The sequence below is a fragment of the Oreochromis aureus genome, linkage group 19 (genome assembly GCF_013358895.1).
Source record: "Oreochromis aureus strain Israel breed Guangdong linkage group 19, ZZ_aureus, whole genome shotgun sequence".
Taxonomy (NCBI): domain Eukaryota; kingdom Metazoa; phylum Chordata; class Actinopteri; order Cichliformes; family Cichlidae; genus Oreochromis; species Oreochromis aureus.
The window spans coordinates 22576227-22714237 of NC_052960.1; the positions used below are offsets into that span (position 1 = coordinate 22576227).

The window sequence follows — 138011 nt, forward strand, 5'->3', positions numbered from 1 at the left end:
CCAATCAGAATGTTGTGACGTCATACTTCTGCGACTTCGGGAAAAACCGCCGTAAAACAAAAAACTGTACTTAAGCTGCGAGAAACCGCCTCTGTCCGCCGATCAACGGACCCTGACCCTAATCCTAACCCTTTAATAAACGGTAAGCAGAATTGATATTGTCCTTGCAACACTGGAATTTCATAAATGCAAGAATGGCTTGGCACGCAAAAGAATAACGTCACAACATTCTGATTGGTCACTTGCAATGTTGATCCTGGAACAACATTTTCATGATGATCTGGGAACAACACCAACACGACGATATCAGATCATCCCTGTAACATAATGACATCAGGTCTTTCACATGCCCAACCTGCTCTCTTTGCACTTTGAAAGTAGCTCATTGTCGTTGCTTTGTTTTTTTTCCCCCCATAAACTCTACATGTACTGTAGACAAATCAGAGACACTATTGCAGAATGTAAAATTTAAATGCACAAAAAGAAGAGGAAGAACACAGGGACCTGAAAGTTGTATATTTTTGCTGTTTCATCAGATGTGATGTGATATTTTTAAAATATCTTTATGTAGTTGGAGATTTTTGAACTGAGATTAACAAGCATAGTACAAAAAATAATTTTGTACAGCTCAAATGTGTATTTGCACAGTATTAGCTTATTCTATATGTTTGCTGTATGATGGTACAGTTATAATTTATCTCTTGTGTAATGGTTTAAAAGTCATATATAATGTGCTGAGTTGGTACTATGTCTCTTTTTGCATGACCAAAATTTACTGGCAGATCAAAACTGTTGATTTATGTGTACGTGGACTCATAGAGGAAGGTTGGTCTCGAACTCTGAGAAGGGAAAAGTTTTACTTCTTCATTTGCCTGAGAAACAGTCACAGCCCAGGTCTGATATTGTCTCAGTATAGTGCCAGTCTTCAAGTAGCCTTTTAACTCATCTATTGTTAAATTATAACTGAACTGGTTTGTGAACAAGAGCAAGAAGATATATGAATAAACTGTTTTATTTCTGTAAAACCAACTTCGGAGTGCCTCATTCAAAGACTGGAAATGGGGCGGAGGGATTAACTTGCTAATCACAACAATACATCATTTTTAAAATTGAAACACATTTTTCAGCTTAGGTAATCTAATATAGCTTTATTAATAGGTGGAGTTACTGGAAACACAAGCTTCAGGTGTTCTTTTTTTAATTTCTTATGCTTCATTCATAACATGCTGAGTAAAAGCTAACCATAACTAGCCTTCTGATGAGGACTACGCTTCATATGTAAAAAAACAAAAATGTCTGACTGTGAAGAATCCTTGAAAGAGGACTGATCAAAGGCTTTGAAAAGAGGTAGGCTTAGCACACAATTTAAAAAAAAAAAAAAAAAAAAGGTGGGGGGTTGCTTCAAAACTGCTCTGATGTTTAACAGTGAACACTAATATCTCTGTAATTGTATGGTCATGATTAAACATGACATCCAAAGTACACTCTAGGGTTTGTAATTTAATAAAACACAAATCATAATCACCGAACCTTTATATCAAAGTAGCTGCCATTTTGAAATAGCACTGTTTAGAAGTTTATGCTAGCTGCAAAACACTACGCATGTGCGGTCCTTGTAAGACTGAACAAACTACTGTTTGACCTTCATGCAATGGTACGTGATTTTCTAGCATTTCAGCAGCAGGGTGAACTAGCTTGTGCTTGGAGGGATGCTGCTACTGCTATTTTTTTTATTTTTTTTTAAAGAAAATTAAAGCCTAAAGGCAATCCTGTCCAATACAGCAGCTAAACTGCACATAATTCAAAACTGATATATACACAGAAAATAAATATTTTGTTTTCCATGTCCAGTGTTTTCCAATAGCAAACCTTTAGCAAAGATATAAAAATGAGGGAGTGCTTTCAGAATAAGAGCAAAACTCCCTTTAAACTTCCGAGCTAGCCACAGTGGTGCTGTCAAAAGGGCCGAATGCGTTTGCTACTTGAATGTGCAAATTCCTTACCTTTGCTTACGGATGCATACAGTTAGATGGAATATATCACAGATTAGGCATACAGATACAACAAAAAGAAACAGTATAAATATTTCAAAGTCTCATTAAATGTGCTTTTTGGCATGAAAAAAAAAACCAACAGAGCCAATGAGTTCACTCACCTGGATTGACTTCTTTCTTAGAGTTATGTAACTAAAAACTAAAGCCAAGGGAAAGTTCACATACAGCATATTCTCACAGATTCCTGATCAGTTAACCATCCAGTTTCTTTTTTTGTGTTATGAATGAGAGGGGTTCATGATTTTGACCGAGTGTTCAGTTAATGCTCTGCTGCTCTCGAGTCCTTGCTTTGTTCCCTCAGCTTCACTGACCAAATGGAAAAAACGAGCCCCTCCCGTTGATCTTTCCATCCTGTTACTAAGGCAGCTGGATCGATTCCACGTTAGACGAGTGTGTGGTTGCCATCCCGTACACCTCACTCTGTCAGGGACCAGATGTCTTGGGCAGGTCCTGATTCTCAGCCAAGTGGAGCTTTTGTCTGAACGTGCACACATTAAGGATTCACCACAGAAGGACTTTGAACTGAAAACACATCATTCAAATCCAGCGTCCGCTCCTGGACTGCCGGGGCAATTCCCATAAACAAATAGGCATTTGAGCTAAGAAAAGGATACATTGAGGTGCTGAGCTCCTCCAGCTGCAGAAACAAAGGAGCAAACAGGAGAGAGGGGTATTGAAAACAAAGCCAAAAATAGAAAGTGAAGCACTAGTACCTGGCAGTAATCTCACTGTGGGATCATATTACATAACAGCCTGTGTATTTCAGATCAATATCTGAGTTACGCTCTCATCATTCGACTACAGTGTTTCCAGAAGCAAACGTTAAGCTTCCATACAAAGTAAAGTTGCTTCACAGCCCATCTGCTCTGAAGCCCAATTATCCACTCTGGGTTCAGCTAGAAGCCAGAGTATTCCTGGCAGCAGTGTCTGTAAATGAGTTGAAGGCTTTTTCTCACCTCAGTCACACAGAGCACTGCAGCTTCCCGCAGTGAGCATAGCAGCCCCGGGCGTGGGTAACTACAGTAGGAGCCACACAACAAACTAACAATAGAAACCGTCAAGGCATTCTTAGATGGCGCATCACTGTACCAGAGAGCTTTTTTTTTTTTTTTTTTTTTTTAAACGAGCCAATTTTCATGTGGAAAATTGGCAAAGATTATTACAGTAATAGGATTTAAATTTATTGGTTTGTCCAAATAAAAATAAAAAAAATCCTTCAGTCTATAGTACCATTTATCAAAAGGTTTTTGTTTGGTTGAGATGCCCAATTGTGGAGATATCAGCTCTACAAACTTTCCCTTTCCTCACAGCCTTCTCATGTGGGGGGAAAAACAAACAAAAAGCATCTGAATGTCTTCCTCCAGAAATCATATCACTCAAAAAAACAAAACAACAACCCCACACTATAAAATGTACAGCCACCTAACATTACAGCTCAGCTAAGGAGTACAAGCCTTGGCACTATTTTATGGAGCACTAAGGTGGGATTTGAAAACCAGTTATTATCACCAGGTTAAGTCTTTCTTTTCCCAAGCACAGCCAAACAGTTAACAACATACACATAACTAAGTTTTTACCAAAGCACAATTGGAAATCCTAACATCCATCAGCATGTCCATAGGAAAAATAGATACTAACCAATGAAAACAGGAGCCTCTGAGGAAATATGTAAATAAATGTAAATGAAGGAGAGTCGAAAGTCTAATGTGGGGATTTTTGTTCTTTTTTTTCTTCCCCCGCTACGGACATCCTGATGGATGTTAGGATTCCCAACTGTGCTTCGGTAAGAAAGTTAGTTTTGGTTGTGGTGTGATGTGCATGTAGTAACCTGTTATCTTGTATCTTCCCAGATGTGCCTGGGAAAAGACCAACTTAACTCTGTGAATACTGGGAGTTAAATCACACTTCAGGATTACATAAAATAGTGCTGTTCACATCCTGTGGGCATCGGCTCTGCCAGCCAATTTGTCTGTACACCTGACCCGATGAGGAAAAATCAAACGGGACAATGTTAGACTAGTTAGGTAACATAGACTAATGCAAGTCTATTAGCAGCAACCACAGCTGTTGCATGGAAGACTCGCGTCATCTCCATTCACTCCAGTGGACCTTGTTTTGGGTTTTTTTTTTTTTTAAAGGGTAAGAAGGTAAAAAAAAGAAGTCTGTATTTTATCAGCACACAATGAAACTGTTTGAAGGGTTCATGATCCAGCAAATTCTGAAACCTGGCATGACCCCAAATTAACGGCTCTGGCCAACTAGCCAACCCAGTGAGATCACATTCTGTACAGGCACAAGATGGTGCTACATGTGCTCTAAAACCTTTAAACACTTATTTCTTAAATCCAGCTCTACAGACGGTGTTAAATCTATAGAGGTTTTTTAGAGTAGAGCTCCGTGATGTAAACTAGCATTAATACATGTGGTGTTTCATGTCCACTTTAAAGTGCTGCTGCCACTGGGATTCCTGCTTACGTTGCAGAGCAGGTGTTCCAGGTTGTGGTCGGAAGCACATTTCCTCTGGTCCTCGGAAAGCTCCTCCACGTGGCTGTCAAGGCTGAAGTGCAGTCGTGCCAGCTTCTCCTGCATCTCCCGGACGTGTTCAAGCTGTTCAAAGGAGCATACTTTACCTGGAAACCAGACAGGTTAAACCAGACCTGAATCTGATGGCACATCTCTTGGGATTACATCAAAGTCAAAAGTATTTCCATGGCAGCAGAGGCGTAAAAAATAGCACAGCGTGTATTTGATTTCAGCCTGATTCATGTAACAAAGCCACTTTTCATCCCCCTTTATTTTCAGGCCAGTAACAGAATACTCTCTGGGGGGGGGGGCATCTTATCAAGGTTACCTTACCGAAAGCTTGCAGTTTGCCTGAGTGGAAGTCGTTGAGGAGGTTGAGGAGGCCTCCCTCCATCTCTCTCACATCTGAGACGTCTGTGAGGAAGGAGTGCTGCAGGGGGGACGACTGGACTACTTTACTGGGCCCTGCTGGCTGGGGGGCCCTGGGCTTCTCCCTGTGGGGTCTGACAGAAAAAAAAAAAAGATAACATTGCAACTATTTATTTTTTTTAACATATGACAACATTTAAAAAACAAGCAAAATAAAAACAACACCCGGTCGAACCAAATCTGTATCCTGCTGTATCATCAAATGCAGGTGAATCACAGCGTCGTCTTAGTGAGTTATTTTACTGCTGGTCTTGGAGGAAAACCTGATGCATTAAACCATTTCTTTCTTATTTTGAATGTGAAACACCATTATCCCTGAACATACACATGCTGTCTACCCACCCCCCACAAAGCAGTGCAGTCCTGGTAGGTCTTCCTGCTACTTTAAGACACAAACCTGGTGATCTTTGGTGGAGCAACGACCGCTGCGAACACCTCTTTGGGCTGTCCCGGCGCTCCTATGGACCTTTTATACTTGCCTCTGTTCTTGGGGGAGGGAGGCTGCGGCAGGCCGAGGGAGAAAGTGGCACTTTTGCTGGCAGGCAGGACGGAGAGCTTGCGGGGGTTGATGGGCGGTGGAGGCGGTTGGGGGAGGGACACTTTGGGGCTTCGCTTCTTGCGCTTGTCTTCCATTGTTATTTACTTAGTTCTATTAGGAGAAGCTCCCTGAGGTGCAGCCTGGCTGGTGTGCAGGAAGTCCTGAAACGACAAAGGTAGGAAGTTTGAAAAGCAGCAGCCTGTGGAGAATTGTCATTGTGCCAAAATTAGTGCTGCAGCCCAGAATGCTCCCCTCTGCATGTTTAGGGAAGCTTTAACTGGCTTAACAGCATCCCCAGGTGATTACAGAAAAATCCAAATCAAACATTCCCTCCACTATTTATAATTTGATAAGAAATATATAGGCACATATTTCCTGTATAGGATTTAATTCGGTAGATGTTTAATGGTTTTGCTTCCTTGGTGTTTACAAAAAGGTGAAACTGGAGACTTTAAAGATATTCAAAGTGGAATGAGGTTAGAAAATATGTGTGAACTAAACTGGATGGTGTACATTTTAACTAAACAAGCCTGCGTGAGTGATGAAGAAATCAAGGAACGCACTTTAACAAGAAAAAGGACCCTATTGCACCAAGAGCCTATAAAACAATACGCCATCATTCAAAATAAACATAACTTTTAGACAAAAGGCTCAATGAAAGTCTGTGTTTTCCATTCTTGCGGAGCGTTATGAACCAACACTGTACGATAAAGACATTAAAGGCCATTAGAATTTAATGCGTCAGTCAATAAATGCATTCAGTCTAAATCTTTTATGAATTATGATTTTCACAGAGGCGCATTAGCATTAAAAGACCCGAGCTCGTGTCGGTTTTTAGCGCCGTGAAACTATTACAGCAGAGTGTCTGCGTCTGTCGTTGCTTAGTTACATTTTATGGTGGTCTTGCCTTGGATTTATCGCGCTCTCTCATTACAATGAATGCAATCTCTGTTGTGACAGCAGTTATCTGGTGAACACTGCGCCAGCCTCTGTTCAAAGTAGAAGCCAAAGATGGCCACTACAGTAATACACAATGGCAACTTTCTGCGCTGAAATCCTGCTTTTAGCGTGAGAATTATTCTCCCAAATAAAGAACAATAAGCGGACTGCGGGTCGCTGCGCCACCGGGTTCAGTTCCGTGAAAGGAGACGCGTAAACGGAATGCATCGTCTGCTAATGACACAAATAAGACTTACCGAATCAATTACGCACCAGAGAGCAACGCCGGCAGGGCGCCGGCTCGCATTTCTCCTCCTAGGATTTAAAAGTCCACTTCATATGAATCCTGATGTTAAAAAGAAATTTAATACAGAGGTACAGAACGATCCGTGCAGCCCCGGTGTTTATTACCGATGAAATGTAAAGAGCCTCGATGCCGCGCTTGGCTCGTGCGGAGCTCAGCTGTCGTCTTTATTCCTCTTAAAGGGCCAGTCCACCCGGCCGTGCGCCACGGGGGGAGGAGCGACCGCTCCACGCAGGTTACTGACTGGCAGGATGCTGCTGTGCACCGCCTGAGGATGGCTCTTTGTAAACATCCTACTTACTGCTCCATCAAGGGTGCTACAGAACAAGGCCACACGGGGACGCCAGTGTTCATCTTTTGCTAACATCACTGACGTGTTGCACTGTCAGTATATGCAGGATGTAAACAAGGAATTTCCCCGCTTTTTTGACTTTCCCTGTGGCCATGGGCGTGGGATTTGTTTGATCCGTTGAGGCGTGTGTGTGTGTGTGTGTGTGTGTGTGTGTGTGTGTGTGGGTGGGTGCTTTTTTTCTCCTCAGCTGACAGATGAGGAGAATTTCTAGCCTTTGTATGAAAAGTATTATTTTTTTTCCAACGGATGTTAAACAGAACAAGAGATTTTGAACACAGCATGTCCAAACACCTGAGTTTCATTTTAGATGCAAACTAGCAACATGACTGAAAAAAAGGCTTATAAGTTGACCTGAATTTCAGGCAGAAGTAATGTCCTTATGCTGGGCCTTTTTGTTTCTTGTCACTCCTCCAAGCTGCCTGTGTGTGCAGAACCAGAGGAAAGGATGCAGGATGTGGTATGTGTCTGTTTGTGTCTGGTGCGGATAATTATGTTTAACAAAAAGATTCGGTGGTTGTTTGAATGCAATGCAATGTTTCTCTTACTGCTCAGTAAATTAAACTGACAATGCCACAGAATAGGGAAATGTGGGATCTTGCAACAGCCGAAGCACGATGGCATTGGGACATCTCAGCCTGAGCTCAACCAGCTGGAACATACAGGTCAAACAGTACTATGCAAAAAGCTCAAGCCACCCCTCATTTCTTTTTATTTTGCTCCCAAGGATTCACACTTTCTTAAAAAAATTTTAAAAGTGGTATTGAGCAATAGTTCTCCAGGTTTTTTGGAAGTCTTTAAAAGCTTTTCTTTGGACATTGGCTGCTTCTTCATTCATTTTCAATCCAGTTCTTGTCTTACTATTTTCAAAGGAATGGTGTTTTGTTTCCTAAGCTACATAACACTAACTGATTAAATAATTCAAACATAAAAAAGCACCTTGATGCATTCTCAATCATCCAGGAAAGTAAATCTCCAAAGTTGATTCTGTTCATCTGGACGTAGCGTTTTGTGGGAGAAACGTTTTGTCACTCATCCAAGTGACTTCTTCAGTCTCAGCTGACTGCAGGTTTCCCCAATCTTATAAACAGTACATTTGCATAATGACTGAAACCAGCCCACTGAGGAACAATGTTTATAAGATTGGGGAAACCTGCAGTCAGCTGAGACTGAAGAAGTCACTTGGATGAGTGACAAAACGTTTCTCCCACAAAACGCTACGTCCAGATGAACAGAATCAACTTTTGGAGATAAAAAAGCGCCTAATTCAAGGGATGTAACTAGTGTTGTGTCTGTAAACTTCAATGTCTCAATGAAAGAAGGTCAAGAAGCCATCGCTAAGGAAGGGAAACTGTGACAAAAGCCTGAGGTATGCAAAATTAAACAAGAACTGGACTGAAAATCAGTGGCAACAGGTCTTTTGGACCTGTGAATCAGTGTTTCTATTTTCTAAAAAGAGAAGAAACTGTAGTTTTTAAATTCTAAACTTAATGCTTGGAGTCTGGCGAACACCAAGGCATCAAACGGCAAAGGAATCCTTCATGTTTAAATCAATCCCAAAAGAAATAGCATGTAGGATGATTTCACTCCTGCATGGAGTTCCCATTATGAAGGAATCAACAGGGACGACTATTCATCATTATTATTTTTAAAGGAATTTTGTAATCAGCATGGACTGAGAATAAAACAAAATTCAACAAGGTTTAAAGTAATACAAAAATATTTCTTTTTATTATGGCAGGTCAGAACAAAAATGTGACACAAAAATGCCGTTTGTAGAAAAAATACAGAGATCTTAGGCATGTTTATCTTGTTCCAAACGTGAGTGAGACGAACAATAACTTAAGTCTAACTAACTTTGTGGTCTGATGAGTTGTTTGAGTATGAGTATGCCTTTCCAAGAACTATTCTGTCTCTGAGGAGCTTGAAGAAGGCGTAGTAGTTGCTGAAGAGAATCAGGGCCAGCGATATCGTCTGATGCCACTTTTCCGAGCATATCAACGAGTAGAGCTGGTAGAATATCATGGCACCTTCGAGGATGATGAGTATGTTCAATATTCGTAAAGGCTTGTTGAAGAAGAACTAGAGGAAGAAAGAGGATCAGTGTGAGCACAGCTCTGTAAATGCTCTGATACAAGTTCTGGTTCTACAAGACCTCTTCATTTAGGTCTACTCACATAGAAGCGATAATGGGAAACATCTGATGGGACTGCAACATTATAGTGGCCCATGGCCTTATATACATTCTTATTATGTTTTACCAGGACTCCCTGTGGCCACATGTACTCTTCAGTCCATCTGTGTACAAAAAACAGGTAACAGTTAGCTTTAAATCTGACTAAAATTAGTCTGACTGAACATAAAATGCAATAAACTAAAAGCAGTGCATACATATGCTGGAGGACGTTGGAGCAGAGTGAGGGATCTACTTTTTGCCAGCAGCCGAGGTGGGCTGCAGCTTTGTGAAGCAGGTCACAATATCGTGGGGGCAGCAAATGCCTCATGAGGATGACTGAGGTGCTGACTGACACCAAGATGAAGAGCTCACAAGACCATCGCTTATCCACATACTGGGTACTCTGAAGGCAAATATGCAGACACTTTGAGAAAAGCTCGTAAATCATACTGAATTAAAGTTGCAGTGAAGTCCAACAGTTTCCTACCTTGACAAACCACACGGGTACGAATGCCACATAGTAAGCACTGAGCATTGAGCTGACCAACACCTCCTTCATCCTCCAGTTAAAATCCATCTTCAGGTATTCCACCTCCTTGCGGATTAGGTCAGGGGATAGGCAGCAGGCGTGAGTGGGCATGGCCTGGACACCATACAGCTGGCTTGTGTGCTGTTTCCATGTCTCCTTGAGCACAGTCAGATAATCCCTGCCCCGGCCGACGCTGCCGACCTCTTTGGAGCCGATGCTGGTGATGGGTGAGAGCGGACCTGCTCGTCGGAAGTCACAGCTCAGTCGGAACAAGGGAATATACATCCCAAATCTGTGGGGGTGGGAGGGGCGACAGTTAATTTCTACAGACCATAGCAAGACTACAGCTGGGGTTGTAGTAGAAAAGTAAAGAGCATAAACAGAGTCACAGATCTTTGTCATATTAATTCAATACTCCAATAATACCACATATGGTTTAATATTGCACATGACACACCAACTGCACATATTCTTGCTAGCTCATTTTCCTAGAGCCACCAATGGAAAAATATTTCCACAGGATATGTCAACATATTTAAACACAGGACCTGCATGGTATGCTCATAATGATTCCTTAGATGATTCCTTTCAAAAAATAAATAAATAAAAATAAAAATCCACAGTCATGGATCAAGATTTGTCCATAGTAAACCAAAGGCTCTGTAATCAAGCACTCCGAGGTTCACCAAACAGAACTAGATCTGCCTCTTGAAATGACATACAAACAAGCCACGCTATCAAATATGACAGAGAATAGGAGCTGTAACTGGATTTCTTTATCTGAATATTAATGTGCAGCCAACCAAAGCTGTGTTTTAAGTAGGGCACCAAACAGAGCATGCAAACAAGATGTGCATGTTCACTGGCATAATGTGGTTCACACAACTTTTAAGAGAGGGCAAAAGCTGTGTATACTACAACAACTGGTTTCAGTCCAAATGTTTCATATCTATAAGTTAACGGCATGTGAAACATTAGAGGGAGCAAACATAGCTCAAAACAAAAGTTATTTGCACTTAAAATTCCTTATGGCGTTTGTGGCCTGTTAATCAGGGGTTAATGTGGGCGGGAACAGTGGTTAAAAAGCAGATGGCTGAATCTACTAAGAGCAGTAACCTTCAGAGCGAGCAGCCATGCAGGTCAGCTGATCACAGCACAAAGAAAACAAATGAAGCCATATTAAAACATAACAACTGTTCAATCAGTGTGAAAAAGACAACAAAGAATCAATAAAACAAGGAAGCCTTCATATACTATACTTACGGGTAGCAGAGGAAGAGCAGGCTGAGGACAGAATAGGTTCTGAAGAGGTAAATGAGAGAGCGGCACAGGCTCCAACCTGTCAGCGTTAGCACTGCAAACCGCGCCATCACTAAAAAGATCGAGTGAGGGAAAGAGAGTTTCCCACTCTGTGACGCCTGAGGCAGAGGAGAAGAGAAGAGAACAGTCAAATCTTTCACAGCAGGACATGATCAAAGATGTCTGAGAAATCAAGCACAGCAAAAAAAAGCACGTAAAGAAAAATCGGATCCATTGAAATTCTTAAATTCTTAAAAGTGTGCTTCAGGCATGTATCTGAAGATACTGTTTTACTAAAATGTTGCCTTTAGAAGAATCTTTTAAAAAGGAAACCATTAAACTGAAGCTGAGCTGTGTGCAGACTGATTTCTTTCTTACGTCTCTGTTTCATCTGGCCTTCTCGGCTGGAAATTTCCTTATAAGTATGAAAAAAAAAGAATGGGGTACAGTCTTTCTGCATGAGGTGTTTTTGAGAGTCTTGGATTAATAAAAAGTAAAGTGACACAAAAGCCAATAACTGAATTCTTACCTCTTTAACAATGGCTGCAATTAACCTCCTTGCTAGTATGATGATCGTGAACACCAGCATGTTATAATCAATAAGATGGAAGTTCTGTAAAAACATAGATTTTTGCTCCCATGAGATTTTCCACATCTTCTGTATAAACTGTGCCTACTGGCCTACATAGAAGTTGATCAACAAAGCAATTGCTGAAAGCATCTTTGTCAAAACACTGGACACCCAAGTACTCACCAGTGATGTGTGTGAGGGAGGGTGAGATGCGGGGTACCACCACACAGTCTTGTAGATGTTGACATAGTGCACAAAGAGTGCAATGAGGTGGCAGAAGAAAAGATGGAGCTCGAACAACACATTTCGATCCACGGACAACTCTGGGATCTTGCAGTGCTTCAGAGGAACCACGGTCTGGGCCGCGAGAGGAGGACTGGACATGCACGTCCCTGGGCTGTTCCTGCTGACAGATCAGATGGCACAGAAGTTCCTGAAGCGGCCACGGAGGCGGCGCACGCAGACAAATCGGGAGCAGTGTATCAGAGTTTGACCTACCTCGTGCGAGATCTCACCCCTGTGACCGGGGAGCTGGTTGTGTGGTTTCCATTGCCAACTGAGCCTGAATCACTGCTTAACGGAGGTCTGCAGTACGTGGTACGATTCGCTCCTCTCCTTCCACCAGCCATTGTGGACACACCCACGGCACACCTCTTTCAATTGTTTTGGTGATATGTCCTCTCCGTGTTTTTGTACCTGTTCGTACAAAGGCAGCAGGCGAGAGGATTCATATAGAATATCTGGCCAATACTAAATATTTATTGTGATTTAAACCAATCTGTAGTATCTATCTATCTATCAAGAAAGACACACGATACTGCCTTAAAACTAGTTGTTAAGTTGACATTGTGAATGGCTCAAATAATAAAACGAGGCGTGCACAGAGCCCAAACAAACAGCAAGGAGACCCCGCTGCAACATGAAGATCTGACATCAAGTGAATCATAAATATGCATGACAAAGAAGTTTTCACCAGCTGCAAAAGCATCCCTCGCTCTAAAGTGCAAGTTTTTGCGGAAGCTGATATTAAAAGCTAAGCTAAATAGCTACACCATTTGCTTCACTCGCGGGTGAAATTTTTTTAGAAAACCGTGTGTGTTAGAGATACAGGGCTGCAAGGCGAACACAACGTGGAGCTACACAATGAGGCACAGACCCCAGTCTGTCCGCCAAGAGCATGCTTGACTAAATATCAAGACTGAGGCCTAGGCTAGCAGTAGCTCTGACTAGCTAGGTAGCTTCTAACCCACCAAACAGGCTAGACAAGGAAATGTACGCTTACCAGTGTCTGATGTCTGAGTCAGATGCTGCTCTGTAGCAGAGATAATAAACTAAACACAATAAATTTTTAGAATATTTATTGAAATAATGGCGTGTATGTCACTGACAGCAGCAGAAACACTCATTGTTGATGTGAAACTAGCCGTAGACAGACGGCGGAGCGGATATGTTAGCGAGCTGTGGGAGGAGAGTCATTTAAAGGGATATTCCACTCATATTTAACCAAGAAAGGAAAGAAAGGTGTTTTTATCGATTAAAATGACGATTTAACATAGAGGTATAAGACTAATTTCAGTTCATGTGTCAGATACACGGAGTCTACTCTACTTTGAAAAACATCCTCCATATATAATTGTTGCTCCTTTACTGTAAAGACATTTTCTTTTAATGTACAATAAATCTTTGTTTTTTGGGTTTTTTTTTTTTTTTACATATTTCGGTAATTCTATCTTGATTTTTCCACTGAAAATTTTCTGAGCTGTTTTGCACCTTTTGAAAAGCCTCTCTGTTTCCTTATACTTGGTAGTATACGATCACAGTTTTCTCTATATAATTTTTACGTATTAAGTATGTAAACATTATCTAACATTTCCCTACGTATTATTATATATAAATAAATTATAAAATGAATTAATAAATGATACAATTCTTATACAATATATATAGTACGCACAAACTATAATATAGATATGTATATAGAGTATAATAACTGTAGATACATTGTATAAAAATATGCAATTATTACTGTAATTAATACTCTAACTTTTAATCATAAAAAATGTTAAGGCACGGAAAATGTCCTATTTTTCTACTCTCACTTACCTTAAAAACATTTTTTATTTATTTTAAAAGTGAATTTGTATATTACACAATTAAAAAATGGCAAGTTTTTCGTGTTTTGATGTAGTACAAAACTACTTATTTACTTTGGTGTAGGATGCCATGCTGTAGACAATGACTCTGTCAGTAAGAAGGCTGTAAAACCAATGAAAATACATCAGATTTTATGCCTTGATGTTACAGTTTTCACATTTCTCAATGTCATTCAGTTGGCCGGATTGGAGTCTTTGGTGCGCTGGTTCTGACCCGTAATCAAGGAGGTGTTGAATGAGATACAGTGTGGTTTATCACTGTGTATTTGCGCAATTTGCTGTATGGTTTTTGTTTATTCAATTATTTATTAACATTTTACAGTTTTGAAATTTCTTTGTAGTTGGCCACGCGATGAATACTCTCCAGTGAACAGTTTTCTCTTCTTTGTATGTTTTTCTTGACTGATAATTTAAATCACAGTCCACTGCGGGAAAAAAAATAAAATGTTAATTTTACCTTTGCTGATGACTTTTTGGCTCAGTACCTGCTCCATTTATGGTGTAGTGTCTATTTTTCTTACTTTTATTAATTTTAAAGAGCCCTCTATTTATATTAATAACCTTTCTATAAAATAAAATAAATCCAGGGTTGCTCAGCGGTTTCTTAGCCAGGATGCTGTAAAACTCACACTCACTGTGTGCGGTTCCTTCTTCAGTACTTGTAGGTAGGTTACAAAGGTTGTTGATGCAAAGTACGGGAAAACACCTGAAATGTACTCCCTTCCTTCTGTGCAGTATTTTGCAGAGCAATGCTAAGCCATCCAGCGGGCCAGACTGGACCACTTAGTTGGCCACATCTAGCCTGTGAGCCATATCTTTAATTTCCCTGTTTCTGCACAGGATAATAAAAGTGACCTTTGTACAGATCAGTCTGCAATAACTGTAATGCATCTCTGTATAATTTTATAGCTTGGCTTGACTGTTTTAAATTCATGAAATACTGCCAGTTACCAACAGTGGTTTACGTGGTACAAAAAATGATCAAGGTAAGTGGTGACAATAAAATATCTAACCTATCCAATCCTTTTTATATTTTGCAGTAATTCAGTTATTCTACAGAGCAGATGCCGCAATATAATACTTAGTTATAGCTATAAAACCCTAATAAAACATTTGAATATTGCCTCATTGGTAAATAAAACTGAATACATATTTTAAGTTTAGGGTTAAAAACTTGACACATTCTGTTCCTGTAGCTTAGATCAGGTAAAAGCAGCATAACAATGTTTTTTTTCCACGTAGAAAAGCTAAGGGAAAAAAAACAATGGAGCCTGACTGATGTTAAAATTAGTGAGTGGGGGGAATTCGTGTTAAATGGACTGTAAAAGCAGCCTTTGGTCTTATAGAGGACATTTAAAGGGATCATTAGTCTAAAAGCCAAAAATCTAAATTAACAGACTACTTTTCCCATTTACTGGTGCCCTGCTGAACAAAAATCTCATTATAGCTCATGTGTAGATGGACGTTAGATTAGATCTTGCAAGAAAAATCTGTCTTGCACTTACATGTTTAGAAAAGTGTGTCCAATATCCAAAGATTAAATTCTCATATAATTAAAAAGGGACAAAAATGAATGGCTTTCATTTTAAAAATATAGTTTTATTGATTTACTTCATGAGATAATGACAAACATCCTGTCAGCTCATTATCATAAAGAATAATAAGGCACCATTAATAGAAATCTGTCATTTTTTATTCTTTTATTGTTAAATAAAAATGCAGTTAAAAAGAGTAAAATCTGTACAGATTCAAGAACGAACATTCACTTAATGCCCGTACACCCATCAATGCTAAAGCAATCTTACACAAAATTCAAGCTCTCTCTCACTCCCTGAGGGGAAAAAAGAGAAAAGACGACTCCGTCTCAGAGACACTGCAAGGCCTCTGCTCTTTCCAGGAACGTCAATGGACCTGCTAACGACAGAAAGGAGAACTTAATCAGACGTAACACAACAAAGCCAACACCTATGTGGCAATTTCCATTTAACTGACCTTAAAAGGTCTGCCAACGCCAGAGTTCAAAATATCAACTGCACCTACGCAGTTCTCAGGCAACCTAAGAGGAGAAAACCAAATGAGATCTGGAAAGTACAAGTGCCAACATTCAAACACAGCAGGTAAAAACATGCAAACAGAAACTAATTTTATATTAAAAGTATCATGCAACTCAAGCGGGTTTTTTTTCTTTCGTCTCCACCAATGAGTTTTAAGGCTTTGAGAGTGCTACTAGTAATTTTCATTTAATCTACAATCTATAAAATTATCAAGATGTAATAAGTATTAGGTGAAATGAATGGGCAATTCTCGTTTTGTTTCTTTTTAACTTTGAGCAAGAGTTGCATCAACACCATATCTGTTTTGTGCGGCTTGTTTGGCCTGGAATAAACTACTAATAGCATAATTTTGTAATTAAAAATATGTTTTTGATGTTTTGGATGACTTGCATTACTTGGATGTTTTGCACAGAAAAAAAAAAAAAAAAAAATCTAAAATGAGTGTTGGGGTTAGTTTTACCTTCTTGTGGCGATCTTTAGGCTTTTAGAATCCTCTCCCTCTGCGATTTTTTTCTTTTATAAAAACCAGCCAGCATGACTTTGCATCAAAGTCAAGTAAGATCCCTGCAAGCTTGATTTGAAATACTGTTGAAATTCGGTTATTTCAAGCGGCTGAAGATGCACGGCTCTCTTGAGAGCTTGAAGAGATGCACTAACTAAAGGTTAAATGACAATACATGTTCAAGCACTAATATCACTTTCAAGTCAAACATGTATTTGGCAGCACATTACTTCAAGGAACGATGAGCTTTATTTAATTTCAGTTTTCTTCCCTCCCCCCTTTTTCTTTTTTTTTTTAAGGTGGTATTACAAGTGGCATTTAGATAAAGTTTTGAAGACAGGCGAAGAGGATGGACGTCTTGTGGAAAAAACAAAACCCAAAAACAAAAAACCAAACACTGCTTTTGAATTTTAAAAATCAAAGTTGACGTGTATACATACAGCTTATTCAGCATTGTTGAAACCCACTGAGGACCATTTTCACAAACTGGAGATAATCCTTTGGTACAACAAAGGCAAAAAATACCATGTTTAGGTTGATTAAAAAGAAACTAGAAACTTTATTGAAACACGCACTGCAGAAAGACATTGATTTTTTTTGGGATGTGTTTAGTTACCTATTTAGTCAAAAGGTACACAAGCATTAAGCATTTTGGAGACGGCACGACTTAAGCATACACAGTTTTCCTAAGGTTATATACAAAAAGACTGAGTTGGCTGCAGTCTTACGTACACAGCAAGTTATTAATCCTTCAAGCTTTACAAGAATTAGTCGATCAGCGATGATTTTGCAAGTAATAGAGCGACTTTTCATAAAATACCAATTGTAAAAGGGTGGCAGAAAATAGAGGCCTTTATTCTTCATCAAATGGATTTCTACAGTTATTTTTTGTTTGTTTGCTTTTTGGGGAGTAAAGTCACACGACTAGATTTGTAATGCAATATAAACAAATAAGACCGTTTTAATCAAAATGGTTGTATTTGAGTTTGCAACTAAATCTGTTTAAGTTATTGTAATTTTACAAATAGAGTCATTATGAATAATTTTTGTCCAGTCATGAAGGACTTTTTTTCGTTTTACAAAAAAAAAAAAAAAAAAAAAATGCAGCCTATGTGAGAAAATTTTAATCGCCACAATCACAGTTTGTGCAGGAACCATTAACAAAAATATTAACCATCAAATATCTAACAAAAACAAAAAACAAAACTAAGTCATTTTGTTAGTTATGTTTATGTCACTAAGACCTCAACTATGCAACTGAAACAGATAAACAATGGGGAGAAAAAAAAAATCTTTCATGTTGCTCCTCTGGCACTAGGATACATCCAACAAAATGTCCTAAGTTAAAAAAAAAAAAAAAAAAAGAAGAAAAATGTTTTAAATAAAACCATAAAAAAAGGAAACGAGAGGGAAATTACTTTTGTAAAGTTAAGCGTGAGTTACAATCACAGACAGTTGCCACTGCAACTCTCTACCAGTAGTTGTTCAGTATCTTGGGTAAGGATGCTCTCTGTACGATCCCTTTGTCTGCCTAGGTGGAGGGGCTTTGCCTCCAGCCCCGGCACTGGACCAGGAGTTGTCCCAATCATCTTGAGCTACAAGAAGTCACAGAAACAACAAAAAAAGAAAAAAAAAGGTGCAAACACATAAGCTAAAAGTCTGAAAGCAATAAAGCAAAAATAACAAGACATCAGATTTAAAGACTTACCATAACCAGACTCATATGATGGATCCTGAGCTTCACCGTGTCCATAATCATAATACTCTGTATCCCTGAGGGGACATCATCAACAAGGGTTAAGACAGTATACTCCCAATTAAAAACAAAACAAAAAACATTAAAAGAGACATGTTACATAAATTAAACTTGACTTACGCAGGTGCAGAAGGCTGGCTATAATAACTATCATATCCCTCATATGCCGGCTCTGCATAAGAGTCATCATATGCAGGCTAGATAGAAAGAAAGAAAAGAGGCAACATCATGAATCTGTGCCATTCCCATTCATGCCAAAAATGCTGTCAAATAGGATTCAGGACTTACATAATCATCATAAGCATCAGGCTTTGACCCTGTTGCTGAAGGTGGAACCTGGTGTTGCTGGTGAGACAAGGCTGCCGAGGGGAGCATCCTGGGAGCTCCTGCTGCAGGCGGTCTGGAGCGAGGAGCAGAGCCTCCTCTAGTAGGAGCAGAAGGAGGTCCACCCCGACCAGACGGAGCGCCTCTTGGTGCGCCACCTCGCCCCGGTGCTCCGCGTGGAGCCCCACCGCGCATCGCTCCTCGAGGAGCCCCACGTGGCATTCCTCGGCCCCTGTGGAGGGTTAAATCAATACCATTAACCTACTTTGCCAAACCAGATGCAAAAAACAGACTCCATGTTAGTGTTCCTGCAGCTCTCAACTGAAAACTAACATACATTTTAGTTTGCTGACAAACATTTGTAATTTTAAGTTTGTGTGAATCTGTCAAGACTCTAGTTGCACATCTGCAGCAAGCACATACACTCAACCCGTTAAGGCATTCTTTTCAGGCAAATGTGTTACCAGACACAACATGTATTGTAGTACACTATGTCGCAGATTCCATCGCATACCTTGGTCCTCCAGCACCAGGTGGTCCACCTCTGCCCCTTCCTAGAGGACCACCTCGCCCCCTCGAACCATCCTGGGATCCATTCAGGAACAGAGGATCCATGTATGGATCGTGCTCACCAGGTTCCTGTTCATGTGGCAACAGTCAAACATGCATACCATTATTGCAGAGCATTGAGGAATCAGTGGATCTCTGTTAGAAAGTTTGATTCTTGTATCAAGAGGTGTCTCCGCACACATACCGGGATAAGGAACTTCTTCACCTCCTCCATGGCGTGAGCCATGCGGAGGTACGCTTCTGGTATGGGTGCCGTCACCTCGATGAACACATGCAGCTCCATGGCGAGGTGAGCATATTTAGCTTCACCCCCCTTTCTAAATTCTTCCTCCTAAAAACAATGAACGCACAAAACTCTATAGCCAGAGTAGTGATGCAGGGCAATGAGACAGAAGCAAAGGAAACAGCTACACAAACCTTGTTCTTGTCCCTCATGGAACCTTTACCCAGAACTGAAATCTTTGCTCCGGTGTCCTCTTGTAGCCTCTTGATCGTGCTACCCTGAGGTCCCAAAAGCTTTCCCACAAAGTTGACCTGCAACAAATTCATAATTCACGTGAGCACCTCAGAGAAAGCTCTCTTAGGTGAAAAAACCCTAATTAAGTAGAGTGTGAGAAATCAGTACAATTGCTAATCTGTTAGATCAGCTGATTGAATCACCTAGGTGGTTAAGGCTCTATGTAAATGGAAAAGACATACCCTAGGGTACTGCTTGGTGGGAATGAGGACACGCTCCTTGAGCTTCAGATTCTTGGTTGCAAACAGGTCCAGGTAGGTTTCCTTCTCAGGCTCTTTCTTAGTTTCACCTTTCTGGATCCTCTCAATCTCTGCGGGAATTAAACACGATTAAAAAGCTGGTATTCATGAACAAATGCATTTCAAATAATAGACGAAAGCTTTCGGTTTGTTTGTTTTTTTTTCGGGGGGGGTTTGTTAGATGATATGGGATATGATCCCCTGCATCATCCGAAGAATAAACGGCAGGTTAAGCTTTGGTTGTAGTTAGCAAAGCGCCGCCTCGAAATCGCAGCAGTTCGTCGTTAAATATCGGTGTTAGCTGATGACTAAAATCGCATGAGATCCAGTGATTCAATTGCACAGCTTCAAATACACACTGGACAACGACCCGACCCACATCGCTATCAACCACGTGCTTAATGCGCCATTGTTCAGGCCTCTCGACTCGGCTAAGGGGCCAGAAACAAAAAACAGGCCCCGACTCGAGCTAACTAGCCCGTGTTAGCCTTTACGTTAAAGCAAATAGCGAGATTACCTGCAGATATGAGTTTCATTGCATGCGTGAACGATGAATCCAGGCTGTCCTTTTCAGCCAGGAGCTCCGGGAGGTACTTAGTGTCTTCCATTTTGATCTTATTCTCTGCTGGGCTTGACTCTACGGCAGGCTCTGTGTTGCTCTTATTAGCACTCGCTTGGCTCATAACGCGCGAACGAAGCCCCGCTCAGTTCGTTAAGCTTCTCCCCCTTAAAACGAAAATGCAACAACAAGGAAGACGGTGTAGTTAGCAAAGGGCCCACCGGCGTCTTCTCCACTGCAAGTCGTTGCACTCTTCCTCAGCAGACAAAGGAGGGATGGCGCAGCTGCATTTCAGTGAGGGGGAGGAGGGAACCCGGAAGAAGACAGTGACGTCACTGTCATACGCTCCAGAGCCCTGAATACCTGCTGTTACAGCGCTGTGCCAAAGTCAGAGCAAACCTTGTTTTAAGTCTGCTTTTTCATCCATTTCAGGGGATTTCTTTTAAGGTACTTTACCCAAACTTATGATCCATTCATTGTAATTTTATCTTTAGGCTCTTTCTTAATAGCAGCCTGTTGCAAAAACACATAATTTGTCGCCATTTCTTTAATTGATTGTATGGAAAATTCCAAAGAAACCAGGGTTGACAGGGATAAAACAAGGAGCTATTACCGCAAAATCATCTCAGCACGGTGTGGAGCGTGCTCCACTTTCCTCAAAAACCTTGAGGAAAATAGAGGACAAAAAAAAAGGTAGTAGGCCTAAACAGCCATCTACAGCAGATGAATGTTATATGAAAGCAATGTCCTTAAGAAACAGCGGGAGGAATATAGCATAGACCTGACACAGGACCTGAGAGATGCATTTATCCCTTCAGGTGATCCATCTATAGTTCAGAGAAGCCTCAAAGCCTGGTCTCAGTGGAAGAGTGGCCATAAGAAGCCATTTCCAAGGAAGGGAAACATGGAGAAAAGGGCTGAGGTATGCCAAATTACATGAGAACTGCACAGTGGTAGAATGTTTTACTGAGTGACCATCATCAATATTTGCAGAGGAGGTCAGAAAGCATAACTACAGTGAGTGTCTATAGTCATCTGAATGCCTACAGTCATCTCTTTGTGGCTACATTGTAGCCAGTGGTTTTGCTGATGTTGGCAAAATAGTTGGAACTATGAACACAGAAAAGTATAGTCAAAATTTGATCCACCATGCAGTAATATCTGAAAAACTGACTGTGAACGGTTTCATTTTTCAGCGTGAAAATGATCGCAAACACACTGGCAATGCAGTAAAAGCATAGAAAAAAAAAAACATTACCAGTCATGGACTGGCCTCCCCAGAGCCCAGACCTCAACATTAATGAAACAGCATCGGATGATCTTATCAGAGAACAGAACAAAAAAAAGGCACCCAACAACCAAAGAAGAGCTTTGAATGTCCTTCAAGAAGCAGGAAATTGTAGCCTGATGAAATCAACCAGCACATGACACAAATGATCTTTGGGTTCTTTAATCTGAGTTTTAAAATTAGTATTCAGATAAAAATAAAGAAACTTGAATAATAAATTAGTTCAGACAGTTCTCACAAGCAGACAGCAAACAGCACTACACACCATTTACCCACATCTACAATAGTCTGGATTATGATATAATTTATTGTAAAATGTCACAACAAAGTTTTGAAATTCAATACATACAAACTGTGTAGTGCATCGCTCCGGAACATGATCAAAACAGACCACACAGTTTTTCAAAGGCCAGCTCCATTTACAAACAATGCTCAAACAATATCCCACAATTCTGAAATGAATGAGCTTGTACTTCCTGAAAACATCTCTGCATATAAACCTCAAACCATATATCTGAAACTATTTCATGATATTTCCAAGAACAAGTCTTTAATGCAAGTTAAATTAATTGTAGTATGACACTAAACTGTAAACCCAAAAGTCAAAGCTGCTCAAAAATAAAACGAAATAAATAAAAATATCTGTTTATTTACTCATTCACTTACTTGAGTTGATGAACTTGAATATTTGTAAATTTATCTGTCATAGGAATGATTTTACACAATTTACTTTTTTAATGTCCCTTTCACTCTGTTGTTTTTCTTTTTCTCTTTTTAAAAAAAAAATTATTCTCATTTATTCTTCCACATAATACATAACCAAATTTAATGTTCTTTCTCAGTTATCTGAAGCACTACAGTATACAACATCCCGTTTTAACACTATATTCTGTTTTACCTGGTATGTGTATTTAGTCAATGACCAAAACATTTCTCTTATACATAGAATACTGCTGCCTGTACTTTCAGTTATTCATACAGGCAGCTTCCTGGTGTTATACCGCTTTGTCTGAGATATCTATTGAAAACAAGCTTTGGATGTTTCTTAGAAAAGCTTTGTTCAGTTACTCTCTGGAAATAAGACACAAGCCCAGACATGAATATCCTGCTGTCTAATGCAGGGAAGTGTTTTGTAGAATACACTCATCTTACATTTGATGTTTCACTGCGCAGCCTTTGCTTTGATCATTCTGGTCAGGTCCTATTTCATTCTTCTGACAGCCTCTCAGCTAAAAAGTCCAGCCAGGATTAGTAGATGTGGCTTAATAGGAAGTTTAATGTGATAAGGCAAGCACTACAAATCTCCTAATGCATTTTCAAATACCAGTGATTTTAAAATAGATGTGTAAAAATGGAGTTGAGTTTGCATAATGAACAGCTTAAAATCAGTAATTGTGTTATGATGTACACTCATGTACATTTAATGCAGCTCATATTTGTATGAACAGGTTTAAACAGTTCAAAAGTGTACATTTCAAATCTCAAAATAAGTTGTGCATATTTTTTCCAATTCAGTATTCTTTGCTGAAATATGGTGATAAATGATGACCTTTTTGCACCTCTGTCCTATTGAATCACAACACCTCCATAAAATACTTAAACTGAGATTTTAAGTTGAAAAACAGGTGACTCAATTCTGTGTCAAAGGTAAACATTTGCTTATTTATTTACAATGACATATAATGCATCAACACACCTTCAAAATGATCACAAATTAGAGTAACAATCTCCTAAAATGAAAATTTTAGCTTAAATTTGGTAATTTTGACTTCAGGTACACAGTTCAAATTCAGTGTATTCCCTCCGAATAATTGATATCTCCACAAGTCTTATTTAAATGTAAGGCTAATTTTAAAATTCTTTTTTTTAATTTAAATAAAGAGTTTATCTTACATGCCCCAAAAAAGACTGTACTAGCCAAAAAATCAGTGCATTGAATTAAAAGGCCACTTAAACTTCCCACTTTTACTGAACCAGTGAGTGTGAGCTTCTTCTCAAAGTCATATCAAATATCAATGATGGCAAATATTTCTGGTTTTTCTTTATCATGGATTTGCATTGCTGAATATGTGATGGCTTTCACCTCAGTTCCCTAGAAGGACAACAAATGACATCTAAGTTACTGCAGTTGCGTTGTAGTTTTGTAGAGTTAATTATTCATTTTATGTATTTCTTCTAATGAGTGTCATTTTACTTCTTTCTCTGGCTTACCTGTGGGTGCTTTTCCAGAGAAAATTCTTCACCCCACCTTTCATAAACCAAAGAAAAATAGAGCAAAGAAAGTAGCAGTAAAGAGAAAAATACAGAGACAGTAAAACTGAATTTTCTATCTCTGATAAACTATTTTTTCCCCAAACCCAACCCGTTTAAACCCAGTGATCTTTTTGTATATTGGAAAAATATGGAACATTTTAAAATTACAAACAGACACCAAAGGACTTTGAACTTTTTTGCACGTCCTTTTCATGATAATCTGAGATAGTTCAACAAAATGAATGAGATAAAGTTTGACCTTTGCCTTAAAAACAAATTACAAAGTTGGTCCACATTAGCTCAGGTTTGAATTGTATGTAATAATTTTTTAAAATAATTATTAAGACACAACTTCAGTGTTATTGAGGAGGACCCCAAACTTACCCAATGGAGCGAATCTTGAAACGCATTCTGTCAATATGTAAAACTTTGATCTCCTGATGGAAAGATATGACACAATTGTTAGCACATCATAAATGTAGCAACCTCATAACTGGAACATAAATAAGGAACAGCAGGCAAAGTTACTTGCAGCCTATAATATTTAGAGACTGATTATATATATATATAAAAAAAAAAAAAGATAATATTACCAGTTGTTTTGGGTAAGTTCACCACCACACTGGATTTAAAACTAAATAATACAAGATCTGATTTAAGTGCAGACTTTCAGCTTTAATGTTAAGGAATTTTAAGTACAACATTAGGAATTACAGACATTTTTATACACAGTCTTCCATTGTCAGAGGCTCAAATGTAATTGGATAAACTAAAACAAAATTAAATTGCTGCTTGTTTGTAGCATGCTCAATCGGTTACTGATGTGGCCATTGAAGAATATCCCATTTCTTTTTCCTTAAAGACCTCTCCATTTGCACTGTGAAGCGCAGAATCTGACTGAGTCTGAGCAGAGTGTACGGCCCTGTACACTCAGAATTCATCCTGCTGCTTCTATCAGCAGCCACACCACCAGTACTAACAAGAGGCCCAGTTGAACTGGCAGTCCTACATGCTCATGCCATAACATTGCCTCAACTATGTTTGACAGATGATGTGGCATCTGTGTGATCATGAGCTGTTTCAGTCTGTCTCCTTACTTTTGTAGGCAGGCTCTTTGTTTGTTTTTTTTAATGTTCTAATCTGATGTCCTTGTTGCTGAGTGTAACCTGTGGTTTCCCCCTTGCTGTAAATCCTCTGTTTCCATTCATGAACTTGTCTTTTGATTGCAGACCTTGACAACGGCACGCTTACCTCCTCGACAGTGTTCCTGAATTGTCTGTGTGTTGTGAAGTGGTTTTTCTTAACAGTAAAGATTTCCTCAATCATCAACTTTAGTTGTCTTCTGTGGTCTTTCAAGGCTTTTGATGTTGCTGAGTTGGCCAGATGATTCATTCATTATTTTACAGAATGCACCACATGTTGATTTGACCACTTACTAAAGTTTTTTTCCATTTCCTTTTTAGGTTTTTTTTTATTTTATTTTTTTTCCAGACTACGATGGCTTCCTTCACATGCATCGACCACTCTTTGGACCTCACATTGAGAGCTCCGGTAAAAAGCTATAAAATGCAAAAATAAACTCATGGAATCAAATCCAGATCGTTGTAGTTATTTTGTCCTGAAGTAATCAGGAAGAAGGCATCAACAGGCCACGAAACAGCTTGCAAGTCAATTGTCCAATTACTTTGGAGAATCTGAAAATAAGCGACTGTGTATATAATTCTTGAATAGTGAATGCCGTATTTCTGTTAAAAACCTTGAATTAAAGCTAAAATTGCTTTGGGGAGTGTATAAAGGCAAAATGACAAAACAGGGTCAAAATACTTATGGATCTAACTGTTTCATTGGTCCCATAAAAATGTGGATTGACATAGAATTTGGAGGTGGTTAAGATAGCAATACATGTTGCTTTCTGTCCTGCTTTCATAGAAATCTATGAAGTCTATGTTATATTTCCGTGTCATAGAAAGATTTTATACTTACCCATTTAAGTAATACTGTATATCAAAACTGATCTATTTTATAAAGGCTCAGGCCTCAAATGCTATTGCAAACAAAAACAGGTATGCAATCAATCAATGTAAAGAAGTTTAAAGTACGTGTTAAGTAATACACAAGTGACCAAGACACTCACCCTAGGAATAAAGAAAAGATCTGCACTAAACTTGTATAACCAGTCATCTAGGAAGTGGAAGAGAAGCGACTCCATGTCTTCACCTTTTAGGAACAAAAAATAAACACAGATTTTAGCTGGTCTGCTCTGCAAACAGCCAGACTGACACAGGTAGAAAGTAGGTACAACTGAAGTCTGTTGAAATCTTGGTGAGAGACTCTCACCCTCCGATTCCACTTCAACTGTATCTGTCGGTTCCACCGTCTCTGTGTCCGTCATGTAGCCGAACATGCCCATGGCACACTGCTCAAAGGCTTCCTCCAAAGAGCCTCCCCAAGAGTGAATTCTTGGAAAAGAAAAAAAGAAGTTTTTTGGGGTTTTTTAAGTGTAAGAAAAAACAGAGGAACATGGTTTTACTATACCAAAAGGGTACTCACTGTACATCTGCTGTGTGATCCAGGTCTGAAAAAAAAAAAGAGGTAATATCATGAGTTGACTGAATTAAAGTCCTAACGCCTTGCCACTGGCAGCAATCCTGACATGTCTCCAGGTACTTATGTGAGCATTTATTTTGAAGAACTACTTAATTAACTTTTTTAAGGTAGCTCTTTAAAACTCAGGATTAGACCCATAATGGAGCCTTGAGGTACACCGCAGGTTTGTATTTGTATATACCTTTATTTTGAACATGTTAAAATAGTATAACAACAACAGGGGAAAAAGAGACAACAAAAGGAAAACAAAACAATAATAATTATAAATAACTTACATGTTCAAAAAGGAGTAGGAAGAAGCATAAGCTTATTTAATTCCACCCCCCTTTCCACTATTTGGTAACTAATAAATTCTTCCTTACAGTTTGGATTGTATCCAGCAAGCTTTAGATTCCCTCCAGAACAAAAATATTTGTGTGGTCTGCAAATAATACTAATTTTAATGTATCAGATACCTTACAAATATAATTTCTATAAATAAATGTAAACAAAGACTGAAGAAGCTGACCGATATTTTTGATATATAAAATGGACTGCATGTGGTGGAAAACCACTTTATGTGATACTTCAGGAATAAAGGGAAGAGACGGTAGAGATCGGTGTAAAACTTGATGGGTTTGTAGCCTCAAGATTAGTTTTCTTGACATGAAGGACGCATAATTACACATTTAAAGTAGACTGGCAACATCCATACAACACTGACAAAGAAGAACTGGATGGCTCACTATTGTGCACATTAGTTCTCAGATGTGAGACTTTAATAACAACAAAAAAATTAGAAACCTGTCACACAGTACAGGAGACATCAATAGGAAATTGGCAAATCTGCTGTTTTTGTTTATAGGTGGTCACACTTGTTGGTGATCAGTTAATCAGGTACATTTGATTAACAGCGCCTACCTCCTGCTTACCTGAAAGAGTAAGGTTGCACTAAATTTTTCACAGGACTATATAGTCTCGTGAAAAATAGAATCTCTTTCACACAAATGTAAAAAAAAAAAAACTGCACATATTAAAGATCTTTTTGGAATTTGAATTTTGAGAAAATTTAACACGAGCAATCCTTTTAGCTCACTGAAATCAAAATAAAACTAGACTTTAGGAAAAAAAAATAGCTTATCGTGGAATCAAAGGAACTATTAGCATTTGAAGTCAGAGTTTTCATTTCCCACGTGGAATTTTCAACTGCAACTCAAAGTAGGAACGGGAAGAAAAATCAGGATTTGTTTTTCGCCTTGTGAACAATACGTCACAGTTTGTTTGTTTGTTTGTTTGTTTGTTCGTTCGTTCGTTCGTTCAAAAGCACCGCTCCCACACGTTTAAAGACAGAGCCCAGTTATAGTCGGGGTGATTGTTGGTGGTGACATGAGGGGGCGGTCCAGCTTAAAATATTGACAACTCGGAAATTTCGACTTCCACTGAAACGCACCAGCATCGTGGTTGGTGCGGTTGCTCCGACTTTAAGTATCATAACGTCGCACTTACATTCATATTTCTTGTTGATCGGCGGGTATTTTGATTTGACAGTTTTCTGTGCCTCTGTCAAGTCTAACACACGATCGTCCATTGTAGACAGAAGCTCGTTGAAAAGGTTTATCTAGACGTTTATCTAGACCATGTCTGTGTGTTCTCCTTCTTGAATTTCCGGGCAGGCTTGACTCGCCGTACTGCTTCCGTGAAAGAAGAAGAACACTTATTTTTTTTCTTCGCTCTTTTTTCTCATTTCTTCTTGTCCGTCAGCTTTTACATTGTTACACAATGGATATATTAACAGAAATAATTAAACAAATGATAAATTGTAAAAATTACTAGCAATAGGAACCTCTAGAGAGTTTATAGAGCATAGACGCGTATGTATATGTTATAGAGCTCCTCCTTGCAAAACAGGGCTTTCAGCTGTCATTAAAAAATGGCCAACTTATTCACAACGGCTTAAATACTACCTATCATTGTTATTATCATTACAGTTTGCAAATACCGGAAGTTACTTTTTTTGGCACAGCACCGGATGTAGTAATGTGTCGCGTAATGACTTCCTGTCGGTTTTGTCGTCGACTCTGATTGGCTAGGCGCGTTCTATGGAGTTGGCGCCATTGCGAGCCGTCGTGCTGTCTTCTGAGCGCTCTCCCTAAAAAATACTTCTTTTTGTCATTAGTAGCGGTATTATAACCACACAATGGCTGATAAAGACGGTAAGGACGTCTACGTTTTTTAATAAGAACGTTATTTATGTGTGTGTGCTGTCAAGAGTGACAGAAAATGCGAATCAGGATGTAGCGGCGGTGGTTGGCGCGCCAGCCAGCATCACCTTTCATTGTTAGAAAGCACTCAGCTAGCTGTTAGCTGATGTTAGCGTTAGCTGCTAACGCGCCGGTGAAAAGGGTTTTTAATTCACCAGTGCAGTCTGATATACTGCACCAATATAATAATCTTCAGAAAGACTGTATTATTTATTTATAGGGCGACAGCTGCTCTAGCATTGTGTGCTACTGTTACTTTATTGATAAAATCAACTAAAATGCTAGTCCTGATATTAAAACAAGGAAAAGACTTCCTCAAGTAGCTGCTGCATATGTTTGTAAATTTGACTATAACGTAGCTTTGTGTTGAATGTTACTGTTGCAGCGGCTTTTGATGACGCTGTGGAGGAAAGGGTGATCAATGAGGAGTATAAGATTTGGAAGAAGAACACCCCTTTCCTCTATGATCTGGTCATGACCCATGCTCTGGAGTGGCCAAGCCTCACTGCTCAGTGGCTCCCAGATGTCACCAGGTAAATGGGAGATCTGCAACACCTTTTCAGGCTTCAAGTCACAACAAGAGATTGTAGCAGATACGTAAATGTCATGCCATATGTCTACAGACCAGAGGGAAAGGACTACAGTGTGCACAGGCTGGTTCTGGGGACCCATACTTCTGATGAGCAGAATCACCTCGTAATTGCCAGCGTTCAACTGCCGAATGATGATGCCCAGTTTGATGCTTCACACTATGACAGCGAGAAAGGAGGTGAGAGCATAAAAAGTCCATTGAGAACCTATGTTACAAGACTAGTTCACATGCCTAAGCTGGATCTGGATGATATTAATTTAATTGATCTAATCCAACTTTAGCACAGTAATACTAGTACACTTCCACCAGAAAAGTTGTTAGACCTGGTGAATGCAGAGAGTTTGGAGGACATTTCAGTAGTGTTTTAATTTTGCACATTGTTAATGTAGCGCTATCCAGCTCCTATATAGCTTATTGATAATTGTGTGATGGTGCAGAAAGAACACCATTGTTGGCTATGGGCAACTCTGCTCACAAGGGGAAGGAAAAGGAAGTAACGTATTTATAACAGCATGAATCAAATTTAACCTCATTCAGCGAAGTAAGGGCAATAGTGAATGTCAGCTGAACAAGTAGAATAGTAGCTTATGTACTTTTTTTAATTGCTTTTTTAAGTTCTGTAATATGTTTATCAAATATTTATTAAGAGCAAAACTGGTTAACAGGAACACTGGGCATATAAGACACTACGTAACTTAAGGGTTGCATTTTTTGTCTAAAAAATACATAAAAATCCCTGGTGCGTAGGTCACCCTAAAACCTGCTTCGTGGAATGGAAGAGCTTCATGTATCTGTTGTCTTTTTATTTCAGAGTTTGGAGGCTTTGGATCTGTTAGTGGGAAAATAGAGATTGAGATCAAGATCAACCATGAAGGAGAAGTGAACAGGGCCCGATACATGCCTCAGAATCCTTGCATCATTGCCACCAAGACCCCCACCAGTGATGTCCTAGTCTTTGATTACACAAAGCACCCCTCCAAGCCTGGTAGGTTTGCAGAAAGAACACTTTTTCTTGCATAACTGCATATCATGTGTTACTACATTTGAAGCTCTAGAGGCTTTTTAACAGTGACATTATTTCTGTTAAAGACCCTTCTGGAGAATGCACCCCAGATCTCCGTCTGAGGGGCCACCAGAAGGAGGGCTATGGCCTCTCATGGAACCCAAACCTTAGTGGCTGTCTCCTCAGTGCTTCTGATGACCATGTAAGAAACCTGTCTTGACATGCCTACCTTATTCTTGTAAAAATGCTTCTTTGTCTTCTATCACATTGATAGTCATTTGTTACTTCTTTTTTCTTTTCTTTTCTTTTTAACATTACTCTGTGCTCTTTGCAGACTATATGCCTGTGGGATATCAGCACAGTTCCCAAAGAGGGGAAGATTGTGGATGCCAAGACTATCTTCACAGGCCACACTGCTGTGGTGGAGGATGTCTCCTGGCACCTTCTCCACGAATCGCTCTTTGGATCTGTGGCAGATGACCAGAAACTGATGATGTAAGCAGCCTCAGCCAATGTCATTAAAACAAAGTTGTTGTTCAGTTTCACATTTCTTCCTGACACTGGTGCTTTTGTCTGTTTTTGGAACAGTTGGGACACGCGGTCCAACAACACCTCCAAGCCTAGCCATGCAGTGGATGCCCACACTGCTGAGGTCAACTGCCTGTCTTTCAATCCTTACAGCGAGTTCATTCTTGCCACTGGCTCTGCAGATAAGGTGAGGCATCTTTCTTTCAGACAGTTACAGTGAATAGCATGTTGATACTGTACTGAATCAGCCTCCTTTTACTTGCAGACTGTGGCTCTTTGGGACTTGAGAAACCTGAAGCTGAAGCTTCACTCGTTTGAATCCCACAAGGACGAGATCTTCCAGGTAAGAAGTGAACTTCCTCGCAATAAATCTGTAGTTGTTGTGTAAACTTCGGCTTGAATGTTTCAGCTCAGTAACTGCATTGTGTAGTGAGGCTATTTAGGCTGAGATATGTGTCTGGTGATTAACTAGCTTGTGGCTACAAAAGATGAAATGCAATTGTTATTTATGGTATAATTAAGTTAACAAAAAGACAAACTGTCAGGAAGCTGTTTGCTTTTACAGTTACAGTTGCATACAAAGTCAATACAATGAGGTAAACTGGTGGAAAACAGTGTGTGTGTGTGTGTGGGGGGGGGTGTTCAACTTTGGGAAGAACATTTTAGAGAAAAAGGATTGTAGGACTTTGTTGTAACTTGTGAAAATATGTGATGGAAAATTGTTTAACACTTTTGGTTGTCCACTTGCTTGTACCAAGTGTACAACCAAAAGTGTTAAACAATAGATATAATACTTACAATTATATTCACCTAATTTCACCAAAGTACTGCAAGGGGGGGACTTAATTAGAGAGGTTTCATGTCCACATCTTTCCCCAACAGGTTCAGTGGTCTCCTCATAACGAAACCATCCTGGCCTCCAGCGGCACCGACAGGCGGCTCAACGTCTGGGACCTTAGTAAGATTGGAGAGGAGCAGTCACCAGAGGATGCTGAGGATGGCCCTCCTGAGCTGCTGGTGAGTTGTGACAATGAGCGGTGGTGATGATGCAGTTTTTCTCAACAAAATTAGCATATTTGTGGTGATGTCAGAGGCTCTGTGCACCCACACTCTCCAGTAACAGTCTTGTCCAGCAGATGGACTACAGCTCCACCAATGCATGGACTGCAGCTGGTGATGATAGTCATTGTTCTGCTCAGCAGCCTGAGAAATGTCTTGTGGCACACTAACTTCTCCACCTGCTGCAGTTTGTAGTTAGTGACCCTGTAGCTTGCAGCGGCTCTGTAGAGCAGTACAAGGACTACTGTCACCATATGCAATCCATGACAATAGAGTTGGAGTCCAGCAAGCTACATGATTTTTCTGGAGAAGCAGTGGTCAATGCCTTAACAGTGGCTTGGTCGGTCTGTCAGTAAGATGCCGCCACACTGGAAGAGCATGCCAAAGTCTTTGTGTGGGAAATACTGTAATGTTGCTTTCAAATATTGGCTTTGTTTTATTTTTTAAGCTAAATCTTGATCATTGTGCTAAATCTTTCTGCTTCATTTCATTTCAGTTCATCCACGGAGGACACACAGCTAAGATCTCAGACTTCTCTTGGAACCCCAACGAGCCGTGGGTCATCTGTTCAGTATCAGAGGACAACATCATGCAAGTGTGGCAGATGGTAAAGGCTTTGTAAAGAAAACTCGATCAGTTACAACACAGCGAGGATTTGAATAGTAAAGTGCATTTATTATTATAACATAGAAGAGCAGTTACATTAAAAATCTTTTATTTTTTTGGCAATTGTCTGCAGGCTGAAAATATCTACAATGACGAGGACCCAGAAGGTGCTGCAGATTCAGAAGTCCAGGCATGAGTCCGGTCTCCACGTCTCTTCTTCTTTTGACCTGCTCATTAAAAATGGATCCGTTTACCAGCACTGGGTGAAAAAACAGTCTTTTTAAAATACATTTTGAGCAGCAGTGTTTTGTAGAAAATAAAAGAATAAAATGCTGCCATGTCATCACGTGACATATTTAAGACAAGGTCTCTAATGATCAGGTTTTTAGATCTTTTTAGTTTTTCGAACTGAAATCTGACTCGTGATGAAACCACAGACATGTTTATGATCACCTAAGTGTGCATTTTGTTTTATTTCTTTCATCTTGGTTAGTTGAGCAGAAACATTTCTGTGGAAGATCCATTTTTAAATGTTATTGTACATACTGTAGGTTGATCCTTTTAATTTGCCTGGTATTTGTAGTATGAAATTCCCCCAAATTGTGTTGTCACTTGTATGTGTTTTTTTTTTCTCTCTGCATTTTCTCTGCATCTGATCTTTTGTGTACTTAAGTATATTCATATAAAAAATATTTACAGTACAGCTGTTTGCTTTGTTTTCTTGGCACAACCTCTTAGATGTTAAGTCGGATGTGAGCGAATAACAAGACGTAGATTTTTGGCATTTTCAAACATGTAATGTGAGCGGTGTGATTTGGTCTCATCTCTGATGAGGAACCTCTGGAAATTGAAAATTATGACTCTTCCTCTGTAATGTCACTGAGTTCACAGCCCCTATAAGAAAATACGTTTGTTATTCATTTATTATCTAGACTTTTACTAAGTTAAAGCAGAAATGATTGGGATAAACCCACCTCAGAAATGTCAGCTCTGCTAAAAGGCCATCTTTAAGATCTTCCAAGCCTTTCTTCGATTTTCTCTGAACCTCAAACTCCACTTCTAGTTCTCTCAGAGTCTTTTTTAGTTTCTCCACAGTCTCCTGCATAAAATAAAAACATACAGTCATCTAGTTTTACTGAACATCTGTTCTAGCCAACCTCTCTTGTACCTCATGTTGTGCAGTGCTCTTGTGCCGCTCTGTCTCCAAAAGAGTGATCCTCTGTTCCAGACATGATCTCTGCACCTCCAGCCTGTGTATCTCCTCTCTCAGAGGCTTCAGCCCGGCTCTCAGGTCCACTGCCTGCTCCCTGGTTTTTCTCAAAGCTTCCTCCCCAACCTGCCTTCTCTTCAGCAGGGCCATGAGGCGAGGCTCGTACCAGCCTTCCAACATCTTCACACTACCGCTGAGCCTTCGCTGCAGTCTGATGGAGGCCTGGCGACACTGGCTGATGTCGCTCATGGCCCTGGGCCTGCAGGGCGTAGTGGCCTGATCACGGAGGGAATTGAGCTGGTTCCGGTGGGCGTCCTGCAGCTGCACCAACTCCTGGGTCAGACTTTGAATTTGAGCCTTGAGTTCTTCCTATGAAGAGGTGTAAAATACGAATGAAAAGTATTAAATTTGATAATGGAGGCTATTTTTACCTGTAGGTAAAAACATTAAGCAAATAAAAGGATCCCATATAGCAAGAGAGTGGAAATGGAAACTACCCAGTGGCTTAGTTGGGTACACGAGTTTATCTGAATGCTAATTTCTCTATTGGGTGCAAACAGTAGCTAGAACTAAAACTTAACAAGAACCAATACTCATGATACTCAAATAACTGAAAATCCAACCATAAACAATCTGCAGCCATGAAGACCCCAAGTTTTATATGGTGTTGATATACTAAGCAAACCTACACTACAGAAGTTAATCATCATTAAATGTAAAGCCTGTGCTTTCTACCTGAGTAACAGCAGACTGAGCCACCTCGTACTCCTGCTCGGCTAGCTTCACCTGGCTCTGGATGCAGTCTCTGGCTGTGGTGAACAGTTTCCTCTTTACCTGTTGCACATCCTCACAAACCGCAACATAATCCAGCTGAGCCAGAGCGAGAAGCCTGTGTGTTCCCTCCAGCTTCGCTCTCAGGTACCCCACAACTTGCAGCATAGGTTCCTGCAGAACCAGAAGCTCCTGTATCAGCACATCTCTTTGCCTTTCTAGATAGGATACTCGCTGTATGCAGTGCTCAAAGAGTTCACCCAAGCTCTCCATGTCCACCTGTTCCATATGTAGAATAGGATCTTGAGCAAATCTACCTAGTGCTTCAGAGTCTGTGTGGTTGCTCGCTGAGATATCTTCAGAAAATCTCACTTGCACATGTGAGTCATCAGTAGATAACATGGAGTTTCCATCCTGTACTGAGCTTTGATCATCCATGAGAGAATCTAAGAAAACAAGGGGAGAGCCCTTAAAAGCAGCACCTGGTAAGACTGTGGTTTTGAAAACACTTATTCCTTTACACATTGTTTTATATGACAGAGGAATGAACTGTAAAGGCAAACACATCAACCATTCTGTTAAAGTTGAGAGGCCCATCCTAAAGCGCCACACTACAGAACCTTTCAACCTGTCAAATAATTAAAGAAACAGCTTTTATTAACATAGATGTGTACTTACATTGACTGGCAGTCCGACTAAATGTTCAGTTGTTCAGTTACTGTAATAGCACGGTTTTCTGTTAGGGAGAGCTCTGCAGTGTCTGTGTCCAGGAAAACAGAGGCACATTTTGTGTTTATTAATAACACTGGAGGCCTGGGAGAAATTCTATCTAAGACTCCCTCATGGGCTCACAAACCGTGTCAGTGCTGGGAGCAGACTCTGCGTGCTCTGGATGTGTCAGTTAGCGCATGTCCGGACCAGCCTGGGTGCCACAGAGAGCTATATTTACCCTTCTTCACAACCTGTTTCAATGTGTGTTTAAGAAGGTAGTGACATCATGGTGGAAAGCTGAGCTGAGCAATAACTTTCCACAAGTGTACCCCAGACTACCTTACAGGCAAAGGTGTCAACATTAGCAGGACCATGCATGCTTTTCATTGAATATCTTCCTCCAGGACTCAGCTCAGCTGACCAAGTTTGCATGGTTCATGTAACAGTATTTGTTTGAGGTGTTTTTGCATACTGCCTATCACACTCCTCGCAGACAAGTGGAAACAAACACACACTCAGACATGTGAATATGGATTTAATGAAGGAGGTGATCTGAACGATGTGAACATCTTTAAGTAATAAGGCATATTTTTTATTATATAATACTATTAAAATACAAAATTTCATGCTAGTAATTCACTAAAATGCTTTTCAAGAATATCCAAAAGGTTAAAGAAGGACAAAGAACATTTTCTTCTTGTATTATTACAGTATTGTGCAAAAGTCTTGAGCCACCCGTCGTTTCTTTATGTTTTGCTGGAAACGTGCAAACATACATGCAAATACAGTATATAAACCAAAAATAGAGTTTGTACAGCTCTAACGAGCTTGAAAGTCAACATTTGGTGTGACCACCTCTATTCATCACGCAAGCTTTTATCTACAGTTTCTTTAAGTAGTCTTCAGTAATAGTTCTTCAGGCTTCTTGAAGGACATTCAAAGCTCCCCTTTGGATGTTGGCTGCCTTTTGTTCTGTTCTCTGTCAAGTTGATCCCACACTGCTTCTCTTAGCAATGAAACCGTGGTGTGTTTTCCTATATATGAGTTTATATAAAAAGTGATTGTCTTTGTGTGGGTATCTGGAGAAAATATAACAATGCATAAAAAAATGCTGACGTAAATACCTGAAACGCAAACTAACCGTGGGAAAATCAAGTTCCAGTTTCTCCCCAGTCTGCTCCATGCTTTTAGCGCGTTTTTCCTCGTTCCACCGCTAGATGTCGCCAAATCAACGGCCGCAGCCCCGCGCGCTCACCTGAGTGTGCCCAGCCTCCGTCAGGTGGGACCTCAGGTCGACAACGGCGCGACTTTTCTCGGTAGTCCCACTTTTTGCTTCAGTGAAGCGTCCGCAGACAAACGACGCTGACAGCAGAGGACACGCTCTCCTGGCACCGTAAACGCGAGGGCTGAAGCCGGGCGTGCAAACACATCCAGGCTGCAGTTGTTTCCTGAAGTTTAACTTTTCACGGAAATGCTTCACCTGGAGTTTTCCTTCGGGCGCTGAAAGTTTGGAGTTGGAGAGCGAGGGCGAAGCAGGGAGACGCTTCAAATGGAGAGCGGCTAAATCAGTCTTTAAAGTTTCGTTACGGTACGTCTGGCACTTCTTTTTTATCTGTCGAACTTAAGCGACAGATTAATGGCTACCTTATTGTGTTGGCATTATTTTTATTTATTTATTTTTTTGTTGGAATTCCTGCTGGGAAAGTCCCTCGAAACTGTGCTGTGGCGTGAATTTTAGGAGAAAGGGTTTAATATTCCTGCATAGGACAAAAAATAAAAAATAAAAAACAGATAAGGATCAATATGATCGACTGGCTTTTGAAGGCGTGAAGAAAGTAGGTTTAGAAGTGAAGCTGTTATATCAGCATGATTTTTTTTCTTCCTAATGCAGCTTTTTAATTATGGGCAACATAAGTACGGTAATTTTAGCCCAGAAGTAAAGAAAAAAAGTCCATGCATGTCAGAACCAGGGATCTGAAGTCTGTTCGAATAAAGTTTGGTTCAAATTGCAACTCCATGGCTGGAGGTTGAGTATAGGCATGTATGGAAAACAAGGTGTGGGAGAGTTGCTTCTCAGCGTTAAGGGATCCTATACAGAGGTAATCTAAGACCTGCAGTGCTTCTCTTAGCTATGGAGCTCGTGACAATGAAGGGTATTGTGTTGGGTCCAGTCACTGATCCAGTAGCACACTTTTTACGGCATGGTCCCCTGACACTTCTTTTAATAAATGCCAGTTAACACGCACTTGATAACCCAGTGCTTGCTGATTAACCCGAGGGAGATAACACGACCACCTTAGGACTCCCCCTCCCTTTCCCCCTTTTGGCTGTCTGCTGCAGCAGCATCTGCTGGACTTTGGTCTGGAATGAGCTTCCAATAATCAAAACTTCTCTGAAAAACCCCTCAGCACTTTCAGTTGTTTGGGTTGTTTTTTTTTTTTTAGCTGCAGGTTTAGCTGTTATACTTTTCTAATAGGTGAGGCTGAGACTGAGCCATTTGTTTAAAAAGGGTGTGTCACATACTGGTGCTCCTTCTTGGCCAGGCTGCCATGCTTGGGCTTGTACCCATGGAGATTACAGGTTCGTTGTGTAAGCACTTTTGGATGCATGGCAGAACCCGGTAGAAACCCGAGATTTGGGGAGGGGAGCAGACATTGAGGGAAGGATGAAGATTACACTGGGAGCTAAGGGGTGTAAGTGCACCCGGATCTTGGGTAAGCAGACAGGTAGGTGCAGCTGTTCAGCTGTGTGCTGTGGCTCACACGTGACTGAGATCAGTGGAGGAAAGGGGAAAGCTGACGGTCAAGAACGGGCAACAAGAGGAACAATCGAATGTTGCAAGAGACCAAATTCACACGAGTGTGTGTGATCACCGAGTGACTGTCTGTGTGTCATGGAGGCCTGCAGAGAACGGAAACGCCTGACTGATGAGTGGAAGAAAGCAGGGCATTAATCAGAGAGATTAACTGATAATTAATTTAATCAATGAGCCCTTATCAAGAGATGAAAAATCCAATCAGCAGCTGGTAGCCGGCCATACAAGTCATCATGATTTACTCAATTTGGGACTGAGGCTGTTTACTTTAGTGTCTTTCTGAGGCTTCACATAAGTTGTGCTCTAAGCTCTTTCAAGTGTTTTTATTCCCACACTTGCCAGTGCCAAGCAACTGTCAGACAGAGTGAGCTTCAGACTGAAAGGATATTGTTTTGACTTGGGCTGAGCGGAGACACAAAGATGCCAGGATGTATTTTTAAACCTTGCTGTCCAGCTGTGTTTGCCTTTTCTGTGAGCTGGTCACTGCTGCTGCACAGCAGCTTCTTTTTATCTGTGTCTGACCTGTCAGTCCAGAGGTCTTTAAACTCTGCAGAGACTGCAGTCCAGACTTAGACCCACAGCAACCCCCGGAGGCAAAGCAAACGAGACTTTGTCGCAACTCGCCGCCATCTCAGGGAAAATTAAACTTTCCAGACTTTTTTTTCCTCTTTAAATCCAGCTTTTGGATTGAAAAAGGTAAGCACTGGCATTCACACCTTACCTCTAGTTAAGATTATCATTTAATATATATCTTTTTGCTGTCGCTGAACTACAGTACCTCCATTTGCGATCTGCCCTGTTTCCATAGAAGATAAAATATTGCATAAACACAGGGAACAACAATCTGGGCCAGCGCACACAACCACACATTATAATGTTATCTCAAAATGACTTCCATGCGCCAGCCATTATCCATTTTTCTTTCATGGCGCTGTCTCCTCCAAGGCCACTGTATGAGTGATGGGTGGCAGGGAGAGACCCAAGGGTGAAAAAAGGGGGAATAGGTGGAGGGGGTGAGGAGGTGTGTGTATTTGAGGGGGGTGTGTGTGAAAGCAGGACTGGAAAGAAGAGTTCCTCAGTCGGTAATTATAAATCTCTCAGGAATGCAGCTGCTGTTCTTACCAGACAAGCTGCTGCATGGCTACAGCGGCCTCACAGCATGCCAAGTTGCGTTTCCTTCCACAGATCTGTCTCTCTTTCGCGCACACACATGCACGCACGCATGCACGGACCATCTGTAACCGCCTTTAACCTCGTAGCATTTTGGCTCATTCGTGTCATTATTGCCTTGTGGCGTTATTGTGTTTATTTGTATCACTGTCATCTGCATGACAGTTTCCTGAAACCGTACCCTTTCTGGAGCAAACAGAAGGACCACAAAGATGTCATCTTTCATCTCGAAAGATTGCATCTATGACATGTGTGTTCATGCTCCAAGTCCTGGATTGAAACTTCTGCTAGACATTTAGAGCCATTATGTATTCAAAAATGTTTCTATTGAGTCTAAACCGAAAGAGGAGATCGCTTCCTTTATGGTGGGTGTATGGTGAATGGTTTCCTCGAGATTCCCTCGGCCCATAAAACGTGTCTCATTTCACCGGCTGTCCCTGGTTTCAGTTGTGAAAACCGCCTTGAGTTGTAGGAATTAAGTATTTCCAGTTTGTCTCTTATAGTGGCCACATCATCCATCACAGCAGCAGCGTTTCTTGCACATCAAGTGTTTGCATGAATATGCAGAGTTCTAGTTCAGGCAAGGCAGCTTAAGTCTTAGCAGCGCTCTTCTTTGTTTGATAATGCCCAGAGAAGACAGCCAACGCCCTGACAGATGCCTGCAGGTGCTGAACAGTAACACCAGTTTTCTCACTGCTAAACACTTGCTATTTAGTTACAGAATGGCTGTAAGTGTGAAAACTGTTATTTTCCAAACTGGCTGTTACTGTAAACAACCTTCTGGTCTTTGAAAGAAGACTGGAACAGATCCAAAGCGCTCCTCCTCTCCCTAAAGGAGAATGAGCTTGTTGGTCTATTATGTTTCCTCTTCCTATGGTGACTAAACCATTTGCAGCCCGATCTTAACCTTGCTTGCTGCCAGCTGAGCAGTCGTGCCATGTGAAACCAACAGGTCAGGCTTTAGATGTGAATGGCCTTCTGGTTAAACCGAGCCAGTCCTAGTTCAAACAAAGGTGGCTGTCTGTATCATTGCCACACCCTCTTGGCTTTGCCTTATCCCCGTGAGGCAGCAGAGTCTGCTCCATCAGCTTCCCTGTATGACTCACTGCAGTCAAAAGTTACACTTCCCCAAGCCCCCTCCTCCCGCCATCCCCCATGCAACTACTTGTGAAATTCTTATTGCTCATACGTACGTGATAAGACTCCAGTTTAAAGGGAGTGTTGTGTGAAGTCACTGTAATGCACAGATGGCTATTGGAGTAAAAAAAAAAGACATCTTGAAAAACAAATAGTGGTAATAATTGTATTTGTGATACTCCACTTTGGCTCTGATCTGCTGAGGGTGTGTGCGCTTAACTTTAGTGTTTTGTTTTTTATTCCTGCCACAGCTAGCTTTCCGTCTTTTTTCTCTCCACGCTGGTTTGTCATGGGAAGATGTTTGTAAGCTCTGTGAGCTCTGTGGGGTATTATCCTTAATTTGTAACCACAGTAACCTTTTCTAAAGCGCTTTGCCTCAGGCTAGGCTGGTGTCATTGCTTTATGTTGCTGTAACTTAGCTGACCTGCCTGTTTAAATGTAGACACGAGACCTGGATTTGTTCTGGAATTCAATTTCCTGACCTGGCTTTGACTGTTTAACCACAACATTGAAACCCACCTTCCTGATATCATTTAGGTCTCCCTCATGCCCACACTACAGCTCTTTATTCTAGGGGACATGGACAGCTTTGGTCCTTGTGGGGTGGGGCCTCTGGATCAGGCTTGTTGCAGCATATCCCAAACAGGCACAGAGAAGGAAGAGCATGGAAGTCGGGGTCAATATCTTGGACTGTGTTGTTAGGCAGGTTTTTCTTTAGCTAGTGCAGTGAGGAGTACACATTTCGGAGGTGGCTGTCTATATCAATGATAGACCCTCTTGTCTTTTCCTTGTCCTCATGAGGCAGTAGACAGTAAGGAGACAGTGAGGAGGACTGGACAGGCTGCAGCAAGATTTTCTTTTCAAATCAACCAGATGAGCTATTGTGGTGGGAAACATTGTCCTGCTGGGGGACTCTGGTGACACTGGGGAGTGCCATTGCCATGGAGTTGTGTACTCGATGTGCAGTAATGTTTGGATGGGTGGTACTGTGTAGCACCAAAGTGGTCAAAAACTACAAAATAAATAAATAAATGCCAGAAAAATGCAGTAAAAAATATATTTTTAGGAATAAAAGCAGTCTTTCATTTGCTTGATCTGTAAAATGACTGCATATTTATTTACCTTTGAACATATATAAGCTACTGTGTATCTACTTTTTCTATTTAATTCTCTGTTTATAAATGTAACTTTGTATGTACTTGGACATAAATAATATTTTTTTCTTTTGCATTTTTGCTTCATTATGCAAATGAAGAATGATATTCAAAGTTTGTCATGAGGTCAGCTTTAACAACAACAACATTACAAAATAGTTTTAAAAAAAAAATCAACAAATTACATGGGAAAGTAAATTTTAACCCAAGGTAAACAAAAGCTAATTCAAACGTCCATTTGATTAATTTCTTCATATACTATTTGGTGCATTTGGCGCATATTAGTTATGTCTGTACTTCAGCTGCTGGTTTTAACATTGCGTCCAAATGGCGTATACTGTAGCGGTCGGTAGTGCATAATCAATAAATCGTCTTTTCAGATATGCTCAGTCTCTCAGTCTATTTGTCAAGAGTGTGTAAACTATTATCAGCTCCTGTTTACTTCATGCTGGTGTGTACACACTGCTGTCAATGTCAGTCGCTCTGCAGGTATTGACACACCACGTTGAGGTTTGCTGCGTTAGAGAGGTATCTTCTGTCCAACGCAAAGCCTGACGTCTTTTGTAAAGGATAAGTAAACAGCGTGTTGGAACACATGCCTGCTCTGGCAGGCTGGGGCTGGGTTTAAAAGCCACAGCAGGTTTCGCGTGTGCGCACGCGCTCGTTTGTGTGTGTGTGTGTCAGAAAGAGAGAGGGAGACACGTAGAAAGGGCACACAGCTGTTTTTGTTTGTAAATCAGCTTATGTCTTGATCGTGATCTCTTCTGAATATATTATACACACACATGTGCTGTGTCACTACAAATCCTCCCAAATGCTCTGATTTTAGATTCTTTTGAGCCCCGAGTTTGTGTGTCAACTTTAACAAAGGTTTGGTGTTTAGTAATTGCTGGGGCAATAAAGCAGCTCTGTAATTAGCATGTTGATGCTTTATTTTGAAAAGTAATGGTGTGTTTAAAGCTTATTTGCTAGAGAAAGAATTGTGATAGGAATTTTTTTTAACCTAAATAACCATTTAGTAAATCTCCTCATGAACGAAAGAAACAAACAGTGAAGTTTTTTTTTTTTGTTTTTTTTTAAAGGAAACTCCACTGTGTACGTCACCAAATTAGATTTGTTTGTAAAATGGAAAATTGCAGGTTGCAATTGTGGCATGAGTCAACTCTTTGTGACCAGACTGCACAGACAGTGATCCGCTGGGTGGTCTCGTCTACATCCTAGACTTCTTAGTATTGCTCTGCTCCCTCTGAGGGGGAAGTAACACGAGAAGTTGTTGCACTCCCCTCTTCTCCCGTGAGAGGCGTCTTGATTATTGGCGGCTGAAGCCAGTGCAGATGCATGGATGTTAGTCATGCCCAAATGACTGTAATTTGGAGCAGGAGAAACACAGGGCTTAGTGCAGGGAGAGGCCTTGTACTTTTCTCTGAAAAGGATGGATACCCTTTCTTTTTTACTAGCCTTTCACTGCAGCTCACTCCTCATGGGGCACCAGCTCCACACACACACAGGCACTTTGTCATTTCAGATGTGCGGCAGTGGATCACAAGTTCAGCTTGTCCAGATTAAGATAACAAACTCCTTCAAAAACACCCACATTATGTATAATGTTTAGAAAAGCTTTCAAGCTCTTCAAGTATTCATCTTAAGCCTCTCAGACTGAACTGCATACTTCAGGCATGAGTTTGGTGCAAACTTCTTTCTGGTGAGGCCAGAAACTTAATTAATTCTGTTCTTTCTTCCATATAAGCGGCATTGTTTAGACTCAAATATCTCTGCAAGGATTGGCTTCATCAAGGATGAATGCTGCCATCCAGATACCTTGGAACACAGATATTGCAAGTTGGAAGTGACGTCACTCTCGAGTTAGCACGTTCCAAAAAAGCTAGGAAAAACAGGATTTGTTTGGGTTCTTAGCGAGGTAAAGTCATTCAGGTGTTACTAGAAATACAGCATGATACTTTCATGGACAGAACCTGATCAGTGCTCTGCATAAAAAGACACATCGTCTTTTAATTCAAGATTTAAACAACAAACAAAGAAACAAACTAAAAAAAAAAAACCCAACTACTGTTTACATTCAGTGCTGCCATCTTTGATTGCTAGCTTGGGGTTGGTTGGTCTGCTCCAACTTTCCGAGTGTTTGAGTTCAGTGGGCGTTTAAAACCTAAAGTCCTAGTTGTTGTTTTGTTGTTGTTGTTCCTAGTCGGAGGCAACAGATATCATGACAGCGGTTATCAACCTTTTCTCTTTAGACTGGCTTTCCGCTTCTCAGGCGCCGTTCATGGTCACATAGAAAGGTGTGTTACACACGTCATATGACTCTTCTTCCACATTAAATAATCCCTATGAGTGTCATATACTCCAGATAAGGATAAAGTGGTGATATAAATGGGTGAAAAAACAAACAATAGAAAAATGCAACAGTAAAATTCCACACTATTGCAAAGAAAGCATGACGTTAATGCCACAGGAAAAGATTAATCTTGGGATATAATGCACCGAGGCACAGACTGGTAAAATAAATTACATTTTTAACCATCCATATAATTCTGTTTATCCAGTCTGGGGTTGTGTGAGGCAGGTATCTGTCCAAGCTGTCATAGAGTGAGAGGTACGCCCTGGACAGGTCGCTAGTCTATCACAGGGCTCACACACATAGAGAGAGAACCATTCACGCAGCCAATTTGGAATCGCCAATTAACCTAACCACATGCATGTCTTTGGAGTGTGGGAGGAAGCCGGAATTCCTGGAGAGAACTCAGGCAGACATGGAGACAACATCCAAACTGCACACAGAAAGGCCCCAGACTACATCTAAACCCAGGGCCTTCTGCTGGACTGCTAACCACTGCACCACCATGATGCCCGATATATTTGCTATTTATAATGTTGTTTATTTCTAATGTGACAGCTTCACATTAGAACTATGAAACGGAAAACCTAATATATTTAAACATTAAAGGTTACTTTCCCACAGCCTCATAAAGGAGACATGGATATCGCTTTAGTTTGTGGCAGATCCAAGGGAAATAATTTTTTTTTGAAGTGGGAAATCCCACGATTGGGTTCTAATCTGTGCTCTAAAAGCTGCAATTCCAGCAGTGCATCTTCTATTTAGATTCAAAAGCAGCCACAGTTGATGCAAGTCTGAAGTCACATTGGAAATAATTTCACAGTCTTGGTGTAACTACAGCAGAAGCATGACCCCCCTTTATTGTAATATAAAAGTGATGACCATGGGATGGTCAAAAGGGATTGGGATGCAGACCTTAAGACCTTGATCCACATGTTAGATGTTTTTTTTTTAACTTCTGCGATTACTTCCCAGTTGGTGTTTAACACTCCAAACTGGCACCAACCTTAAGATGATATTAGTTCGAGTCAGGTGTGAACTGATGTTATGTTTTCCTTGTGTTATTTTCTTTACTTCATGAGAATCCTACTTTGTCAAGATTTGACCCAAGACTAAAGAAAATAAACAGAATGTCAAACATCTGGTTTTAAAAGTGCACATCTGCTTAAATATCTTCCACATGATGCACCCAGGCCAGAGTCGTCTTCCTTCCCTGTTGCACTTTTGATAATGAGAGGCTGTTTTGGAAAAAGTCCCATTTGTAAATCCTCAGAGAACATGACTTTGGGTTTGTGTGGTTTAGTTTCATGTCTCACCAACTTAAGGTTCAAAGTGTTCCTAGAAACATGTTTGGCTGTGTTACTCACACGTTACTTAAATCTTTTTGGAAAAAGCAGCACAGCAGCCAAAAAAACAACTTATGCCTGAACTTTGTCGACTGCACCGGGGGATTCATAATTTACTTGCTCAGACTCAACTCCCGTCTTCCCTAATTCTTTGTCTGCTTACAAACTCCTGTCATCTTAAGAGTTTGTCCCTATTTTCAGACTATGATTTGGACATAAGTATCTAATAAAAACCGCAGCTGGAAAAAGTCCAGTGTAAGCTTACAGATCCCCAGGAGCAGGGCTGGGAAATCTGCCTCAGAGTAGGGAAGTTTAACAAGGTGACGGGCGGAGGAAGGAAGCAAAGCGAGGTCGATGAGCTCATTCAGTGGATGATGAATAAAACAAGAGTAAAGGAAAACAATGAGGGATGACAATAAAAAGTGCGCGAACAGACACACTCACTGGTTGGTGTTTATTTTGTGTCTTCTTTTTGCTCTTCTTAGCATGCTGCTGTGCCTGTATGTATGCAGTGCGTGAGCTTACGGGTGCGGCTTTGTGAATTATGACTCCACGTTATGGAATGAAGGGAGCGGTGCCAGTTCTTTCTTTGTAGAGCTGGAGTTTGGTTTAGAGGCTGGAGGGGGTCTGTGTAGGATGGAGTGTGTTGGCTGAATGAGCAGTGACCACGGAGACACACAAACACAAACACAGGAGGAGTGGTCTGAGTAAAATAGACTTTGCTACCAGGGATACATGTCGGATATATTTGTAGTCGTTTTTAGGTTTTACTGCCCAGAGTTGTGCCCATGTGCTTATGAAGAGGTCACATTTTCTGTTGTCTGTGTGTTTGTTTGCTGCTTTGGATCTATGTTAGCCACCAAACAGGTAGCAATTGTTCTCCCATTATATTTCTCCATTTCCATTTAATACTTGTAAAATGCTGCTGTTATTGTATATATATTTATATTTCTTCATACATTCTTATATAATTCTATACTGTGTATTGTGTATTTTGCTGTACAGTTATTTTATTTTAAACTTTAATTCATATATATTTTATCTTATTCCTTCCCAGCTAAATTTACCCTTCATTCTAATTTGTGTTGTACAGTTATTTTATTTTCAACAAATTCATATATATATTTTATTTTATTCCTTCCTAGTTAAATTTACCCTTTTTAATTTTTATTTCCTATCTTATTCATAGCCTTTTCTTTTTTCCTTAGGTCACGAGCAGTTGTGTAAGCATTTCACTGCATATCGTACTGTGTATGACTGTGTATGTGACAAATAAAAATTTGAATTTGAATTTGAATTTGAATTAATCATTACATCATAAAATCAAGCTATTGTAAATACATGATTAGACAGCTGAACCAATGATGCAAACAAATGCAAGGCTAGAAGTCCATCTATCCTATTATCATGAATGTCATATTTTCACAAATGCATCGAGGGACTTTATTTAACTTTGCCACAAATGTCTGCTTATTGCTTTGTGGTCAAAGGTCAAGGACACTGTAGGCCTCGCATAACATCATTTTTATTCCAACATTTGCCACAAACATGATTTGAACTTGATGAATTGATGACATTATTTATCTCCGAGGTCAAAGGTGAAAGGTCAGCTATGTTATGAAATGATAGCTCATCATTAGCCAGTGCCATAACTGAGCAACAGAGGGGCCAGTGCTCACCTTGAAGCTGTGGTTACAGTATAATTGTTCTAATGTCATGGATGCAACTTTGAGCTGACCAAGTTTAGATACACCTAATTCCCTCCTTCACTGTCTTGCCTGCTTTTGCGACATGAACCTGGATAGAAATGGATTCAAACTGCAGCTTGTCTGGTCAGTGCAGGCAAAAGGCAGTAATTCTAGATTTGTAGTGTCAAGCTTTTCCGAAAGCATTACCGCAAGCTTTAACTTGAAATGTAAACAACCACAACACACATGTGGAAGTATATGACAATAAGGGATATTCATCTTTTGATTTTTCAGGAAATCAAACTAAGAAAATACACTTATTGTAAGAACAATGAATTTAAAGGGTTTCTGTTATGCAGTAAGTTGAGTTTTCTTAATGACAGGGCAGCTCTGACAAGTAGTAAAGGTAACATTTTGTTGACTTTTCATTCAAAACTCACTGTGACTGATTTATCACCCTAAGTAGGCCTCTACTCTCTGCAAGCTGATTGTTACTGGGATTGGGGGAAAAACAGTGGGAGAGAGTTTTCGGGTCTTTCATTCATTCTCTCTTCTTGAGCGCTGGTGCATGTGTTGCTGGGATGAAAACTAAAATGTAATATCTTTCCTGTTTTTCAGGGTGTAGCTCCAGTGTGAGGTGGGATGTCAAACCGTGACTCACTGGGGTTTGGGGACCTGCTTCCCCAGGACGTGGTCAACATTTTTGCTCACGAGAGGCACAGCAAAAAGGGGCGGAAGAAGCGTACTCGTTCCCTGGGTCGCGCTTTGGGCTGGCTGAAGGGTAAGAGGAGGAAGAATCTCAGCCTGAATGAGAAGAACCCAGGGCTGGGTCCTGCTCTGGACCTGGCTTTGGATGGGCACCCTGCTGGGAATCAGGGTGGACACAAGGGAGGACAGAAGTCTGGAAGGCAGGCTCATCTGCAGGGCAACAGCCATGGTAAAATCCCACATGGTCTCATTTGATGTTGTATTTTTGATAGTTTATGAACTATTTTAATGATCAGTCTAAACATTGTTTAATTTTAAGTTTCCCGTTGTGTTTTATACTTTTTATTTCATATTATTCCACTTTAGAACTCAGAGGTTTTTTTCTTGTCCGTAAACATATAAATTATGTATAGCTCAGTCATTAAGTAAGACAGTCTGTAGTTTCTCTTCTACTGCATCTTAATTTCAGCAGGTTAGCCACAATTTTGGACATCAAACCATCCTTCATAAAGTCTGTTCTTGCACTGCAAATTATGACATAAGGTACCTTTGACAGACATGCAAATCCAAAACATAAAGCATGCTTATTGTTGTGCTGATAAATTCCCCGTCTCCATTGAGGCGGTGCCAGTTGATCTACATTTTGTACTGACATGAATCAGGCAAACGTGTACCTGTCAGGAAGGAATGACTCTTAAAATGTAAAGTCACCCAGACTAAGTACATTACGATGAGGTGAAGTGATTTGTTGTTGCACCAGTTTAGAGCAGTATGTTCTTTTAATGTGTCATCTGTGATGGGTAAAGACAAAGTCCTGGGAACCGGCTTGATATCCTGCGCATCGGTTCCCAGGTATGTTTGTTTGCTTTCTGGAGGGATGTTTAAACAGACTGACTTACTCCTCGCCTTCTGACCTTCAGCACACTTTGTTTGCTGTGAAGAAATCTGTCCATCCTGTTCTGTGACTCCATTGCTTGCTTACCTCATCTTCAGGTTACATGGGAGCACTGTGGCACACTTTCAAACAGGACAGACTCTAAGCAGATAGTGGGGTTTAACCTCACAGTCACCAGCTTCAGTAAAGGCAGTACATAAGATACTCGCAATCTCTTAAAGGGGACCTTTTTTGCTTTTCTTTAATTTTCTGTCATCTTTGTAGTGTGCACTGTTAAAATGGTGAATGCGCATATAAACAGAGCCCTAGCCTGAAATAATGAGGACATGTGCAAGTGATCCTAGTAAACAAAAGCTAAACAACAACCCCGCCTATCTGCTGTCAAGGCATTCAGTTTGTGAGAGGCAGTCAGTCAGAAGATAGCCTCCCCCTTGGACGACTGCTAGGGGTAACACTTGTTTCTCTTTTTTGAACTGAGTGGTTTCTTTCATATTTTAGGCCTTCCCAAACAAAATTGACTAGGTGTGAGTCAGAAATTAGTGAGGTTGATCTCTGCCTTACTAGAGCTACCCTTGGAGAAACCATGTCATCAAACCAGGTGTCAAAACTCGTCATTAAGGCTACAAGGGAGATCGTCAGACGTAGTCTTTATGGGGGAAAGTGCTGAAATGGCTTCATTCTCGTGCCATTTGTTCTAGTAGAATCCATGACTAAAAGTATGGCGTTGGGAATGAGCACACTAGGTCTCCTTTAAGAAACTTCTGGGAACACTTAGACTTTCCCCTGAGCTGTACTCTGCAGATCTTGTTGCAGCTTGCAGAGTTGCAGCAATATACCAGTCCTGTTTTTTCTCTGTGAACACTATTGTCTTCAGCATAGTCTGGTGGGAACTGTAGGTGCTAACGTTAGTTTTATACCCTGATTAATCACACCTACATGCAGTCAGACCTGAAACGCAAAAACATTCCACAAACAAGCGGAACCTTGTTTTAGTGAGACTATTTATGCTAAAACCAAGTACAAACGGTGTTTCATTTGCTCAGGGCTGTTTAACGTGTCTTTGTCTGGCATGTGCTTATGCAGTCTCAGCTAATTAGTTTACGACAGAGGAGGTTCCTCTTGTTTCTTGTAGTTGGAGCTGTAATCTTGGTGCAATGGTGAGAGGCGTTGGGGATTTCCATAAGATCCAGACTCCTTCAGTCTGACATCGTCTAACTATACCCAGAACATTAGATGAATATGTATAGACTTGTTTTCAGTCACATCTGTGGCTTTGGGAGATCATAAATGGATGCATGCATAAAGACGTCAATGCATTTTTGGACTGCGTCACACAGTCTTTGCACTTTGTTGAGCTACTCGTGTTAGGTCCCTGCAGTTTTTGTTTAAAAAGTAAATTCTAAAGTGAGATAAGGCAGTTCTGCTCTGCCAAGGTTGGCATAGAGGCTGACTCCCACACTGGGCATGGGTCAAGACTACACTTCTGAATACATGCACTCGACTACAGATGCACAGAACCACTACTTTTTGGATTAAAAAAAAAAAAAAAAGAAAGAAAGTTGGACGGACATTATTGTGAAAGCAATCTCAGAAAATGTTTTTAACAGTATAAATTTAGCCTAAAGGTTGCATAAATTTATCTTTGCAAAGCCAGGGTTCTTGACTGTTAACTGTGATTCATGTGCCAGGTATAGATGTACGCTGCTATTGAGCCCTTAGCAATGAACATGGCGTGTGTATGCCGTGCCGATTGTTGGTGCTGGCAACAACCGCTGCAAGCTTCTCAGCAGACGCTTCCTCAGATTAGAGAAGGAGCTCAGCGTTCCCAAAACGCATCCAGAGGAGGTTTATTACGGAAGCAAGATGTGGTGCAATGTAACACATTTGCCCAGAAAATTTAATACCTCCAGCTGAGCCCCTGATGATGATCTGTATTGATGCCAGAGGGGCCTCCTGCCCAATAAATGCCTGGTATGGCAGGCATTGTGCCAGTTAATTAAAAGCCATGCCAGGACTGTTACAGTGAGGGAGGAACAAGGTGTTCTGCTTTTTCTGATCTCTCCATGCATACTGTTTCTTTCTGCACTGAAACACTGTACACATACGGGTCAGAGTATATGAGACAAGAGTGCAGGGATGCCTATCAGAGCACAATACTTTCTGTTAATAAAAGAGAATGTGACAATTTCTGGCGTTGGCGACAGGCACAATGAAGTTTAAGTGCCAGTGCGTTTTTGTTATTAGATATTGTCACCTTAAAGGTACAGTCAGTAATGTTTTGAGGTTATTTATTAGAAAAGAAGGATACTGTATTCATAAGGCATTCTAATAAACTTATAATTTGTCTTTTAAAAATTAAATAGGAGTTGGTTTTATGGTTTATGGAAGTCACCATGTTCCTTCTTCATATTTGAATACAGTGTTTGGGAAGGACATCTCCTTTCAGACTAGTGGTGTTTTACGTATGTAGCTAGAGACCAGCCACATACGTGCTGTAGTTGTAAGTGTTTGTGTGCCGTCGTGGGAATGTGCCTGCACCTTCTGACTCAGGGCATCAAGGGTCATACTTAAGTTTTATTGTCAGAGAATAGGTTACCTTAACCAAAGAAGTGAAAATGCAAGAAGGCAAAAGACAACACCACTGGCATCCTAAAAATCCTCTTTCTCTTCACCTCAAGCCTCGTCTTCTGAACTGGAGTCAGGCCTCTCACAAACAAACGTGCACAAGCATGCTTATTTTACCCAATATTGTTGCAGTTATTTAATGTCAGCAGATCAGAAAAGAGCCAGCTAAAAAACAACAGCTGGTTGTAATCTAACATTATACCAGCTAATATTAGTCTTGAGTGTCCCACTTTCCCTCTGATAAACAGTTTGATTACATTCTCACGTTGTATGAGACTTTATGCTGTGTCCCAGATACTGGAACTTGTTTCAGAAAAAGTGATGAAAAGCAGGATTTGTTTTGTGATTCATGTATGACTAGCAATTTTTTTTTTTTTTTGCATTTAAAACAATTGCATCATGTTCATGTATAGAGTATGATCAGTGCTCTGCGTATGACTTATTTGGTGATTCATAAATACACAACAGTTGGATTGGTGGGGCTGCTCCGACCTTCCAAGTGGGAAATCTGAGTTGAGAAGGCTTTCCAGACTTATATTCTGACTTGGAACTCAGAAATTCCGACTTTGGACTTATTCAGCCATGCAGCAAATAGTAGCTGATAGAGGCTAGCAATATTTAACAGAGGCTAATAGTAGCTAACAGTGGCAAACACAGTAGTGCTACTGACAATTCAGTAAATCCTCAACAGTCATCTTAGTATGTCTCATTTGTGGTGAAACATTTTAGATGCCCTAACTTTAAGCTTTAGAAAGAATTTGATAGGCTTTTCCTGCAATATTTAGACATTTTATGTGCCAAACCATTATCAGTGTGGGAAATACCTGTTTGCGTCATCAGCTTAAAGACCTTAAAGCAGGGGTCCCCAATCTCAGTCCACGAGGGCCGGTGTCCCTGCAGGTTTTAGATGTGTCCTTGATCCATCACAGCTGATTTAAATGGATAAATTACCTTCTCAACATGTCTTGAAGTTCTCCAGAGGCCTGGTAATGAACTAATCATGTGATTCAGGTGTGTTGACCCAGGGTGAGATCTAAAACCTGCAGGGACACCGGCCCTCGTGGACTGAGATTGGAGACCCCTGCCTTAAAGGCTCTTCTGCTCATCTCTTAGTGACTGATACCTCAGGATACCTTCAGAGGTCTGGAACACTGGTCAGATGTAGTATTGGTTGGCATGGTAATGCATTAGTTGGCGCTGTCACCTTACAAAAAGATGGTTCTGCGTTTGAATGTCTTGGTTGGGTCTTTCTGTATGGAGTCTGCATGAATGGATGGTAAAAATGTTACTTGTAGTCCAAAACATTTTGAGTGGTGTGTAACAAAAAGTGCCGTGTGAAAATGTGAGGACGTTTACTTCTGGTGATGTGATGTCTGTCCATATGTGTAAACTTTATGCCCGTCCCATTCTCATGAACATGATATCTCTTGAACAACTGGTAGACTTGGACTCAAGAATGAACTGATTAGAATTTAGTGGTTGAAAAGTCAAGGTAACTTATACTTTATATCAAGTATAGTCAAATCTAGATTGGTTATCAGACACAAACAACCACAAGGCTATTTTAAGCCCAGACACACTATAGGGACTGTTCAAATGGAAAAAAATGCCTTTATTCCACAGCCAGCATGTGTTTGAAATGATCAATGTAGGGCGTCGTCAGGGCCATTTTAGCAGTAGCTTACACGCTGTTTTGTGGTACACTAATGATTTGAAATGGACGGGAAATTCTTTATCAATGTGGAAGCCTGTTGGTCATAAAATGAGGAAATAATAAATCCTCAAATTAATGTGAGGGGAAAAAATAGGAGATGGAAAAAGGAAGGGAATGGAACAAATGGAGAGAGGAGTTGAAAACAGGATAAACATAAATGATCAAAAGGACAAGTTATAGTGTTATCGCCAAGTTGAGGTCAGCCAAGTTCTTTCTTTATAAACACAGGATCTACTCCACATACTCACAAATTACCCCACCCATAACTAAGCCAATGGATTTACATACAATATGTGATCATTATCATCCTCATTATATTCCTGAGATAATGATCACAGAAAACTATGAATCTTCAAGACTGAGGTATTTAGTTGTTGTTCAGATGTCTCAGAGTAGCTCTTTTAGTGTAGTAGTTGTTTATCAGCCACATAAACTGTATTAATCCCATCACATGGTTTCATAATTTTAATATTTTGAAAACTGTCAAAACTAGCCAAAAGAGCTTTAAGCTATTATTATTAAAATTCAAGCACATAATTCTGTTCAGGGTAAATCAGAATTGTAATTGATTGCATAATACGAAAAACATTGAGCAATACCGAGCCTTATTAATATGTTTTTGTATTGAAGTGATACTGCATGTCTTAAACTTGCTAAGAATCCAAACCAACTAACCTGCTGGTTGGATAATCAGTTTACTTTTCAGTTTCACTTGATCACAGGTTGATCTAGATTCCTGGTCTAAAGTTTGTATTGGTTTATTTTCTGATTTGCTGGAATGGAAATGGTTTCTGTAACGAAGACCCATGGAGTTTGACCAGATAGTGACTGTCCAATAGCAGGTTTGAGTTGATAAAGTCTAGTCTCTGAGGCCTTACACTCTTATAAACTCATCAATTGTTCATTGTCTTTTCTGATAACTTCTGCCTGATTCATCTCGAGACCAGTGGGCAGACGATATCTGTCTTTGAAAGTTGATCCACCTCGATTGGTGGAATGACTTAAATGGCAATTTGGGTCTTTGTTTACATGTCTGTGAGTGATTTATGTCTCTGTCATGCTCTCAGTTTACCCAGTCCTGTGTCAAAACCAGACAGGCGTCTCTTACGCAACTCTGTCAAGCTCTGTCTTCTCTTAAAATGGCCTTTTAAAGGAATCCCCTTGTTTTTTAAATGGAAACAAGGTTGTTTAAGGATAATTAGGTCACATAGCCCTAACAAGGTACGCTCACCTGTTTGCTCTGAACACTCCCTCAGAGATTCCTCACATTCCTGAGCTTTAAGATATCTCTCTAAGGAAGCTAGAAATAGGGAGCCCTTTGTGTGTGCGAGTTTGTGTTTAGTTTTCATGCCAGGTTCAGATCCTATGAGCCATTTAATGAGACTTCCTTTGTTGAATATTTAGTTTTAGAGGCTGCTTGGGAGAAGCAGAACTAACAGAACTAAACCGTTGTGACACAAGTGCTGATACCACTGTCTGGTTTTCCGGTTTCATGGGTTTAACTCTGGGTTGGATTTTATAGAAAGTGTGGAGTATCTGGGAAGAAAATAAACTGCCAGTGGTGGGATGGTAGCAGAAATAAAACACAATGCGGAACAAGACCTTACAACACATTTACATGTACACCGTAGAGGAAAATACAGGATTGTGGGAGGCGTAGTTTTCAATAGGCCTTTTTTTCCAGTCAACTGAAAGGTTTTACTCTTAAAATGCTCTGTAACAAAGAACAGAGACTTTGGCACTGCAGCACGACACAATAACAGTAAAGGGCAGGAGAACAGGTTTGAAAAAACTGACTTATGATAGAGTTTCACTTTCTTCTTCTCATGGTGGGAAGTCAGTAACTGCTTTTTGCACATCGTTGCCTCAGGGAAATATAAATCTCTAAAGCATGCTTTCATTCTCTAGTGTCTTTGTGAAAAGGTGCCTTTTGATTGGAGCAGGGATGGCGTCATTTTCTGTGATACTTTGAGGAAATTGCCTAAAAATCGTCTTTGGGCTTAAAACGACTTTCACAAATGAACTGTCCAAATCTGTTGTGAATGTAGGTGAGAACCAAGTCGACGCTGTGGGAATGTCAGTGTTGGTGGACTTGGCTACGTGTAAACAGTTGCACACGCGCTTATTTATAATGACAGGGCTTTAGTAGGATTTGATTTCAGCAGATGAAGCGTCACCACACCCAGGTAGCCCATGTGATCATATTTAGTTCGCTCAAGTGTTGAGAACGTTTTAATAAGTGCCAGTTTGCCCTCTAGTCCCAGTCTGAATAACGTGCTTGGGTTTCATTTCACCAAGTTTATTCTCTGCACTCTTCTAATGTTTGGTGTCATTGTTACCAAACTAAAGCAAGACGGCCAACAGCAACATTATTTCTGATATCTTTGCATTGTTTCATTGTCAAGATATGCAGACGTGTCAGTATGGCACAGTACCAGCTATTGCTATTGTCACGAAAGGAAAATGTTTGCCAGCACACTGCGGCTAGTCTACAGAGAGACTGATAACTGTGCGCTTGGACAGGTCTGTGAGTCACCACTCATGACTTTTGTAGTTAAATCAAGACATTTTGAAGTGATGTTAGGCAGCAGACACTTGTGACATCCTTAATAAAGATAACTGTGTTGGGGCAGCAAATTTTGCCAAACATGCGCATGGTGCTGACTATTAATAATGTGGTTTTTCCATGAGAGCATGCTGTTCTTTCTGGATGAATTCAGGGACTGCACCTCTCATAAGTGCAAACTCTGCTTGTGTATAACGCAGGTACCTGCCCAGTTTATGTCAACAGAAACTGTTGTTTCAGTTCCCAGAGGTGTCAATTTGTTTATTCTGAAGAGATGTTATTAATGTTAAACATGAGGTTGCGATAGCAGCTCTGTGCAGCTGATCTTTGATACGTTTCTTTTTTTTTTTGAGTGTGACACATAGTCATAAAAATAGTGGCGTTAGATACAAAGTGGGCTTAAATACTAGCTGATCAGACCAGACCAAGTTGTCACATGAGGGGAACACAAATACTAACAAGTCATCTAACAAGTAGTTACTTAATATTATTAATTTGAAGTAATACTCAACATGTCTAAGCAAATAGGCAAATGATAAGTCAAAGAAAATCTACAACATTTGAGATAAATTCTTAATTAGCCCCCCTATGATAGCGCTCAACTTGGTATGTCCCAATCAGTGTATATAAAACTGAGATTACTGCTGTTGCATGAAAGTGTTGCTGCATTAGGTTATCAGCTTCATACCTGTGTGGCTGCAGGTATGGCCATCACATTGAGAGAGAACTGACCATATTTGGGTAAGACCACCAATTTATGTGTTCTTAATGTTGGCGCCAGCTTTGCTAACAAAGTGGCAGGTGACACCTGGACTTCAGGTGTGACTGGAACTGTAGAAAATGTGCTGTAGAGAACAAAACTCTCTACAGCACATCGGCGATCGTGGCTCAAGAGTTGGGAGTTCGCCTTGTAATCAGAAGGTTACCGGTTCGAGCCCTGGCTCGGACAGTCTCGGTCGTTGTGTCCTTGGGCAAGACACTTCACCCGTTGCCTACTGGTGGTGGTCAGAGGGCCCGGTGGCGCCAGTGTCCGGCAGCCTCGCCTCTGTCAGTGCGCCCCAGGGTGGCTGTGGCTACAACATAGCTTGCCATCACCAGTGTGTGAATGGGTGAATGACTGGATATGTAAAGCGCTTTGGGGTCCTTAGGGACTAGAAAAGCGCTATATAAATACAGGCCACAGGCCAAAACTGTTTTTGTTTGTTTTTTTTGCCAGATTGGAAATGACTATAAAGCTATAAAGTTGAGACATTTTAACATGTGAGCCTATGAAGATTGGCTCCCTCTTAGAACAAGCCTCAAGTGGCCATTTGAGGGACTGCAGTATTTGGTTTGGGGCTAGTTACATTTTTAATCCCTGATGTTTATGAGAATTCCAAAGTTCAGCCAGTGTTCATAAGGAATTTGCTCTCTTAGTATTCGACATAACACATTTAAATTTTTACCTGCTGGTCTACTAGAGAAAGACTGTGGACTTTATCCTGTGGGGAACAACATACTATTACCACCAGATTATTGAGGATTCATGCAGTGATTGCTGGAAATTTCTGTTTTGTCCAGAGTGGTGGAGTCACCACCAGACTACAACTGGAACCCAAAGTGAGGCTAAAATGCTGCGCCCACTTTTGCAAAAAGTGGGGGGAAAATAGAAAAAGCTATTTCTAGCACCTACTTGTCGTACTAACAATATTAAGGCTTTTTATTTTCTCAACACCTTTAATTGATTTGTATTCACATATGAATCTCAGTTAAGCTTTTGCTTTCATCAAACAGGCTCTAGCAGGCCTGAATACTTTCCATTTTATTCTACGTTTTAATGAGATCTTAATTTGTTGCTTATGGCTAAATCTATTCAAACAGACCTTTTGTTTTCTTTTGTTATGTGACTGGCACTGAGTTTTCCCTGCTGTGGGGAGGTTCAGGATGTAAACGGATGTGGTGACATTGACTGTGGCGTTAAAAAGTAACCGACCTACCAACTCCCCCCTCCAAAAACACCCAAAAGACAATCTACTGTTGTTAAACCGTTAATGGATTTTCTGAGTTATTTGATACATCTGGTCTTTGTCTTGCATACCGATTGTGGTGTAGCACTCAGTGCCACATGATGCAGGTATATCTATTACCTACATTGCGGTCCTTGTCACAGCACCTTTCGTGCTTCCTTCTCTTTCACCTCCGATGTTTATGTTTAATTCACAAAAAACCACCAGCGTGAAAAGGGAATATGCAGGCTCAGACCGGGATTCTTTGAGATGTGCTTCCAGCAGATCGAGGCTACACATATCGTCCTTGAGATAAAGGGTGAACTTTCAGCTCTTTCCCACTGTCAGTTGGGTTTGTGTTGATTAGAGAAGCTTAAGCACCTGGCAAACAGCACCCTCAGAGCTGGAGAGAATGTCTCTGCATGGTTGTCTGACTGGTGGTTCAAAACAAGAGAGAGGGGCAAGTTAGGGCAGGGAGGAGAGGTGTGTGTGGATGGGGGGGTATTTGCATCTGTTTGATTCCCATGAAGCAGTTCTAGGAAGAGTTGCATCAGCGCTACATTGTGTCAGTATGTGTGTTGCGCTTTATGTAAAAGTGTTTCTAGCCTGCTGTGCAGCTAATCTAGGCTAAAAAGGACGGTAGTCTGGATAGCATGACCTAAAACTGAGTATGTAAATAAGATTTGTTGGAAATATAAAACCAAAATCAAAACCTTTCCTGCTCCCTGTTTTCATTCTTGGACTCAAACGTAACTTTGCTTTCAACCATGAGTCATGCCATTGTTATCTTATTGATCTCAGTGCAGTCCTTTCATTGATCTATTGTCCAAAGTGAGCTCCTTCAGAGCCACTTCTTTTATTGGCATAAGGTTTAAACAGCAGGTGTGTGAATCTGTTTTTGCTCACAACCAGACTTGTGCACCTGAAGTCTGGGCTGGCTCATGAGGATTACTTGTACATTTACTTCTTTATTTGAAGTTTTCATCATGTTTAATATGAGCAGCCATATATATGACAGAAAATAAGATAATGCATAAGACGGATGGCATGGGGGTGTGGTTCACACTAAATAATACTGGTCACACTGGTGACCTGTCAAGGGTGTGCCCCGCCCCTCACTCTGTGGCAGCTGGGATGGCCTTCAACACCTGCAAGAAAAAAAAACGGGTAGACAGCATAATAGGCCAAAATTTAAGGAATTTAGAGTCTTGTGAACTCTCTCCTGCAGTAAATCAGAATTTTGCAGTCTGGTTTGAAAAGTGAAGCTGGGTTTGGTGAAAATGTTTTTGGTGTCATTTGACCAAATAGCCACAAGGACCTTCAAATCTTCCTATAATTTCAATCGTCAAAGGAGAAATTGGACTCAATCATAAGACTCTTCGGACTGGATCAGATGAAGAGTAGCAAGCAGAGTGAAGAGTAAAAATATCCATGAACGTTCAGCGACATTGCAAGTGAAGCTAAAGACTTTCACCTGTATCCTGTATTCTAGTGAAAAGTCAGCATCGATTCACTGACAAAACATGTACATATGCCTGTGCTCGTGTGGTGAGACAGGTGAGCTGCAAAAAGAAGTTAATCTGTTTTACAACAACACTAAAGTTCTGGTTGTTTGGTTAAAAAGAGCCAAATTTCTGCTCTGAAGATATTAATACTAACAAATTAGTTTCACCTCTAACGTAGAATAGCCATTCAGACTTCCAACTGATTGTCCTGATTGTGTGTCATAACCGCTCTTCAAAACTGTCTGTGTCTCTGGTTGTAATTTGTTTCGCCTAATATGATGATCCAAAGTACATTATGCACAAAAACACATTCGCCATTAAATATTTGCTTGTTTAAAATGTTCTTCTTTAAAATTTACTCTTATATATATGTTATAATGATTAAACCACCCCTCCTTGAGCTGACTTTTATTTTTTCCTCGCTGGAGGCTGAAGACTCAAACTTGAATTTGATGACAATTCAATCCATTTGATTTGGTTCTTTAACCAAATCTGAGACGTAAACATCAGTTTAAGGTGGGGGATGTATGTAATCACCAACACTACCAGCCCATTAATACACAATCCTGCTCAATCCAGCTGTGACAGATGGTGTCTTTAATATGCCAGTGATTAATATGGACTGGACCCAATATGGTTACAATGTGACTGCCAAACCGGTGATACTTTAAGTCATTATTACTGTGCAGTTATTCTCAACCATAACTCCTGGCTTTTCCTTGTAAGTGTGTACTCTCACAGTAAAAAGATAAAGCATTATACTAAGTTGACTTTACTACTTTACACACAAGCGTATCAGCTTTGCGTTGTATTGAGCAGCCAGTTCTGGTAAGCTGGCGATCTGTTTTTACTCCTTCGTATATGCTGGTTCCACATGTGATTCATTTCTTTTCTTGTAACACTCTGTAGGATTCAGACCATGGGAGCGTTTTCCATTTGTTCAGATGTCATGTGCTCCATGTCATGTGTGCACAGCGCACCAGGGAAGTGATAAATAAAAAAAGTAAATTTAGAAAAATAAAATGAATGGAAAGACTGAAGAAAGAAAAGTCTTGTCGACAGAAATGTGACGCTGTAACAGCTCTCTTGAAAAGTATTTGGTGCCCCTCCGGATAGCAGCAATTAACAGTTGACTAAGGAGGCCTTGTGCCATTCTCTGTATTCAGGCTGCATAGTAACAAATTATTGTAGTGTTTTCTGGAAACAATGGAGTATTTTTCACATGGGTCACCATGTGCTGTGGAGCTGCAGGCCTGTACTAAACATGTTTTTAATCTTGTTTCAGGACTAGTCATTTCAATTCACTTACACCCCCTTGTGGCAAAATAATAAACTTTTATATAAACAATTTAGTGTAGTAGATTAAACATTCGCCTAACAAGCAGAATATCCACGGTTTGATCCCAGAGGCGAGACAGATCGTTTTGGAGTTGTGCTGAGAAGGGCGTATATTTAAAAAAAATAAAAAATAAAAATAAATTTTTAAAATGCCAATTTAATAAAAAAGTAATTTATAAGGCAGCTTTATAGTGTCTATCCTGATGAAGTCTGAGGAAGTATGGAAATTTTGACCATGGTTTTAGAGTTCTGTAATGAAATTGTGTATTTTAACAAAGACGTGGTGTGTTGTTTACTGAAGGCATGCCTATTTTACCTCAAATCCCTGACAACAGCGCTCTTTGCATTAATGTTTACATGTTTGATTTCTGCATCCTGACTGACCAATCCTGGGTGAGCTAGTCTGCAGATGGGGCACGATAGTGGGTTGGTATCTTACTGAGCACTGACAGGGGGGTAACATAGTGGAAGAGGGATGGCAGGAATTAGGCTGCTGAGGATTAGTGTCTGAGCTCTGATTGTCCATTGGCTGAAGAGACATTCTCTGCTCGGCCAGGACCTGAACTGACAATAACAAGCACCATATTCATGCTGTCGTGATCGTTCCAGGATTTATGGATTTTTGAATGGATCATCTTTTTGGGTGTTTTATGTGGTTTAACTTTATAACTTGGACATACTTTTAGTCAACTTTTTGAAGACACAAGAAAGATCATGGTGGTGCTTCTGACTAATAACTCCAATAATTTTTACTGCTTTCCCACAGTTTCCAAGAGAAGAGGTGAGTGAGAGCAACATAGGTTTGATCTTATTGGTTGAAGATCCAAACTAATTGGTCCTACCCAGGTTGTGTTTACTAAAATGACCACGCAGGCTCGATCAGCTGCCTTGCTTATGGCAGGCAATAAAGAAATTAAAGTCTGGTCATTATAGACCATAAAAAACCACTGTTGAGCTATAATATTTACTTTGCAGATATATAAAATGCTGTGATTTTTTTTTCCTCCTACAGTAGTTACAAATACTTGTCATAAAAAGAAAAATATTAAAACAGAACAACTAGAATTTCAATTTTGTACATTAGGATTTCCTTAACCAGAGTATATATAATGCTGTTACAGAAGAGGAAGGTAAGAATTAGCTTTAACTGTTAAGCACGTGGTTAATTCCAGCATGGTCTTACAGTGAGAGTGCTAGGAGCACAGGTAGCTAAAAGTAGGGCAGCTGTTGCTGTTACATAAAACCTTCGTAGAAGGCTGCTAGTCCAACAATCCCAGACTGTGCCATGGAGGCATGAGAGCACTGCAGGTATTACATGACATGTCAAATGGGCGTTATGTGTAGTTCTTATCGGATTCATGAAGAAAATATATTGCTCTTTTAAAAGTAAAGCCTCATTAACTTAACTTGAATTTTATATAACGGTCTTAAGAATAGGTTACTCAGGTTTTTGTTATTCTTGAGTTTCACACATGACTGAAACTAATGCTTAACTTTGGATTGAATCCATCGTTTGAGATGCCATAGCAGTTTAATTAGTGTCCTTCTTACTGTCTCTTTAAATGATGCTTAAGCTGGGAAAAAACAGCAGGCATATATTGCTGCAGGCAGATTTTTGGTATGATAATCCCATCTTGAGGATCACTGTGTCTAATCCTGCATGAGAAGAACTGGAGTTCGGTCTGTTCATTTCACACTCTCATGTGTTAACCCTCAAACATCTATACTGTTCCTGTGCTTAAATGTCCCTGACAGTCACCTGAATGCTAACCTCCTGTCCATATGGTCCCCCTCATCTACAGTTACAGTCACACAGAGCTTTGAGTTGATCTGGACTGATCTCCTCTCCCTATCTTTTTTTTTTTTTTTTTTTTTTTTTAAAGCTGCCCTAAAGAAAGATGACGATGAAAAGCCCCCGGCACCCCCGTTGTTCCAGGAGAATGTGTTCATTGAGTCCAGCAGGCCCAAGTACCTGGAGGACCTTCACACTGAGGCCCTGCAAGGACTGAAAATGATGCAGGAGGAAGGTATAAAACCAACTACTGATATACCCAGTACATGTTTGTTCTTCCCTAGATTTCGACACTTCCATAAATAAAAATTCCCATTATCAATCGAAAAATGTTCTTGTCTTTTCAGAAACCAATAATGGAGTGGAATACCAGGACAGCGTAAGCACAATTGTAAGTTACACATTATATACAGATTCTTCTGCTTTTTTTATATCGCAAACGATTTGTTAAAACTTTTATTAATGTAATAAAAGTAATCTTTCTGTTTTTGCTAGTCGACAATGACGGCTCAAACAGACGGAGAAAGTGCCGGGTTTATGACAGACAGCACGATTCCTGATACGTCTTCTGTTGCCTCTGTGCAATCGTCAGTGTCCACTAGATCCTCCCGCTCTGGACTCACCAGGCAAGGTAAATTAACCACAAGCCAAAACACTATTTATATCCACTCTTTGTTGTTATGCAACGCGCTGTGACATGCTTGCATAAAACATTTAATTGATGACATGTGGCCAAACATTTATCCGCTCTACAGGTTCAACATTCAGACCTTTGAACTCTGGGAAAAAGTCAGAAAAGACCAGGACTAGAAGACGCCACAGGAAGACTGTTGTGGGCATCCCACATCATGTTCAGAGAGAGCTGGGTATGCAGTGACTTTTTGAACTATATGAACTATTCAGGACTGCCACAGTATCTAAGATGTTTATGTTGCAGATTCCAAGAAAGATGATCAGTGCATAACTAGATATCTTAATTCTGAAAGGTTGTGCTGTTGTTTTAGGTCTGGACAGAGTTGACTGGACACTGAATCCAAAGTTAGATGAGGAACAGCTTTTTAATGGCGAGACTAATCACAGTCCAGCTACAGATGGGCAACAGGTGGGATCACAGTCTGAAAAAGGAGCCAGTATTCCAGGCATAAGCATTATCCAGCCTCTCAACAAGAAAAATGTCAGGCAGCTCGGTGCTACCCATGCTGGTCATAGAGATGATCTCGCCCTGCTGCACCGCCTGGGTCCCGCCTTGGAAGATGATCAGAGGCCTCGGTCTTTAGCTGTACCCTGGTTGACCACTGCCTCCAGCCTTCAACAGGAGCTCCCCAGCCCCGTCATGTCCATGTCACCCCAGGCTGCTTACATGTCCAAAATCATTCCCAATGCCATTTTGCCACCCGCAATCGATGTGGTGGAGATCAGCCGTGGGCGTAGTCGGAACAGTGTCCGCACTGTCAGCAAAAGCAGCCTGCTGCTCTCCAGCCCAGCTCCGTCCCGTGCTTCTTCTAGAGCATCTTCAGTGAGAACCACTTCCTCCAAATCGTCCACCATCACCTCTGCCTCTCGCAACAATCCTCCAAATCTGTCTGACACGTCGTGTTGGAGCAATTCTGACTCGTCCGACACCTTGGTATCTGACTCTTCAACCATCTCCAACAGCAGCACCCCAAGGCAAAAGAGAAATGGCAATGCTTCTGCTAAAGAGGACAAAGTTGATGCTCACTCTTCTATAAGCACGGCCTCCACCTCCAATGGCAGGGTGACCATCAGGGGAGATAAGGTTAAGAAAGACGGGCAGTTTGTGCGTAGCCTCTCTGTTACGAAGCCAAAAAAGGCCCCTCCTCCTCCAAGCCGCTCTTACTCCCTCCACAGTAAAATGAAGCGCCAGCCCCGTTATCCGGCAGAGATTAGGGTCCTGCCAGGAGAAAAGTCTCTCCACAGCAATTCAGCCCCAAGTGAGGAAAGTGACCAAAACCAATCTCACCCTTATCCCTCCAAGACTCTGGACAGCCCTGGCTACAATGCAGACACCAGTTCCCTTGATGATTCAATGGGCTCTTCGTCAGTCGGTCCCTTTAAAACTCAGCTGCAGGCAATGAAAATAGAGAATGCTAAAAAGGTTTCGAAAGATGCTTCACAAGAGAAGCGAGAACTGCTTGAGGAGAGCCAAGAGGGCACATCCCCACAGCTCACTAAACAACCTAACGGTTCATCTCCAAAGCATAAGAACAGCATTTTAGCAAAGCTTCAACATTTATTTGCTGGATCCTCTTCAACTAAGTCAGAGTCATCTAAATATAATAAGTGCACTGAGGAACGTAAACCTGATTCAAAAGACACTGTCAGTCCCTCTGTACAGGCCTTGATAGAAATTTTCAATATCCCTCCACCACCTAAAGTCCATGCACCTCCACCTCCTCCACCTGAGGTGTGGTCCCATAGTTTGCGTTCATGTGAGCTGATCCTGGGACCCCCGGCCCCTGGCAAGACTTATGCTATTGCAAAGAAGAACCCGAAGGACCGGAGACAACAGAGGCAGTCTCCTTCTGCAGCTGCTGAGGAGTCGGCTAAGAGCTTGGCAGTAGAAAGAAAGCACAAAAATCCATCAGTAACGACAGAGTCTGTTAATGGATCCCTACATGTGCTAGAATTGAAGAAAGTTCAAGAAAGTGGGATTTTGAATGCAGAGATTTGCAAAGATAGCAATGAAAGACTGGCTCAGAATGTAGATTTGAATGGACGTGGTAGAGATGAGAAAGGGAGAGTAAGTGATATGTTGAATGGAATGTTAATGAAGGCTGTAGAGAGACGAGAAGAAAGACTTGCAGCAATAAAAGAAGAAGCAGCTAATAAAACAACTGGCCAAGCTACAGAGGTAAAGACTAACACTGATAAAGCACCTGCCATTTCATTAGTTCACATTTCCCCAGCGCTATCTGCTCCTCTGGTGCAACATGTTTCCCAGCCCCTCCCCAGACAGACCGCAGAAATCAATTCCACTAGGTCAGTAAAAGTTGTATCCCCTGAATCTTCCTGGCCCCCTCCACCACCACCACTGGCACCAGTTAGCCCCAGTGGGCCAGATGAAATAGATTTTCCTCTTCCTCCACCCCCACTGTTTGGTGATGATTCACCCAGTATACCTGTTCAGGTTCCACCAAAGCCCTCCCTCAGGAGTGACTCCTCTTGCACGACTGCATCGGTTATATCAGTAGTGAAAAAAGACAACATTAAGGTGATCACAGAGCCTGAACTTCAGAAGTCCAGTACATCTCAGGGGGTAGCCCCTTCTCCCTTAAATATCCCTCCTCCCCCACCATATACAGCTCCCCCTCCACCGCTTACAGAGGTTCTGCCTGCTGCAACTAAGGTATCTCTGACACTTTCTCCTCCACCACCTGTAGAGTTTGGTCCTGTAATACCAAAAAAGCCACCTTCACCCGTGGTTCAAGATGTGGCCCCACCTGTTAAAGACATCTCCTCTACCTTGGTAACATTAGTATCTCCTTCACCACCTAAAGTTGTCTCACCTCCTCTAGTTGTTGAGGTCTCACATCTGCCACTCAAAGAGGTGTCTGCTCCGTCCTCTGAAGAGGTTACATCTCTTTGTCAAGAAAATATATCTAACGTCTCTGAAGAGACTGAACCCATCATCAAGCTCGCTCCACCAGAAAGTAATCCACCTGCACCACCCCTGCCATCAGAGCCAGAATCATCAGAGCAGAAGACTGAGCTTCTACAAGAGAATGTCTCCTTTGAACCTGAAGCTAACACAGTTTCATCTAACAGTGTTCTTATCCCCCCTCAGAATATTCCCCCTCCACCTCCCATAGAGCTTCTCCCACAACCTCAGGTAGTAGCTCCGAAAACTTATGTTCCACAAACTGTAGAGGCCCCCAAAACTGATGTTCTTACAACAAAGGAGGCCTCACCTTCACCTCCATCTGAAGTATCAATACCACCACCATCACCACCTGAAACATCTTCACCAGAAAAGACTCAAGTACCTGCTCCTTCTGAACCTGTAAACATTCCTGTACCTCCACCTTTACCAGTTCAGGGGCATGCCAGCATTAAGGAGCAGCCTATTCCTTTGAGCACAGAGAATAAAACCCAAGAGCAGACTTCTACCCCAGTTGTGCAAGAAGAACCTATGCCAATTGTCACCCCTTCCCTCCTGCAGATGGTCAAATTGCGGTCAGTCACCAGCAGCCCTGAGACCCCCAAAGCTGAAGAGCAGCAACCACAGGCTGAGGTCACAAGCAGCAGTCAATTCCCATCCTCATCTGCTAATGGTGAGGCTCCTCAGAAGCCCATCAGAAAATCTCTAATCATGACCTCTTCTACACCCATTCCTCCACTGGAAACAGGCCCTTCACAACCAACTGTGCCCAAGTCCCAAGCTGATGTGGTTCCTCCTGCATCTTTGTCCATAGCCACCTCCCCTACGAAAAAGGCTTATTCTGCTGTGAACACCAACCGTTCCATGAACCTACAGGAAGCCATCCGCATGAGGACAGCAGCCAGATCTCAACAAAGTCCAGCATCTCGCCTCAGCTTGCAGCCTCCAACGTCACCACTGGACCTTCACAAGTCACCCAGCAGCACTGCAAGCTTTATCTTCTCCAAGAGCAACAGGAATGTTGTGACTGAGACCAAGCCGGTGGCCAAGGAAGATGTACAGAGGAAGGTGACCAGTGAAGCAGAGTCAATGAATAAGGGAGCCAGGGTGCCACCACCTGTTGCAAAGAAACCCAAAACAAAGGGCAACGAGGTTGAGACGAGTGAAGATGTGGACCAAACTGCAAAACAGGAAGCACAGCAGGAGAGTATCACAGGTAATGTATATCAGCCCAGATTTTTTAAAAAGGCATGCAACACATGACAAGTAGAAACAAAGAGTGACCAGATGTGGCGCATGTTGTACACATAAAGATCTTGAGTGGGTGTAAAACCCCCCCCTAAACAAAGAAAGAAAAGACAGTATAGAGAAAGAAAAGGGTCAAGCACAATGCAAATTTTGAGCCTTTTTACTCAGTTTAGCGATCAATGCTGCACATGCTGCTTTCCTAGTGAAGGAGCATATTAGCAGTTTCCCATATTAACTGTATGCTATAGCTTGTTAGCCAAATGCTATGCTAACATTTGCTAAGCAGTAGGCAATACACAAGGTACAGCAGATCCTTCGATGGTAATGTGAGTAAAAGTATTTAATAGACCAACACCAGGTATTTCATTGTGAACCAAGTGTACTAAACACATAATAGTTTTTCAGGGGAAAATGTATGTTTTGAGATTATGATGCCCAACCATCAAGTACTTCAGATAGTTTTCCAGTTTGGAACAAATAGCTAACACTGCCATCTACTTTGCCTAAATAGCTCAAATATTTTTTTCTGTACAATTCTTTTGGATGTAGACAAACTAATTCTGTGTACATTTCCAACTGTAGATGCTGCAGAGAAAACAAATGGAACAGCTGGTACTGTTGAAGAAGGGTCATCATAAACATGATTATAAAGACTGAAGGAGACCTCTGCAACTGGATATGGATGGATGATGCTTCACTCAGAAACTGCTTTTTTTTGAAAGGTTTTGGAGTTGTTTGAATTTAATGGTGTGGGTCCTAATTTTCTTAAGAGCTCATTTTGCATTTTATAAAGAGTTGTATATTTTCTTTACCAGAGGGTCTTTGTCGCCCTCTAGTGTCAAATAGTAATTGTACCACTTACGTCCTGCTGAATCAAACCTTTAGTCAGTACTTGGAACAATGGGACTTTTGGGCACTCATCTGTAAATATAGCAGCATTATGTTTATTTAACATATCCAGTAATGGTGGATTTCTTCTACAGAGTTATGTTCTGTATATTTTCCAAGAGTTTCCACACTAATTGTATTTGTTCCAAATACTATTAATTATCTTAAGTTATTTTTCCTGTCAGGTTTAGAGGATGGCCTCTACAGACAGAAAGTCTTCTTTGCCATGTTTGCTAAAGAATGACATAATAAAGTTTGCTGCGTAGCTCTACAAGCATGCAAATTAATATTTTAGATCCCACACACATCACACACTAAAATGATTATAGTGCACATTTTCTGCTGCTTTTTAGTTACAGATAATGGAGGCAATGCCTTTCTTCCCAGTTATGGCTTATACTGTGGGATTTCTGTATTGAACTATAATATATTTCAAACTGGTTTTGCAGACAACTGTAAGAATCACCATTTATAAAGAAAAATTAAAGATTTATCTAAAAACTAAAATACTGTGTTGCCCATCTTTTTTGCATTGTTTTACTTCAGGGTCTACTGTTTCACTCTCACCTGTAAGTGGTTTTGGACTCACTCGTTGTTGGGTTTGTTTTTGTTTTTTTTTTGGGGGGGGGGGTCTGGTGCTCTGGATGGTCCAATGGTAAAGTAGAAATAAATTGGAAATGAAATACAAAACTAACCACTTAAACTGGTTAAAAAAGGTGGTGTAGGGAGGGGGTTTGGATTATTGTCTCCTCCTGTAATTTGCACCCATGGCTTCACTGGTTTCAGAACATATTTTTAGTGTTAATTGGGGGGGGACAGTGTTATATGCCACACCCATACACATGTAATTGCCAGGAATAACTACAATGACAAACTACTGGTAATTGTCAGTAATTGAAGATTAAAGATTCTACACTTCACAAAAATGTAAAGGAACACTTTGAAAACATCTAATCTTACCGAGGGAAAAATGCTGCTGGATATCTACACTGATATGTGCTGGGTAATAAGAACAAAAGGATACGTCATTTAAAGGAATTGAAAATTTAACTACAGTAGGCTGAATTCAAAGAAATGCTTAAAATCACAGTGAAAATGATGCAGCAGGCTGGTCCATTTTGCCAAAATTTCATTGCAGCAACTCATAATGGACACTTGGTTTGTATGCGCGTCATCACCGATGGACCCACTGTTTCAGTCAGGGTACTGTTGCCTAGCCTGTAGAGGTGCAGCTAATGGTACTGCTGATTGGCTAAGGACCTATGGCATCACTGTGCTGGGAGACACAGCAAACCTGGCAATAGCACATCAATATGTGCTATCCTGGAGGAGTTGGACATCCTGTGCAGCCTCTATAGGACCCAGGTATTTCCTCATGGTACCAGTAGTGACACAGAGCCTAGTCACACACAAAACTAGTGAAACAAGAAGACAATAAAGAGGAGGGGGAAAAAAAAAAAAATGTCAGTGGCCTCCACATGTAAAACTACCCCCATTTTGGAGTTTGTCTCATTGTTGCCCCTCTAGTTAACCTGCTATTAATTTCAAAGCAGCTGAGCCTCTCTGCTACTCAGTTAACTTCAGTATCCCAGAACGTTAACTGACCTGATGCTGTACTCTAAGAAGTGCTCCTTTCATTTTTCAGTGCAGTGTACATTCATAGAATGGAAACTGTTTTTAAATGAAACAAAGTTTGTTGCGTGAAGTCATGAATCACAAAAGTCAGGCGATTTCATTTTCACATTTTATTGAAATGAGTCAGACTATGCAGCACTGCAGTCTTAAGGCGGTATACTTGATTCATTGATCAAACACTACCTCCAAAAAAAATACCACGTCATCTCCTCGCCATCTTCTGCATCAGCTAGCCTGCTGTCGTTCTTCCACTGCACCTCGTGTGACATCATCAACCCCTTCTCCTCAACCTCCACCTCCTTTCCTCCATGTGTCCCGTTTCCTCCCTCATCTCTAGAATCAGGTGGCTGTACATCAATCTCCGGCAGTGGCGAATGCTCCAGCTGCACCCTGTGACTAATCATTTCACTTTCCTTCTGATTCAGATCAATCGCTTGCTCTACGTCATTAACTTCATTTTCACTTCTCTCATCTGAATCCTCTTTTTCATACGGTGACCCCTCCTCCCTCAACTTATCTAAATGCTTCACCTCAGATTCATTCCACTTGCCCTTTAAGACCCTCTCCCCAAAACCAAACTCATCTAAATCAAGTCCTGTCATCGCTCCAAATGCAGTTCCACTTTCTTCTTCACCATCATTATACTTTACTGCTTTCCCCAAAATCTTGTCACGGCGGTGCTTCTCATCACTGTAACGATTTGTGGTCCTCTGTTTTCTTATGCTGTCCTGAGGGAGGCTGAGTGGTAGAAACTGGTCCTTTACTGTGTACGACTGATCCGACACCAGCAATGACCCACTGCTGGCAGAACCTTAAAATAAAAGACAAAAAACAAACTCATTTTAATTTCTTAACTGACTAACAGATTTGATGTTCATGTACAATTTGATGTTTTAAATGTTTCTATAACTGTATATTCCATAATTGAATACACAGTTAACTCCATACATTTATTTGGACAATGACACATTTGTAATTTTACCTTGTTACACCATCATAGTGGGGTTTTAAATACATGTATATATAAAAAAAATTTAATTGTACACTTTCAGATTTAATTTTAATCGTTTAACAAAAGTATTGTATCAGCTGGTTAGGAATTAAAGCTTTTTTTTTTTTTTTAATACATAGTCCCCATCCATTTGAGAGACTCCAAGGTAATTGGACATTTTTTTGACAAGCTTTTTTGTTCCCAGGTAGGGTTGGTTCCTTCCTTATTCCATTATTAATTATGAATTAATGTAACAAAACTAAATAAATTTATTTAATTTATAAAATAATGAGATTGTTACAGACCTTTCATTATAGCCCTCCGGGGCTTAGGAGTCACACACCGGGACTCGCAACATTCACATATGGAGTCATCACCAGTAAGCGCCCTCCACCTGTTATAGCATATGTATTAACAGTCCCCCTGGAAACAGCTGGGAAATCTACAGTTCTGTTGATATAGCATCCTATTAATCCTCACCTGTTGCCCCTGTACGTGCAGGATTTGTACACAGGACTTGGATCCTCTGATGTGACAAATAACCTGCAGTGAATACTGACCTAAAACAGAAACGGGATTATGCCGCAGTGCTTAGCTGTGTTAACTGAGAGAATCATAGATGTTCTACTCTCACCTCAGTGTTTGGATCAGCAGTAAACTGAAAAGCCAGCATGGAAAGTCTCACGGTCCTGTCTGTCCGGGAAACAAACTCAGAGGCCCCCAGGTCTCCCTTGCTGTCCAGCATACAGCTGCAAATATCAATGACAACAATATGGAGTAAAAACCCAAGAATTTAAATATGTAGCTTTTTACAGTTAAGGGGACTTTTTAAAATCCTGCTTTATTTATGAATCTCACATTCGTCACAGATTCACTCTTTTGCTCCACATCCAGTTTGATCAGGTCACTCTATCCACACTACATACCCAAAGTTGTCTATGATGGAGTATTTCGGGGACGATTTAGAGCCATTAGATGGAGCTGCATAGCAGCTACTTATGTAGAGTTTTCCTCCGGCAGGTAGATGAGGAGCAGAAACCTGGATATGAACCTTTTGCCCAAGCTGGTAGACCCGAGTGGTGACCGGTCTACTCCATGAATCTACAAAACAGTTGAATGTGAAACACAAGTAACCAGCTGTTTAGCATCTGCCAAAGTCTGTTCTACTGCATAATGCAGACACCCATACCATCCATCAGGGTAATCTGGTAGTCCGTGCGACGACTTTTCAGCCTTTTACGGAAAACAACTGTTTCCCATGTTGGTTGGACAGCCAGTTGGTGCACATGATGGTTCCTGTGGAGGGCAGAAGATTTGGAAGCTTTCAACACTAACCCAGTGTTCAGACACCTTCTGCGTAAAGCAAACCAACATGCCTAACCTTGGGTAGCGGCATTCAATATCTACATCCACCCGGTGCGCTCTGCTTGGGAATCGTTTTGGCGACGGCTCATAATGGAGCACGAATTTATAAACCAGATATCCGTGGGGCATCTGTCGGGAAAGGTCAGAAAGTGTGAATGCAAGATGAAAGATGCAGCGAGAGGGAGGGAGGGAGCAACACCCACAGCTTACCTCACGCACGCCATCACAGGCGGTCAGGGGATACGAGAAAAGAAGGTCGCCGTATGGTCTAAGAAGCCCGTTGCTTTTACAGCTGCTTCCTAACAGCAGTTCCTCTGCTTCTGCGCCCAGACCGTAGAAAGCTGGTTTGATCCTGACGACAAAGTCAGATGTGGAGCAGGTTACAGAGACGTCCGGGAGGTAAGCAAAGTCTGACTGGATCTTTAGCTCGGGTTTCCCTGGTCGTATGGGTCCAAGTGTCACAGGTGCTGAAGCGGAATAGGACCCTCGGTAACCCCGCTGAGGCTCTGGAGGTGTGCCGGCAGGTAGCCTCCGGTTGGATTCTCTGTATTTAGCTAATGGAAGTTTGAAAACCACTTTCCTTCTCGTAAGCGGAGATTCATACGTGTCCACCGCAGAGCTTAGAAGGCCAAGTGATAAAACGCTCCACAAAATAATGGAATACCACTTTGTTTTCATCGCAACAGACGGACAGCTGTCCACCACTCCTTCTCTTTTAATGCGCGCGTAAAAACGTCCCCGTCACGGCTGAAAGCAATTAGAGGCGATGAACCAGCACCCTGCAGGGAGAGAGCCAGAAAAAAAACAAATGACAGCCTCAACATCGCATTTAATCTGTTATTAGACTCAATTGGCTTCTCTCAAAATGTAAAAGAACCCACCCACCACTTTAATCACACTCTAGATCTTGTTTTAACGTATGGCATAGAAACTGAACATTTAACAGTGTTTCCTGAAAACCCTCTGCTGTCTGATCATTTCCTGATAACATTTACATTTACAATAATTGATTACACAGCAGTGGAGAGTAGACTTTATCAAAGTAGATGTCTTTCTGAAAGTGCTGTAACTAAGTTTAAGAATATAATCCACCCACTGTTATCATCTTCAATGCCCTGTACCAACATAGAGCAGAGCAGCTATCTGAACGCTACTCCAACAGAGGTCGATTATCTTGTTAATAATTTTACCTTCTCACTACATACGACTCTGGATACTGTAGCTCCTGTGAAAACTAAGGCCTCAAATCCAAAGTCCCTGACTCCGTGGTATAATTCTCAAACACGTAGCCTAAAGCAGATAACTCGTAAGCTGGAGAGGAAATGGCGTGTCACAAATTTAGAGGATCATCATTTAGCCTGGAGAACTAGTTTGCTGCTTTATAAGAAAGCCCTCCGCAAAGCCAGAACATCTTACTATTCGTCACTGATTGAAGAAAAATAAGAACAACCCCAGGTTTCTCTTCAGCACTGTAGCCAGGCTGACAAAAAGTCAGAGCTCTACTGAGCCAACCATCCCTTTAACGTTAACTAGTAATGACTTCATGAACTTCTTCACAAATAAAATTTTTATCATTAGAGAAAAATTACCAATAATCATCCCACAGATGTAATATTATCTACAGCTACTTTTAGTACCATCGATGTTAAGTTAGACTCTTTTTCTCCAATTGATCTTTCTGAGTTAACTTCAATAATTAATTCCTCCAAACCATCAACGTGTCTTTTAGACCCCATTCCTACAAAACTGCTCAAAGAAGTTCTGCCATTAATTAATGCTTCAATCTTAAATATGATCAACCTATCTCTAATAATCAGCTATGTACCACAGGCCTTCAAGGTGGCTGTAGTTAAACCTTTACTCAAAAAGCCATCTCTAGACCCAGCTGTCTTAGCTAATTATAGGCCAATCTCCAACCTTCCTTTCATATCAAAAATCCTTGAAAGAGTAGTTGTCAAACAGCTAACTGATCATCTGCAGAGGAATGGCTTATTTGAAGCGTTTCAGTCAGGTTTCAGAGCTCATCACAGCACAGAAACAGCTTTAGTGAAGGTTACAAATGATCTTCTTATGGCCTCTGACAGTGGACTCATCTCTGTGCTTGTCCTGCTAGACCTCAGTGCTGCATTCGATACTGTTGACCATAATATCCTATTAGAGCGATTAGAACATGCTGTAGGTATTACAGGTACTGCACTGCAGTGGTTTGTATCATATCTATCTAATAGACTCCAATTTGTACATGTAAATGGAGAGTCCTCTTCACACACTAAGGTCAATTATGGTGTTCCACAGGGTTCAGTGCTAGGACCAATTCTATTTACATTATACATGCTTCCCTTAGGCAGCATCATCAGAAGACATAGCATACATTTTCACTGCTATGCAGATGACACGCAGCTCTATCTATCCATGAAGCCAGGTATCACAGACCAATTAGTTAAACTGCAGGAATGTCTTAAAGACATAAAGACCTGGATGGCCGCTAACTTTCTGCTTCTTAATTCAGATAAAACTGAGGTTATTGTACTCGGCCCTGAAAATCTTAGAAATATGGTATCTAAGCAGATTCTTACTCTGGATGGCATTACCTTGGCCTCCAGTAACACTGTGAGGAACCTTGAGTCATTTTTGACCAGGACATGTCCTTCAACGCACATATTAAACAAATATGTAAGACTGCTTTCTTCCATTTGCGCAACATCTCTAAAATTAGAAATATCCTGTCTCAGAGTGATGCTGAAAAACTAGTTCATGCATTTATTACTTCTAGGCTGGACTACTGTAATTCTTTATTATCAGAATGTCCTAAAAACTCACTGAAAAGTCTTCAGCTAATCCAAAATGCTGCAGCAAGGGTACTGACAGGGACTAGAAAGAGAGCATATTTCTCCTGTTTTGGCTTCCTTCATTGGCTTCCTGTTAAATCCAGAATTGAATTCAAAATCCTGCTCCTCACATACAAGGTCTTAAATAATCAGGCCCCATCTTATCTTAATGACCTTGTAGTACCATATGACCCCATTAGAGCACTTCGCTCTCACACTGCAGGCCTACTTGTTGTTCCTAGAGTATTTAAAAGTAGAATGGGAGGGAGAGCCTTCAGTTTTCAGGCCCCTCTTCTGTGGAACCAACTTCCAGTTTGGATTCGGGAGACAGACACTATCTCTACTTTCAAGATTAGGCTTAAAACTTTCCTTTTTGCTAAAGCATATAGTTAGGGCTGGACCAGGTGACCCTGAATCCTCCCTTAGTTATGCTGCAATAGACGTAGGCTGCCGGGGATTCCCATGATGCATTGAGTTTTTCCCTTCCAGTCACCTTTCTCACTCACTATGTGCTAATAGACCTCTCTGCATCGAATCATATCTGTTATTAATCTCTGTCTCTCTTCCACAGCATGTCTTTTATCCTGTCTTCCTTCTCTCTCCCCAGCCCGTTGCCGCAGATGGCCCCGCCCCTCCCTGAGCCTGGTTCTGCCGGAGGTTTCTTCCTGTTAAAAGGGAGTTTTTCCTTCCCACTGTCGCCAAAGTGCTTGCTCATAGGGGGTCATATGATTGTTGGGTTTTTCTCTGTATTTATTATTGTGCTATCTACTGTACAATATAAAGCGCCTTGAGGCGACTTTTGTTGTGATTTGGCGCTATATAAATAAAATTGAATTGAATTGAATTGAATAGAATAGAACTATATTAGGTCGATTTAAGCCCCTAAAAGAAATCAGTGGTAGTTTTACTGATTTTTACTCATATTTCTTATGTAAAAAAAAAGAAAAGTTAATCATTAAAAAAAAGAGCGATTGACTCAAACTAACCTCAAGGTAAAAAAAAAAAGTGTGAAATTTATGGTGTTTTTTTTTAGAAAATCCCCCCCCAAACAAATGAATTAATAAATGACTCTCTCACTGAAGGAAGTTGTTTTATACCAACTTACACTACCTTAATGTTAATGCATGGCTTACATCTAACTGGTTTAATGTATAACAAAGTGTTATAAGGATGCTTCAAAGAAACCAAAACTGTTTTTTCCTCTGCTTTGACAAAGTTTATTCACAGGTTTAAAATCAAAAATATGAACACGATTTGACTCCTCAGTGGTTTATATACATTGCTCTTCATAAACATAGTTGGAAAAAGTATTTACACATATACACATACAGCAGCATATATAAATACAGAGGGCAGATGTAATCTACTCTATTCTGCTGATTCAGTGCAGTTTTGAAGGCCCCAAATGAAAACGGTTCCTTTTTCATAGCATCATTTGAGGTGAAATCAAGTCATCTGCATATTAGTTAATGAAAGCATCTGCTATAGAGCTGCTGTTTTTTTTTATTGTATTCTTTTAAATCAGTCACATGACTGCAACTTTTACTTTTCTAAGACAAAAGGAAAAAACAAACAAAGCCAACATTTACATTTTTTTTCCTTCCACAAGACTCAAGTCATTCAGCCATTGGTAATAAATTATTCTTAAACACATGCCTGCATAAGAAAATTATAGTCCCTTAGGTAGTTTCCATAAATAGTTAAATAACACATTTTTGATTTTGGGATGTCACATGGTAAATAAAAAAGAACTCCCAGAACAGTTGACTTTGCTTTATAAGCACTTCAAAAAAGTCTATTAAACCCGACGGAGATCGGCATAAAAATAATTTGAGTTCAGAAAATCAGAGATATCTGAAACCAGTTGTAAGACATGTGTTTGTAAGGCAATGATTCACATAACCTATATACAAGTACATCATGTTGTACTGCCGTTTCTCCTTTAGAAAATTCAAGTACACTTTTTGAAATGTGCTATATGAAAACAAACAAACAACAAAAAGGAGAGAGTGTAGCAAATCTCCATACAACTCCATTTACTGGAATAGTGCTGGCACACCCTTCATAATAAGGGCTGATACTGTACATTTCTTTCAGAGGACACTCTGAGTGGAAAACAGCTAAGACACGTCATCAAAACATCAAAATGTAACAGTGTGTACGAGTGATGGTCTCATAGTGTAAACCAGCACGTTAATACCTTGCAAACGGTACTGCTAAGCACACTTTCTCACAAAGCTTTCATGATGTAGTGCAATCACATGGGAGGAGTGACAAAACGGAAGGCTATAAATAGGAACGTCTCAGTAAACAATAAAGTCAAACATCTTTGGAAACCAAGACTAGAGCTCCCAAGAGGCTTTGTCGATCGTTTATGAAAAGCTGCCAAATGCTAACCAAAATGTGTGTGAGCTTTGTTTGAACAAAGAAGTGGTTTGATTTATTTTCAGCTGTCGCTGTAGATTATAATACAGAGAGATCTCTATGTGGCATTTAAGCTAAATGATGAAAGAAAATCTCAACAAAACAAAACAAACAAAAAAAAAAAAAATATAAGTAACAGAATCTAACCTGGGAGGTCGGCATAACATAACAATCCTACACTATGCAGATTTGGATCTTGTGTATTCTCTGGAGTTTTCATTAACCTGTTCACTGGGACACAGCTGGATGGAAAAAAAAAAAATACTCAGTGTGGACACTAGAGGGTGACGTAAACCTGTGCAAGTCACTGCGGAGGAACCCGCAGACATGATGAGGATCACTAGTCAGCAGTGGGTGGTTTGTGGTCCCTCCCCTGTTAGTCCAGGTGGTCTCTTCACAGCCTGTGCAAACATGTAAAGCAGCAGAGGTGGCTGGCTCAGCCTCTAGACGCTGCTCCCATGATCTGAGGGTTCAGATTCAGAATCCGTTTCAGAGTCGCTGTTTAAAAGGAGAGGAGAACAGCCAGAGTCACAAACACAGAAGCAGAGTGGGCTAAAACTGGTTAACAGTTCAAGTTTTCATACAATGCACAGATCCTGATGGGACACAGAAGAAGGATCAATGGTAAATTGTGTGTGTTTTTCACTCCTCACTTACAACATTGCCTGCAGTAGTTTTCGGTTGCCTTGCCTCCTTTCCTCATCTATGGGGTAAGTCTTCAGTATCAAGAGTCCCACGGCAATAAGAACCACAGGCACGGGAGAGACCAGCACCTTCAGGGTCATACTGACCGCCTCGGGTTGTGAGCACTCCCCGGTCACATAGCCGGCAAATCTGTGAAAAAATGTACACAGGGGGAGAAAAATTGAGCAATATGGTCAGCTGAAGAATTAAGTATTGTTGTCCCCAGGACTACTGGAATGATAAGCTCCTTAGTTTTAAGGATGAAAACATTAATATGATTGAAACACCGATTAAAAATCAGGTCAGTAAACTTACTTCAAACTGAGGGTAGAGATACCCAGGGAGACTCCAGAGGCAAACTTGATAAAGAACACATAGAAGGAGTAGAAGAGGGCTTCATGACCGCGGATGTCTGGATTTTGAACTTTGAAGTCATCCACTACATCAGGAAGCATCGACCTGAAAGATCAAACATCCAGACAGAAGCTCAACAACACAAAAGAAAACCCACATCCGCAAAAGGATCCAAGGATGATTTCTGTGGATAAACTTGTGCTTACCAGGGCAGGAGGAAGGCTGCTGCTACACTCACACCTGCTGCCACTGAGACCAAGTAAGAAACGATCAGGTTGCTTTTGACAGAGACGATCAGGATCATGAAGGGCACTGCCCACTGTAGCGAGAGGGAGAAAGACGTCAGAGGTCTCATAAAAAAATCAAACAAATAAAGTTTACGATCAAGATTTATTGAAGACTTTTTTTTTTTTTTTTATCTTGCAGACTGAATGAGTCCAAATAGAGCATAGAGTGAGCTATAGCTTCACTCATCTACACTCCATAACATCTGCTACTCACCGAGATGCCAAAGTAAGCTGCTTTCTTTTTCCCGAACCGGGTTAGAAACCACTGCCACCAAGGGATGGTTAGAGCCCCAGAGAGCTGAAGAAATAATGATAAAGAATTTAGTTATACAAGCTCAGAAGAGAGCACGAAAAGAACATATACTCTGAGTTAAATGATGACTAAGCCATGACTGTAGAATTTTCTTTCATCAATATCATGTAGCTGAAGCGTGTTTATCAACCAAGGGGCAATTTAAAAAAAAATTAATTTAACATATGGGCTTTTTTTCCTGCTGTGCTTGCAAATATGTTTCATTCACTTTGTCCCCAAAAAACAAAACACAGAACACAAAGTAGACTATGCATAGCAGACTTGTAGCAACGGCATTGTTGGACAACATACTAAACTGTTAACCACATTGTTTCTTTTTAATCAGAATTTAATCTGCACACACAGACCTTGTTGCAAACAAATTGCCAAACCAACTGGACTTTTCCAGTGTGTGAGGAAACCTTGAGACTTATCGTTGCGGAAATTATAGCTGGTATCTACTTGGCGTCAGTCATATCTTGTTCTCTGCATTTTTTTATACAAGTGAATATTTTTGCAACTTGTTACTATGTGAAATATGCAGTTCTGATGCAAATGGAGAAAAACAATGTCTGCTTACATAATCATCGGGGACACAGTAGAAATGTCTGGGAGTAAAAAAATGAAGCCAGAAATAAAATGCCAAAAACTGCAGTTCCTTTAGTAGCCACATGAGGCTGATTCCAAAAGCCTCTTAAAAGCCCAACTTTACAGCAGAAATAAACATGTTTACAGAATGGTACAAATTAAACACCTAGTTTCCCCCTTCATGGTGGGTGGACAGATTTTATTTTTTTATACATCAATTAATACTTATCTGTTAGATTCATAAATACAATCTATACACTATATGTAACTTGCTAGCCAAGCTTGTTAGCGTTAACTTCCAGATCTCTTCTAATCTCCCATATTGAGGCACCATCTAGTGCTCCAAGTTTTCCTATCCTGTGTTTTATACATTAAAATGAGTTGAATCCAAACACTAGTTGGAAAGTTAGGAATTTAGATAATGCAGACTAACTCTAACTCTGTATGATGGACTTTCTTGGATGATCAATTATGTAATTTGTGATATTTTAAATAAATCAAATGAAATTCATAAACAAAAAATTACAAAATAGGAAAATATTTTCTACAGAAACTATTCATACTACTAACTGGGCTTCACTGAGGACTGTGGGAAATGTGGTAAGTGGAAAAATTAAAATGACCACCAGAGGAGGTCAGGGGATAAGGTCACGATAAGCTTTCATTGGCTTTTAACCAAACCCTGCAGGGGCGCAGAAAACCTTTGACCTCTAGGCCAAAACTGGTCAACCAGCGTTAAATTACCAAACAAAAACAAGCAGTAGATGAAAGGCCAGAAGCCCACGAATTCTCAGACTTTGACTCTCTGCTCTAAACTCTCCAAATGTGATACACGGTGTCCAAGTATTTCCCACTCCTAATCATAGAAAAATGCAGCAGAGCAGAAAGCAGTGAGAGGAGGGCGTTAACAATGGTGGCTGTTCCCATGGTGTCAGTGAAGGGTTGCCAGGGCAACAAAAGCTCCATTCTGTGCCCTTGATCGAGCATAACTCAGAGAGTGAGCGAGTGGGAGACCGATTCCCAACAGTACGACACCTCCTCTCATCCTGAAATCTGCCCTCTCAGGCCTCCGTAGCATGCTTCTTCATCACGTGAGGAAGCGCCTAAGACTAGAAACTGAAATATCCCCTAAACAGTTTACAGCAAGCAGCAAGATTTGTCTGCAGACGTGGTGTTGATGTACTCTAAACCTACCCTGATGAGGGTTTTTACGAGAAGAGCACTCGTAGTAAAAATACAAACACTCACCATGATGACAAGAAGGATATTCTGAAAGTCCTTCCTGTGGCCGAGAGCGTAGGTGATAAAAAGTGCAAAGTTTCCCTCCAGCAGCTGTAAAAGACAGAAGCAATTATAAACCAAATTACTGTAATAAAAAAAAAATCCTGTCAATGTGACCTCTGAAAATTCACAAAAAAATAAATTAAAAAAAATGCATAAATCAAATGTAGCGTTACCATGAAAGCAAGAGAGGTGAAGAGGAAGCCGATGACCAGTTTGATATACGGCCCGTGACACATGACCAACCGCAGGCCCTGAGCAAAGGTGAGTGGCTCCGACTTGTCCCGCCCGGTTTCTAGAATCCAACATAAAGGAGAAGACAACAAATGAGACAGCTGAAAATCTGCATCTAAGAATACAACACACACAAGCTTTTGTGGTGAGACAATGTGGTATTTTTCTAGTGGGTATTTTGCAGCACTTGCTACAATCTGGCCACCACATCTTTATCTTTTTGAACACAGATTGAGAAGGCCAAGAGGAACTGACCAGAGGCGCTAAGAAAAGTTTAACAGTTAAAGAATTACTCCTGTCACTGTTACTAATATACAGTTTTGCATGCGCATGATTAAACTGGACACAAACTGAGTCAGAATTGTTTTTTCTTTTTTTACATCAATTCACATGTCAAGTTGTCAGATTCATGATTCAAGTCTGTCTTGAAGCCAAATTGACTCATTATCTTGCTTTAAATGTTGGAAAGGATTCATACCTTTTTGCTCCTTCACACCAAAAAACAAGATTGCAGCACACAGGACATAGATGATGCATATGACCCCTGAAGCAACCAAGTAAGCTTGTTTCTGAGGACAAAAAAATACACGACCCTTAGCTTGGACCAAAAATAATCATCTTTTATTTGACACAGTACAAAAAAAAAAAAAAAAACATCAATAGACTCACCGTCTGATCCAGTGAGACTATAGTGGTGTTGACACTGGATGAGTTTGTGCTGTAAGGCGCATCAGACTCAGTGGGACAATTGGAATTGCCACCTATTATCTGCCCCTGGATTGCAGTGCCCAGCACTGTGCCCAGCACCTCCACCATCATCCCTGAGAGCAAACACAAGAACTGACGGTCAGCACACTAATAACAAAACACCAGTGAAATCAGTTTATTTGCACAGGGTGATGTCGTACTGTAGGCTGTCGCAGAGTCTCGCTCTTTCTGGTCCCTGCTGATGAACATGGTGAGGGCTGAATATGGCACATGGAAGCACTGCAAATGTATGAGACCGCAACATTAGACGAGTGCACGTCAGTGGACAAAAAGCAAATGAAGAAAAAAGAAAAAAAAAAAAAACACGGTATCAACATGTGGTACTAACCGTCTGCATTGACTGGAAAAGGCAGTAAAAGACCAGATACCAAATGACCTTCCCCTCTTCAAACGGAGGCACGTACCAGATCAGGAGGTAAGTGAGCACTGCAAACGGGGTGGAGAAAATGATCCTGAGAAGAGATGAGTGGACACAGGTTGTTAAAAGACTGAGAATTTCCTTCTTATCTTTGTTTTATTTTCTTTTGTATTTAAGGCAAACACATAAAACCCACTGTTTAACTCTGCTGCTTTAAGGGTGTGTCTAATGAATTTTCTCCACTGTTACTGTAGCTCAACCCCTCCTTTTTATGTCCCTCCCTTGCAGTCAGTTCTTTTCAACTCTTTCTTTTATGCTTTGTGAATAATCCCCCTAATCCTGCCTTGTTAGATGTTGTGTGTGGAGAAACGGCTCAGCCAGCGCTGCACAAGGAGGCGATAGCTGCTTGGACCCACATCATTCTCACCCCACTCGGCCTCAGCATCCTTCTCTTCCGCTATGCCCTCTACCTGACCTCAGTCACAGAAACCAGCGTTACTACAGACTGTGCAGTTAAAGCCTCAGTTTTTAAATGGGGAAATCAAACAGTTTTACTTGTTAAGACAACCATTACAAGGCAGTTTTTGGGGGCTAAAAGGAAACTACATTTTTCTTGCTGAAAGTAATCACATAATTTGAGGAAAACTGCAGCTTTTATTCACATGTGAATAAAATGTGACCTTTTAGAGGCCAAACAGGGAGGTGAAGGCTTACAGGGTTGCACCTGACTGCATAATCATGAAACATTTTGTCAAATGGTCGCATATATTTAAACAGCTATTTCTTCCTCAGGCTTGTTTCTGAGCCGTCACACATGAGAGTTAAAACCTGACTCTTCCCAAGCTCCAGAACACTAACGTGACATTCACACATGGTCATATGAAATCCCCTTGCTCCCCTTTCACCCATGTGACTCACATGGAAAATAAGAAAACTCCTGATACCTTTTAACATCCGAACGAATTTAGGTTAATGAGTACTAATAATTTCCATTTTCGCTCACTGAGGACAGGTTGCTGGTTCACTGGCACAGCAGTGAAAGTCACAGACACATGATCACACTCTTTTTTTCCCCTCTTTCTAAAAGAAACAAAATCTACTTCTAAAAAAAACTCATTGAGCAAAGATAATAAGTAAAATGAGAAATGTAGCCTCCTGCCAGTCTGGCTGCCTGCCTCTTTATGTACAACATTTCCAGTACAGACAGAAAAAAGAAGTAAGAACCTAACAAATCTCTGTATTTTTATCTGGAGGATGTCCCTTTTATGTACATGTTGCTATTTTTCTTTAAAGTAGCCTCATTATTTTAACCCAGCATGCTTTTTGACCTGAAGTAACCTCTTTACACTTGTACACTCCGGGAAATCATACTCACACAAAGGAGAACACACCCATATTGGTTTGAAGCTGATGGTGTGTTGTGGGTTGGACCAATCACAGCTTAAGCCAGTAACTTCCCCCTCCCCCTCACTTCCTCCCAGCTACAACATTACAGCTCATGCACAGCTGGCTTTTTCAGTCACTACACTCCAGATATGGCTGAGGTATCATGTGAGGGGGAAAAAAAAGCTTGTAAAAATATTTAGCTCTGCTCCTCTGCAGATTATATCATGGCCTCGAGAGATTTTTGTAACCAGATACGGTTCTGACATTGCCAAAAAAGCTGCACCATGTTTCACTGTGAGAAGAAAGTAAAGGTCGCCCTTCTTTAGGCAGGGATACCCTTGATAAGTTGCCAGCTATGTCACAGTGAACCAAACACACAGCAGATAGCAAAGACATATCTAGACTGAAACATAAGCAGCAGTGCAACAACTAAAGCATGGGAGACGATGCTGGTAACTAAACTGGTTTGTTAAGAATGCAAAAATGGTTTCAGGCATTTTCATCTATTTGAGTTTTGCAAATGTTTTACAGGGAAGGAAAAGTACAGCGTGTGTTCAGCTACAAGGACCTTTTGTACTTGCAAGGTTGCAGGAAGAGAAACTCTTCCAGCTGCTGCAACAAATTTCTTACCGAGCCAAGTGTCACTCACCTACAGGCCTGTCAAACTCAGTGTAGTCCGGGGAGACATGCGCTCAGAGTTAATGTCAAGTAAGCCGGACTTTTTGAAACCCTGGTTAAAGTCTTTGTCAGCAAGAAGACTTACACTAATAATAATTCTCACAACCACTGTTATGACCTGATCCATCCCTGTGATTCACATAAGTCACTTAAGAATATCTTGCAGCTCATTTTAGTTTTTTTCCTGTCTGACTCCCTCACTCTTAAAGCTCAGTTGATGTTAACCAGCTAGCCCAGGCCCATCTTTTATTTTCCCTATTGGCTGACTAGCTGTCCTGCTTGCTACTGTATCAGTCCTATAACTGCTTCCCTAAAAGGATCTCGTCTCAAGGCTCGATCCAAACTAGGACCGCAGCTGACGATGGTAGCCCTGCTCCTACTCTTCAGCTGGCTGGTTTCAGTGGGTGCTTCAGCCTGCATTTGGTAGGAATGTCTGATACTTGCAATTTAAATGATACATATTTAGACTGCATTATTGCACTCTTACCATTTATTCCTCCTTAGTTGCTTCTTCAAACTTGTTGCCATGGCTACTGATCCTGAGCTGCTTTTTTTTTTTTTTTCCTGTTGTTGCCAGAGCATTTGCCCTGCCCCTTACTAAAATCGCAGCATTATCTTATTATCATTCAACATACAGATACCTACCAGGGCATCATGCGGCCGATGCGGGTGGATCTACTCCGGCTCACCAGGAAACCCACTGTAGGGTCTGTGATCGCATCCCAGGCCCTTCCCACAAACAGGATGATGGAGGCATAGAAGGGGTCCAGCTAGAGGGGAAGAAGGAAAAAAAAAAAAAAAGCGTGTTAGCTTTGAGACCAAAACAGTGAGGATGCCAAGGACTACCTCATATCGCTCTTCTGGAGAGTGGCTCAAAAGAGCTGTGACAGCAGACTCAGTAGCTGCTGAGAGTACAACAGAATTAAAATACACAACACTGTCACTTCTTTTATAACAAAGCAGCATTCAAAGCCCCTCTAATGATCTCATCCTCTGAGCTGAATGGCCTTTTTCAGTTCCTACTGCGTACAGCAGGAAAAAGTCTAATTTGGTAATTTGGTAACAAAGCAAACAGGGGGGAGTCCAGGTTAATACACTTGACCGGAGACAGTTTAGCTGATATGAGGCTGAGAAGAGCACACACACACACACACACACACACACACACACACACACACACACACACACACACACACACACACACACACACACACACACACACACACACACACACACACCCCTGCGTTTGTAACCTGTGTGTGTTCTGCAAACAACTGAAATTTATTGATGTCAGTGTGTGACATTTAGCTGCTGTGTCGCATTGATTTTTAATATTAAATAAATGTTGTGATGAAGAACTTTTTTAAGAAATGAAGTTCACTCAGTTTTCATCACACAAATGTTTAAAAAATTTTTTATTTTAAATACTGGCATCAGCCCAGAATCTTCACAGTTGGTGCAGCTTTATAAAGGAGACAGAAGTGTGTGATTTTAACCTTATGTTTTTTTTGCCCAGCGCTTGGCAATTACCTGTGCCACATCGAGCAAGTAGATTTGGAGGAAGAAGCCAAGAGCGGTGCCTGTGATCTGGTAGGGAGCCCCGCCAAAGGCATAGCACAGTTTACTGAACACAGACAGACGATTTCTCTGGGTCTTCAGCTGGAAGAGAAGAACACGGGAGGACAGAGGGGAAATGCAGTGATGTTAGTGCATCAGACATTAAACATGGGTAAACTCTAATTCCACTGGGAAGCTATAAATTAAGGTGTAATTATGTAGACAGTGGGTTAACACGTTATCATTGGCTCCATTTCTGCCTTCAGTCTTTAATTCATCCCTCTGATTCAAATCCCTCCACCCATCACTGTATCAAACTTTGTGTTGCAACACGGAACTATGAGGTTACTGTAGTTCATGCTCGGTGAAACCACATCACTACATCACCCCAGCACAGTCATTGGCTCCAGCAATGGTATGTTAGAGGTAGTGTGACATTTTATGCTGAGTAGCCAACAGCCTCCAGACAGACTAGAGCCTATCAGCGGTAGCCAATACCCTTTCTCAAGCGTTGTGATGTCAGCAAAGGGGGGATTACACACCCTGATTTACAACCATCACAGACACAGAAGCAGAATCACCTCTCGAAGGACGCAAATTGCAACTTTATCAACAGGCACACACAATATTCTCTCTGTGGTCACGTTCCACAGAGTGCATGTCTGGAATTACAGTGATGCAAGACTAAAAATAATACTGATGCTAAATAAAGACCAGCAGCCTGCATAACCTTTAATGTGGTTTAAAGAAAGATCTCCACAGCCTTTCCCAGAGTACAAGAGGACTGGACTGAAAACCAGTGCCTTTGGATTCAAAGAAAACCGCCAGTATAATTTACAGTTTGAACCATGGTGCCATATACATCGCTAATTTTTCATCAGCAGTCTAAAAACCGAAAGACAATGAATTTAAATGCACATCAAGGTTACTAAAGATGAGCAGCTTTGGGGCTAATGTTTCACAGGAGTTTTCTTAAACTTCAAATCTATATCACATTAATGTAAATGATCACAGAGAAGATACTGATGCTTGAAATGCAACCTGCCGTGTATTTTCTTGTGCAAAGATACCGCCACTGTTGAACGATATGGAAGCTATTAAACCATTTTGGGGGGGAAATTTAAAGCGTTAATCGTTAAATATAGGGACTTAATTTCAGCCACTTAAACCAAATAAGGCTCAGAAGTCGTGGCTCTAAAAACAGGATCACGCCACGTTTCTCCACATCTGCCAGCACTGTGTTGCTATTTTTGAATGTGACAGAGAGAAAACGCCGACTTCAGTTAAGGTGTTTGGTCCCTTTAAAACCGGTATGCCAGCATCACGAGAGCTGGAGGACAGATAAACGTGGACCGGGCGAAATTCAAACCTTGAGGGCAGGAAAGGGCACAGAACAAGGCAGGGTGTGAGGTTTTTGGGAAGAAAGGAAGTAACGACCGCATTTTATCAAACGCTACTTTAAATTTAGGCGGCCTTTAACGCACCTGATTTTTTTTTTTTTTAAGTGGGCGCGGTGGGCACATAAATCCTGTTCATTTTAACACCCCTCTTAAAAATCAAACGTGCCGGTGAAATGTTGCTCTTACCTTCACCGTCTTGATGTCCGCTTTGAGCGGTTTGACTGACAGTAAAGTCGCCGCGTACTGCTCGGCGCCCTCTCCTCGTGCCATTATCTTGTTCTAGCTGATGTTATTTTCCGATATTGTAAAATATAAATATATTCCTTAGTGTAAGAAGAATGAAATGAGTTCACAGCATCGCCGTGTTGGCCAGAGCTCCGGGTGTTTCTGAGTCAGAGCGCTCGTGCTGCTTTCGGCCACCTCATTCATTCTACTATGTGGACTACGTCAGGTTCACGTCACAATCGGATGTTCCACCATTTTTTCCTTTTTTTCCCTCCCTGTTCGTGACCTTCAATAACTACTAAAAGTTTAGTCCGCTGGGTCTTTTAAGAAGTTTTCTTTGTGTTAGAAAATCAGTAAAAAATTCCAGCTTCAGTGGCGATTGAAGAACCTTTACTCTACCTAATAACGATGCAGCTAACAGGAATGCATCAGCAATATCACCAACTTTTTTAACCTTTTCTTTGCGCTAATTAATATCATTTAATTTCATAAAATAGTAACTATACACTCACTGGACATTTTATTAGGCATATCTTAGTAAAGGTGTGGACCCACGTTTGCCTTCAGAGCTGCTAAGACGCATGAAACTTTCACACAGTTGCTGCGGATTTGTTTGGTGCACATTCATGTTCTGAATCCCATTTCACCCAACCCGCAGGCGCTCTATTGGACTGAGATCTGGTGACACCTACTATGTAATAAAGTTCCGTTGAAAAATGAGTGTAATAATATCAACTTAGCTTTGTGTAAGAGACAAAAGGCGCACCAGAAATAGGATGGCATAAATGTCCTGTTTCACTACATGCCAAATGTGCTCTATTGGGTTGAGATCTGGTGACAATGGGAGTCATTTGAGTACAGTGAACTCATTGTCATGATCAAGAAACCAGTTTGACATGATTTGGACTTTGTGACATGGAGCGTTATCCTCCGGGAAGCAACCATCAGAAGATGGGTACACTGTGGTCATAAAGCGATGGACACTGTCAGGTATATGTTAGTTACTCTGTTTAAAACTAATGAGTTGAGTAGGACTTTGAAGCTAATGCTAATTTCTATTTGCAGTAGAAAGTAAGTGGTCCTTATGACCTGGAGCTTTCCTCTTTCCCCCTCTATATCCGGTATCACTTTGACTGAGTGAAATGACAAATCCTGATGCCAGACACTGCTCGGTAGTATGTAACTGAAAGCAGAACCGTTCCCTTTCTTTTAACCATTGTGTAAAAATACTATTGGCAAATGAGTGAAAAAATATCAACTTAGCTTTGTGTAAGACAAAAAGAGACACACCCAAAGTAGAATAGTCTGCATACAACAGAGACATCATTTGGTGCTCTTTACTAGCACTGGTTTGGACCCCTCTTGGCTTCTGAACTGTTTAAAATCTTCATGGCATAGATTCAGGAAGGTATTGGAAACATTTCTCAGAGATTTTGATTCATACATATTGATATAATAGTGTCAGCTGCACATCTATGATGCAAATCTCCCATTCCAACATATCCCCGCAGGATTGAGAGCTGGTGACTGTGGATGCCATTAGGATACAGTGAACTAATTTCCATTTTCCATTTCCAAGAAACCACTTTGAGATGATTCAAGTATTGTGATATGACGTGTTATCCTGCAGGAAGCAGCCATTAGAAGATTGTGATACACAGTCATAAAGGGATGGACATGGTCAGCTATGAGACTCAGGTGGGCAGTGGCATTTAAATGATGCAAAGCTTGTACTAAGGGACCCAAAGTGTGCCAAGAAAATATCCCCCACACCAACACCACCAACCTGACTCATTGTTAAAAGACACACTCTGTCCATGTTCTGAGCTTACATTTAAATCCAGTCAACGTCAGTCAACGTCAGTTCTCTGGGCTGCTGCTCACTGGATTTTCTATTTTTCATAACATTCTCTGCTGAACTTTAGCAGATCATCTTGACCATGTCAACATGCCTAACGAAATGGACTAGCCGACATGCCTTTGCTTGGCTAACGCATAATTATTTGGGCACAAGCATCTAATGCAATGCAATGCAATGCAATAATAATAATTGCCTATTCTGTATGCAAAAAATATTTAATATAATATAGGAAGCCACATCATGCAGACAAATATGATTCGTCAGGCTTCAAATGCCTACACTGTGGAGCGTGCTAAGTGCTGTCTGTGATACCCCCTTTCAATCAGTGTTATGCTTACAGCTAAAGTGGGTATTAGTGATTGCAGTCACTCAGTCTGAAGCCCTTTTCCCACCAAACGTGCACAGTATTGCAAAACATTATCAATTAATATTTAATCTTCATTTATTATGTATAACTCTAGGGAAAACCATTACTTAAGCAGGGATAAAACCCCCTGCAAAACAGTTGCGCTACTGTTCAAATTAGTCGTGCTACCTATGGTCAATGTTTGGGAAATAAAAAAATGAAAAATAAAAATGTTTTATTGTATAGTGCAAAAGACCACTCCTGTTTGGATTCCTCATTTTCCAGCCTGGTACTGTGCAAATAAGCCTGTCTGATAAAGTCACGTCATCTGTTCTCAAATATAGCATGTAATGTGCTCAAAAAGGGAACTGGGGCCTTTCTGAAACAAGATGCAATCTGTTCTCTTTATATATACATAAAGCAAACAGCCTAAAAGGCACCATACAGCACTGTGCACTGTATGAATGTAGGTCTGCAGTAAAGCAGTAGTTTCCTTTTTAACATAAGATTTCAGCTTGTTAATGTAAGTTAAATAGATTAATAATGTTTCAATATAAATATGTTACAAAATGCTTTAAGAGCAAAAATTCAAAAACTGCTGTCCACTGACATTTCTTCCCTCAGCAGTACGATCTGGGCATATAAGATTTACATACTGCCAAAGTTATTAGGCCTGTGCACTGAGCCTTCACTGTGTCATTGTGAACAGTAGCTCCACTATTAGGTTTTTTATGGCCTCAATGACAGGGGTCATTAACCTTTTTGTTCCCATTCCTTTTTGTTCCAACACAGAACATTGTTGGAATTTGAGCATATACCAAAAAGAGACATGGAACCCATTACAACAAATCTGATAATACCAAACAAACATACTGGAAGAGTTTCTGCTTCTTTTGAAAGAAAACTAAAAGACACAATTTTCTCCCAGCCAGAGTAAAACAAAGTCTATATGGTTACTTTGGTGTTAGTACAGAGACCTTAGCTAGTCTTATGACATATAATAACCTGAAACATCTTAATCCTGCACATTGAGATGCTTAGGGAAACTGTATTCCAGTTTAAAACGCTTTATGTAAATGAATAAAACCACAAGGGCTGCTTTTACTGAGAAAATCGAGTTTTTGTTTCCATCGGGGTATAATAACACATCTTGGGGTGCACCCCAGAGAGGTCAACAGTCTATCACAGAGAGACATACAACCATGTACTCTCACCCACAATCAATTTATAATCAATAAATAAGCCAACAAGCATGTTTTAAAACTGTGGGAGTAAAACATAGAACCTCCGGGCCCCAGGCTGGCACATCAAACCCTGAACCTACTTACTGCGAGGCAACAGCGTGTTTAATTTTATAGGCCTTTTCTAATGAAAATGCAAATTATACTTGTAGTTAAAAACTGGGGAGATGGAAGCAGCACAAGTAAATCCTTCTGTGGTTGCTGATGAGTTCATACTCTCTGGCAAACGAGGCAAACATTCAAAGAATATCAAGAAGAACTCAAATATCTGTTAGGCAGTTGTTTTTTTGTTTTTTTTAAAAAAAAAAAAAATCTAAAGTATATATATTTAGTATCTTGTAAAGATCTGTTACATTTACCATTCATAACTCAGTCAAATTTGGAGACTATTGTGTCACCTTTTTGTCTTTTGTGTCGTATCAGTTCAGGACTTTTATATCAAAATTTTTCACCATTTTGTAATGAAAATACAAAGTGTAACTGCAGTTATGAACTTCCCTTAATTTTCGGTTTAAGTCTGTTTCCAAATATAATTTTCATGAACATAATGTTGAGCTAAAGGTTAATTAAAAACAAATATATTTATTTTGTTTAAAACTCGATTGAATTGGATAGAACTTTGAAGCTAACTCTGCTTCGTTTTTACAGTAGAAAATAAGTGTTGTACTTATAAATTACATTTATAATGAATAATAAGAGACAAGAGACACATCTGAAATAGGATAGTCACCAGCGACTTCATTCGATACACCTTGCAAGTACTGGTTTAGAAACCCTTTTTTTCTTCTGAACTGCATTATATTTGCATGGCATGGATTCAGCAAGGTGTTGGAAACATTCCCAAGAAATTTTGGTCCCTATTGACACAACAGCATCAGACAGCTGCTGCAGATTTGTCAACTAAACTTGCCTTTCCACCACATGCCAAAGGCGCTCTATTGGACTGAGATCTGGTGACAGTGGAGGTCATTCGAGTACAGTGAACTCATTGTCATGGTCAAGAAATCAGTTGAACATGGTGTTATCCTGCGGGAAGCAACATCAGAGGATGGAGACACTGTGCGGATAGACATGGTCAGCTTCATGTTAGTTATTCTTACTTTATTCTGCTTAAAACTCTTTTGCACTGGGTATAATGTTTAAACTCTATGTCTCATTTGCTTTAGAAAGTGAAAAGTAAAAGTAAAAGGAAGTTTTGTACTTATGAATAGCTTCCAGACAGCTTCCCCCGTTCACCCAGTTTCACTTTGAGTCAAATGACAGACACTACTTGATTGTACAGCCGGGAAAATTATTTGCTGAATTTGTGCACTTTATGTATGTAAGACTGCAGTAAAGCAGTAGTTCACTCACTTACAAAGAAATGAAAAGTCTAGATTTAATCCTTAAATTTCTGCAAAAGCATGTGGTTTCCTGTCGGCACAAACTGTACTAAGAGTTGGGCCTCTATTATATAAACCAATATAATCAGCGTATTAGCATTTAAGATTATATATTCAAACTCAACACTACAATACCTTCTTTCCTTCCATTCCTTCAACACAGCTGAACTCTTGCATGCCTAAATGTCACATGATAATAATAATAATAATGATAATCATGAAGAAAAACAATAAGTTCTGTCAGATAACTGAAGGAGCCTAAAATACGATCGTATAGTAACATCTGAACAGTTCAATTAAATTATTACAATCATAAAAATATGCATGTTTCACGGCACCAGAAGAAAATAAACTCTTTGCAAACTATATGCAGCAAAAACTTTCATTATAGCGCCATCTAGTGGATTTACCCATAGAAAGCCAAAATTTGCCAGAACGGAAAAGATGTGAATCTCATTAATCTGTGACGCGAATTCACTATTTTTAGACCCAGCAAAGCTCATGATTCACTATGATTCAGATGAAGTGTTCCCTATTATTTTTCACTATTGACTCAAAGGGTACCTGGATTACTCATATGGATGAGCTGGAAGCGACACAAGCGAAATGAGCCCTTTTGTGGTTGCAAGGCAGAAATTCAAAGAATAACAAGGATATATATGTATATATATCCCTACATTACTGGAAAAGGGCTTCTGTACGACTGTTTACAATTTATAGTGATGCTGTAGTTTGTGATCTTTTCAAACTTACAGCTTCACTGCACAGTGGTAATGTTCACGCCAATAAAAGCAAATTAGTTCCGTTCTAGGAAGTTAAACATTACATTATATTTCTGCATCACTATATGATGCAGAAAGTAAATATTCTATCATGTTAAATTAAATGGAATATTTTTTATCACTGTTACTAATAATAATTATAATAATAATACTATAGTGCAGCATAAACTCATAAAATGTAAAATCATTTCTAATTGTGAATCAGTGTAAAAAAAACAACTGAATGAACTATTGCAATAGATACATTTAAAAAAAGATTTAAAAAAAAATCTGAGAATCATCTTCTCAAAATCAGTGAAGGTGAGGCACACCTTAATCCTTTTTAATGAGCCTTAGCTCAAAGAAGCTTGCTCTGACAACAGCTTCATTTTGTTGATTAGTGGTTTCGGTTAACTGGTGTTTCTAAATTGCCCATAGGTGTGAATGTGAAGGATCTAATGTAAGGGCCAAGAACACCACTTACGATGGTGAGAGAATTGTAACAATAGAACATCAGTTTTCTCTTCCATCCATCCTCTTTTCCTTGTCAGGGTCGCAAGAGTCAGGGTACACCCTGGACAGGTCGCCAGGCTAACAGACTATCATTCGCACTCAACTCAACCTCACTACTGCATGTCTTTGTGGAAAAAGGCTAAATGATGGAATTGAACTCAGGACCTTCTTTCTGTGAGGCAACAGTGCTAATCAACAGCTGCCTGTTTCTTCATTTAATTTAAAAATTATGGTCAGCCATGTTTTAATGGTTCCTGTTTGATGGCATTGTGTTTCAGTTGTATTTTGTAAAAATAAAGACTAAAATGAGCACAAAATGAGAAAGAAAAAAAGATGTGATCCTTGAAGTAGACACTGCTCATAGTACTTTTGATTTGTTTCCTAATGTGTTTTTAATGCAAGACTTTGCTCACTCTTTGAGCAGATTTTACCTGCGTGCATTGAAAATAGCTGCCTGCCTTTCAACATTCATCTCCCTCTCTGTTATCTCACTCGAGTGTTTCAGGTGCACTTCAAAGAAATCAATTGCCAGATTATTTACCCTTAGCAAGCACCAGGTGGCAGTCTAAGTCAGTCTACTAGCAGTGTTCTCATGGCCTCTTTAAACCGTTTCATTAAACTTTGGCACATACAGTACTGTGCAAAAGTCTTGAGCCAACACTAATTTCTTTCTATTTCGTTAGGAAAAGGAGAAGTAGCTGCAGCGGTTCACTAAAATATGCATGGAAATTCAGTGTATGGCAGGGGGGCAATTCTAACAAACGTCAAAGTCAATATTTGGTATGAACACCTTTATTCTTTCCTGAACTTCTCTGCACATATTGAAAATTTTACCCAAAAACTTTAAACCTGAAGTGATAACTCTATTAGACGTGTTGCTACTGATCGGCAAATCATCTTTGTGTAATTTGGCATGCCTCAGCATTTTCTCCCCATTTCCCCGTTTCTGGCTAATAGATCTTTTCACATCAGATCAGTGCACAACTACAATTTTATGCCCGTTATGACCATGTGGCATTTTTCAGAGATTCAACTAAAGAGGTGAACAAATTATGTGTTTTTGTGACAGGCTGCTAGAAACACACTGATTCTTTGCTAGTCTCTCAATTGTAGACAAATGACTGGTTTGTCCTTTGAAATATTTGCACAGAACTTAGTTCATCTTATATGTAAAGTGCTTCATTGTGTTTGAAGTGACTGACAGTGCTGTGATGAGAAACTGCAGAATGATGAAAAAATCAATTAAAAACTGTAAAGATTTTTCAATCATGTCTTTAAGCATGCTCACTTTCCACAAGTGTTGATTCCATCATTGTATTAAATCAATAACTTACACAGCAATCATATCTATAATCCTTTCACTATGTGCGGCAGTTAACTGAGGAAGTGAACACGTGTGAGATAACATCAGCAGTGAAAAGCTGATGTAATGCATGCTTTGACTGATACAAATCTTTGGCATGTGACAACAGTTAGCAGGTAAAACTGGCGCCCTGCTGAATAAACTCTCATAGTATTCTCAGGAAGGCCCTGAGGTGTCACACTATGATGGCTTACATCCCAGGGGAGCAATAAGACTTTGGGATTTATTTATGTTTTCTTTCTCCTGCACAGTTGGTTGGCTGGTTCCATTTTTAGACCTGTTAAAGATATTTGGGAGGATAGGGTCAGAGTTCAGGGTTAGGAGGTTCTGTGTGTCACTGGGGTCGTGGGGAACAGGACACCCCCACCCTTGTGTAGCAAATGGGGACAATTCTACAGACAGACCCTGAAAACCCATCCAAATTCCTCCACAGCAGTGCTTGATGTTCTTCATGCTGCTGAGTGGGTGTTACAGATACATGAGGGCTCTACTGAGGGGGAAACCCAAGTCCCTGCACCCCCTTTTTACCACCCTCACACATATGTTAATATAACAATAAAGAACAATGGAGGGTACTTGAAGTTAAGCTGGGCTGTGACCTGGGGAGATACTATTGTTGGTGTTAAGCATTGTTACCCCTACATTGTCTCGGCTGAAGAAAGTATCTCCAGGTTTTAACGAAAGGGACCGAAAAGACGAGCAGAGGAGGAGGAACTCATCTGAATTTTATGAGACCAGTGTTTTTCTTCTTTCTCTTTGGCAGGGATGAAACAGTCCCAACATAGCAGACTGAGGGCTGGTCCACTGTGTAATTATAGGATGTGAAGCTGCAGGATCTAAAGGCTGTGGTCTTTGCTTTGAGGGCAAAAGAGCTCCAAAATCACATCGGTGAAGCTTAAAATGAGCCCAGATTTCAAAGTGTTCAACTCATTTTTTATTTAGAACATTGCTGAATCTGCTTTAAAATATCACAAGGTTCTGCAGACATAACAAGTTTTCCTTTATTTTGCTATTTTTAAAAAGTCACAACAATTTGAACAACACAAATAAGATGAACTCGATTATGGATATGAAGACTTGTAACTTAAATGCAGCTTATACTTTAGACATATGTCTCACGTCTTGGGCGCTCACTCCTGAGTTTAAGTTCTGAACTTTCAGTGGAGATAGAAATGGTTACTCTTGGCATACACCATCTGCTCAGGAAGCTCTAATTATGTGTTGAAACGCTCCAGAGCTGCTACTTGCCAGGCGGTGTTTGGAGAGTTTATGTTGTTCTTTTGTAAGCTGGTGATCTTAAAAATCAAGAATTAAGAATTTTAACCTCTAAGTGCTTCAAAATCCTCAACCCCCCATCTTTTGACTCTATGTCGTGCCAGGACAATTATTATAAAGATCCAGTAATCAATTTTCCTCAAACTCACTGATACTGTCTTTGCTGCCCAAACCGACAGTAGCATGTGGCCAACTTAAAGTCAGTCGCTGACCAAAGATTCCCCAGTCACCAATCAGAATCCATAACTTGGCCTCAGTATCACAGCGTGTGTACGCTATGGACCAAACCAATCAACATGTTAGGAGGGTGGAAAGATTTGGGGTGCCGTACAATTTCAGTCTGCTGTTGTTTGATCACAAGACGCTGGCAAACTTTGACCTTTTGCTTGCCAGTGAGCACAAAGCCTCATCATTACCCAGTGATTACATCATGATCAGTGTTAACATGATTAAACGTCTGAGGTCAGTTGAGGGTAGACTTATGCTGCTGGCAAAGCTGTAACTGTCTGTAAGTGGGAAGTTAAAAGCAAACATAGCAGTGTTTGTTTAAGACGTTAACCTGCAGCTGCTGGAAAGGTTTGGTCCAACTGTAAAGAAGATTACTCTGATCACTTCACCCCCGCTGCCAGATATTTTAACAGCTGAACGTTGACTGGGTGCTCGGTGATCTTTTGTGATAAAAGCTGGTCGTTCAAAGATGTGCGCTCCACCCAGCGGCAGGACAATGTTTCATAACTTGGGACAGAATACACCTATTAACTACTTCAGACTTTGTCTTTGTGAAGATGTTGTGTATGGAAATGAAGGTCTATCTCCTTTGAATTCATAGCTTTTGTAATACAAATGAAGAGGCCTGCTAGTGTGATTCAACAGGGGTTCGCATGCAGCTTTGGAAAACTGCTCCATGCCCAGTCAATCCACATTTGAACTCATTTAAGAGTAACTTCTTACCACTGCTTATCAGCAATGAAGATTAACTCCAACTACTCTGACATTTTTTTATAGCCTTTAACTGCCAGTTCTGCAGATTTTGATGGGATTAGAGAAAACGGTCTTAATCTTAAAAGTATTGTTTGGCTTCAGGGTTGACAGCCTTGTCTCGCAGTTTTGTTTGATTAGAGACTGAAGTGAGTAACGACATCAAATGCAACGTGGCCCCACAGTGAAAACTGGGTCTAAAACTGATTTAGTGCTACATGCAAAACAATGTCAAAATACTGAGTTGGTCCTATATCTGCAGCACTTTTCATGCAAAAATGGCTCCCATGGGTATTATCATGTCAAGCACGAATATTATATTGGACCAGATTGCATCAGATTCAACATTTTACTCTTTAATTTTGTAACAAAATGAAAACCGAAAACTGACATGTAATTAAATGATTTAAACTAAACATTCTGGGCATGCAGTTTTGTTGAATGTGACAAGTTAAAAACCATTAGGTTTTAGTAATATATTATTTAGTGCTTTATATTTTATGACTAACCATAAAACGTTCAATTCAAACTTAAAATGCAATAAGGTGGAAATATTCCACACCACACCAAACAGTAACAAGTCTGGATCGAGCACATTTGCCCTGCATTGTTCTTCTGCAACGGAAAACATTTCCTAGCTTCCCTTATTCTTCTTTCCCCATTCGACCACAATTGCCAAGAACAGTGAAAAATGATATGAAAATAAGTGTCAGTTATTGTAATCATTACTGGTGTAGCAGCCAGGGCGGTGCTGTGCAACAACCCCACCCACACTACGGCTCTGATGCAAATGAAGGGAGCTTACCCGGATCTACAGCTTGCTGCAGAGCACGCTGAGGCTCCTCCCTGCTTCAGACGCCTTATAACAGGGTATTCCACTGGCGCGAAAAACGCACTGTGTGGCTCTTTATTGTGGAGGCCGGGGCGAGTGCGTGCTGTTTCACCCCCGGCGTTTTTTGGGCTCTCTCTTATTTTTGTGTTCTTTTGTTTTATTTATCTGGAACAAAAACGTGTAGATCGCACACCAGAAACAACTCGGGGTTTGGTTTTTATCTATCACATTTCCGTGAATTGAAGACAATTGGGTCTTTGGTTGCCGTTGGGGGGATTTCTATTTTTTTTTCTGTGCGCTGAATTACGCATCGGAAATTTCGGGGAGAGCCGGTAAGTGGTTTAATTCTGTAGTCTCGTCTTTGAAAGTTTCACTTGAAGAAACGGACCTGTTTAGTAACAGTGTGGCTGCTCAGTGATCTCCTCTGCTTCACATAGCTGCTTAGTGGAACAAAGCGCTGTTTTCAATTCAGGAAATACCGTCTGGCACTTTTACGCAGTTATTGTAGCCTCTCGTGTGCCCTCACACTTGTTTTAAATCCCAAGTTTACACACACACACACACACACACACACACACACACACACACACACACACACACACACACACACACACACACACACACACATGACTAGATTATTTAATAACCATATGTGTCTGAACAGCTTTAGTCCATCAGTGCAAAGAGGAGCATCTGCAAGATGGCATCAATTATTGATATGGTCCCATTTGTAGAAAGTAGGCTGTTTGGGGGATTGCGATGTCCTGATAGTGTCCCATTAGATGGATGGGCTACTTGATATGTGATCGTGCATATGCTGGGAACTAGGCTGCTTTAAAAAGATCATTGCTAATCTCTCTGAAATTTCCTCTCTGGTTGTGCAGAACGTTTTTCAGAAGCCACTCGTGTGTGCCACTGGATCATTCCTGGGAATAAACTCTGGAGGATATTATTAGCTGGGAAAATGGACTTCGACTCGCACTATTTTTTCGATTATTTGGATACCGAGGAGGATTTTTACAAATCAACCGCACCAAGCGAAGACATATGGAAAAAGTTCGAGCTGCTTCCTACCCCTCCCATGTCTCCCACCCGGACTCTGAACCCCCTCTCGGCGGGAGACAGGCTCAGCGTGTTTTCCAAAATGCTGGGCCAGGAGGACGAGTGCGAGGGTCAGTTCATCCCGGACACCGAGGAGTTATTCGGTAACCTCAGCTCCCACATAATTCAGGACTGCATGTGGAGTAGCTTCTCTGCCAGCAAGCAGCTGGAGAAGGTCAATGGGAGAACGCCGGCTGCGGGGCACACTGGTGTTTCCCCCGTCCCCCAGATCTCCGCAAGAGCGAACAAAGCGCAGTGCGTCTCGCCTGGTAGCTTGCTCTCCATCAAGGCGACGGACTGCGTCGACCCTGCTGCTGTTCTCACCTTCCCCGCAAGCAGCTGCAGGAAGCCGGCGTCATCTGGCTCTGAGTCCCGCTCTGATTCCTCTGGTAAGGATACAGCCATGCCTCTGATTTGCCCCACCCTGCCCTGCTCCAGGATTAAATTGCCCATAACAGTGCGTAATTTGGAAAGCGGGGGCTGCGGTTGCATAGCTGTGGTCTGACTTGCATGGTGGGGTTGTCAAGTGTGACACAGTCACCTAAAGGCTGGAAGCTTGCTGAGTGTAGTATTTTAAAAACCGCGCCCCTGCTACTCTCGCTCTACACCCCCCTCCCAATTCTCTATCTTCCTCTGGCTCTGCATTGAAATCAAGTGCAGTAGAAGGGTGGGGTAACCCGCTGATGATTTATTGCTGTTTCAAAAACACTGACAGACCGTGAGAATAACTTTCAAGCATTTCCTAAATTAGGGGTTGTCCCCTATCAGCATATAAAGTGTTCATTGAAGCTGCTGATTAATGCTCAGTGGTTAAAGCCTCAATTCCTGCCATGGAATTGAACCTGGCATGCACCACCACCGCTCTAAGTGCCTCACCTGCTGCTCTGCACTCCAGGCACTGAGTGATAGGGATTTGCTTGTTTGTTTTATGGAATTGCTTTTAAAGGTTGAACTAGCTTGAGTGCCTTGTAGGAATTTGCAAGTTTGCAGAGTGAGTCCCTTTTCTGTGTTTACTAATGAGTTATTTGTCTGTGTGACAACAGATGATGAAGAGGAGATCGATGTAGTCACGGTGGAGAACAAGCAGAACCGGGTGCGGCTGGTAAATGTCCGAAAACCAGTCACCATCACGGTCCGGGCGGACCCCTGCCCCAAACGTTTTCACATGTCTGTCCACAGACAGCAGCACAACTATGCTGCTCGTTCCCCAGACAGTGAGCCAGAACCGGAGGAGGAAGAGGATGATGAGGAGGAAGAGGAGGAGGAGGAAGAACCCTCAAGCAAGCGTGCCTTTATGGGACCCGGTGCTTCAGCTAATCTCTCCCAACCATCATCCCCCTCGGAGGCTTCGCAGAACTCGGACACAGACGACACGGACCGCAGACGAAACCACAATTTCCTTGAGAGGAAGAGGAGGAATGACCTCAGGTCTCGTTTCCTTGCCCTACGGGATCAGATCCCCGGCCTGGAGTCGGCCAAAACGCCAAAGGTGGCCATCCTGACCCAGGCGACAGAGTACCTCATGGAGCTGCACAACAGGGAGAAACGGCAGCTGCAGGAGAAGAAGCGCCTCAAATCCAGACGCCAGCAGCTCCTTCGCAGGCTATCTGAACTCAAGTGCTCTTGAGCCCCCAAACAAGCGCGCCTTCAAAATAAACTGCCTCATTCACCCCCGAGAACTTTTGCTCACAAGTTACCCGTCACTTTTGAAAAGCTATGCTTTTTGTTTTCTACATGCCTCATGTGAGTAGCTGTGAAATTTGTCTGGAATGCATTCAGCTGTTTTTGTGGATTGACTGTGCTGGCCTGTGAACCTGTTCTGACGATGAGGAGTGGTTAGATTTTCTTTTTTTTTTTTTTTTTTTTTTTTTGATCAATAATTGGGTTGATGAATTGATGCTCATCAATACCATGATGTGAATTGCCTGTTAATTAATTGCTTATCAAGAGCAAACATTTGTAGCCTTTTGAATATGTGTGTTTCTTCATTTCACCATTGCACATGGAGTGATGCATGAATGCCTTTCTGTGTAGCTGGGAGTGAATGAATTACCTATTGTGTTTTTTTTTTTTTTTTTTTTTTTTTTTTTTTGTATGACTGATTATTTGAGGTTCCATAAAACAAAGACTCTGCTCCTCTGGGTGGTGTAACACCAGGCTACCCAAAAGCTTCTGTTTTGATAGGATAATAGGAGGAAAACTGGGATGATAAAGGTTGCACTACTGTACTTTATACTCACACGTCACTTTCAATGCTTCTTCTGATTTTGTTTCATAAGCATGCTAACAACAATAGCATCATTAAATTTTTATACCATATTTGCATACGATCCTGAGGTCTACTGTTTGTTTTATTCAAATAGAGAAAGTTACGAGCGGCAAAGTGCCTCCCAGTGGTGCTGATGAGCTGCTGCCCTGCAGAAACATTGCCCTCTATTGTACCCAATCAAGTGTAAAATAAGGGCAGATCATTCAAATTAGCCAACAGTATCTTAACGTATTGATTCTCCTGCACAAGATGCCGGTCTACACAAGGTTGAGCTGAGGTTGTCCTTGAGACTCGTCCTTGAAGAGATGCCTGTGCGATTCTCCCCTCTGCAGTGACTGCTGCATGCTGGGCACCTGATGTGCTCTGAATTGGGTCACGCTCATACACAAATACAATCGGTATCTTTAGAACAGTCTCTTGGGTTTTTTTTTTCTTTTAAACATCTGCTTGGATCCAGTGCAGCTATTCACACAGGTAATGCAGTCAAGGAGACTCTAAGTGGCTTTAAAATGTTGAAATATTGAGTGAGATGCTTTAGTTGTAATTGGGCTGTTTATAATAGCTATATATATGTGTGTGTGTGTGTATATGTATATATGTATATGTGTATATAGATAGATAGAGATATATATGTAGACCATTCTTTACCTACATTTGAAAACACTGGTCTCAAACATGTTAGCATCCTTCTATTCACCCCCTTTATGTGGAATTCATTCTATAGTAAATTGGCCTAAAGGACTAATATGAAACTAACTTCATGCATCCAAGCTCCTGGTGATGTTGTTGCCTGGTGTGTGACCTTACCAACGAGTCTCTGCAAGCCTGGATGACTCAGGTTTGAGCTGCAGTCATTTGTTTAATAAACTCAAAGCAGGCACTTTGTTCAAGTTCAGCCTGACAGACGAGCCAGGCACACCCTGAACTCCAACCGTCTCGCACCTCACTTGGCTTTTGTTATACCTGGAACTGGCTGGTGTTCCACCTGCCCGTGTTTATTCAGCGGGTCCCGTTTTTAGTCCTGAGGGCACTGTTTTCTGGCACAGTTTAATATACATTTCCTTCACCGAGTCAACATTTGGCTCAGTTTAACATGACACAATACTGACTATGCTATACTTTCTTCCCAATTACCTTATATTTCTTGAAGAAAACAGTGTGTTTTGCAGGTCTCATATTTCCACACTAAGGAGAAAACAAACCAACCAGGATATCAGGTAATGCAAACCTGAACAAACTTGTGATGGAGACCAGCTTCGGTACACATGGCCTCTAGTTTGTTGCTTAAACTTTATTTTGCATCAGGAAGTGAAAGCAGAAATCGGATATCAGGTCTTGAGCCAGATAGGAACAAAGTCTCTGTGTGTTTCCAGTTACCTTCCATCGGCAAAATTCAGTTTAAAAAATCACCTTTTTCAAGAGACTCAACTGTAAGTTTCACTTCATTTTCTAACTCCCAACAGCAACATGCAAAGTATTTAGTGCATAGTGTCGTGGATGCAAATAAAATGTTAGTTCTTGGGCAAAACATCATATCTTGAGATGCTGTTTGAGGAACTAAAACACATACTGCACACGTGGGTTCATGCAGTGCGCTACGTAAACATGAACAGTGACAAAAAAGTGTTGTTTCTCACTTAAAAGGTGAGAACCCTTTGCATTCCTGCTAATATTGACAGCAGACACTCGAGGCTCCAGTGTTTTTAAAAAAAACAAGACTTTTCCTGAGGGAAACAATGAGGTAAGAGGATCTGATTGTCCTGCTGGATGCTCTGTGCCACTGACGGTTAACTTGCCAGACTGGATTTTCTGCTCGTCCACATTGAGCAACGTGCCTCTCACTTTTTACAGCTGCAATTTCTCACTGTACCCTATAACTCTTGCTCAATATCCAGTATATATAAGTGCCGAGACTTGTACCATACACTGCAAATCCTCAGGAAAAGTGACAGCATCACTGCTGGTCAGGCAGTGTGTGATGTGTAAGACTGGGGTGGGACTGTGGAGAATTGATGATTTGACTGGGAGGAGGGCAGCCTTGTTTTGATTTATATCCTTGTTCTAAACCCACAGCCACACACTTGTCTTGCGAAATCTTAAATTCTCTTTTTGAGTCAAACCACTTTGTTTTTTTTTGCTGCGACTAGGCAATGTGCAATGACAGAGCACCTGCTTGTAAGAATGAGATCTAATGCTGCCGCTAACTTCTTGTCAAATGCATCAGTGCACTGCTGCACGGGAAATCCTTTGACTCAATACTGGGTAGCATTATTAATAGGGTAAATGATTGATTCAAATTGTGTTTAACCAAGCAGATAGGGTGAGATTGGAGAGGAAAGGCTAGGAAAGCTGAAAGAACCCTGACACGTTCAGAAATGATGAAACACGTATATAGGTGAACAGAAGCTCCACCGTGTAGTGATTTGCCCATTCACCTACCAAGAAAAAGATTCCCGTTTCAATCCCAAGAAGAGACACGAGTCCCTTATTTGTTATTCAAGAAGCGCATCTGGCATTCTTAGTAAAGCCAATTCCAACATGTGGGGCCAACTGCTGTGTTGACCTCTTGTGAGTAAGAGAGCAGAATACTCACTGTAATTTATTTTATCACATACAGTTAGGTGTTAAACAACGAGTCCACTCTGTTTATGTGCTGCCAGTGAAAGAATGAACTTATATTTTTGACTTTATTACCTTTGGTATACATCTCGTCAGATGAAATGGCAAAAAAAAAAGAAAGAAAAAAAGCAGGTGAGAACATCTTTGGCAAGTTTCCCTGATGAGAAAAAGACTTGTAGTACTTGCTGCTCTGGCATTTCTTGCTGATAAAGTACATGTGAATCTGGAGGGCTTTTTTTCTTTTCTTTTTTTAATGTCACTTAACCTTTAATTAAGCAACTCAGGCAGTGCATGCATGTTCTAGGAAAGAAGTGAGAGGATCAGCTTTCGCAATTGTTAAAATCCCCTAGCTGTCACTGTGATGAATCTCTTAGCTATGCATTTTAAGAGAGGGAGAGGGAGAGAGAGAGGGAAACAGTCAGTAACACAGAGACACAGATACAGACACTGGCACATTGTGCAATATTTTCAGTGTATTATCTGGCTCAGTGACTGGCTTGACTTGTGTAGTGTGTATATATTGCATGTTGACACAGTGGGGCAGAGGAGGAAACAGACCATGAACGCACTGCACAGGTCGTGATTGTACTGGCTGCTCGTTGCTGACTTACAATAATATACAATAGTATACAATACATGTGGAACAAAAATAATAACCTCATGATTTTGTCTTTGAGAATGAGCTGAATAATCTCCAGTCAGAGGCCCTGTGTTTAGGTTGTGCACACAGATTTTCTGAATCTTAGTTTGGTGGAAAGACGAGAAGTGGACTCATTGTCATCATTTTCTTACTCAACTATCCGTGCACACACACACCCTTCCCCTTATTCTATTTTCAAGAGGCTGACGGTCAGGGAAGATGTGGAAAACACAAGCGGGAAAAAGCGCTCATGCACGCATCTGGTTGTGGGGTGTATACAAAACACAGATGCCGAAATGCTCAAGGAAACTTTCGCTTTTATTGTCCTTAATCTTTCTGCCTACTGACCCAAATTCGTCATATTTCCTAAGTGGGGACTGCACTGTTATTCCTGGCTTCCTGTTTGGCTTTCTCTCCACCCACAACACCCTCCAAAATCAGCTCCCCCACTACACTCTCTTTCCCCCCTCACCCTTTCTTCAGGTACGTATCTGTCGGATTGCTGATCTAGGTCAGTCTTCTGAGGCTCGGTTTCTCTCCTTCTCTGCTCTGCTCACACTCCCCTTCCTAAGACCAGCGTTATGTAACAGCGATGATTCAGCTGGAACAGGCCCATTTGGTTTATCCAAATGCATCTGGACTCAGCTGAGTGGTGTCAAACCAGGTCCAACAAATGGACGTGCTCTAAAACCCAAATCAGCACACATAGGTGTCACGAGTTAATGTGCAGCACCTGTTGTACAGCACAGCAGTTCGGAAAGCTTTTGTTGTGACTCCCCACAAACACTTCAACTACCCTCCTCAGCAGACAGCTGATGGGTGACAAATTACTTGAAAAAATAAGGATGCTGGACCTCCAGAATAGCTTTAATGTGGCTTGGCGTTCTTATTTAAAGCTATGTCAAAATTAGAGTCTACAAATCAGTCGAAAGTCTTCCATTTATCTTCATCTGTTTTAACATCTGTGAGTGTGAAAGCATCAGTAAACTATTCACCCTCTTATCTTTCAGTGACCCCCTCTCATTCCTCAAGAAGGGACTAATCCCACAAAGATAAAAAATCTTTAGATTCAGATAACGCAGATTCCTTGGTACTGATTTGCAGTAACAGGCACTTACGAACATGCAGGTTTTTTCCTTTAATTTGTCACCCATCCTCGTCGGCCCATTGTGAGTTAGTAGCATAAATTCGGGAGGGTAATAATCTAATCTGGGGTTTATCTTAATCCTGTTAGTGTGAACACTACCGCCATCTGGGCCCAGACACAGCACCACTCCGATTATAATGAACCCATCAAAAGGTCTTCGAGCTTCACACTCATGAGCCCTCGGTGGCTCCCATCAAAACTCTTGTCCTCGGGCATTAATGAGTGCCCAATTTATCTCAAACCAGCGCGTAGCTAACACTCTACATACGCCGATGCTAATAAAGCAGCCAATTGTCAAGATGGTTAGGAAGAGTAAAATATATTTTGTGTTAGAGGACATGAATAATCTGTTTCTGTCTCATCATCAGCTGTGAGACTTGACCTGAGGCAAGCTTATTTATTGTATTTAAAATTTCCTTTTGTTCTTACCAAGATGGCATTGTTTCTATGTAATTAATTCTCAAATTATGCTTTGCATTTTTCTTGTTTTTTCTTGTTGTAAAGCACCTTACAACGTTGTTTTTAAAGCTGCTCAGTTCTTGCTTATTAGTATGGTTGTTGTTGCTCCAGTGTCTTTGGCTAAACAGGGAGCTTTAGGCTTGATGGTCACCACAACTACTTCCGGTTTATATGCAGACATGAGCTGAGATAAAGGAGGCAATTTGTCTCACTGTGTGTTTGTCACATATTACAATACAAACAGGTCTAAAATGCTTTGAGATTTATATAAAATCTGGTTATTGGCTTCCTATAATTTATTGTTTAGTTACTGTTTGTGTGGTTCTGTGCAGATGCTATAAATCTCTGGCTTGTGTTTTTAGCCAAGACTTTCCACATTTAGTTTTGCTGAGTTTGACTTCTTGATGGTTAGCTTGTAATTAACAGTGCATTGTATTTTAGAAGGCAATGAGTAAAATGTATCTTTGTGAGGCTGCTTAACTTATTATTTTAATACAAAAAGGCTAACTTGCAGATGTGAGAGACTTGAGGCTTTCAAATCTTGGAGTGCTTTAGCAACCTTTTAGCTTTTTATATTAGTTTTGCTCCCTGAAAATTTGCCATTTTTGGTCATACCATACAGCGCCACATTTGGCAAAGACCAAACACAGCATATCAGCACAAACACCTCATACCAGCTGTCATGCACCATGGCGGTGGGGTGAAGATTTGGGCTTGTTTTGCACTTACAGGACCTGGACACCTTACAATCATTAAGACAGCCATGGACTGTTTTGTATATCAAAGTATTCTAGAGTCAGATATGAAGCCATATGTCCAACAGTTAAAGCTTGGTCCAAACTGCATCATACAACAGGACAGTGATCCCCAGCACAGCAAATCTACATCAGAATGGTTGAAAAAGAAACAGATCAAGGTGATGGCTCAGCCCAAGTCCAGGCCTCAGCCTAGGTGAAATGCTGTGGTACTGCCAGAGGGTTTCCTTCCCATTGTCACCAAGTGCTTGCTCATAGGTGGCTGTCTGATTGCCGGGTTTTCTATCTATTATTCCAGGGTCCTTACAATATAAAACCCTTTGAAGTTACTCTTGTTGTAATTTGGTGCTTTCTAAATAAAATTAAAATTGAATTGTATACAGAAAACAGTATGTACAACAAAATGTAAAACAAAGCACAAAAAAGTCACTAAAAAGAGAGTAAATATTGTGCTTTTCTTCTCTGGTTGACACAAACAAAACTTCTAGTTAATATTATTGTTCCTCCTTGTCTGCTCATATGAACCTCTAAATAAGACAGACTCACTTTTGTGTTTAAAGCTCCCACTCAAATGAAAACACAAGCAAATAAATACACTGATTACTTAAGTTACTGCAATGTTTATATTTATACTGTTAGTTTTACCTGTTAATCTGAAACTGACGTTCAAGATGACAATCTGTCATGGCAGATAGTTCACTCACACATAACTTAGATACTTCAAAGTCCAGCATACCAGTACTTTTCCTATCTGGTAACTTCCCTGACTGCCAGAATCAACTTCCTCTACTCTTAAAACCACTTAAAAAAATAAAAATCTTGCACTTTGAAAATGAAGTGAAATAATCTGCTGTGTTCACAGGAGGTGCGGTAATCAGTCAAGAATCTTAGGAATAGTTCAAACCTGTTGCCTCTGTTTGGGGGGGGGCTTCACACACAGAGAAGCAACACACAGCTAGCGCTGCTCTCTCAGCAAACTGCCAGCTTTTGTCAGCCAGCAGATGTTCCATTGTTTGGCTCAGTGGTGTAGGGTTGCTTCAGTTAAAGTTGGGACACTTGCTGCATCTTTTGAATTTAGCCCCATTGAGTGCCATCAACCCCTCCCAACCCCCCGTTCACCCAAAAGCTACTCAGAGAGGGGCTTTACCCCTCCCCCTTTCCCCTTTAACCCCCCGACAGACCTCATAGTTGTTGTCCCCCAACCACAACTCCCACCACCACCACTACAACTTTTACCCACCCCCCCCTCCCCAGGTCCTTGGGTCAGACCTTCAGTAATCAGCACCCCTACCCCCGCCACACAAAGGCCAATTTATTGACCAGTTACTGCAAAGTGAGGCTGATGCAGGGTGTTTTTGCATCAGTATACATTTAAAGTGCTCAAATGCAAATGCACACACATCCAAGGACACATATAAGTACTCTAGTTCTGCATTATCAGATGGCAAAGGTGCAGAAGCGTCTGTTCATTTTGCATAGTTACAATTCCTTCTTTTCAGCTGCAAGTCAGGACAGTCAGAGACTGCTGTTGTCAGAGAGGTCTATAGTGTCCACCTCTGTGGAGATTATGTAATAATGAATACCCTGTTTCTCCCTTTCCCGCTATAAGCCTGCGTGTGAGTTCTTGTGAAAGACAGAGAGACCTAGGAAACACATGAGCAGCACAGACTTCCTGTTTTTGTGACGAACCCATTGGAGAAGGCAGGAAGTGAGGGGAACTGCTGCTATGTATTTTTTTTTCTCACAACATAAAGGTAGATGTGTTTAATTAAATGGCAAGGAATTAGGATAGGGATATGGAGTACAGTGTGGTCCCTTTTGGTGATCTATGTCACCATTTCAGCATACAGCCCGGGCCCTTTAGCTTGATTGTGTGAGCTTTCTGCATCAGTAAAAAGAAGGAAAGGCCCTAGTTGTGCGCGATAACATTATGTGCACGTGTGTGTGGCTGTGTGTTTTTGAAATATAAATTACGGAGGAAGCTAAAAGCAAATAAAACCCCAGTAAGAACAAAGAATCCGGTGCTGGTGAACATGCCTGAGTGGCTGCTTTGAAGGACTGATTAAGGTTATAATAGTCATCTGGCTTGCCTCAAGCCTTCAGGCTGTGTGTTTGGGGGGGTGGGGCCTGATAAGGAGTGAGGGTGAGATGGGGGGGTGGAGGGGTGGTCGCTGCTTCTACTCTCTTTGTTCTGCCCTGCTCCACTCATGCCTTCTCTTTGTCTCCACCCACTAAAGGACCTTTATCTCTATGGCAGTCTCGCGCCAAAAAGGGGGGTGGAGCTGCATGTTGCTTCTTCTTCTGCTTCTTCTCTAGCTTTCTTCCTTTCTGTTTCTCTTTTATGGTGTATGTGATTTTGCAGGATAAATGAAGGTACAGAGTCCAGTCAGTGCAATCCCAAACTCCCTCTTTATTCCTATTTATAGTGTTTCTGTGTCCTTGTTAACATTTCCCGCCACTACAGGGTGCATCAGGCGGGGAGTGGTTTAACAGCCGGTATGAAGAAAGGCTGGCTCTTGTGAGCCTCAGGCCAAATGCTGGCGTTATTCAAATCAACTTGGTGGGTGCGGCCCAACTGTCTCCGTGTCCTGTTAACCCCCGAAGAGTTTCAGGCTAGAACACAAAGGGGAATATAATTGTAGGCTCAGGGATTTGCTTCTTAAATAGTAAAAACATCACTGATGTTATGCAGATAACACAACTGCAATTTTTACACACTTCCAACTAATAAGAAAGATGCTGATATAGTTTTGTTAACGTGCACCCTTTTATTGCTCCTGGTACTCATGCATGCTGCCTTATGCAAAACTTTATTGTTACATTTTACTGGGTTTTGTTTTATGAAACATTTGGTCTTATATTTGGGGTTATTTTTCTAAAACCATAGTTGTTAGAAAATAATAATAGCAGCAAGGACTGAAAAGTTTAACTGTTTTAAGACAGCAGTGTACTACAGTTTAACAACTTCCTCTCTCACACTTGCAAAGTTTCTATTTCACATCCTCTGTTTACAGCCCCATAAAAGATGAATGGAGCTGTGAAGTAGTCAGAACATGCTGAGAGTCTCAACCAAGCCTCTACTACACTCTAGTGGATGTAAATGTGACATGCAAAAAAAAAGAAAAAAAAAGAAAAAGGAAAAAAAGAGTGATGCTGCTGACTCCTCTGCACTTATTTATCTTTTCCAAATCAGTTGTAGTGCTGAGCCAGGGGCACAGGCCTCCCACAGCTTTGTGACATGGTGTGTTATCCTGCTGGAAGCAACCATCAGAAGATGTGCACTTTGGTCATACGATCAGCAAGCTGTGGCATGTTTAAGCAATACTTAATTGGTACTAAGAGCCCTGCAGTGTGCACCAGACTGAACTGCTGATACAGTGCAGAATAGATCCATACTCACTCATGCTGTTTGACTTACTGTTGCCTTCCTTCCTAGTTTTTGTGGCCTTTCCCCTCCAACCTCTTGTATCAACAAGACATTTTCATGTTTTCTGAAGCTCATTCTGAGCATGTTGTCTTGTTCATGTCTACATGTCTAAATGGATTAAGTTGCTGCCATGTGGTTTACCTGTGTTGCCCGTATTGTGTTGTGCTAACATGCAGCTGAACAGGTGTACCTAACAAGTGAACATTACTGGTGGAAATGTGTGAGACCACTTCTAGATTAGACATCATCATTTGAAAAGAGGCATTAACACCTCAAAAAAGCATACCAGTGTGAACTACAAATTTATGCCAGAATCCACAGGTCTGTGATTTCCTCCTCACTGTTTGAACAAATAGGTTATAAATAATTTCAAGCTGATGCAAAAAGCTCTTTCTTTTCGGCCTGAAAATTTGCATGAATGTACATTGATAATAATACAACAAATCTGTGTATTAATAATTAATCAAAGCTGCTGTATGGAATTAAAAATGCAAAGCTAAACTTTAGAAAAAAACAAACAAACAAACAAACAAACAAACAAACACAATAATAGAAATTATAAACTGAATCAACAGTGTCAGATTTGTATTTCTTACATCTCCTTATTTTGAACAGTTACTTCTTCATTTGCTCTCTAACACATCTACTGACAGTGCAAATACCTAAATGAAGACATATTTATCTGAGGCTTCACACACACACACACACACACACACACACACACACACACACACACACACACACACACACACACACACACACACACACACACAAACTGAGCCAAAAAATCCATTAGTTGTCTTCAATCCATAAAAGTAATCCAGAGAATCAACAAAGCTCTTTGTGTCTGGTACGTGGAGGAGCGTGTGTGGTCACAGCAACACATATATTATCCTGTCGGGGGGCGTAATCATGTGAGCTGCTGTATTGGAAAGATAAGTGTAATCAACCCTGATGTTCAGCTTTATGCAATTTGGTTGTCAGTTCCTTGAAAATATGACACACATTTAACCCACACACACACGTTTAAGATTTGTATGTGTATGTGGTTAAAAATATGTGCATGTGTTTTTTTAAGTCAACAGTCAGGCTTTGCTGCCTTTGCATATTGCTGGCAGATATTTAAAAATGACAGCCATGATGCATGTTGTATCCAATAGGAGTCTGTTAGGATGCGGGTCTATTTCCCCTTTTACTCCCTGCATGGCCGTCTGCTCAGTATCGTCTTCCCAGCAGCATTTTTAACTGCTGAATTGCCTGTTTGCTGTGATAAAAGCCCAGCTAACACTATTAATAATGCATTCATGTTCTTCAAAGCATGACATGCACTTTCATCTTTGTTTCCTGCATCACTTTCCTGTTCCTCTGACTGATGCCAGTGTTTGGTTGGGAGGCGGGCTGCACTGCCTCTTGTGTCCACACAGCCAATCAGATCTAGATGTTGTGCTGTAGTCCCAGCCTGTCTGACTCTGTGGCCGTTGCTTGGAAACTGCAACCATGGCTTTGTAATTCAATCCAACGAATCGTCCTCAAGGGATTAAATGGGAAGGAGGCAAGGAGGCATTATTTGTAAAAGCACGGGGGAGAGTAAATGACCCAGGATGGACTCGATTTCTCACACTGCTGAACAGGAGCATGAAATGTTAGTGAGTGGAAAGCACATGGGATGCAATGTGCCTAATTACTCTTGCAGTTAAATCTAATAAAATCATATAATAATGAAATGCACTAATAATAATAACAACAATAATTATAATAATTATTATCATAATCACAGCCCTAATAATAGCTGTAATGTTGTGCTCTTTGTTATATCAGATGCTACATCTCTAGGCAAGGAGGGCTATATTTCAAGCATCGTGACACATCCCTCCTCTGACACACCAGCGTGCTCTGTCCAATAGGCAGCAACAAGCAGTTGCCACACACTTTCTCACGTGCTGTCCTACTGCTCCAGGAAGTTAGACACTGAAAGGGTTAACAAAGAGGAGGAGGATGCAAAATGGTTTGAAGTCAGTAGTGTGTGTGAGAGAGAGGAAAGAGAAGCAAGGAAGAGCTGAGGAAGGAATGTCCTAACACGCGTGATGCTAGAGATAAAAAGGGAAGTGCTTGCAGCTTGAATTTAGCCCTTTTCCTGAATCTCTCTCCATCCTCGTCCTGCAACATCTTGCTGCTGCTTCAGCCTTATTAGAGCTATATTATAGCTAAGTTGCTCTGCAGCTGCAGCAATCAGGCTGATCTCATCTCTTGAGTGCAGCAGGACTGAATTCAAATTCTAATTGTGCGAGAGTGAGTGAGGACTTTGTTGGGAACTCCTGCCAGAGAGAGAGACGGGGACTAACAAAGTGAGCCATCGAGGGGAAACGCTAGGGCTCAGTGTGGTCCTAGAGGAGAGTGGTGAACCACAGAGGTAAGATGAGTCTAAACAACGGCCAAAGTCTGACTGTCGGCGGACAAGATTTCACCAAGAATGGAGGCAACAGCAGCCGACCCCCTTGGGAAGATGCGAGGGCAGTTTTGAGGCCCTCGACCCCCACCAGGAAACCTAAATCAGTGAGTATCTATACAGCTTTCTGTTTACAGTATCCATTTACACTTAAGAACTAGTACTATTAATTATACTAGGCAAAAGGAGATTCTCCTTGCACATAATTCAAGTTAAAATTAAAGCGCTACAAGTGTACTCTTATTTGTCAGCCAAGGCAGATTCATGGTCACTATTCTTGGCTGCAGTGTCAAAGAGTTATGTCACCTTATGGATGACAAATGACAGAGTGCAGACACACAGAGCCACTCAACATTATCAAAACCAGGGGGAGGGCTGAAACAGGTCTGCAAGTGAGTACTGCATCATTTATAGCCTTGGGTTAACTGAAAATAAAGGCACATAACAATGTAGTTCAGTGAAACAGGATAGTATAGGAGACATGGAGCGGCTGTATTGTGTTGCCTGGAGACTGAGCAAGGTACAGATGGGTCTTGTTTCGGGTCAGTAAAGTGACCTCATTTGGACTTTTTTCTGGAGGGGATGAATCGAAATTTCACCCTGCCAGGTCCAAGTCATCATCGGTGATGACCTCAACCGTAGAGCTAACCCTAATCTCTGCAATCATAATATACAGTTCTGTTTTTTTTTTTGCTTTCTTCCAAAACATAGATGAAGATTCAGAACTTACAGGGTTAAAAACTGATACAACTAAAATATAAAGTGCATGTAGAACACAAAGAATTGTCTAACCTGGGAATCTGACAGATCCTGATTCGATAAATACTTTTTAAGTAGTCTGAATATTTTTCATCCTGTGCTTTTCTTCGTGCTGTCAATTAAATAAAAGGGTGTGACAGCTTATTTCTAAGTTTAGTGGACTCATAAACACCAACACAAGTAATTACACAAAAGGAAACTTTTCAGATTATGCAAGCAATTTAAACGCCTCAGCCTTGAAAGAGTTAACAGGTGTCAGCCCTTCTGGTGTTTGGGCCTACACTATCAGGCTCTGAGGAAAGTATGTTATATCACGCTGTCACTTCTATTCTGTCACATCAGCTCAGTTTATCTACTGTTGCATGCAAGGTCAGTAACCAAAAGGTTTCATCAGGATCTTGTGCATTTTCTTATAAAATGTCCCTTGTGCCTACGTTTAGGAAAAAAAAAATACAGCTCTCTACCCAATTGGGTAACAATCTCAGCTCCTCTCATTCAGAATGATGTGTTTTAACCCCTCACGCTCCAGCCCAAGCCTGAAAATGCCATCACCATCGCCGTGTCATCTCGAGTCCTCTTCAACATGGAGAAGGAGCAGCATATCTATGAACAGCAAGGCATGGAAGAGTACATCAAGTACCAAGTGGAGCACGAAACGGAGGCGTTCAGCCCTGGACCTGCTTTCTCCTTTGTCAAGGTCAGAGACTGGGAAGGCAAAGAGCTGGAGAAACAAGCACACACACACATGCACACTAACGCAGAGAGAGATTCACTGCTGTCAGTGTTAGGTCGTGTCTCTGGAGGCGGTGGATGAATACAAAACACAACCACAAACCCACTCAAACACATTCACACGTTTCCATCCCACTGCGGGGATACTGTATTACCCTGTTTGTATAACTGAAACCTGTCTGCTCGTGTTCCCAGGCTCTGGAGGCTGTGAACGCTAAACTGAGGGAGCTTTACCCCGAGAGCGAGGAGCTCTTTGATGTTGTGCTCATGACCAACAACCACGCAAATGTGGGCCTAAGACTCATCAATACCATTAATCACCACCGTGAGTTCCAGGGGCATCTGGGTGACATGTCCTTGTATCTGTTCTCTTTCAGCAGTCGTCTTTTTAATTGGACTTTTAAAGGTGCAACATGTAGAATTTATATGTGATTATAACATTTTTTAAATTATTTGGTTACATAACCTTTCTTTATGCATAAAAGTCCACACCTTTTAATCTTTGAATTCAGGCGTTTTCAGTCCCATTGCCACAGGTGTTGTAAAATCAAGCACATAGCCTTTACATTTGTGAAAGAACGGGTTGCTTTAAAGAGCTCAGTGAACTTGTGCGTGGTGCTGTAAGAGGATGCCACCATTGCAAGAAATCAGTTGATGAAATTTCTTAACTTTTAGATATTCCACCATCAACTGGAAGTGGTATTATTACAAACCAGAAGTTTTCAGGAAGTGAGACACAAAGTAGCAGACCATGTAAAGCTACATGAGCGGATTCGCTGAGTGCTGAGGGGTATAACTGTGTAAAAGTCACCTGTTCTCTGCTGATTCTGCCAGAATTAAAACCTCCTCTGTCATTAATATCAGCACAAAAATTGTGTGCCAGGTGCTTCATGCCATAAGCAGCTCCTGTACATGTATTCTAGTAGTCTTGTCCATATGTTGTACAGAAAAAGACAAAAAAATAAAAAATAAAGGAAGTAAATAGATACACTTTGTTTCCCCTAAAATAAAATGTGTTTGTATTATTAATATTAAGTCAATTATTAAGTCAGTTTATTAAGTCAATTTATTAATTTTTAATCAAACGTTTCATATATTCAAGTTAAATGAGCAATTTAAAAACTCACTGTAATATCTTAAGAAAGTGGTGTAAATAAAGTAGAAATAGGATTGTTGATACTTTCTTGCCACAGGAACAGTCATGAAAAAGCAAGCACAGACAGTTGATCAGCATTTTGGAAAAGATTAAGGTTTGCTTTACAACATTTAATATACATCTGAAGCTAACAGGATTCAAACAATAGATAATATAGAAGAGCTGGACATAGCCACCATAATATTACCTATTGGCATGTGTTTTGAAACCCTGACTACAGTGTTACTTGTAGCCAGTAGCTTGACCATATTTGGATGCGGGTAGAATGCTAACGAGCTTGTTAACTTAGCATTCCTAGCTAAGTTAACAAGCATCTACTGTTTGAGTGTCATACTCAGGCGCAGACTAATAAAATAACCGCTACAAACAATCAACATAGCGACCATCACATCACTTGCTGGTTTGCATGCATCATTATAAAGCCTTAATTGGATCAATGCAGGGCGCAGATCTGACTGTGAAACTGCACACTTGCTGGCTAAAGAGCTGTGACTGACATTTCATTAGCTAATGATTCTGAGCATACCCTGGATAATCCTTCTTTCTGAAACACAGATTTAGCAAAAAAATAACAAAAACTGACCTTTTGTTTTATTCCATATGATTGTAACAAGTAACTGGAGCCCCTGAGCCCTTAACAAATACACCCTTAAAATACATTTGAGAATTTTATGCCTAGCTCTTTATAAAAACTGAACTTTGAACTTTGGTATTGACTCATATTATTCTCCAGCTGCTCTCCACAGCTGGCCGCCTCTGTTCCCACACTGTCAGTTATTTTACGACCCAAGTCCTTCCCAGGTCACACAGGCACAAAAGTGTGCTCACAGACTTTCCTCAAGGCATTGCAGTATCCTCTGTTGACTAAATAAAAGAAAAAAAGAGGCATAGAAAGGAAAGAGAAGAGGAAAAGAACTGACTGTAATCTAAGAATCTCTTGTAATGTGAGGCTTCACTATTTAACCCAAGCCCCTTTTGTTTATTTCTTGGTTGAAGCCTGTCAATAGACTTCCACTCGGCTCAGTTTAAGGAGTCACTCGAGTTCCTCTGGATGAATAGAGACTGACAGTGGTTATAATGGGATGTTTCTCATGATCTCAACAGCATAGTATGACCCCAATAATAAGTGGTGAGAGTTTGGGTCCTGGCTCTTTAGCACCCCATTACCATACTCACTTAAGAAAATCACAAAATGGCACTTTCCTTCTTTTCCCTGCTCTCCCTCCTCTGGATATATTCTGCAACTAAATGTTAAGTAAAACTGACCATTTTAATCATGTCCAGCTGCATTATTAAATTATTTGTTTTCATTAAAGTAGCATTGTTTGTATAATTAATGCCCTTAATGGAAACCCCTCTCATCTGCCCGCTTCCACAAATACAGTGCAGTACTTGTGAAGTTGAATTCATAGTATTGTATTGGTGTCCGTTTGCATAGGTATTTGGTTATGCAGAGTTAAGAATTAAATATGCAACCTACGCTGCATCCATGCAATCCTTCCAAAGCTGACAACTACTAAACCCACGAGGGTTACACTGTGCATCGATAGATTGTTGACTGATTAAAAAGTGCTGTTGAACAGCCCGGTGGAGTTCACCATGATGGGAAAGAAGCAAGAAAAAATTACGAATGATAAAAAAAGTAGCATAAAAATCATAAACAGTGACTGCAGTGGGTAGTTTTGATTGTTTTGCTAGTGTCATGCAAAATGTCTTTTTGAAACACAATTATCTCCCTCTGGTGGCGTTTAAAAATAATGCAAGTTTAAGTGACACACGCCTCTGGATATATTCCACACACACACACACACACACATATATGTGTGTGTGTGTGTGTGTGAATATATATCATCTATGATCAGTGTTATTGACTGCCTCCTTAGCTTTTGATTTCTCCTTTCTGCAGAGCTGTTTATTGAGCGCTTCTGTATGACTGGAGGAAACAGTCCCATAGGATACTTGAAGGCCTATCACACTAATCTTTACCTGTCTGCTGACCCTGTCAAGGTTCGTGAAGCTCTGGCAGAAGGTGAGTACACAACCTGCTTCTATTACTGAACCCTAAACAAAGTCCCTTAAAAAATGAAAAAAAGTAAGTGCCAGTCTCTGCTGTGTGATAACACACGTCTGCAAAAAAGGAAAAAGATTTCAGCTGCATGGGATATTTTTGGTAAATTTTATGTTTTTTAGGGTGCTGAATCCATTTCCCTCCATCACGTACAGTTTTTTTTTGCAAAACACAAGTAACACAATTAACTATGCATAATTTTTCTGAAATTCCTTACCTTTCACTATGAACAAAATAAACCTGTTGGGACACCAGTGCGCATGCGTCAACCATGCATGCAGCCTGTTACAGTTAATATTCTCATGTCTGTAATATTCCTTAACAATATTCTTGATATTTATAATTGTTTCGCTCTCAGAACTGTTAAATTAATATAAGAAATCATTATTGGATATGTTTTTTTTAAACTCAAGTATAGGATACCAGATTTCAGTTGAAAAATGGAAATTTTCACTTAATTACACTAAAACCATGAGTTTTGCAAGAAAAAACTGACAAGATGGAATTTAAAAAATATTTTTCCCGGTTTCAATTGGTAAAAATCTATAAGAAACAGTAAAGAAAATAAATCCTATGTAGTTTTTTGGTTGCAGACCTGTGTAATCAGTGTCCATGCATACAGCTAATTTTCAAAGATAACCTCTGTCAAATATGTGAACCAGGTATAGCAGCAGCCATCATGTTCACTCCGGAGAAGATGAAGGAAGTGTCGGACACTCAGCTCCGTGTTGCCTTTGATGGCGATGCCGTCCTCTTCTCAGATGAGTCTGAGCGGATTTGCAAGGCCCATGGACTGGACAAGTTCTTTGAGCACGAGAAGGCGCATGAAAACAAGCCTCTAGACCATGTACAGTATACACAGCGTGACATTTTTCCATTGGAGAATGATAGGAAGGGACACTAAAAGTCAAATAACACTTTAATTTCTTCTAGAATTACAACAACCACCAAAATTCCCAAAAAGTTGGAAAGCTGTGTAAAATGTAAATGAAAACCATTGAAAACATGCAATTTTTAAACTGAGACATTTTACTTTTATGGAAAACAGCTTATTTTGAGTTAGATGGCAGTAAATTGTCTAAAAAAAAGTTGTGAAGATGGCAAGAAAAGGCTAGAAAAGTCAGTGGTAGTAAAAAGAAAAAACTGGAGGAACATTTTGCAACCAGTTATGTTAATTGGCAACAGTTCAGTAACATGACTGGTATAAAAAGGCCACCTTTGAGAGGCAGAGATTCTGTTTCTGAGAAGTAATATCATCAAAAGAGTCCTGGAATTTGGCAAAATCTATGTGCGCAATGGAGGAGGCTGAAAATCATTACTGACCCTTAGGCAAGTGGCACTGCGTTAAAAACAGACATGATTCTATCATGAAAATCATTGCATGGGGTCAGGAATGCTTCCAGAAATCGCTGTCTGTGAACACAGCTCACCGTGTCATCCACAGAAAGCACACAAAGAAGAAGCCATATGTGAACTGTGATCTCTAAACACCACTGTTCTGTGTGCCGTGCATCATGAAATGAAAAACATGACAAGAATCTTACATCACACAAGAATTGGACGTCATTCCTCTTCCAAAAGCCCAGCGGCTGTTCTCCTCGGTTCTCAGATGTTTACAGATCGTTATTAAAAGAAGAAAGGATTTTGCGTAAACATGGGCCTGTCCCAGCTTTGATTTTTGTTTCTCAGTTTAAACATCTAATACAAAATATGGTTTTCAAAGATTTGCAAATGATTGGATTTTCCTTCTTTTTGTTTACATTTTACACAGTGTAAAATGAAATCAGCGTGTAAAATCTACACATTGAGCTCAGCTGGCGTGAATTCAGTTACAGTGTGTCTAACATGTAGTGAGTCATGTATATGTGCAGAAAGGTTAACGTCCATGAATCTGTCCTTCTTTCTGCAGGGGCCACTGAAGGGCTTCCTGGAGGTTTTAGGAAAGCTCCAGAAGAAGTTTTACGGCAAAGGTCAGCGGCTGGACTGCCCTATTCGAACCTACCTCGTGACAGCTCGGAGTGCAGCCAGTTCTGGTACCAGAGCCCTAAAAACGCTGCGCTCCTGGGGTCTGGAGATCGATGAAGCTCTCTTTCTTGCCGGCGCGCCCAAAGGCCCAATGCTGGAGAAGATCAGGCCACATATCTTCTTCGATGACCAAATGTTTCACGTGGAGGGGGCAGCAGAAATGGGGACGGTGGCGTGCCACGTGCCATATGGGATCGCTCAGAGAGTAGTAAAAAAGGGAACAAAGGACAAAGAGACTCCTAATGCATCCAAATAGCTGAGGTATCACTGTGCAGGAGCACAGTATACAGGGGCATTGGCATTTAGCATGATTTTACTACTGGAAGAAGTACGCTGTCCTGGATTAACAGTGCAGGTAGTTAATGCAATATCACATAATTAAAAATATATATGTTAATATTTATCAAAGCATTTATTTTTCGCTAACACATCATTATTATTTTTATCAGCAAGTAAAAAATTTACAGGTTGTATCAAATGGCTTTATTAATTAATCTTACGGATTTACATTAAGATATTAAACAGACATTAAACGTTTATATTGCCAGGTTATAATAATTTCTTTTAACTATATAACAGGGATTGCTGTAGAAAATGCTGTTAACAATTTTTTATAAAACATAATAAAACACAGAATTTATTGACAGAATAAAGAATGAACTTTCCACAAAGAGATTCGAGTCAACATGAATTAATCGTCATCTTATTCTGTTCTATTAAATCTGAATAAATCATTCAGGCACCATTATTAAAAGTCGTTAGTCATAAAACCCTTAATCAAGATGATGTCCTATTATAACCTGTTTCTTAAAGTGGCATTTCAATTTAACATTTATTCTTGGTGATTCATCTTCCGTACGAAACAGATATTCATTTATTTTCTTTACTGCTATATGTTTAAGTGACATATCTTATAAAAGAGAAAAAACTATTTCAAAGTATTGGAAATACTCATACAACTCTAAAGGATAAATTTATTAGACTCTATATTTATTTCTAAATAATAATATTTAGACTCCAGGATACTAAAGAAACATGAAGGATACATTTTTGTTTTGTGGATTTGTGCAATTCATTCACTTTAATTCTTGTCTTCAAGTTTGAGTTTTGCAAGCTGGTGCCTTCTGTTGTTGTCTTCTGTTGTATTATGATGTATGCTTTTATGTGACTTTTGCATGTTGGTGGTATATATGCTGTATATGTAGGTTATATGAATGTACCTTAAGATTTAATATTTTTGAAAATATGTACGTTACTTTTTATTTATTTAATGTTTCTCCTTGTTCACGATGACAGAGAGAAGTCTAAATATATTCAGCGTTTACTAACCGTTACCATGTGCAGTTTTAATTTCTACTACTTTCTCCTGAAGTGCCGAAAGTTCAGTGTCCCAAGTTTTCATTTGTCTGCCTCTGTCTGTCTAGTTTTGTCATGAAGTTGTGTTGATGCTGTTGCACTTTATCGTTCTGTGAATGAATGTGAAGAAAGTTGGTGTTGAATGAGACCAATGTTGCTGTCAGATGCGAAGTCTGGTTAAAAGTGGGACAAATGTGTAGCTGTTTTTCTGTTTCAAAATGGAAGTAAAAACCTTGTAAAAAATAATTGAATCACTGTTTTGTCTTTTACCATTGTTGGGCTGTGAAGGTCCAAAAATGTACTCATGATTTAGGGTTAAAGTAAGATTTTACACGTGGGAACCCTAGATTTGGGTGGATTGTAGGAAAAATAAATAGAAAGAAATAAGAAATAAAGACAAGATTCATATGCAAATTTCTCACGTAAAAAACATTTCACATTGGATCCATAAAATGTGTCTTTTGTTTGTTAGTTGTTTTTCTGACTCACCCGTTTTAATGCAGCTGTTGACCAAAACTATGTAATTTTGCAGGATGAATTGACCGCTTTTATTTTTTCAACTCAAATTTGGCTTTTCCAATTTTCTCTGGTGAATAAAAAGATCTGACCAATTAGATGGTTTGGCAACTAGTGTACTCCATTAATAAGCTCCACTAAGATTTTCTTTGCATACAGGCTGTGATGAGCTCAGCTGTGCTACCACAGCTGCTCCTGATCTTTGTGGATTTAGACAGCAGAATTCAGTACGATATAAGCAGATGTTACATGATGTGTCATGGATGATCTCTGATACCAAATCAAATTCAGAAGGTTATTTATGATATTAAAACATAGTGTGGTTGGAAAATCAAAAAGTAGTGTATCTAGTGTACTTTCATAATGAATACAAGACATCAGACTACTTGTTCTTGTTCTTTAATTATGAAGAATTTATACAAGAAATAGAAAACCTGAAAAGTCAGTTGCATATTTTAAAGTGTAGGTATATAATAAATAACAAATAAAAATAAAGTTGAGAAATATTTTATAGAAACATGTTATTATCCATTTATTTAATGTATGAAATATTTTTGAGTTGTATTTTTATTTTTTAAAGCCTACAATGACTGTTTTACTATGAGTATGCTGTAACTTTGTAATAATACCTGGCCTATATAATCCACTTTAAATTAGAGATGGCATGATACCACTTTTTAATGTCCGATACCGATAAATTTGGATAGCTGCCGATACCGATATGAATCCGATATAGTGTATTTTTTAATCAATAAAAATGTTTTTAATATCTTGCTGCACTTTGTATAAGTTCATACTCAAGTTTTAAAAAACAGAACACTAAAGCTATTCTGTTATACCTGTATGCAAAAAATACACTGCACCCAAAATATTTCATAGTTCAGCAAAACTGATTAATCAAATTTACTTAAACCTACACCATCCTTCCTATTCTGGTATTTTAAAGAGTACTTAGCACAAATATTAAACAACCTAACTAATAGGGTTGCAAACTCCCAGCAAAAAATAAATAAATAGGGAACCACCCTCCGCCACATGATGCTTAATCGATGTAATCAACTTTAATTTAATGTACATTATTTTTCTACTATATTTAAATAGATTCAACATCTTTCTTCAACAGAATTGCAGACTGCACAGATGGTGGGAAGTACTATAGCTTACTAGGGTATATTAGACTTAATAGTTACTATATACAGTAATGGACTTCTATACATTTTACTACAGATTAAAACTTTGGGTGTAAGATTCAGATAATTATTTATTAAAAGCTAGACATTTTAAATGAGAATAAGAAAGAAAAGTATGTCTTTGTGCCCCCTTTCCCTGTTAATTAACACACACACGTAGAAAAACATATTTAGTACACACGTTCAGTAATGTATATACCTTTATATATTGTAGATATATTTATTACTTTTTAGATTAGCCATTTTTTATATTTTGCTTGTTTTACGTTATTGTATTTTTGCACAACTCTGTTGCTTGTGAAGCTCGCACACAAGAATTTCACTCACATGTACTGTACCAGTGTACCTGCACATGTGACGTGACAATAAAAGTGATTTGATTTGATTTGATTTGATTTAATGCCCTATTGACCCCCCTGGCAAAACTTTGCTAGATCCGCCCCTGCACAGTTACCAGCCGTCAGCTACGTAGAAAAGGATCCTGGTGTAGAAAGTAATATTAAATAAATTCTAACAACAACTTATCAAGCTTAAACGTGCTGCTGTTTTTTAGCCACTGGTTTCCTCTTTCTGGTGCAAAGTGGGACAAAAACAAACAATAGAGACGGGAGTCGCACAGAAAAGCCGATCAGCTGATCATTCATCAGTTTCATGATTGGAGTAGCAACAGGAGAGGGAGGGAGAGAGAAGAGGCAGTCGCTCCATATATCGGTTGTTAAGCTTAACGCGGGAATGCTTTACAAACATTCAGAGAGGAGCTTACACACTTGCTTTACTTCTCTGTGGGATAACTTTCTCGGAGATGAAGTGAGGCTCCAAGTGCTCAACCAGACCACCGACAGGTCTCGCACGCCACAGCCACTCTATTACATGACGCATACTGCGAGGTGCTAAGGTTATGAGCTGCGTTATGCCATGTCACATGCTTTTGTAATATTTAATGGATCGATTACTTTTTTTTTTTTTACTTCTCTCCATATCCGATCCAGTAATTTAGGTCAGTATCGGACAGATACCGATACGTAATATCGGAATGGTCCATCCCTACTTTAAATGCTCTACAACTTTACCTGACAAAATCTAGGCAATTGAATTGATGTGAGTTGATCTTGGGGACATACGTATTACTCTAAGCTAAACTCATACAGCTAATTATTGTAGTATGTATTTATTTCATTACTTATTTCATAACCATATTTATTCATGTAAATTTGAACAAATGGGATTCTGTAAATCCCTGTCCTTTTAACATAGACACAAAAGCCCAAGCCTAGACATAACTCACTTTCCAAAATTCATTAACAGTGCTACATGTCACCAGCAGCTCAACCTTTTCTCTCTCTGTACCTGGATAGTGCCTGCCTGCAGCACCAAAGGACTGTGCAAGCAATATCCATCTCACCCTAGCAGCACCGGTTCATCTCCTCCTCTTCAGTTCACCTCATCATAAACTCGTCATCATTTGGGGTGGCTGTGGCTCAGGGGAGCAGGTCACAGGTGATATTTGTTGAGCTGTTTGAAACACTGAATTTGAAATTCTCTGCCACTTAAGAACTACATTAACAGCTGCCCCACTTTAACATATAAGTTAGCACTAACAGTGGTAGAGTGAACTCTGACCCACCATGGAGAAAATAAATTACAAATGAAAAATAATTAGAGGCTGTGAAGGTTATCTGAGTGGTTGAGGCAGAAAAAAAATAGTTGATTGACAGTCCACTGATTTATTCCTTTCTTCACAACTGTGCTTTAATGTGTTTAATTTACATTGCAGAATAGTTGAGCCAACTAAAGAAAAATGAAACTGGAAAAGCTTTACAAGGAAACAAAAGGGGGAAAAACACATCTGCAACTGCAAGATAATCCTGAACTAAATTGAACTAATCAAGGAACACTGTGCGAAACCCCCTTTAATAGGGCCCCTGACAATAAAGCTACTATGTTCTGTTCACCATCATAACCTGGCCCACGCTAGCTCTGGAGAGGAGTTGCAGCGCCTGACAATATAGTGAGAGGCCTTTCCCACTGTCTGAAACAACAATGAAATATCAAATTAAGAGTAAACACTTTTATAGGAGTGTTCAATCTGCCATTTAAATTTCTTATTATATTAGATAAACAATGAGAACATTAATATACATATATTTAGAAAATCCCCACGCACTGTAAATGTCTAAAATCAACAGATTCTTCAAACTCATACCAAACTCCTCCTCCTTCATGACACTTGGTAACTTCCCTCCAAGGAACTTTACCATAAAAGGAGTCCAAAAACCTGACTGGTTTGGCTGTTGCTATGTTTACCAGATGCAGGCCAGGTGCAGTCTGTAGAAGAAGTGAGAAAGAAATTAGTTCAAATCCTAAAACTAGTATTTTAAGCAACTCTCTTTTTGACTTCAGCACTAATGTGGCAGCAGTATACACAAAACGCTGCAGTATGCTTAGAGGTCACAGGCCTCCCTGTGACACAGGCCAAAAAGATTCTTCCTTTTGTCAGCAGGGGGAGACAAAGATGCATAAGCAAAATTTTTCAGTAGAACAGTTCATGGAGGTCAGAATAGAAACTTTTTATTGTCTCACAAGTCACTTTTTAACACGTCTTTTTTTATATTAAAGCTTTTATGAATGTTTGACATGTAGTTATGCTTTTTATTGCTCTTGTTTATTTATGATTTAATTTTTATCCGTACATTATTCTGTACATTTAATTTCTCAGGGCAGGTTAGTTTAAATGACCTGTTTTTCTTTTGTTGTATTCACTGTTTGCTTAGGAGGAAATTCCTTCTTGCATTATTATGAATCAGCACAGTGCTGTGTGCTGCAAGCTGTGGTGCTCTAACTTCCACATCTGCAGACTTATATTAAACACAGTATGATTATTAAAAAAAACAAGATTAAAAATCCCACTAAAGGTCACTTTACTCTGCTCTCCATAATGATTTCAAGTGTACTCCGGGGCCTTTAACCTGAAGTTGACTGATGTGCCACAGTCCAACTAAGATTAAAAAAAAAAACCTGTTGTTGATGTTTAGGATAATTGAGGATTTCATTTATTCCCTGTGAAGGCTGCCAGTCACTTCAGTTGCCTACAACAGAGATACGTGGCAGCATCTGTGTATAGCAGATAGTTAAAGGCAAACTTTTGGCATTTTACCTGCTGTTTGGAAATGACAGGTGAAACCTGAGAGCAAAGTACAAAAGGAACAAAAAAACTGAGCAGAAAATTAGAAACAAAGTAGCCTGACCCATGGGAGTTCCATGTTGTAGATGTTTCCGAAGGAAAGAGCCAGCAGAATCTCAGGTTAGTGGTATGTAATGACCAGCAGTTGTGAGGCAACTGCAGATAGGTTGAATAACAATCTTAAATTGTGATAGCAGAAAGCATAGAGACACGGGATTAGTACAAGGAAAAAACATGGGAAACCAAGCTCATGAGAGCCAAAATTCCTCCATGATGTAGCAGATGACTTTAAACCAAAAGGCAGAAAAGTTAAAGACTTGTTCAGTAAGTTTAAATCTAACACTCCTTTAAACCCTCCATTCAGAACATTTGAGAAATAATATTTATATAATATGACAAATCCAGCCTGGAGGTGAAAAGTGGACAGAACACAGTGAGACTAGACAAACATGGGACATGAGTGGGGAGACAGAAGGTAAATAAACATGAAGACGAGGGCGAACAAGAAAACAAGAGACAAGAACTATAAATGACAAACTCTGAGGAACTAGAAAACAACATACTCAGGAACAAGAAGATACATGATCTTATACTTTAAAAGAAAAAATAACCACAAGTCAAAACTTCATCCATCTTCTGCTTATCCTTTTCAGGGTCACGGGGGTGGGACTTGAGCCAATCCCACCTGTTTTAGGGCAAGAGGCAGGGTACTGAGTCTGTCTCAGGGATCACTAACACATAGACACAATCGTTCACAGTCAGATTCACACATATGGGAATTTCAGACTTTCCAACTGACCTAGCCCCACTAACTGCATGTGTTTGGACTGTGCAGTTGAGCTCTTGGACTGCAGGAAGCGAGAGTACCTGGAGAGAACCTGCAGACTCCACACAGAAAGAAAGGTGGAACTGAACTCATGACCTTGCTGTGGGGCAGCACGGTGGCATGGTGGTTAGCAGGTTTGTTGTTATAATAATGAAGTTATTACCACACATAATTTGTTATTGTGCAGAGCCCATTGTTACTGCAATGAGATTATTTGGATCATTGCAAATAAATTTTTCTTTCATTTTTTATGTGGTTTCCACAATCATAAGATGAATATGTTACTGTTTAAAAAACAAAACAAAAACTACATCATAATGCTGCTCCTCCCCTGTCTAGTGTGTATTGTTCTTTTAGAAATGGGAGTGGCAATTCTTGAAAAAAAAGTGAAAGACATGCATCAGCTTTCCATAACTGCAGTTGAACTCTTGGTGTCTGAGTGTTATCGTTGAAAGCATGGACATAGGCTTTGAAGAGATATGTGAGTATATATATATATTTTTTTATAACAGTGTTATTCCATTATGCAGTGGATATGAATTATTTTTATAATTGTAAAGATTTTATTTGAAATCTTTCTGTATTTCATTAACAGGCAAGGCGGTCCTTGTGTTTGCAGGTACGTCATCACATTAACCACAGCATAATTTTGATATTAAAATCTTTAATATAAACTTTTTTATCCAGTACCTGGTGGAGTTGTGATTCTGACTCCTGCCATTCTGGCTACACTGGGGTTCACTTCAGCTGGAATAGTAGCAGGCTCCATCGCTGCCAGACTGATGTCACTTGTTGCAATCACTGGTGGAGGTGGAATTGCAGCAGCTGTCATAGCAACCTTGCAGTCCTGGGGTAAACCAGATCATTTTTTATATATTCCCTCTCACTCTCTCTCTCTCTCTCTCTCTCTCTCTCTCTCTAATGTGTGTAAAAAACCCGTAACCAAACAAATAGACATGTTTTCTTACAGAGCAGGATTACCGCCAGATAAATTAGAAATTGTAATATTTTAGTCCACTTTGAATGTTGATGTTTATCTAAATGTCAAAGATATGAAATGCTCTTATTGGACACGTCTCTATAAATAAAGGTTCATGAGAAAAATAATTTATGTACATCATAAATTATTTTATGAAGAATTAAAGCTTTGCACATGTTGAACAAATATAACAAACAGCTAATGGTGTCTAATTTGATTTCACTTTAGGTGCGTCAGGTCTGTCATGGGCTGTCACTTTAGTGTTTGGCAGTGCTGGAGCAGCAGTGGCTTGGGTGCTCTCAACTGTGTGTAACGTGACTGTGATATATGAAGATTCACACAGTGAATAAACACAAACTGACCTATAAATCTTTCCTGCTGTGACAAATCTCAATCGCCTGAATGAAACTTTATTCTTATGTGTGAATGTCGAACACTCAGATTAAAGGATGATTTGAGAATTAAATTACAAAAACATTTAAAAAAACATTTTGAGTTGATTTGATTTGATTCTGGTAGTTGTTTGACATAACTGTGACGTCACACAACTGCAGTGACAACAGCAAAGGAATGTGATGAAGCCTCGCCCATGAACAGTCCTCCTTTACATTCAGGAATCAGATGAATAAAGCATTAGGGCCTTTTCTTTCTTTCTTCAAAACAAGTTCTGTACATTTAATTTCTCAGGACAGGTTAGTTTAAATGACCTGTTTTTCTTTTGTTGTATTCACTGTTTGCTTAGGAGGAAATTCCTTCTTGCATTATTATGAATCAGCACAGTGCTGTGTGCTGCAAGCTGTGGTGCTCTAACTTCCACATCTGCAGACTTATATTAAACACAGTATGATTATTAAAAAAAACAAGATTAAAAATCCCACTAAAGGTCACTTTACTCTGCTCTCCATAATGATTTCAAGTGTACTCAGGGGTCTCTAACCTGAAGTTGACTGATGTGCCACAGTCCAACTAAGATTAAAAAAAAAAAACCTGTTGTTGATGTTTAGGATAATTGAGGATTTCATTTATTCCCTGTGAAGGCTGCCAGTCACTTCAGTTGCCTACAACAGAGATACGTGGCAGCATCTGTGTATAGCAGATAGTTAAGGGCAAACTTTTGGCATTTTACCTGCTGTTTGGAAATGACAGGTGAAACCTGAGAGCAAAGTACAAAAGGAACAAAAAAACTGAGCAGAAAATTAGAAACAAAGTAGCCTGACCCATGGGAGTTCCATGTTGTAGATGTTTCCGAAGGAAAGAGCCAGCAGAATCTCAGGTTAGTGGTATGTAATGACCAGCAGTTGTGAGGCAACTGCAGATAGGTTGAATAACAATCTTAAATTGTGATAGCAGAAAGCATAGAGACACGGGATTAGTACAAGGAAAAACATGGGAAACCAAGCTCATGAGAGCCAAAATTCCTCCATGATGTAGCAGATGACTTTAAACCAAAAGGCAGAAAAGTTAAAGACTTGTTCAGTAAGTTTAAATCTAACACTCCTTTAAACCCTCCATTCAGAACATTTGAGAAATAATATTTATATAATATGACAAATCCAGCCTGGAGGTGAAAAGTGGACAGAACACAGTGAGACTAGACAAACATGGGACATGAGTGGGGAGACAGAAGGTAAATAAACATGAAGACGAGACGAACAAGAAAACAAGAGACAAGAACTATAAATGACAAACTCTGAGGAACTAGAAAACAACATACTCAGGAACAAGAAGATACATGATCTTATACTTTAAAAGAAAAAATAACCACAAGTCAAAACTTCATCCATCTTCTGCTTATCCTTTTCAGGGTCACGGGGTGGGACTTGAGCCAATCCCACCTGTTTTAGGGCAAGAGGCAGGGTACTGAGTCTGTCTCAGGGATCACTAACACATAGACACAATCGTTCACAGTCAGATTCACACATATGGGAATTTCAGACTTTCCAACTGACCTAGCCCCATTAACTGCATGTGTTTGGACTGTGCAGTTGAGCTCTTGGACTGCAGGAAGCGAGAGTACCTGGAGAGAACCTGCAGACTCCACACAGAAAGAAAGGTGGAACTGAACTCATGACCTTGCTGTGGGGCAGCACGGTGGCATGGTGGTTAGCAGGTTTGTTGTTATAATAATGAAGTTATTACCACACATAATTTGTTATTGTGCAGAGCCCATTGTTACTGCAATGAGATTATTTGGATCACTGCAAATAAATTTTTCTTTCATTTTTTATGTGGTTTCCACAATCATAAGATGAATATGTTACTGTTTAAAAAACAAAACAAAAACTACATCATAATGCTGCTCCTCCCCTGTCTAGTGTGTATTGTTCTTTTAGAAATGGGAGTGGCAATTCTTGAAAAAAAAGTGAAAGACATGCATCAGCTTTCCATAACTGCAGTTGAACTCTTGGTGTCTGAGTGTTATCGTTGAAAGCATGGACATAGGCTTTGAAGAGATATGTGAGTATATATATATATTTTTTTATAACAGTGTTATCACATTATGCAGTGGATATGAATTATTTTTATAATTGTAAAGATTTTATTTGAAATCTTTTTGTATTTCATTAACAGGCAAGGCGGTCCTTATGTTTGCAGGTACGTCATCACATTAACCACAGCATAATTTTGATATTAAAATCTTTAATATAAACTTTTTTATCCAGTACCTGGTGGAGTTGTGATTCTGACTCCTGCCATTCTGGCTACACTGGGGTTCACTTCAGCTGGAATAGTAGCAGGCTCTATCGCTGCCAAACTGATGTCATATTTAGCAATTGCTAGTGGAGGTGGAGTTGCAGCAGGAGGTCTCGTAGCAATCTTGCAGTCCTGGGGTAAACCAGATAATTTTTTATATATTCTCTCTCTCTCTCTCTCTCTCTCTCTAATGTGTGTAAAAAACCCGTAACCAAACAAATAGACATGTTTTCTTACAGAGCAGGATTACCGCCAGATAAATTAGAAATTGTAATATTTTAGTCCACTTTGAATGTTGATGTTTATCTAAATGTCAAAGATATGAAATGCTCTTATTGGACACGTCTCTATAAATAAAGGTTCATGAGAAAAATAATTTATGTACATCATAAATTATTTTATGAAGAATTAAAGCTTTGCACATGTTGAACAAATATAACAAACAGCTAATGGTGTCTAATTTGATTTCACTTTAGGTGCGTCAGGTCTGTCATGGGCTGTCACTTTATTGTTTGGCAGTGCTGGAGCAGCAGTGGCTTGGGTGCTCTCAACTGTGTGTAACGTGACTGTGATATATGAAGATTCACACAGTGAATAAACACAAACTGACCTATAAATCTTTCCTGCTGTGACAAATCTCAATCGCCTGAATGAAACTTTATTCTTATGTGTGAATGTCGAACACTCAGATTAAAGCATGATTTGAGAATTAAATTACAAAAACATTTAAAAAAACATTTTGAGTTGATTTGATTTGATTCTGGTAGTTGTTTGACATAACTGTGACGTCACACAACTGCAGTGACAACAGCAAAGGAATGTGATGAAGCCTCGCCCATGAACAGTCCTTTACATTCAGGAATCAGATGAATAAAGCATTAGGGCCTTTTCTTTCTTTCTTCAAAACAAGTTCTGTACATTTAATTTCTCAGGGCAGGTTAGTTTAAATGACCTGTTTTTCTTTTGTTGTATTCACTGTTTGCTTAGGAGGAAATTCCTTCTTGCATTATTATGAATCAGCACAGTGCTGTGTGCTGCAAGCTGTGGTGCTCTAACTTCCACATCTGCAGACTTATATTAAACACAGTATGATTATTAAAAAAACAAGATTAAAAATCCCACTAAAGGTCACTTTACTCTGCTCTCCATAATGATTTCAAGTGTACTCAGGGGTCTTTAACCTGAAGTTGAAGACAAAGTACAAAGTCAAAGCAAGTACAAACAAACTTGTTGTGTTCATCTTGGCTACGGTTAGAGTAACCAGTGTGCTAGTCAGTAATGATTTCCTCCCTACAAAGCTGTGGATGAAGTCTCACAGCTTTGTAGAGAGGGAGGGAGGAGCTCGAGTTATGGCATGCAAAGCAACATCAGGTATGAAAATGGTATGAAACCCAAAATATCCTATCTTTAAGTCTGACGTCATTAGCCATGTCTGGGCCCAAACTCTGCTGCAGGTCCCAAAGTCAAACGATCACTGCAGCATTACTGAGAGTTGAAATACTGTCTAAATACTTTCATCAGTAATAAGATAACCAGTGTGGATGCTCTACAAGGCGTAACAATTAAGTTTAACTTTTAGGCATCCATGAAAACATGCATGCTATGTCATGAATTTATTAAATTTAATCGAGTTAGAAGTTAGCAGGGAGTTAGCTCGCTAGCTTCCATTTAAATATAATGGGTGTTTCCAAATTCATGGGCTGCATCCTCCTGCGGCCGCATTTGTATATATACCATGTTCTGACTGAGGGATTTCTGAAACAAATTAAGATGTACAGCTCTGCTATCACTTCCGACATAAATGAAGACAGGAAACTAAACAGCAGTGACGTTTGTAGGGTTACTGAAGTTGGGCTAGCTGGTATAAGAGCTGTGTCCCAAAACATATGCTGCATTCTCCTGAGGCCGCATTTGTAGACCGATTATGTCACAGCGACGCAACGAAGGCTGTCCCAATTCGTAGACTCCTCTGAATCCGGCCGACAAATGCGTCCTCCTTTTCCCCAGATTTGAAGGATGGGTCGAGTGTTTCCTTCGTGGCCCACCATATCCCAGAATTCATTGCGCGGCCCAGCCAATTCCAGTTTCCAACAATGGCGGCTGCTACTAAGTTTTAATATTACTCTTATTACTCTTTCTAGGTCACAAAATAAACTTTTAACATATTTTCAGGCGAGAAAGTAGCTGTGTAAACTTCAAATATCTGCTTGGTTTATCAAGACATCACATATTTGCAAAAGTGCTCCGATGTTTTTGGAGACGTCTGTTACCCACCCGCTCGATAGCTAGCCGGGGGGTTCAATGGTCACTGGAGCCGGCGAGAAGTTTACGTGATATATAAACCAATCAGCTAACTTAAAAATGTTATTGTTTGGGTTTTTTCAGTGTTTTATTTGTTCCAGAGTAAAACGGTTTGGCTGAGATCAAAGTTATTAGATTAGATTAGATTAGATTAAATAAAACTTTATTAATCCCTCGGGTGGGTTCCTCCGGGATTTCACACAGCTGAATAAACGTCAAACAGAAAACTGATTAAACAGAAGTGTGAGATGGTAGAGTTGGGGAGTTTATTCCAGTGTCCTGATATATTTTAGATAGCAAGGAGCAGACGGCTGAGTTTATTAAACTCCACCGAGACAGCGGTGACGCAGATCTGAAGGCTAGACTGTCCCATTTCACAGCCTCGCACTTCCAGCCTTCTCTGGCCTTCGAAGGACCCGGTCCACGTAGACCGCAAAGGCTGGGTCCTCTGAAGGATGTGGCCTAGGTTTTGGGACGCAGCTAAGATGATGTACTACGTGATCGCTAGCGACACAGGTATGTTAGCATAACATTAGCCCAGTGAAGCTGGAGGATGAACGCTAACGAACGGAGGACTTTTTTCTCCTCTCGATAAAGGTTAATGTGAGGGTTCCCAATGCTTAGGGACAAATGTAATCGCATGGCAGGATGCTGTAAACGTACCAAACTTCAGTCAGGAGAACCACGGAGATAATTCATCCACAATACGAGGTTAGTCATTAACACAACAGCCTTATTAAACGCAGAGTAGTTTGGGCCCGGAGGCAGCATTCATCACGTCATCACTTAAAGACCGGATAGAAATGACAGATTGGTTATAAATAACGTACTGTCATTTTATTTTGGGCGGTACAAAAAAGTCACTGTCTGTTAATCTATAACTTTATGTATTCTCAAAAAAAATCATTAAAAACAACAAATTTTAATGTAATTTTAATTGTTCAGGTCTTTGGGGTGTGGGATGTAACACAGGAAAGACAGCAGGTACCAACTAGTGTAAAATGTCTTCAGGTACTTGAGTCATACCTTAATTCTGGTTTTAATTTTGTTAAGAAAAATAATGAGAAACAGAAAGGAAATAAAATGGGTGAGTATAAAAGGCTTATCACAGCAGACACAAGAGCAGAAGTTGAGATGAATTATAAGAACAACCAACGTTTCAGGAGCCCTGGACAGGAGATCCTACGAAATGGCAGCACTAGAAATTATGACAGGACACAGTTTCACGTAAGCGTTGTTTGACTGCATTTAATCCCAGTCATTTCCAGAGAGAGATTAAAGGTTGAAGACTGATTTATAACAAGTCCCCACACAAACATAGATAAAGCACTAAAAGCACCTCACTGATAAGCAAGAAGTGCAATAAATGATTGAGAAGTGATACATGCTGTATGCATACAGGCGTCAAATAATAAAAAAAGAATATCTCAATTGCACTTTCAGCTTTATTATACTGCATTTAACCCTAATCATTTTCACCTAATCCAGAGTGATGGACTACAAGGATACTTGGAGCATGAGAAGCAAAATTTTGAAAATCCAATGAAGGAGAAATCTGAAAATCAGAAAAAAAGAAACAAGGCTGTAGCTTACCTTGTGGGCCTGAATGCTGGCAGAGGACTGCCCTCACACTGAAATCAGATGCATCTGCTTCTTGGTGTCAGGATGAACCAAACTGGGTGCTGAGGTGAATAGTTTTTTCAGCTGCTTGCACTTCTTTGGACCAGACAAAAGTATCAATTGTGGAGGTAAGGCGAGTGAGTGGCGCTGCTACCTGGCTTTAGTTATGAATGAAGTGAGGCAAAACCAAGGAAACACTGAAGATGCCCTAAATTTGTTGTCACGATTTGCAGAGGCGGCAGATCGTGTGTCGTTTTAGGGAGCAGACAAAGGAAGGAAACAGAATTCCTAACAAAAGGCGAGCCATTTATCATGACTGGTGGCAAAACTAACAAACAAAAAGGCAAAAGCCAACTGAGAAGGAGCTAAGACAAACTAAACTGGAAAAGCTAAACTAAACACGTGAACAAAGGGAACGTAAAACATGAAAATCTGGACACAGATTCCTGAGACATGGCGGGATACAAACAGACGATCTGACCCAGAATAAATGACAACTTACAACATAAATACATAAGAGGGTGACGAGGGAAGAGGTGGGGTGAACACAGCTTGGGTGAATAAACAAAATGACATGGGGAAAGTAAAACAGAACACAATGAACACGGGAAGGAATACTACCAAAATAATACAGGAAACATGCAGACTAAGACACACGGACTTGACTCAGGGAACGGGGGCGAAACAGGGGAGAACCAGACTTGGGAACATAGAAACATGAACGGGAGACGAAAACACGGAGAGAGACATGGACATAACATAAGGAACATACACCGAGGACATGACAAACTCACACAGGAAATAGGGAATGATGCATCAACAGGAAAACATGATAAGTCTAACTAAACTTAAAAGCATAACCAAGGCTAAACTTCATACTAATAGTAAAGGTAAAACTTAAACGTTTCCCCCAAAACAGCAAAAGAAACAAAATTATAAAATAAACTCAAAATGCTGGGTCAATGACCCAGAACCCTGACAGGAGTGTTAAACACTCATCCCCCTCCATGATGTGGACCAAATGGAAGGCATTACAAAGGTCCGGTTTAGTGAAATTGGTGTCCCCTTGGAGTGGTTCAGTGAAGGTGATGAGAGGTGAGGGGTATTTGTTTTTCACTGTGATTTCATTTAAACCTCTGTAATCAATACAGGGACACAGCGTCTTATCTTTTTTTGGCCACAAAGAAGAAACCTGCGCCTACCAGGGAAGAGGAAGGATGGATGATGCCTGCTGCGAAAGACTCTTGAATATATTTTTCCATAGCCTTCCTCTCAGGCCATGACAGGCTGTAAAGACGGCTCAAAGGTAGTGGAGTTTCAGAGAGGATGTCTATGGCACAGTCATAGGGCCTGTGAGGGGGGAGTGATATAGTTTTAACCTTAGTGAAAACCTCTTGAAGATCACGATACTCCTCTAGGACAGAAGACTGATCCGGAGGTTCAGTGAGTGCCGGAGGCGGGTTGCTTGAGGAGGCGGGTTGCTTGAGGAGGCGGGTTGCTTGAGGAGGCGGGTCGCTTGCAGGCAGTTAGTTTTTCAACCCATTTGGCCAACCAGCCTCGGCATGAGGCAACTACAGGTGGGTTGAATAATAATCCTAAATCGTAGCGCAGAGACACAGGATAAGCACAAGGGAAAAACTTGTGCTAACCGAGTACATGAGAGGCAAAATACCACCATGAGTAGTAGTAGACGACTTTAAAAGGCTTGTTTAGTCTGTTTAAGTAGTACTGGGTTAAAGACCCAGGACCATGACAGGTTTGTTTATTATAAAGTTATTATTACAAAACATGTTATGTGCATAGCCTGTTGTTACATGCAATGACTTTATTTGGATCATTGCAAAGAAATATGTTTTGTTTTCTTTTTATAAGGCAATGAAGTCAGTGTTTCCACAAATATGAACTACAGATGAATATGTTAGTGTTATATTTTTAAAACTACATCCCTATGCTGCTCCTCCTCTGTTCATATATGAGAAATGGGAGTGACAGTTCTTGGAAAACAAAAGTAAAAAACATGCATCAGGTTTCCATATCTGCAGTTGAGCTCTTGGTGTCATCTGTGTGTTGTCTTTGAAAGCATGGACATAGGCTTGGAAGAAATATGTGAGTATCTATCTATCTATCTATCTATCTATCTATCTATCTATCTATCTATCTATCTATCTATCTATCTATCTATAAAACAGTGTTATCCTATTATGCAGTCTATATGAATTATTATTGTTACTGTAAAGATTTTATTTGACATCTTTTTGCATTTCATTAACAGGCAGGGCAGTCCTTGGGTCTGCAGGTACGCCATCACATTAACCACAGCATAATTTTGATATGAAAATCTTTAATATAAGTTTTTTTTTCAATCTAGGACCTAATGGAACTGTGATTCTGACTCCTGCCATTGTTGCTGCATCGGGGTTCACTTCAGCTGGAATAGCAGGAGGCTCCATCGCTGCCAAACTGATGTCATATTTAGGTGGCTTTTAATGTTTATCTAAATGTCAAACATATGAAATGTTCTTATTGGACACGTCTCTATAAATAAAGGTTCATAAAGGCTGTCAACTGTGTGGGGGCTCCCCACACAGTTGACAGCCTTTCCAACAATAAATAAAATAATTTATGTAAATCAGGGGATGAAGATGAATAATAAAAGCTCATGTTGAACAAGTATAACAAACAGCTAATGGTGTCTAATTTGATTTCACTGTAGGTGCAGCAGGTCTGCCATGGATTGCCACTTTATTGTTTGGCAATGTTGGAAAAGCAGCAGGTTGGATGTTCTCATTTGCGTGTAATGTGACTGTTATATATGAAGATTAACACAAACTGGCCTATAAATATTTCCTCCTGTGACAAATCTCAATATTCTGAATGAAACTTTATTCTTATGTGTAAATTTCCAACACTCAGATAAAGCATGATTTGAGAACTGAATCATTGATTAAAATTGTTGCTGATTTTTATCCATCATTTTGAAATAAAATATCATTGTAGAGGATGAAGATCTTTTATCAGATCCAAAGACTGATATGATGCTTCTGTTCTCTTCATGAATTTAATTTGAAAATGAAAAAACATGCAAAATAAAAGTATTGTTGTTTTTATTGTAAACACCATCATATAATGTACAGTAACAATATCAAATCCATAGTCCATAAATGTATCACTCTTACAGACCAAGTAATCTATCTGTATCTAATGGGCTCAAACACCCGTTTCAGTCAGTGACGGGCAATTTACACGTTTTTTGTAATGTGTTTCTTTTCCTGTCTCTCTCCATTAAAATTGAACTACCATAAAAATTCGAGACTCTTCATTTCTTTGTAAGTGAGGAAACATACAAATTCTTCAAGGGTTCAAAAAATTATTTCTACCACTTTAAATGAAACATGGAAGAAATATAAAAAGTGGATTTAAAGACCTGAAGACAACACTGATAATTTCAGGACTGAGATGACCTACAATAATATCATTGATGGAGATACAAATTAAGGCATATCTGTTAGAAAGAAAGTCTTTTTTTTTTTTTTTTTTTTTTTTTTTTAAACCAGGCTCTTCACTGATATACTGCTTGGTGTTTGTTTTCTGCAGCTGTGATTTACTGGTCAGGTGTGTACTAGCATAATCCCACAATCCTATTGGAAGGTCAGACCATGCAAGGATTAGAGAAATTGCAAACAAAACAAAACAAAAGCAAAGAGCTTCATCACTGACTCTGTTATTCTCTATAATTATCTGTTATTATCCTAAAGCTCATGGCAGTTCAATTAGAAAATGGCTGGAAGGGCTGCCATGAGAAGCCTCTTCTCTTTTAAAAGAACAAGGCAGCACAGCTTTGCAAAGTTTCATCTAAACAAAACACAAAACCTCTGGAAAATGTCAAGAGAGGGAATTTCTTTTTCTGTGATGGAACAGTTCATGGAGGACAGGAACTTTATTGCCTTAAGTGTTGCTTCTTAATTTTGCATTTTTTTTTTACATTAAAAAGCTTTTCTGAATGTTTGACATGTAGTTATGTTTTTTTTTATTGCTCTTGTTTATTTATTTATTTTTTAT

The 138011-nt window shown here is 40.3% G+C and overlaps 14 protein-coding genes across 19 annotated transcripts; 7 read left to right on the plus strand and 7 right to left on the minus strand.

Moving 5' to 3' along the window:
• Positions 1 to 996: 996 nt before the first annotated feature.
• On the minus strand, positions 997 to 6945 carry ccdc28b (coiled-coil domain containing 28B). Of its 2 annotated transcripts, none has more exons than XM_039602884.1 (6): positions 6757 to 6945; positions 5404 to 5705; positions 4911 to 5080; positions 4530 to 4684; positions 2669 to 2691; positions 997 to 2532 (listed from the first exon to the last, which is right to left on the minus strand). In XM_039602884.1, the coding sequence occupies exons 2-6, from the start codon at positions 5637 to 5639 to the stop codon at positions 2478 to 2480; spliced, it is 639 nt and encodes a 212-aa protein (XP_039458818.1). In that variant the 5' UTR covers positions 5640 to 5705; positions 6757 to 6945; the 3' UTR covers positions 997 to 2477. The 2 variants fall into 2 exon arrangements, with proteins under 2 accessions (XP_039458818.1, XP_031598251.1); XM_031742391.2 differs by having other exon boundaries at positions 6741 to 6945.
• A 1893-nt stretch (positions 6946 to 8838) lies between these two features.
• On the minus strand, positions 8839 to 13380 carry tmem39b (transmembrane protein 39B). 2 transcript variants are annotated; one of them, XM_031742396.2, is made up of 9 exons: positions 12994 to 13380; positions 12210 to 12407; positions 11895 to 12114; positions 11670 to 11753; positions 11105 to 11259; positions 9800 to 10133; positions 9528 to 9715; positions 9314 to 9434; positions 8839 to 9218 (listed from the first exon to the last, which is right to left on the minus strand). In XM_031742396.2, the coding sequence occupies exons 2-9, from the start codon at positions 12338 to 12340 to the stop codon at positions 8985 to 8987; spliced, it is 1467 nt and encodes a 488-aa protein (XP_031598256.1). In that variant the 5' UTR covers positions 12341 to 12407; positions 12994 to 13380; the 3' UTR covers positions 8839 to 8984. The 2 variants fall into 2 exon arrangements, with proteins under 2 accessions (XP_031598256.1, XP_031598255.1); XM_031742395.2 differs by having other exon boundaries at positions 11895 to 12117; positions 12994 to 13376.
• A 2155-nt stretch (positions 13381 to 15535) lies between these two features.
• khdrbs1a (KH domain containing, RNA binding, signal transduction associated 1a) lies at positions 15536 to 20706 on the minus strand. 4 transcript variants are annotated; one of them, XM_039603270.1, is made up of 11 exons: positions 20344 to 20706; positions 19770 to 19897; positions 19488 to 19604; positions 19255 to 19401; positions 19015 to 19139; positions 18465 to 18732; positions 18297 to 18373; positions 18129 to 18193; positions 17839 to 18015; positions 15857 to 15920; positions 15536 to 15775 (listed from the first exon to the last, which is right to left on the minus strand). In XM_039603270.1, exons 1-9 carry the CDS (start codon positions 20507 to 20509, stop codon positions 17906 to 17908), a joined length of 1203 nt encoding a protein of 400 aa, XP_039459204.1. In that variant the 5' UTR covers positions 20510 to 20706; the 3' UTR covers positions 15536 to 15775; positions 15857 to 15920; positions 17839 to 17905. The 4 variants fall into 4 exon arrangements, with proteins under 4 accessions (XP_039459204.1, XP_039459205.1, XP_039459202.1 ...); XM_039603271.1 differs by having other exon boundaries at positions 15536 to 15778; XM_039603268.1 differs by having other exon boundaries at positions 15550 to 15775; positions 15857 to 18015.
• A 1113-nt stretch (positions 20707 to 21819) lies between these two features.
• zbtb8os (zinc finger and BTB domain containing 8 opposite strand) lies at positions 21820 to 28501 on the minus strand. The gene is made up of 8 exons (XM_031742424.2): positions 28356 to 28501; positions 28019 to 28200; positions 26477 to 26501; positions 26264 to 26385; positions 26061 to 26143; positions 24311 to 24363; positions 23885 to 23921; positions 21820 to 23765 (listed from the first exon to the last, which is right to left on the minus strand). Exons 2-8 carry the CDS (start codon positions 28098 to 28100, stop codon positions 23679 to 23681), a joined length of 489 nt encoding a protein of 162 aa, XP_031598284.2. The 5' UTR covers positions 28101 to 28200; positions 28356 to 28501; the 3' UTR covers positions 21820 to 23678.
• A 68-nt stretch (positions 28502 to 28569) lies between these two features.
• LOC116322346 (histone-binding protein RBBP4) lies at positions 28570 to 33262 on the plus strand. Its single transcript, XM_031742381.2, has 11 exons — positions 28570 to 28725; positions 29159 to 29306; positions 29397 to 29542; positions 30177 to 30350; positions 30455 to 30570; positions 30703 to 30863; positions 30957 to 31083; positions 31162 to 31239; positions 31779 to 31913; positions 32452 to 32562; positions 32695 to 33262. The coding sequence occupies exons 1-11, from the start codon at positions 28710 to 28712 to the stop codon at positions 32755 to 32757; spliced, it is 1275 nt and encodes a 424-aa protein (XP_031598241.1). The 5' UTR covers positions 28570 to 28709; the 3' UTR covers positions 32758 to 33262.
• Positions 33183 to 35067, minus strand: LOC116322295 (syncoilin-like). The gene is made up of 4 exons (XM_039603272.1): positions 34507 to 35067; positions 33730 to 34140; positions 33536 to 33660; positions 33183 to 33455 (listed from the first exon to the last, which is right to left on the minus strand). Exons 1-4 carry the CDS (start codon positions 35065 to 35067, stop codon positions 33416 to 33418), a joined length of 1137 nt encoding a protein of 378 aa, XP_039459206.1. The 3' UTR covers positions 33183 to 33415.
• Positions 35068 to 36227: 1160 nt separating this feature from the next.
• LOC116322294 (uncharacterized protein KIAA1522-like) lies at positions 36228 to 68306 on the plus strand. The gene is made up of 8 exons (XM_031742326.2): positions 36228 to 36841; positions 47535 to 47853; positions 62136 to 62279; positions 62392 to 62435; positions 62540 to 62675; positions 62800 to 62910; positions 63049 to 66879; positions 67494 to 68306. Exons 2-8 carry the CDS (start codon positions 47559 to 47561, stop codon positions 67547 to 67549), a joined length of 4617 nt encoding a protein of 1538 aa, XP_031598186.2. The 5' UTR covers positions 36228 to 36841; positions 47535 to 47558; the 3' UTR covers positions 67550 to 68306.
• Positions 68307 to 69530: 1224 nt separating this feature from the next.
• si:ch211-67f13.7 (uncharacterized protein LOC565426 homolog) lies at positions 69531 to 72548 on the minus strand. Its single transcript, XM_031742325.2, has 8 exons — positions 72001 to 72548; positions 71807 to 71919; positions 71615 to 71721; positions 71352 to 71526; positions 71060 to 71174; positions 70906 to 70985; positions 70731 to 70819; positions 69531 to 70245 (listed from the first exon to the last, which is right to left on the minus strand). Exons 1-8 carry the CDS (start codon positions 72466 to 72468, stop codon positions 69614 to 69616), a joined length of 1779 nt encoding a protein of 592 aa, XP_031598185.2. The 5' UTR covers positions 72469 to 72548; the 3' UTR covers positions 69531 to 69613.
• Positions 72549 to 75811: 3263 nt separating this feature from the next.
• Positions 75812 to 87394, minus strand: LOC116322379 (sodium-dependent lysophosphatidylcholine symporter 1-B-like). Its single transcript, XM_039603835.1, has 14 exons — positions 87096 to 87394; positions 85483 to 85611; positions 84598 to 84722; positions 81859 to 81982; positions 81671 to 81749; positions 81432 to 81583; positions 81241 to 81331; positions 80705 to 80823; positions 80496 to 80579; positions 78582 to 78665; positions 78287 to 78399; positions 78042 to 78185; positions 77700 to 77876; positions 75812 to 77540 (listed from the first exon to the last, which is right to left on the minus strand). Exons 1-14 carry the CDS (start codon positions 87177 to 87179, stop codon positions 77486 to 77488), a joined length of 1560 nt encoding a protein of 519 aa, XP_039459769.1. The 5' UTR covers positions 87180 to 87394; the 3' UTR covers positions 75812 to 77485.
• A 10364-nt stretch (positions 87395 to 97758) lies between these two features.
• Positions 97759 to 101119, plus strand: LOC116322383 (protein L-Myc-1b-like). Its single transcript, XM_031742425.2, has 3 exons — positions 97759 to 98018; positions 98571 to 99176; positions 99831 to 101119. Exons 2-3 carry the CDS (start codon positions 98651 to 98653, stop codon positions 100412 to 100414), a joined length of 1110 nt encoding a protein of 369 aa, XP_031598285.2. The 5' UTR covers positions 97759 to 98018; positions 98571 to 98650; the 3' UTR covers positions 100415 to 101119.
• An 11034-nt stretch (positions 101120 to 112153) lies between these two features.
• On the plus strand, positions 112154 to 120881 carry LOC116322287 (cytosolic 5'-nucleotidase 1A-like). Its single transcript, XM_031742317.2, has 6 exons — positions 112154 to 112656; positions 113838 to 114005; positions 114236 to 114365; positions 117103 to 117225; positions 117927 to 118111; positions 119174 to 120881. The coding sequence occupies exons 1-6, from the start codon at positions 112519 to 112521 to the stop codon at positions 119543 to 119545; spliced, it is 1116 nt and encodes a 371-aa protein (XP_031598177.1). The 5' UTR covers positions 112154 to 112518; the 3' UTR covers positions 119546 to 120881.
• A 5878-nt stretch (positions 120882 to 126759) lies between these two features.
• Positions 126760 to 127803, plus strand: LOC120435018 (interferon alpha-inducible protein 27-like protein 2A). Its single transcript, XM_039603746.1, has 4 exons — positions 126760 to 126839; positions 126954 to 126977; positions 127046 to 127210; positions 127566 to 127803. The coding sequence occupies exons 1-4, from the start codon at positions 126815 to 126817 to the stop codon at positions 127685 to 127687; spliced, it is 336 nt and encodes a 111-aa protein (XP_039459680.1). The 5' UTR covers positions 126760 to 126814; the 3' UTR covers positions 127688 to 127803.
• A 1872-nt stretch (positions 127804 to 129675) lies between these two features.
• LOC120435017 (interferon alpha-inducible protein 27-like protein 2A) lies at positions 129676 to 130854 on the plus strand. Its single transcript, XM_039603745.1, has 4 exons — positions 129676 to 129794; positions 129909 to 129932; positions 130001 to 130168; positions 130508 to 130854. The coding sequence occupies exons 1-4, from the start codon at positions 129770 to 129772 to the stop codon at positions 130627 to 130629; spliced, it is 339 nt and encodes a 112-aa protein (XP_039459679.1). The 5' UTR covers positions 129676 to 129769; the 3' UTR covers positions 130630 to 130854.
• Positions 130855 to 136013: 5159 nt separating this feature from the next.
• On the plus strand, positions 136014 to 137216 carry LOC120434728 (interferon alpha-inducible protein 27-like protein 2). Its single transcript, XM_039603040.1, has 4 exons — positions 136014 to 136058; positions 136225 to 136248; positions 136321 to 136428; positions 136666 to 137216. The coding sequence occupies exons 1-4, from the start codon at positions 136034 to 136036 to the stop codon at positions 136773 to 136775; spliced, it is 267 nt and encodes an 88-aa protein (XP_039458974.1). The 5' UTR covers positions 136014 to 136033; the 3' UTR covers positions 136776 to 137216.
• Positions 137217 to 138011: the final 795 nt, after the last annotated feature.

What these genes read in the sequence shown, in the direction of transcription:
- ccdc28b (XM_039602884.1), bottom strand. Translation starts at nt 5,639, where the DNA reads ATGGAAGACAAGCGCAAGAAGCGAAGCCCCAAAGTGTCCCTCCCCCAA. An exon ending in TGGAACACCTGCTCTGCAAC is followed by an intron (nt 2,692 to 4,529) that starts GTAAGCAGGAAT and finishes TTGTTTCTGCAG; the next exon opens with CTGGAGGAGCTCAGCACCTC. An exon ending in GAGGAGCTCAGCACCTCAAT is followed by an intron (nt 2,533 to 2,668) that starts GTATCCTTTTCT and finishes GTGCACGTTCAG; the next exon opens with ACAAAAGCTCCACTTGGCTG.
- tmem39b (XM_031742395.2), bottom strand. Translation starts at nt 12,340, where the DNA reads ATGGCTGGTGGAAGGAGAGGAGCGAATCGTACCACGTACTGCAGACCT. An exon ending in TTGCAGCCATTGTTAAAGAG is followed by an intron (nt 11,260 to 11,669) that starts GTAAGAATTCAG and finishes CCTCTGCCTCAG; the next exon opens with GCGTCACAGAGTGGGAAACT. An exon ending in TTTCCCATTATCGCTTCTAT is followed by an intron (nt 9,219 to 9,313) that starts GTGAGTAGACCT and finishes TTCTTCCTCTAG; the next exon opens with TTCTTCTTCAACAAGCCTTT.
- khdrbs1a (XM_039603270.1), bottom strand. Translation starts at nt 20,509, where the DNA reads ATGAGCCAAGCGAGTGCTAATAAGAGCAACACAGAGCCTGCCGTAGAG. An exon ending in CCACCAAGCAGTACCCTAGG is followed by an intron (nt 19,605 to 19,769) that starts GTATGTCTTTTC and finishes AATTTGTTGCAG; the next exon opens with GTCAACTTTGTGGGAAAGCT. An exon ending in AGCCAGCCTTCTGCACCTGC is followed by an intron (nt 18,194 to 18,296) that starts GTAAGTCAAGTT and finishes ATGTCCCCTCAG; the next exon opens with GGATACAGAGTATTATGATT.
- zbtb8os (XM_031742424.2), bottom strand. Translation starts at nt 28,100, where the DNA reads ATGGACGATCGTGTGTTAGACTTGACAGAGGCACAGAAAACTGTCAAA. An exon ending in GATCACACAGCAGATGTACA is followed by an intron (nt 26,386 to 26,476) that starts GTGAGTACCCTT and finishes TTCTTTTCCAAG; the next exon opens with AATTCACTCTTGGGGAGGCT. An exon ending in AGTTGAAGTGGAATCGGAGG is followed by an intron (nt 26,144 to 26,263) that starts GTGAGAGTCTCT and finishes TGTTCCTAAAAG; the next exon opens with GTGAAGACATGGAGTCGCTT.
- LOC116322346 (XM_031742381.2), top strand. An exon ending in ACAAGGACGAGATCTTCCAG is followed by an intron (nt 31,240 to 31,778) that starts GTAAGAAGTGAA and finishes TTTCCCCAACAG; the next exon opens with GTTCAGTGGTCTCCTCATAA. An exon ending in ATGGCCCTCCTGAGCTGCTG is followed by an intron (nt 31,914 to 32,451) that starts GTGAGTTGTGAC and finishes ATTTCATTTCAG; the next exon opens with TTCATCCACGGAGGACACAC.
- LOC116322295 (XM_039603272.1), bottom strand. Translation starts at nt 35,067, where the DNA reads ATGTGTAAAGGAATAAGTGTTTTCAAAACCACAGTCTTACCAGGTGCT. An exon ending in AGAGCACTGCACAACATGAG is followed by an intron (nt 33,661 to 33,729) that starts GTACAAGAGAGG and finishes TATTTTATGCAG; the next exon opens with GAGACTGTGGAGAAACTAAA. An exon ending in GCAGAGCTGACATTTCTGAG is followed by an intron (nt 33,456 to 33,535) that starts GTGGGTTTATCC and finishes ATTTTCTTATAG; the next exon opens with GGGCTGTGAACTCAGTGACA.
- LOC116322294 (XM_031742326.2), top strand. Translation starts at nt 47,559, where the DNA reads ATGTCAAACCGTGACTCACTGGGGTTTGGGGACCTGCTTCCCCAGGAC. An exon ending in GAAAATGATGCAGGAGGAAG is followed by an intron (nt 62,280 to 62,391) that starts GTATAAAACCAA and finishes TTGTCTTTTCAG; the next exon opens with AAACCAATAATGGAGTGGAA. An exon ending in ACAGCAGGAGAGTATCACAG is followed by an intron (nt 66,880 to 67,493) that starts GTAATGTATATC and finishes TTCCAACTGTAG; the next exon opens with ATGCTGCAGAGAAAACAAAT.
- si:ch211-67f13.7 (XM_031742325.2), bottom strand. Translation starts at nt 72,468, where the DNA reads ATGAAAACAAAGTGGTATTCCATTATTTTGTGGAGCGTTTTATCACTT. An exon ending in CCTGTGATGGCGTGCGTGAG is followed by an intron (nt 71,920 to 72,000) that starts GTAAGCTGTGGG and finishes CTTTCCCGACAG; the next exon opens with ATGCCCCACGGATATCTGGT. An exon ending in ATTGAATGCCGCTACCCAAG is followed by an intron (nt 71,722 to 71,806) that starts GTTAGGCATGTT and finishes TGCCCTCCACAG; the next exon opens with GAACCATCATGTGCACCAAC.
- LOC116322379 (XM_039603835.1), bottom strand. Translation starts at nt 87,179, where the DNA reads ATGGCACGAGGAGAGGGCGCCGAGCAGTACGCGGCGACTTTACTGTCA. An exon ending in CGGACATCAAGACGGTGAAG is followed by an intron (nt 85,612 to 87,095) that starts GTAAGAGCAACA and finishes CTTCTCTTCCAG; the next exon opens with CTGAAGACCCAGAGAAATCG. An exon ending in CAGCTTACTTTGGCATCTCG is followed by an intron (nt 78,400 to 78,581) that starts GTGAGTAGCAGA and finishes CTCTCGCTACAG; the next exon opens with TGGGCAGTGCCCTTCATGAT.
- LOC116322383 (XM_031742425.2), top strand. Translation starts at nt 98,651, where the DNA reads ATGGACTTCGACTCGCACTATTTTTTCGATTATTTGGATACCGAGGAG. An exon ending in GTCCCGCTCTGATTCCTCTG is followed by an intron (nt 99,177 to 99,830) that starts GTAAGGATACAG and finishes GTGTGACAACAG; the next exon opens with ATGATGAAGAGGAGATCGAT.
- LOC116322287 (XM_031742317.2), top strand. Translation starts at nt 112,519, where the DNA reads ATGAGTCTAAACAACGGCCAAAGTCTGACTGTCGGCGGACAAGATTTC. An exon ending in CAATACCATTAATCACCACC is followed by an intron (nt 114,366 to 117,102) that starts GTGAGTTCCAGG and finishes TCCTTTCTGCAG; the next exon opens with AGCTGTTTATTGAGCGCTTC. An exon ending in AAAACAAGCCTCTAGACCAT is followed by an intron (nt 118,112 to 119,173) that starts GTACAGTATACA and finishes TTCTTTCTGCAG; the next exon opens with GGGCCACTGAAGGGCTTCCT.
- LOC120435018 (XM_039603746.1), top strand. Translation starts at nt 126,815, where the DNA reads ATGGACATAGGCTTTGAAGAGATAT. An exon ending in CATAGGCTTTGAAGAGATAT is followed by an intron (nt 126,840 to 126,953) that starts GTGAGTATATAT and finishes TTTCATTAACAG; the next exon opens with GCAAGGCGGTCCTTGTGTTT. An exon ending in AGCAACCTTGCAGTCCTGGG is followed by an intron (nt 127,211 to 127,565) that starts GTAAACCAGATC and finishes ATTTCACTTTAG; the next exon opens with GTGCGTCAGGTCTGTCATGG.
- LOC120435017 (XM_039603745.1), top strand. Translation starts at nt 129,770, where the DNA reads ATGGACATAGGCTTTGAAGAGATAT. An exon ending in GGCGGTCCTTATGTTTGCAG is followed by an intron (nt 129,933 to 130,000) that starts GTACGTCATCAC and finishes TTTTTTATCCAG; the next exon opens with TACCTGGTGGAGTTGTGATT. An exon ending in AGCAATCTTGCAGTCCTGGG is followed by an intron (nt 130,169 to 130,507) that starts GTAAACCAGATA and finishes ATTTCACTTTAG; the next exon opens with GTGCGTCAGGTCTGTCATGG.
- LOC120434728 (XM_039603040.1), top strand. Translation starts at nt 136,034, where the DNA reads ATGGACATAGGCTTGGAAGAAATAT. An exon ending in GGCAGTCCTTGGGTCTGCAG is followed by an intron (nt 136,249 to 136,320) that starts GTACGCCATCAC and finishes TTTTCAATCTAG; the next exon opens with GACCTAATGGAACTGTGATT. An exon ending in CAAACTGATGTCATATTTAG is followed by an intron (nt 136,429 to 136,665) that starts GTGGCTTTTAAT and finishes ATTTCACTGTAG; the next exon opens with GTGCAGCAGGTCTGCCATGG.